This window comes from Sinohyriopsis cumingii, chromosome 5, assembly GCF_028554795.1.
Source record: "Sinohyriopsis cumingii isolate HCF-2022 chromosome 5, ASM2855479v2, whole genome shotgun sequence".
Taxonomy (NCBI): Eukaryota; Metazoa; Mollusca; class Bivalvia; order Unionida; family Unionidae; genus Sinohyriopsis; species Sinohyriopsis cumingii.
Genome location: NC_142965.1, coordinates 99,102,451 through 99,246,629, shown reverse-complemented (window position 1 = coordinate 99,246,629; position 144,179 = coordinate 99,102,451). Strand labels below are relative to the sequence as shown.

Here is a 144,179-nt window from a genome sequence, read left to right as displayed (position 1 = left end):
GATACTTCTCGACCTCAACAGGAAAAAAAGATTCGTCAACTTTTAGCTACCCAAGACGTGTATGACGATGTGTGTGTAGCTTGTGACTTACATCCCCATTGGACAGATGTCCGTGCCTGGAAAGAATGGGGTTTTGAGGCTTGGACCCAAGAAGTGGCCCAGTATGCACGAGAGTTGTTCAAGGAAAAAAGTTACTTTTCAACCCGTGTTAGTGACGGTGCCAGAAGAACCCGTCACCCAGGACAGGACTGTCGTGGACAGGCCTGAAAGACCCTTTCGGGAGGACACTTGTGTGACCTTACCCCCTACTATAGAACTGGTTAGAACATTACCCAAAACAAGTTGTACAGACACTTGTGTTTATTCCACGTTCATAGTTATCATGTGCCTTTTATCCTTGTACTTAAGCCTTTGGCTTTTATGTATTTTTGTCTTTCGTATTCATGTTTGAAAAAAAACATTCAATAAACGTGTTCTGAAAAAGTATATAAACTCTTGTCTTGTTTGTTTTTCGTGTCACAAGTGACATTTCTCACACCATGGCTACCTCTGCTGTCTCTGCTCCCTCTTCCTCTACTGTCAAAGTCATCGACGAACACTTAGATCGTGCCAGTTGGGAGGCTTTGTATCTTCGCCATCCCTTTAACATGCTCATTGCTGGACCTAGCGGTTCAGGCAAAACCGAATTCGTCAAACGTTTGATCGAACATAAACATCATTTGATCGATCGACTCCCTCAACGAATCGTGTGGTGTTACAAAGAGTGGCAATCGGCGTACAGCCTCTTGCGAGAAAGTCAAGGCGATTCCATCGTGTTTGTGGAAGGCATTCCTAAAGAAGACGACGGCATCGTCTCTGACTCCCGTCAAACCCATTTGGTCATTTTCGACGACATGTTAGGAGAAGACGAAGAAGAAATTAAACTGTGGTTCACGCGCAAAGGGCATCACCGTAATGCCAGTGTCATTTACATCACCCAAAATTTGTTTCAACAAAGTAAAGCCCATCGCACCATCAGTCTCAATGCACATTACGTGGTCTTGTTTAAAAGCCCTCGAGATAAATCGCAAGTGCAAGTCTTAGCCAAACAGTTAGGAACGCCTTGGCTGACTCAGGCGTACGACGATGCCACTCAAACGCCACACGCCTATTTACTCGTCGATTTGAAACCTACCACTCCCGAGGATTTGCGATTTCGTACCCACTTGTTTCACCACTGGTGCCAAGACGGAGGGCCTGTCCTGTACACGTCTCCGTCCTCGACTTCATTTCACTCCCCATCAAAAAATCTATAAAAACCTCAGACCCTTTTTCGTCTGTCTCACTCTCAGTGCGAACATGACGTCCCTGCAGTCGCATCTTCCCGTCAAATTGATTCGTGCCTTGTATGGCATCAGTCGAGAAAAAGATCCACAAACACGAGCTCGTGTCTTAGAAGCTAGTCTCAAAGAAGTCTTACGATGGTTCACGGTGACGGCACGTCAATTACTCCAAGGAATCATTCAGATTCCTCATCAAACCAAACGCTTTTTCGATCGAAACAAAGTCGCTTTGGTCCAACTGCCCGATCCCCGCATCGACACTCAAACCAAAAAACAAATCATTTTGAAACCTGGAGGGAGCGGTACTCTAGGAGGGGTCATCATTCGCTCACTCTTAAGATGGGATCCTAATGCCCCCAAAGTTATCCCGAAGACAAAAGTCCAACGAAGCCCCAAGAAGAAAAAGACCAGGTCCCCAAAGAGAAGAACTTCTCCAGTGGCGGGACCCTCCTCTTACCAGACACCACCCCGGAAAAAGAAAAGAAGCCCCCAGAAAAAGAAACAGAGAAAAAGTCCCCAGAAAAAGAAAAGTCCACAGAAGAAAACTAGTCGCAAGAGAGGCACTGCGGCCAGGACGCAGCCTTACACTCGCATACCACGACCTGCCACAGCGGTGACTGTGTCTCCGACAGCCTCACGTTTATCCACTTCTCCGTTAATGACACCCAGAACTGAAGAGTACTTGGAGACGTTAATCACACCAAGAACTTCTCCGTTGATGACCCCCAAAAGAACTTCCCCAGTGGCAGGACCCTCCAATTTAGTGGCAGTGGCTGCTGCTGCTCACAAAGTACCTTCTCCCAAAATCAAAGTCCATGAAAGATCGGGCATGTTACAAAGTTTACTGGATTTGTCCAAGCAAGAACTGACTCGATTTAGTCCGTTAGTACCCCTGCACGACGTGTCATGCCTGTCCTCAAACTAATACGCCGTAAAGACAATCAGTGGCGACGCGTTCCAGTATAAAAAAGGCCTGTGACCAAGTAGGGTATCAGTGTTTTTTTGGTGCTCCTAAAGACTCAAAGATGTCACCCTCCAGAAAACCCCAAGGAAAGAAAAGGAAAGGACTGCCACCACGTTTAGCCAAACATGGGGACCTGTTATCTGTCCTGTCCAAAGCTTCTCCACCCCTACGAAAAAAACTCATTCAAACGGCCTCCAAAGAGGTCATCGATACCGTGTGCGAATGTTGTTTGAACGTTTTTAAAGGCACGATCCCTTTGTCCAAACACCAGAAACAATGCTTAGGCAAACATCGTCACGTTCTTCGCCAAATGGTTCGAAAGAAAATTCCTATTCGTCAAAAAAAGAAGATGTTAGTCCAACGTGGAGGCATTTTGCCTCTCTTGTGAGGCCCCATACTGAAAGGAGTCTTGGGAACCATGTTGGGAGGACTGGTGGGAGCAAGATAAAAAGGCCTTCGAAAGTCCCAAGATCTCAGAATCGACCCCTGACAACCCCATGGAAGGACGAAAACTAGCTTTAGTGCCTTACAAACGATGGATGGAATACCATCGGTGGCAAGAACAACGCACCCCGCATTTACCTCCCAATCCCAATTTGAGCGAGATGTCCCAGTTACAACACGAATTGCAGTCCTTGATGGATCGCCAAGATTTGTCCGAAACAGAAAAATCGCAAAAGTACGGTCAACTCTTGCAACGACTGCAACTCTTTCACCAGAAAGCTTTAGACGAAACAGCTTTACCCACTTTGAAAGATTTTAAGACCTTGATGAAAAGTCCAGCACCATCACCAGTACCAGTACCATCACTACCCGTGACCAAGACAAAAAAAGAAAAAGAAGGGTTTCAAACTCCACCAGAAAAAGTACGCAAGTTAACAACACAACCTACCTCCAGAATTGGATGGATTAAAAAGATGATGGCCACCCCTTCTTCATCACAAGAGAAAAAGAAAGTGAAGACAGAAGTGAAGACAGAAGTGAAACAAGAACCGATATCCCCCGCTCAGACATCCTCCTCCTCTTCAACACCTATTGCCGGTCACACACGCAAAGCATTGCAATCCAAGAAAATACCCCAAGAGAAAAAGAGTAGCATCCTCCAAGAGTGGGTGCCTTATTAACTCACCAACCAACCAACACACCAAAAATGGAAAAAGTCTTAGCCACCATTTACTACGATCCCTCCCATCCTGCAGGTTACGCAGGAGTTCAAAAATTGTATCGTGCTGCCAAAACTCGACTGAAAAGTCTCCGTTTACCTCAAGTGCAACGATGGTTACAAGAACAAGCTACCTACACTTTACACAAACCCATTCGACGCAAGTTTGCCAGAAGTCGCACCCGAGTGGAAGGCATCGATCATCAATGGCAAGCCGATTTAGCCGATGTCTCTCATTTGGCCAGCTACAATCGTGGCTACAAATATTTGTTTTGTGTCATCGACGTCTTTTCCAAATTTTCCTGGGTCGTGCCCTTGACTTCCAAATCCAGCAGCGAGTTAGTGCGAGCCCTGCAACGGGTGTTGAAACAAAGCGGTCGTCACCCTCTTCGATGGCAAACGGACAAAGGCACCGAATTTCTGAACCAAGCTTTCCAAAAAGAATTAAAGAAACGTGACATTCATTTTTTTACCACCGAGAATCCCGAAACCAAAGCCAGCATCGTGGAACGTTTTCAACGCACTTTGAAAGAACGCATGTGGAAATATTTTACGCATCACCACACTCTGAAGTACATCGACATCTTACCGCACCTGGTGCAAGCGTACAACCAATCTTACCATCGAAGCATCGGACGTGCCCCGCAAGACGTGACTCCCGACAACGAAGTGCTGGTGTTTGAGCGCCTGTTCGGTACGTCCCCGACGAGGGCTGTCCCCAAGAAAAGTGGAATGTTGACCGTAGGAGATTGGGTGCGCATTGGCAAAACCAAACGCACTTTCGACAAAGGTTACTTACCTAACTGGACGACCGAATTGTTTCGCGTCACTGGACGAGTGCATGGCCGTCATCCTGCCGTCTATAAATTGGAAGACATGAACGGAGAAGTTCTCAAAGGAACGTTTAATTTGCCCGAGTTACAACGTGTCACCAAAAAAGAAGACGACGTGTACGACATCGAAAGCATTCTCGAACGCAGAACCCGTAAAGTGGGCAAACGACGTGTCAAAGAAGTCAAAGTACGTTGGAAAGGATATCCACCCAGTTTCGATTCTTGGATCGACGCTTCGCAAGTCATCGACTATAAAAAGAAGAAGTGACCATCATGCCCTTTCACACAGCAGACGCAGCTACGTCGACCAGTCCTTCTTCACCTAGTTCTTCTGTGCAAGATGTACAAAAACAACCCTTGTGGGTGTGGTGTGGAGAACGTGTGCCTAAAACGCAAATCGTCTTTTTCTGCCAAATCTTCGTGGTGTATTGTGTCATCGGGGCAGCCATTGCCAATTTGAGTTTGCAACAAGGAGACAAACAATTGTGGACCATTTTATTGAGCAGTTGCATCGGTTACCTGCTTCCCAATCCCTCCCTGAAATTCTCCTCGAACGGGAACGTTGTGTCCAGTGCCAGTGCCAGTCACTACTCCAACAACAACAACCAGAACCCCATTTTGGACGGAGACACGCCTCTCACATCCACTAACCCCTCGGACAGCCACAGAACTCTGGAATTATGAGTCACGAAAACCAATTTTACTTAACCTTACCCAGTGACAGTTCCATGGAGGTGTTTCTCCGCAACACGTTGTGCTGTTACACGGCCAAATTACCTCAAGCCATTCCCTTAGATCACGAAGCCCATTGGGAAGTGGCTTTAGTAGAAATGATTCACCCTACACAAATCCAAAACATCACCGAAAAGCAAAACACTTTTGAGGTCGAGATCCTGAACCAACAATTGCAAGATGCCATGACTGACATCGGGTTTTCAGGGATCACAAAACCAGCCAGCAATCCAGCCTTCAAAATCTACACCGTGAAAATTCCAGCAGGGTTTTATTTTAGTGGCCAACATTTGGTGGACACTATTGTGGACAGGTTCGAGTTCGCCTTTGGCAAAGCCCTGAACAAACTAACTAAACGTGTCACCCTGGAGTACCATAAAGTGGCTCGTCGCTTACTGATGAAATTTCCGGATACCCAAACGATGTCCATCAGTTTCAATCGTGACTTGTTTGATATTTTAGGTGGAGACACAAAAATGGCTCCAAATTTTAATCCGAAGATCAACAGCAATATGGAATTTTACAAGTATTTTCGATTCCCTGTAGAACTGAATCAAGGACTGAATTTGATGTTCGTGTACTCTGATGTGGTGGAGTATAACGTGGTGGGACACACCTCCGTACCGTTACTGCGTGTCATTCCTTTCAAAGTGGATAGTACCACGACCAGTGACCAGGAAGGTGGAAACACTTACCACGTCCACCGCGAATTTGTCCATCCTCACTATTTGCCGGTCAGCAAGTCGTATTTGTACACGGTCAACATTGCTATAAAAGGAGATTTGGGACAAAATATTCCATTCACCAAAGGAAACGTCACGGTGAAACTCCATTTTCGAAAACGGTTTTCTCACGACTCTTAAGTCATGTATCCAGTGTACCGAGGGGTTGCTCGACAGCGAGGACACGGTTTAGGAGATATGTTAAAATCGGCCTTTCGTTCGGTGGCCCCGGTGTTGAAACCGATGGTGACACGCGTATTGCACGCCTTGAAAGATGCGGCACTGACGCAAGGCAAAGAATTTCTCCAAAATGTCATCATCGACAAACAAAACCCTAAAGAAGCCTTCATGAGGGCAGGCAAAAATGTCTTGCTGCAAACGGGCAAAGACATTTTAGGCCGACGAGGCACACCTATAAATGCCCTGCACGCTACCGAGTCAGGCATTCAGCAAGGACAAGGCAGAAAGAGACGACGACGAAGAAAACACCCTTTCACCAGACTTCAAGCTAGAAAGGCCAAGAAAAGAAGAACCGTTCGAGACTTAGACGTTTTCGATTATTGAGAAAAGAGACAAAAAAATGATGCACCGAGAGTCTTGCGCTTGTTCCAAGACGGAACTGGATCTGTTTGCCATGCCCCCCACCATGATGACCATGCAAGAATCCCAATGGGTGGAATTTCATCCCGTCTCCTCATTGGCCGATTCCGTTCCCATCGAGTTTGAAATCAAAGGACAGCCCGAAGATTACATCGATCTGAATAGCAGTTACTTGTACTTGAAAGTCAAAGTTCAAGATAAGGGTGGAAATGATATAGACACTGAGCCAGTAGCTCCCGTCAACAATTTTATGCATTCTTTGTTCAGCTCAGTGGACTTGTACTTGAATAACAAACTGGTCAGCAGCAGCATGGATACTTACCCTTACCGAGCGTACCTGGAAAATCTCTTGACGTACGGATTAGATGCCAAGGATACTCATCTCAATGCTTGCGTGCTATGGGAACCTGACGAAGCGGGCGAATTTGATAAAACAACTCTTGAAGCTGACCCCAAATCAAAAACAACCATCAATGAGGGATTTGTAGAACGAAGAAAGAGAATCATGGGAGTCAACCAAAGTTTAGAACTGATGGATCGTTTGCATTTGGACATGTGGTTGCAAGAAAAATATTTGCTGAACGGGGTGGATGTTCGCCTGAGACTGAATCGTAGCAGTACCGCTTTCCATTTAATAGCTGACAGTGACGGTTACAAAACCAAAATCGAAGAAGCCAGACTCTACGTACGCCGTGTGGAAGTGTTACCTAAAGTAGGTAACGACATCAGTCAGACGTTAAGCAGAACGACCGCCAAGTATCCCATACGACGCGTGGAAGTGAAAACTTTCACTATTCCTAGGGGACAGAAATCCATGATCGAAGATCATCTGTTCCAAGGACAGCTACCCAAACGTTTGATCGTTGGCATGGTCTCGAATGAAGCCTTCAACGGAGCCTTCCCTAAAAATCCTTTCAACTTTCATCACTTCAACGTGAAGAAAATCGAAGTCAGTCGCGATGGCAAGACCTTGTGTACCCGACCTTTCGAACCCGACTTTGAGAAGAAGAATTACTTGAGATCGTACTTGTCCCTGTACGAAGCCACGGGTCAGTTAGGAACCAACACCAGTCACGGCATTACGTACGACGATTATGACGGAGGCTATGCTTTGTGGGCTTTCGATTTCACTCCAGACCAAGGCAGCGACGAGGGACATTTCCACCCTATAAAATCCGGCCAGATTCGTGTGGAAATTCAGTTTGGAAACAGAACCCCTGAAGATGATGTAACGTTGAACGTCATCCTGTATGCAGAATTCGATAATACCATAGAAATCAACAGTTTGAGAGAAGTCATTCTAGATTATTAGAAGTCATGGAAGACTGTTATCCCTCTTTACCTAGTGGAGAAACTTTAGAGATGGAATGTGAGGAGACCGTGGAAAAAGAAGAAGTGATCATGATGAAGTCGAGATGGCCAGAACAAGAAGCCCATTTAGTCTCCTGTTTTGCCAAACACTTGGTCGATAAAATGACGGAATTGATCAAGAAAAATTGCTATGGATGTCAAAACGATCATCCCAGTCAAATTCAGCACGATAAATGCCTGATGTTGAGTCAAGAAGAAAAATTGGACGAGTATCTAGACGAGGCTTGGAGTCTCATCTCGGACAAAGACGTGTTGCACCAGTGGTATAAAGACTTGCGTGAACATTCTTGTCCACCATTAACCACTCAAGAGATCCATCGTATCGAAGCTCTCCTGAATCAGAGTGAGGAAACAGAACGAATAACCGTTTATTCGTCAGACATTTTCAAGCAAAAAGTCAGGATCGAATTGACGACTTATTATTACCTGTGAAGAAGAAAACAACATGGATACCTGGGAACTTCATTACCTTTTGAACCACAGTTCGTATACGGCTTCTTGGAATCCTGTCGTCTGTGCTAAAGATGAACTTCCTCATCGCAAACCTAAAGACCATCAAGCTTACGTGATCAACACGGACGACAGTCATCTCCCAGGAACCCACTGGGTAGCCGTCTACTTTCCTCAAGAAGGATGTGTGGAATATTTTGATTCGTACGGATTACCCCTTTGGAAGACGATATCATTGACTTTATGAGAAGAAATGCTCAGATCACCCGATTCAATAATGTGAAATTACAAGGCACAGATTCCTTGGTGTGTGGACAGTATTGTGTGTATTTTCTGCATCATCGCAGCCTGGGCTATTCCTTAGAACATTTAGTGACTCATTTCGATCCTCGTTCTTCTGCTAGAAACGATGTGAAAGTAGATCAATGGTTTTGTGACCATTATGCTTATCTTTTGTCTCAAGCTAGGAAACGTAGTGTCCATCAATGGCCTAATGATTTCCAACAGTGAAAATCACGATTTCATTCACAACGTTGTCAGCCCTGTTTGAAGTAGTTAGTATTTGAAGAAAAAAAATGTTTGTGTTTTGAAGAAAATTGTTTGATGTTATAGTGTTGGATTATTGTTAAAAATGTTAGAGTTGTTGTTTAGTGTTAAGTGATTTTTGAATAAAAAATGTTGTGTTATGAAAAAATGCCTTTGTGGTTTGTTTAGCTATAAGAATGTTGGATTGATGCTCTTTTTTTCTTACTATCCCTCTCATGACACTCACTGAACGTTGCGGCTCGAAAACCGTGTGGGGAATGTTTTCCTTCACGTCCGCGCTTTGACTTTAAGAACCGGGTTATTTTCAGTCCAACCATCCATTGTCGACTCATCCTCCTAAGAAGATGTGCTCCAAACTAGCTAAGCTCAACGAAGCCTACGTGAATTTGCATAGGGTCAGACACAGTCTGATACCAAAGCCAGAAGAAATAGAGAATGTGAGAATGCTAAAAATCACTGAAGACCTAATAGAAGAGCTCTTCAGAGAAGAAGTGAACAGGGAAAAAGAAGAATGGACAGAGAAGTACAGACTTCAGAGACAGCAGCAACAGCAGCAACAGCAGCAACAACAGCAACAACAGCAGCAACCTGAACCTGACAGAGGCTTTGTCGATTGTCGTATCGACACCAAAGAGTTCTTCTTCTCTTTCCGAAGAAGCAGACCTATTGCCAGAAAGTCTATCCTCAGAGGACATCGCATTCTTAGAAACTAAAAAAGAATGCCATAGCAAACAAAAAAACAGCCCTTTTCAGGGCTACCCAATACTCTAGAAAAGAAATAACGATTAATTTGCCAATGTGTGTAGGTAGAGTAGTGTGAAAATAAACACTAACTCTTGCTTTAAAAAATGTGAGGGTATGTGTTGGTGTGTTTGTTTTTGTAAGAGCTAAAGTAAGTTGGTGTGGATAGTAGATTAAAATGATGTTTTTTGGTGTTTGAGGTGTATATTTGGAGTTAGATTGAATTGCTTTGCGTATGTGGATAGTCTATTGAAGTGATTTATAAAAAATTTTAAAATAGTGATGGGTAGCATAAAAAGTGAGTGAGTGTTTCTTTTAGGTCCGCGCGTTGTTGTTGTTTTTTTGGTCATGATCTAGGTAAGATGAATTTTATGTTATTAGGGGGATGTTTTCCTTCACGTCCGCGCTTTCAGTATAAATTGAAACTCGTTCGGCAGTCCAGCTACCCTTGTTGATTGATCAACACCAAAAAATGAACACGAGACTTGAGAAACTGTTGGAGCTTCATGTGCATCTGGAATATGCCAGGCGCATATTAAATGAACTGGCCGCGGAAGCCATTGTCGAGGAGGGAAGGATAAGAGAGGAGGAAAGAAGAAACAAAGAAGAGGAGGAGAGAAGATATAAAGAAGAAGAAGAAAGAAGATATAAAGAGGAAAGAAGAAACAAAGAAGAGGAGGAGGAGGAAAAGGAGAGAAGAAATTTCAAAATCCCAGAGAGCGAAAATTGGGATTCTGAAGCGACATATCCTGCCTCTGCTCTCTCCCCCCAAAAGGTAAAAAGTAACTGGGGGATAAGATGTGTATGTGGCGCCAGGCCTGGAAGGTGCCACCATTAACCAGGTGTCCATGAAGTTCCAAACAAAACAGCCCTTTTCAGGGCTACCCAATACTCTAGAAAAGAAATAACGATCAATTTGCCAATGTGTGTAGGTAGAGTAGTGTGAATATAAACACTAACTCTTTATTAATAGTGGAAGTGTATGTGTTTGTGTGTTTGTAATTGTAAATGGTGAAGTAAGTGTGAATAGTAGATTATGGGTTTCTTTATTGTTTCTTAGCGTATGTGGAGAGTTTAGTTGTGGTTATATTATATGAAATGAGAAAGTAGGGGGATGTTTTCCTTCACGTACGCGCGATGTTCGGTCATGATCTAGGTAAGATCAATTTTATGTTCTTAGGGGGATGTTTTCCTTCACGTCCGCGCTTTCACTATAAGAACCCACAGTGTTCGTTGTTCAAACCATTCTGCAAAGAATAAAAAGAAGATGGCGTCAAACCAAATCGACAAAATACAAACCTTGCAAGACGTTTTAGACAACTTAGGAATAATGGAACAGATGCTATTAAGACTGGTTGAAGACCATTATTCCTATAGTCCCCATCGTGTGAAGATGGAAATTAATAACTTAAGGAAAGCAAAGGACAAGATTAGTGGTGTCATGAAAGAGATCAAGGAGGAGAAGGAGGATGAAGAGGAAAGAATAAGAATACGCAATTGGAACGAAAAAATTGAAAAAGAAGAAGAAAATGAAAAGAGGAAGAAAGAAGAGGAGGAAGAGAAGAAGAAAGAAGAGGAGGAGAAGAAAAAAAAGAAAGAGAAGAAGAGTGTAGGAGATAAAATAAGAACTTGGTGGAGGAAAAGAAGAAATTAGAAGAAGAAGAAAACCCAAAGGCCCTTTTCAGGGCCAGCCATATTTCTCGAAAAGAGATAGCCTTTCCATTGCCTACCCCTTTTTTTAAAAAAAAAACTTTTAAAAAAAAAAAATCCCATGTTCAATTTCCCTTGACGCTATACAGTCCCACCCTGTTTAAATTCCTTTGACGCTATACAGTCCCAATTCCCATGTTCAATTCCTCTTGAGGCTATATCGTCCCACGATTTTTCTCTATGTTAAATTCCCATTGAGGCTATATGTTCCCACGATTTTTCTCCATGTTAAATTTCCATTGAGGCTATATGTTCCCAGGGGTGTTTTTAATGCTAATTCCCATTGAGGCTATAATATCCCCCTTCACTACTAGCGGTGTTAGTAAAGTCAATATATTCAAAAACATACTTGCATTGAAATACATGTGAATATATAAAGAATTGGATTTTAGATACTGAGTGGTCCAGAAAATTATATGAAATGATAAAAAAAAATTAAAGAAAGATTTAATGACAGTTTCAGTTTTATCGCTCGACTCATAAAGTTCACAGGTATTCGAAATACACCTACGAGACCTACAATAAACTGATTTAGTTTATAATTAGATGCAATATTTTAAAAAACTTTTACAGGTGTGTTTAACATTAGTATATGTATAACACGTACTGAATTTAAGGTCATGTAACTTTGTTTCATTTTGTCCTCGAATATTTGCATCCAGCTTTGTATACATGCGTACGAACCAAACTCCCTACATATATACACGGTTTGGCATGTAGGTAGACAGATGGTTTAGTGTTACTATGCAATGGTACATGTAACTTATACCTCCAATTTCCTTCAGCATACATATCATAAAACGTGAATGGGATACCATAAGAAGATTCAGCGTCGTCTTTTGAAACGAATACTGATATATTCTTATCTTTTCTGCAGTCCGCGTTCTGGACTAGAACGAGACCTATTGCGCAGAGGAAGAAGGATAGCTCGAGTGTGTCCTTCTCAGTATGGGGGGTGGGGGCAAAAATGCATTTGCAAGCTCATGTACATAAAGAAACTAGCTATTTTTTTTAGATGAACACAGTATACTCATGTACATATGTACTCCTTGTTTAACTATTCCAGGCAAGAAACAGTGTATGTTCTTACACGGAAGTAACGGAAGGAGAGAGAGAGAGAGAGAAACACTACCCTCTCCCCTCCCAAAAAAATAAAATAAATAAAACTGATATTAGACAGATTTGCTCTCATCAAGCAGAAAATGTTGTACATATCCATGGCAACTATATGCTCATCTGAGCAGCATACTTCGGGTCTGTCCTGTTTTACCTTGCCTACCCGTCCTGGATGATATTTTAATGTGATTAGATTCAGTGTTTACACTTGTCGCTGCAGTTATCTTTATTAATCCTGAGGCTAGAGGCCAGTGTGTTTGTCTGTTTGTTCCGGGGGGGGGGGGTCCTTTGGGGGTGGGGAGGTTCTTATTTTTATGGTTTGTATTTGTTTTGCTTTGATTTTCTGTTCATCTACTTGCATATTTAGCTTGTAATGCCTGGTTAATGTGTCTCTGGTTATGTTTTTGATATCCCGATGAATTTCAACGTTTTTCCCTTTGGTGGGATCTAAAATATTATCTTCTTCTTGTTCACCACCATTTGTCAGTGCAAGATAGACTATTCATGACGTCCAGTATACCTGGTGGAGGAAAAATTCGGGAAATTCCCGGTAAAAAATACCGACTACCGGGAAGTTATTGACAGCTTTTTTACATACCACATTGGGCGAACCTGAGACACGAACAAACGCGCACAGAAGTGAGATGGCAGTGTTCGCTAAGTTGTTGTTGTAGGGCTTAACGAAATTTTTCAGCACAAGATAGACTATACATAGCGGCCAGTATAAATAGTGGAGGAAGAACCGGGATGATGGCGATGATTCATAACGGTGAGCACTTTAGACCACTCGGCTACTAAGGGCCCCTTTTCGCTAAAGGTGAGCGCGATAAACTACTCGGGCACCCGGGACTAAACTATTACGTTTCCCCTACTCTATGAAGCGGGTTTGCCCTCACCTCATAATGGAGAAAAAATTAAAAAAATTAAACTACTTTTGTTTCTATTATCTCAGAATTTTCCGAACGTATCGATACATTTTCAAATACATTGAGAAATGTCTTAGCGAATACCTTGATACATTGGTCAATGCAGGACAACAGTAATTAACCCATGGGTTCATAATTTAACTTTCATTTTCAAATTCGTATAAAGGGCAGCACTGTGAACCAATGTCTTCCCAATTTCACTTAATATTCAACCTCTATGAAAAGGGCACATGTCCACAAATGTCAAAATGGTATGCCCCCTGTAGTGTCCCTTATGCACAGGTTTTACTGTATATGCAAAAATACTTACAAGCTGTGCAGATAATCATAAGAAGAATCGACATTGTGTTCTCAGCAACTCTACGATGATTTCAATTCCGAAACTGAAAAAAAATACAGTGATATATGAAACAAATCTGCAAAACAAAATTTTCATTTGTTCTAAATGATAATTGTAAAACAAATTAAGAACCATGATACGATACATTTTTTTACGAAATATGTAGCACATTGCTGAAAGACATATTGATAATCCAGAAATTTGTATCACACACACATGGACAGAGACAGACAAACAGATAGATAGATAGATAGATAGAGACAGAGAGAGAGAGAGATAGGTAGGTAGGTAGGTAGGTAGGTTGATAGATAGATAGGTAGGTAGGTAGGCAGATAGATAAATAGATAGATAGATAGATATGATGACTTCCATATCTGATGCACATGTCTGAATTGACTTTGTAATACTATGCTGAGATGTGCCATTCCTTGCCTTGATATGCGAAACAGTATTCCGGATACACATTGTTTCTCCGTGTGTTAAAACATAGATTAATTGCCACGCAGACAGACAATAGCAAAGACCGATACACGGATATTGAACAAGTATTGTTTCAAACCAATACATCAGATACAAATTTAAGTTACCTTACAGCGAAGAAACGCCTCCCTAGGTACGGTACGGTTGCACGTACGTGTTTAAGGCTGCCGACAAAATAGGGCAATACTCATGTATAACTTCTTTTCATAAACTAATTTTGCACGTTTAAAGCTACTGTGACGTTTATATTTGTTATCTTCTCCTTTCATAAAAAAGACCCTGTAATTTTACCCGAGAATCGTGACTAAAATGTGTATTACATCAATGTCAATTGTTTTCACGCTACCTTAAGATAAATGATACGGCAGTTGACAAGAATAATGATCATCTTACTGGTAATGTAGGAAGTACTGAAACAGTTATAGGATCTATAAACTTTAGTTTTGAGACTGGCAATGCAATACGAATCTGATGCAAGTTGCATTTTCTATCTACACCTTGTTCAAAAGAATAAATAAATAAATTTCGTTGAAAAGAAAATCTCTCTTTGCCACCGCAGTAGTGGCTAAAATACCATCCGAGCAGTAAATATATCTTTATTACAAGATTTATTGTAATTGTGGAGTATATAAATTGTAATATATTATATTGATATGCAGAGATAGACAGTTTCAATTAATGCTGACTGTGTTTGTAAACAACTGATAATAGAAGCTTTGTATATAATGCTGACCTAGTTCCAGACCTTGATTCAGAATCAGTTAGAGTTGAAGAAAACAACTTTTTTTTAAAAAAATTCTTTCTCAGAGTATGATTCATAAAGTGAAATCGAGGCCGTACTTGGAGCACGTGACAAATAACATGTATCAATTAGGTTTTTTCCGGTGGATTGACCCACATCTGGGCATCTGTTTTGCGCCGTAGTTAGATTCATTATTGATCTTTTGAGAAAAAATAGTCGTTACTTACCTTAACACTTGAGAAGTTAAAGTGTTTTATGTTGTGACCAGTTTTTGGACTAATTTTGTTTTCTTCAAGTTATTAGGATTGCAAGAGTTTCTTTTTCCCTGGAAATACTTGTGCTCTGAATTAATTCTTGGGCAAGGACAGTTATAGAAATTTACACAGAATTCAAACATTGAAATATTATTTTCTGCGATTCAACAAAGAACTGTTGACTCATCAGTACGACGCTGACCACATCATACGTCATCGCCTTCCATTTTGGATTTCATCCGGATTCGAACTTATTTTCATTATGACTTTTTATTACTATGACTTCTATATTTCCATTCTTGGATTATTTTTGGATATGATTCGTAGAATCATAAGTTTTTTTCTCATTTTGACTTGTTTTCAAGGAAAATAAGGTATTGCTAAATTTTACAAAGCTTGTTGTCTTCACTTTTTTCTCGATACGTTTTGTAAGAGCATAAACGTAACAAAAGGAATTGGGGGTTTGTCCGGGATATACGAAATTTGGCAAATAATTTCAGAAACGTTTGTTTTTTGGAATTTTTTAAAATCCCAAGTATTATTTTAAATTTTAGAAATCAGCAAGCTTTTCTTACAATGTCATCAAAAGTGGAAATCTTTCTTTCAATCCTACCCAGAAACAATTAGACCTTTTGAAGAAAAAAAGATGAATTGATTCAACTTGCCAGAAAATTTGATCTTTCTGAGGCAAACGCTTCCTTAACGAAGCCAGAAAAAAAAATGGTCCAGCATTTAGTGGAAACGAATCTTTTAGATAAAAGTGCTTTGGTTTCAATCAGTAGGTCTGTATTAGACTCTGACATAAAAGTGAAGGAATTAAAATTAAAATACAAGATGGAATTAGAGTTAAGGAAGCTGGAACTTCAGAACGATAAAGAAGAAGAACAACTGCAGTTGCAAATGTAATTGCAGAAAGAGCAAATGCATTTACAATCGGAAAAAGAGGAAAGAGAAAGACAAATGCAATTAAAAAATAACAATTGAAGTTATAGTAGAGATAAACTAACGCAGTTACAATCAAAGAAAGAGGAGAGAGAGAGAGAGAGAGAGATGCAAATGCAAAGAGAGAAGGAAGAGAGGGAATATCAATTTAGAATAAAAAGAAGCAGATCTGGCAAGTGAAATGCACGTTCCCACTTTAGATACAAATTCATACCCTGATATCGCTAAGAATATTAGGTTAGTGCCCATTTTCAGAGAAAATTGATTAGACAAATATTTTCCTTATTTTGAAAAAGTTGCTGATATTTTAAAATGGTTAAGAGAGCATTGGACTCAGTTATTACAGTGCAGTTTTTGGCAAATACTGAGATATGTATGCATCCCTGTCTGTACAGTAGAGTGAAGACTATGATTTTGTAAAGGAATGCATCTTAAACGGGTTATGAGTTAGTCCCTGAGGCTTATCGGCAGAAATTTAGGAACTATAACAAAAGAAGCTGGACAAACTCATGTCAAATTTGCAAGAGAAAAAGAGCACTTTTATAGATGGTGATTAGCCAAGAAAACTTATAAAGATTATGAACGTCTTAGACAACTTGCATTACTTGAAGAGTTCAAGAACTGTGTCAATTCTGACATAAAGACTTATCTTGATGAGCATAAAGTCGAAACCTTAGAAAATGATGCTCGTGCTGCTGACGAGTATTCCTTAGCTCATAAAGTCTTCAGCCTAACACAAGCCCTTTTAAATCTCAATTTAGCACAACTTTAAAAATCAAGTTTCTGATAAACTTAATCAAAACTCATTGTCTCTTCCAACGTGTCCCTATTGCAAGAGGAAAGGACACGTTATTTCTAAATTACTACAAATTTTAAAAAAGCATCAGAATCAAGACAGACCTATTCCAAATGCTGTTATTTCTAAGAGGTCAAGGTCACGGTCATGTATTGAAAGCAAAACACTGGATGGGTCTAATAAACCCCAGTCTGATTCTATTGTGGAGAATTATGAACCATTCATGTCGAAGGGTTCTGTATCACTCTTTGGTGATTCGGCCAATCCTATCCCATTAAAATGTTAAGGCACACAGGAGCTTCTCAGAGTCTTTTATTCTCAGGCACGTTTTCTTTTTCTTAGAAATCTTCTTCTAATGACTGTTTGTTCTTATTCAGGGAGTAGAGTGCGGCTTTGTTAATATTCCTCTCTATTGTGTAAATTTGTCATCCGACATACTCTCAGGACCCGTGACAGTCGGCACAGTGTATGCTTTACCCGTTGAGGGAATTCATTTATTACTAGTCAACGACCTAGCTGGAGACAAGGTTATGATTAATCCACTTGTAACTGACGAATCTTGCTTGGATCAGAAAGTCGCTCTGATTGTAAAAGAATTTCCCGATTTATTCCCAGCTTGTGCAGTTATTAGAGCTATTGCTACGAAGCTCTTGATAATGATGTACATGAGGAAAGTATTACTTTAGCTGACACATTTATTGGTCAGACTTTTGATGAGGTCACTTTCACTTCTTGTTTGGACAAATCAAGGGGTATTGATCACAGTGATTCTCTTTTAAGTACTCATTCTCTTTATTCTAATCAGGGTAACAAAGGACAATCACTTGTTGTCGAACAGGAAAAAGATCCTGAGATCTTTTGTTCCTTTCCAAGGGTCATTAGTAAAACTGAAGCCACTGAAGTACATGTCTGGTATTTCATTCTCTTTATTCTAATCAGGGTAACAAAGGACAATCACTTGTTGTCGAACAGGAAAAAGATCCTGAGATCTTTTGTTCCTTTCCAAGGGTCATTAGTAAAACTGAAGCCACTGAAGTACATGTCTGGTATTTCATTAAAAATGGCATCCTTATGAGAAAATTGAGACCTCCCGAGGTACCTGCTGGTGACGAGTGGTCAGTGAACTATCAAATTGTAGTTCCAAAATCGTACAGACAGAAAATTCTTATTCTGGTCCATGAAACTCCATTGGCTGATCATTTAAAGTAACAAGACTTATCACAAGATTTTAACTTACTTGGCCGAAAATTAAAAGTGATATTTTTAAATACTGTTAATCTTGTCATACTTGTCAAATGGAAGGAACATCAAATCATAAGATACCTAAGGCTCATCTGCAACATATTCTTGCATTTGATGAACCATTTAGCAGAACAATGGTAGGTTGTGTTGGTCCCTTATCTAAGACCAAGTCAGGTAACCAATATATGTATACCATAATGTGTGCATCAACAAGATTCCCAGAGGCAATTCATTTGAGGAATATTAAATCTAAAACAATAGTAAAAGCTTTTCTAAAGATTTTTACTCAGTTGGGCCTTCCCAAATCTGTTCAATGGGTCAAAGTTTAGGCCTGGAATTTTCCAGCCTATTATGCTTGAATTTGGCATCCAGCAATTCAAGTCAAAAGTGAAATTATAGTTTGACAGAACTACCATGGGGAGAACATTTTGAGTCTCTATTAATAGAGTTCTGTTTTTTGCTCATTCTTCAAAATTTTCTTCAGATTATGTATTACGGCCTTACAAAGTTAAGAAGAAAATTAATGAGTTAAATTATAATGATAGTACTCCTGAGATCTAAATAATTTAAAGGAGTACCAGTATATTGAGAGATATCGCCATGTTAATCATGCAATTAATTAGTTGTACCTGTCCCATTCAGTGAAGATTTAAGTGATCGAATATCATCGTATTCTATTGATTTTTGAGCGACAAATCTTCAGAATTCACAAATTTCGAGTGATCTGGACCAGGAACTTTCGCATTTGCAACAACAATAAAGGAATGAACTGAAACAGTTATTTTTGTTAATATGAGGACTTATTTGCAGATGTTCCTACAGGAATAAACAAAATTTTCCATGACGTTGAAATTGTAAATTCCAAACCTGTAAAACAACACCCCAAGAGGATGAACACTCTCAAACAGGAATACTTGGAAAAAAAAGAAATTCAGTATTTGCTGTAGAATAATTTCATCGAGCCCAGTAAAACTGACTAGAGTTCACTATATTTACTTGTTCCGAAACCAGATAAAACTTTCCGTATGTACACTGATTATAGGAATATGAACAGTGTGATCCAAACAGGTTCATTTCCATTACCTAGAATTGATGATTGCATTAATAAGATCGGAAATGCCAAGTATGCCACCAAATTTGAGCTTCTGAAAGGATTTTGACAGATTCCACTGACGGAAAGAGCAAAGGAAATTTATGCATCCGTTACTCTAGATGGACTTTATCAATATGAAGTGATGCCGTTTGGGATGAAAGTTTCGCCAATCACTTTAAAACGTCTAATAAATATGATTATCTCTGTTCTAGATAAGTGTGATGCTTACATCGATGACGTCATCATCTACAACGACTCCTAGAGAGAACATTTAGCAATTATTTGACGGACTCACGGATGCAAATTTGACAATTAATTTATCCAAAAGTGAGTTATGCTGTGCTTGTGTAACATGTATAGAGGACATATTGTGGGACATGGACAAGATAAACCTATAGATGCTAAGGTCAATGCTATCTCTGAATTCCCTGTGCGTATTAGTAAAAAGCAACTGATGCGATTTTTAGGTATGGCTGGATACTATCGGAAATTTGTTCCAATTTTTTAATAATTGCTGAACCCCTGACAAATTTATTGAGCAAGAAAACCAAGTTTTATTGGACTGAAAAATGTCAGAAGCCTTTTGATAAGTTAAAACCATGCTTAAAAGCGCGACAGTTCTGACAGCCCCAAATCTCAGCCAATCATTTAAACTGTTGATGCAAGTGATGTTAGTATTGGAGCTGTATTTATTCAAGAAGACGAAAATGGTGTTGATTATCCAGAGTACCTTCCTTATCTACATCATTCTCAAGAGCTTCTTAGCATTCAGCACGCCATCTGCTTGCTTGGCATGACATCATATTCATCTTTTGGTATGGTAGATCATATGTTTGATCATATTAATATTCAAGAATTCTGCTATATTAAAAGTAAACAAGTTTGCGTAAAGGTTTGTTTTTACAATCTTCCTTCTGTTCACGATTCAAAGTTTAATGCTTTTATCTTGTTGCTTTCTGTCACTTCTTCATGTTGCTTGCAAAAGCCTGTTATTTTTCTTTTACGTTGTCAAAAGTTTATAACTCTCCATTCTATTTCTTTTTTGATCATCATAAAGTAGGTATGCAATGCAGAGGAGCTGATTGGTATATATCTTAAACGTTCTTCTTCGATGTACGGGTGATAGATAGCAGCAGCAAGAAACGTTAGTTTTCATAATTAATCGGGTGTCTGTTGCAACAGTAGTTTCCTGCTCCATGAAAGAAGGAAAGATGGATTTTGTTTAATGCCGTGTAAATTGGTTGTACCATGAAAGAAAGCACGATTGTTTTAAAAATGAAAATCGTTTTGAAAGAACGGTACTGTAATATTTAGATCTTGCAATACCCCAGTCCAATACTCTTTGTCTTGGAGATAGCAAGTTAAAAGAAAAATAATAAACGATTTTGTTTGATGATGAATGTTAATGATACATTAAAGCAATTGACGAGCTGTTAAAGTAAACCATTGTAGCATTTCTTTGAGACTAGGTTCTAGCAAATGTTGGTTTATTCCGCGACTGATAGCATACAGTGCAAGAATCAATTTGGCATCTGGATGAAATGAAAATGAAATCATGTTGAAAACTGTCAGAACGAAAAGAAGTGAATGGTATTTTCATTGTATTTTTTATTTATTTATGAGCAATGGTGACGTGTACATAACTAGACCTCCTTGACACCAATCGTGAAACAAATTTGCACAAAATCTCAAATGATCTGGAGTGGTAGGTTTTAAATCGATGATTTAATACCCATGTGGCGATTGAGTGGCATCGTCATAAGCATACTTTAGCCAATTTGTTCTTAATTCCTCACATGAACTTGAATTTTATTTCTTGGAATTATGGTGCGATATGCTGTACTTGGTTGAAAATCAATTTCGAGTAATGTAAATAATACTAGTATTATGATGATATTCTTTTCAAAAGCTGACAGTCTTCTCCTTGAATAAAAACAAACATAATTACATCGTCTTTGCGAGCAATTCGTGTCACAAACGAAATGAATTCTCCTTGACTTTACTTCAGTAATGTGTTAGCATATTACCGCTCTTTGTAACAGCACACGATAATTTCTGGAAGTCGGTCAAACAAAGTCATATACGTTTGACCACATCTTTGACAAATGGTTTTGTACATCGGTTGGTGTATGCATCTTCTTATATACACTTGTTGGTAGTATGAAGAGTAGATGATAAGTACGACGACTGTCTTCTTCATATGGGGACAGACAACTCGTATTCATTACTACTGGTAACACTTTCAACACAATTAATGTTTCGTCCACAAATACATTTGAGGTTGTGATGTCTATGCATGTTCTGTTCATAAATTTGCCACAAAGAACTTGCTTGCAAAAATATTTTTTCCCGTTCAAACAGACACGATACATCATCGAAATTTCAAAAGAATCGCATCATCTTGTCAGTTCTTTTTCAAATGCACGATAATCCTCTAAGTATTGGACAGTTTATTTGACTTACTTTTAGAATCTGGTGCAATACTGTTGAAAGAATTATTGGCATGGAAAGTTTTATAACATTTATGCAGTTTATTAATTTCTGAACATTTCAACATTTTCAAGGCAATCAGTCTTCGTATTGTATCCGGATACGAATGTTTTAAAAAGTTCATGTTATTGCCGATGGAATTGTTCTTTGCGTTTCATTTGAATCTTGACAGACGTTTTATAAATATCTTCTCTCAACTCAGGAGGTAGATTCTGAATGTGCTTTTCGAAAACTGTCCATTTACAAAAATGTAATTCGGTTCCACACATATGAAAAACGTTTTGATTCACTTTCCACGAATAACGAGGAGCCAGCTTTTTTGCATTTAAGAAGTTCTACACATGGTTTATTAAGAAACGTTCGCTTCTTCCAAAATAGTTTTGCTTCTCTTCTATTCATTGTTAGGCTATGTCCGATTTTCGAATGCTTCCCCATAATTGTTTCCAATCTGCTGTATCGCTTTTCTCTACATAACTTCAAGCCACCGCTATGGTAAGGGCTAGACATACATTGTCGTGATGGTGGCTAATCTGGAAGATACTTTGTGTTGGTAGACGTAATTCATTCCATCAATGAAACTTTGTGGCTTCTGCCGCTGCCCGAAGGATGCGAAACGTGCGTCATATCAAAAGTACCTTCTTCGACGGTAATGTCATACTCATCGTTGGATTGTTGGACGTGTCGAGTTGTGGCCAGTTATTTCTTCTTAATAATCGACTAACGTTTTTAACCATTCATACGGAGATGATCCAAGAAAGGGCGGCGGTTGACCATGATCGCCACACATTATTACAGCGGTGCTTTGAGTCAATAAACAGTCAAGAAATACGTTTAATGTCTCCAGCGACACCATGCATATTTCATCCAAAATAATGATCGTACGAATATATATTTCGCCCATACGTGCAGGAGTCCATGCGTCTCCGCACCATCTAAAGAAACTATGATAAATTTGAGATTTTACTCGTCGTTCGATCATTTCTCTGTTGAGTCTCTGTGTAGGTGTCAAAACAACCACGTCAAGATTCCGAAATAATTCAATCGCTCGCGTTGTTTCACCAGAACCACCACACCCATTAAGATAAACTGTTTTATGTCTAGCTATGGGATCATAAACCGACTGTGCTGATGACAATGTTGACATTTGATTATTTTTGTAATAAATATCCCTAATTTCAACATCGGCGGATTTATCATAATACAGTAACTCTTTTCGTTTTATTCTCTATTCACCCCGTAATTCATCAGCGCTAAGTAATTGTTTTAGCAATCCTGCGTATTTTGTATCAATATAAAATGAATCTGTGGCGACTCTAACCGCGGTGAGTCACCATATATATAGTTCACAGTTGTACCTAATGTAGTTCTTCCGTCTGACAAGTAAGCATTATTCTGGATTATAAGAGTGTTTTTCTTTGCTGTATCATTATTAATAAGATCAAGTTCAGCATCGTCGATGATAAGTCGACAGCCATGTCATTTGTGATTACATGAGCCATGCTGAGTAAACTTACCTATTATAATAGGTAATAATTATTTTTCAGAAGAGATCCTTGCAAGTTTATTTTCATATTCAATTTCATCGGGATTACACTCAAAGATTACACTCAAAGATTTCGTCGAGAATAGTTTTCTCATCCTCGTCAATAACTTCGTCGTCACTAACTCCGTTGTCGGGTTTCGGTAGCCAGACTTGTTTCCGTGGACGATACAATAGTATTGCTTCACTTACAGTTAACGATGCTAACATTCCAGCATCAAGAATATAGCGTAATATCACTATCGGAGCCAAAACGCGTCAACAATTTTTGGAAAGTATTCAGCAAGAATATCAGCAATAGTTAGTGGTTGTTCGGGAAAAATTATAGTCGCCTATAAAATATATATCGCGAAGATTATCTTCGGTTGTATGATTGTGTTCTAGAAACAATTCTTTAAGTGTTTTCTTACTGTAAGGTTCAACTAATTGATCGCCGTTAACAATTACCTTCGATGATAACCTTATTAACGAATATACGATCCGAATCAACTTGGTTTAGATATTGCATTGTTTCAATGATCTGCTAACGTGTATCATCGTTTTGGTGTTGCGACATACTACGAAATAATTTGTGCAGATCATCAACTATCCGATCCTATCCTGATTAATGCGTCAGAAAATGACTTAATAAACATTACGTTGACGACTGAACTGTTATTATCATCACCAGGATCAAATAATAATCCGAATGATATATCAGGATGTCTTGTATTATCAGACGCAGTAAAGTATAATCATAAACTAAAATAAGTCCACGGTGATGTGTTTCGGTATTCCGGAATCCTTAAAAATATTCGTTTATCTGTGATGTAATCAGATCGCTTTGGTTAATGCGTCAGCGTCAACAACGTTTGCGGTTTAACTTCTGGCCATCTTAACAGAGTTCGGATCGACGACTGATATAGATCAACGGCATAATCTAGCGAGTTTATTTATAACATCATTGATTTGTTCGATCTGAAAACTGCCCATAGGTATACTCACAACTTGCTCATCGGAGTGCCATTGGGTTTACAATACCAGTGAATTATTTTCTTGTAACCCACCTAATGATTTTGATAAAATGTTTGAACAACTATGATACACTCATAATTGTGCTAGCGCTATTTCCATCGCTGGAATCGCAGTTGGAAAGCTAACGCTGAACTCATATTGGTTGAGCTCGCTGACATCATCGTGGTTTTCAATGGTGTTGTATTAGCGACAATCTGTTGTAGTAATTCTTGCGAAAACGTTGACATTATTGACGATACTATTATTATTTAAACCCTGATTCTAAATCACGATTTTTTAAATCAGGTGGTATAATACCCATTTTCGTAGATTCTGACACAGTCAATGCCTCATTGTAAATCTTAATTATTTATCTCTTGATCTGATATTATTCCATCTTTGAGTCTTCATGATATCAACGACGATAATTTATAGTATGCGCGTGTTGCAGTGTGCAACTTTATTGTATACTCGTGTAATTTATCAACCGCACACATGGATTATTTTTTTTTGGCGATAATATTAAGAATACAAGCAATTCCTGTTCCAAATGAAACACCAATTATTATCAGTGGTGCAAACACTGATGAAACTGACAATGCGCCGATAACCGATACTGTTCCAGCGATGACCTCAGATGCAGACTATTCAATTATATCAGTAACAATAAAACATCTGTGGTATTTCTTCTGTTTTACTGTATACTCGTCAACAATCTTTTTAGTTGGTTATGCCATGAAAACATTTGCTCCTATATGAGATGTTGAACGTCGATTGTGGTAGGTGGTAGTTTAGCGACTAATTCAAGATACCAATCATACAACAAGCGTAAGTTTTTTTCTTCGGGTTCCGCCGGAAATGTTTCGTCGTCCTATTGATCCAGTGCTACTAACATGGCTCTAGAAGATCCTGTTAGTGGATAACGCAGTCAAATTGTGGTAGATATCGTAAATGTTGCAACGCCGAGTACTGAGAACCTGTATATGCCGATAACCTCAGCGCGATGTTTCATAGATTTATTGAGTGGTGTCCATAATGCTGACCCAGACGCCTCTGTATATGCTACACTATCGGTAAATAAAATGATGTCAGATAGTTTAATATAAATAACCACTGGGTTTCCAAAAAAATAATTTATGGTTCTAATTGTGTTCCTACGCAAATTTACAAACGCGGTTACATGATTAGCATGTTCAGATCTAAACGATATCAGTCCATTATTGATTGCAATTAACGAGTTCATTATCGTGACGCTGCTATTGTCGACGTATTTCTTCGTTGCAGCGTCATCGTTTGATTCTGGACCTCCAAGACCAGTGATTTTATTATTGGCCATGTTGAGAGAACCAGTCATTGTATCAGTGGCAAACAGTTCTCAGTTCTGATCATGTTGTTGTTACCATTGGTAATTGTATTTTTGCCCATGTTGAGATTGCCATGCATAATATCTCCCATTCTTCTGATACGTCCAGCATTCTCTCATGAGTGTTAAAATTGATTCCTCCGAGTTTTTAATTTTACGGAAAACATAACTAAGTTATATTCGGTAGCATCTGGAACCTGCAGAATAAACGGATATGGCTCGTCTTTAATCGTCCTTGTTTATCCTGAAAAACAAGACTTCATTTTTTTCCACATTTTCGAAGTTCATTCTTGACCTGGTCAAGGGTTGCATATTTGGCTGTCACCTTGAGGTTTGCCCTGATCAAAACTCCGAGCAGATCTTCCGTAAATATCTAACAAAGTATATTCACTAAGACCCATTTAAAATGACGTACCAGCATGATCGCTTAGCGATTGAGACGAGATAACCCACTACCTGCTACCAAATCTGCAGTTGTATTTCGAGATTCTTCACCGGCTAATTCCTTCAACCGTTCATTTGAAGCTTGATTTATTATTTTACTAGCATTTGCAGACATAACTTTGGTACTGGGTAATTTTACCGGCTGCAGTTTTAGTCGTATTAATCGTACTAGTATATATTTGATTGCTGAGAATGCTTTACCGGCAACATAACAAACAGCACCATTACCTTTATCAGAACAACATCAATAGCTTTCATTCCCAATTGATTTGTAATCGATATTGCTTGTGGGGATATCCTTCTAAATACACCCTGAACAACATCACCTAGTCCATCACAGTAGATCGATTTCTACGAAGGTAATCGCGAATTTATCACCAATACCATTACAGGTCCACGTTGAACATTATGTATGATCATCTTATTTTCTTGTCTCTGATCCAATTATATACCCTCAATCAATGCGATGAAAATCATCAACGATTTTATGGATGAGTGACCGATAAACATGATTTTTTATGATACTCCCTGTAAATAATCTCCGACAAATAGCAACTGCTTCATTAATGATTTCTAGTGAATTATTACTGGCTCCTTTTCCTCCGATGAGGATTTCTAGTCTGTCCATATCTGCAAGGACGTTATTGGGGCATGGAGTAATAAGACCACTTCCCCTTGTACCTGTACCATGAGCGACGAGACAATTTCCAGTTATTTCTTCTTCCTCAATACGAAGTGGGATGAATGGCGAATTTCCTGGCGATAATATTTATCAGGGTAATGGCGCTCTTTTAAACTCTTTGACTTTTTTCTCAAAATTTTCAAAATGCAGTCTTATATTTATCAGTGTTTCTAGTTATACCACGGGACTTTTAAAATATAAAAGGAACCTGATTTTTTTCTGAAACTCTGTTGGTGTTTGGGTCTAATAATTTATCACGATCTGGATATCCTGTTGCGACAACCACTATAGTTCTCTCTCAAAGTAGTATACGACCATCTTCTGTAAATCGTGCTGGTGGTTTAGTTTTTGGTTGTGGCGTAACAAGATCCTTTACATCGCCGACCTCCTCATGGACTTTGTCAGCACTTGTTGTATTTCTTCTTGTAATTGTGGCTGAACCGCAGCTATTTCAGCCGGAAGTTCTCTTCGAGTCTTTTCTGTTTCCTTATTTTGTATTGCGGTTTTTATCATGGATCTAGCTGTGTCTATTAATGGAAACAAGAGCTTATTAGTGGATTTTGTAACCGGTTTAAATAACCGTATGAGATTCCATAGTTAGCGTTATTATTGATATAACAATTATTTAATTACACCCCGCTACTACATCAGCAGGGAGGGTGACGACAAACATTTAGTGTACGAGTGAATAAATGGACACGCATACAAAAACGAAAACACAAACGTCAAAGATAAAATAACAAAATGAGCTAACCCAGTTAGAGAAGTCTCTGTCGATTATAGGTTTCAGTTTGACGTTTTTGACATACTATTTTCATTTTTCGTTGAAAGCTTTATTTTCGCGAATGGACCCTTCCAAAACAAGTTCTTTGGTTCACCCTCCCTGCTGCTCGTAGTTAATTATACTTAAGTTATTTATAGATTTTAGTAGTTAGCTGAGCTAGTTTATGTGATTCGTTATGCTTTAGAAATATGTGTTTATTTAGGGACATATGATTAGGTACGCTATAGCTATGCGGATTAAGAAATTTGCGTAGCTTTAATGTCCCTCAGTGTGTCTCTGTAATGTCCCTTTTTATATGTCCCTCTTTCTATGTTCCTGTGTTAGATACAGGGTTAGAGACATAGAGACAGAAAAACAAACACACACACGTACATACACATAAATGTACGCATGCGCACAGACACACACATACCCATACACACATCAGTAACGAAGTGAGTGTTTATAGGCACACTACTCCACATTCACACAAATTGGCAATTGATCAGTCCCTTTTTTCTAGAGAACTGGTTAGCCCTAAAAAGGGCTGTTTTTCGAACTCGAGTTGCACCTGGTTAATGCTGACACCTACCAGCCTGAGTACCACACACGCAACGGCGGCTCCAGTCATTCGTGTAAATGGGGAGTGATGAAGATGGTTGTTTTGCTTCACTCTACCAGTCCTCAGTTCGAGGTATTCTGAACTCTCTCTCTCTCTCTCTCTCTCTCTCTCTCTCTCTCTGCGACCTGCCTGGGGATGTTACTGTGGCCGCTGAAGTTTCCGCTCTACTTGTTGTAGCTCCAAGTCCCAATCTTCTGTCTGAGGCACTGCAAGCGTTTGCGGTGTCTTCTGCAAGGGTGTCCTCACCACAGCTTTCGTATGTCCAATGGGCTGCATCAGAAGGATGATGCCATTTTCTTTCTCCTTCTCTTTTAAGGCAAATTCTTCTTCTTCAGCCATAGTCTCCATAGCTATCTAGTCTAGTGGGCGACGAGCATTTTCCAGGTGCATCTGGAGTTCCATTATTTTCTGCGATCTATTCATTTTATTGAAGTTTGCAAGTGAACGCTGATGTAGCCAGACGTATCATCATCATAATTAAATTATAGACGTAATCGCCCATGCGGGCATGCACGTCTGTTTAATATCCGAAACGGACTACAAGCAGTATGTGACGCCAGTAGCGACTGATCGCCACTATGACGTCACATCGGGAGATCTAGAGGTTTTTTTGTTATTTGTTCATGAAGAGAGGAATAAGTGCCTCTCCCTTCATGTAATTAATATGTGATAGGCACAGTAATTAATTTTATGTCTGGAAGTGGCAAGGAAGAAGGTTCGATAAGGGAGAAGCCCGCGCATCAGGAAGGCACTTTGGAGTATCCAGGATATTTATTTTTGACCCCGTTGCCAAACGGTTACTGAATTGTCGTCTTGACGGAATTTGAGATATATTGAAGAAATATTATGTGCTGTTTTAATTAAGGATAGTACCGCACTAGTGACCGCTTAGTGATAGTCTGTAGGGTTATTATAACTGTATCCAGTTTGTCTGATTTGGATGGGGTAATTTTGGTTGAGTTCACCCTTTTACTTATGGTTATCTTAAGCTTTCCTAGGCTGTTTGGTGTGCTTCTTTGTGCAGCTGGGCCTGATGGTCCTTGGGGTTTGGAACCCCTCATATATTCTTAAGTTTTGGGGTCCTAACTAGTTTCGCTAGGTATTTGGTTGCCGCATTGTACAGCCGGGCCTGATGGTCCTTGGGGTTGAACCACCTTATATGTATTAATTTTGGGGTTATAGTAAGTTTTCTTATCTTGTTAGACTTCGCCGCCTACTGCAACGGGGCCTGATGGTCTTGGTTTGTTTAGACCGCCTTATATTTTTTAAGTTATTTTGAGGTCTTATCTAGGCGTTCTAATTGGTTAAAATAAATTGTGCCTGAAGGTGAGGCTTTGCCTTAGCGTTGATTGTACTACAGATAATCTGCGGTCACCTAGTGGTATGAAAAGATGTTAGTGTCCTAACTTTTGTGATGTATGATTTTTGGTGCCCTAGGAAGATAAATAATAATAAAAAATAATACTTTTTATATTACTTTTTAAAATAAATATAATTTGAAATTTGAAGAAGAAAAAATCCCACATATGTGTAGGTTTTAGGGTTGTTTGATTTATATTCCTTGTTTGATTGATGAAGCTATTATTATGTTGTTTTTTTTATTTCAGGCTAAATCTATTTTAATAAGACATATCTTTGCTGAATTTTCGAGTCGCTCAAAGACATGTGATCTTATTTATTCCTTAGTTTTAAGTTTATTAGCCTGTCTATTAATTTTGATAATTGTTTCTATTTTTTTATTTTATGTGATGTTATTTTATTTCAGGCTATATCTATTTTAATAAGACAGATATCTTGCCGAGCACTCCTGTCTCTTAAGACTTGTCAAAGACATCTGAACTTTTTTGTTCCCTAATTTTAGGTTTGTTAGCCTGATTACTAGTTTGATTGATTGATTGATATTTATTTGTTCTTTTGTTTAAATCCCACCATTTTTCCCAATATTGGTAAGGAAATTTATGATATTGTGGTAATTATTGTCCTTATTTAGGATTTGTTCTTTAAGGAAATCAGGTAGGTCGCTGGGGCCCTTATTTTTTGTTGTTTAGTCCTAAACCGAATTATTTGAGTTCTATACTTATGGCAGGTGTTGAATACATGTTCTAAGTCTTCTTGGAGTGGGCAATGTGGGAATTTGCCATTTGAGTTAGTGGTGGTTGTCAAGTTTTTCCCATAGCTGGTGGCTAATTTTGTTTTGCCTATTATTATCCTATTGATAAGTTTTTTGGTCCTGACTTCAAACGAGCTGTGGTGGCTTGTTATGTCTTGTGACCTTGTTTAGTATGGAGTATAGCTTGCGTCCTTTTTTGATGCTATCCCACATTTGTTGCCATTGACTGTCAATTTTAATTCTGATAATACTATACAATTGGACGCTGTAGTATAATGCTACTGAGTTAGGTTCATGTAGATGTTGTTTAGCTACTTGATCTGCTTTATCGTTACCTGTTAGGCCGATGTGGGAGGGCACCCACATGAACTCTATATTTTGTTTGCTATATAGTAGTTGTTTAATTAAGTGATCGGTTTCCATCAGAAAGTTGCTTCTTGTGATATAGTGGTTTGATTTGATCGAGTTGATGACGCTAAGAGAGTCACTAATGATAACTGCTTTTTTAATGTTTGTTAGTTGCAGCCATTTTAGGACTTCAATAATGGCCCAGAATTCGGTTGTGTAAATGGATCAGGTGTCGGGTAATCTTGCTCCGAATTCTGTGTTTGTTTCAGGGATTACTATTGCTGCTGAAGTTTTGTTCGGATTTGTAATTTGTGAGCCATCGGTGTATATCTTGGTGTACCCTATGTATTTTTCTTCAAGTTCGGCTAATATTTTGATCCTTATATCATGTGTATTGTCTAGTTTGTTGCCACGAGTAAGGGCTGTTGTATTGCAATTTGGGTTATCTCCGGTCCAAGGTGCTGGGTCGAGGTAATTACATTGCTCAGCTTGTAGTGTGGGTATGATAAGATTTTTGGCTAGCTCATGTATTTTGTTTCCACCGGGTGGTTGTGGTACTAGTTTTCTACTGAAAAGGATATGACTTTAAGGGATAATTTTCCTGGTGGGGTGGCTAGTTTTGTGAATTGAAACTCCTATGGCATATCTTAATATGTTTTCATTTCTTCTTAGTTTCAGTGGTAGTTCTCCTGTGAGAATTTGGAGCACCTCTAGGGAGGTTGAGTTTAGTGCTCCAGTGCAAATGGTTAGTGTCTTATATTGTACGGAATCTAGTTTGTTAAGTGTTGTTTGTTTGGCTGATGCATAGACTTGGCATATGTAATATAGTTTGGATCTTATAAATGACTTGTATAATGTTAAAAGGGTTTCTTGATTCCCCACCCACGTAGTTCCCTTGAGGTTTCTTAGTAGGTTTAGATCAGTTTTACATTTGCGGGTGAGCTCTTTAATGTGGTGTTTCCATGTTTGGTATAGCTTTGGGTAATCTATGTTAGTTCGATTATTTGAGGAGAACATAATTGCTTCTGTTTTAGTGTTTGAGATTAAAACCCCTTTTATCAGCCCACCGACCTATCAAGTTTAGACTATCTTGAATGTGCTCTATGACTTTTAGGCTGGAGGGATTTCCTGCTTTCCATATACCGCTGTCATCAGCAAATTGGGATAGGTCTATTGTATTTTGGTTGATTACTTTATCTAGATCGTTAATCATGATATTAAAAAAAAGTGTGAGGCTAAGCACGCTACCTTGTGATGTTCCATTTTCTAAGTTTTGCGTGTCTGAATATTGATCTTTAATTTTTATATTACGATCTATCAGGAAATCTGATATCCAATTGTGCATGCGGCCAGTGATTCTGTACAGGTTTAGTCACGCAATTAGACCATTTGTCCATACTAGATCAAATGCTTTTTCCAAGTCTAGAAATACTGCGATTAAATGGCGGTCGCACTTGCGCTTGGCATTGAATGCTAGTTTGATACTAGCATCAAATCTAAATAGCTGATCTAAAGTGGACCCTTTGTTGCAAAAGCAGCTCTGATTTTCAGATATTAGGTTATTGTTTTCCAGGTGGTATTTGAGTCTATTGTTAATCATTGTTTCCAATAGCTTGCAGATGTTATCGGTTAGTGATATGGGCCTATATGCATTGATGTCAGTTGTATCTTTGCCTAGCTTAGGTATAGGGATGATAATAGCAATTTTCCAATTTCTGGGGATTTTCCCATTTTGCCAGATAGTCCTGAGGAGGTCTAGTATTATTTTGGTCATATTTTCGGGGATGTGTTAATATTTCATAGCCGAGTTGATCTTCCCTAGGAGATGTTGGGGTTTTTTTTGGCTAGAGCACTCGGCTAGTCTAAAGTTTAATTTAGTGCTGACTGTTTGGGGCCAAGATCAGTAAATAGACTGGGGTGTTCGTAATTGACCAGGATCAAGTCCTCACGAAGGACGTCCACGTGTTTCATGTATTTGGTTTTGTTGTGAATCATCTGGAAGTAGCGGGAGAGTTCTGTCAAATACTTCGTCTTGGGTAAACACGGACGTTTTGCCATTTTGCCCTATATACAATTTAACATCACTTTGGCAAGCGATCGCCTTCCTTCTTTTTCCTCGATGTGGTCTCCTGATCCAAGTATTTATCTTTGAATTTATTTCGGTCTTCTGGAGTGTGGCACCAGGAAGAATAGCCGCTGGCTTCTTTTTTCAGTTTTAAAAGGCATCCACGTAGTCTGCAAAAATGCCTTTCTGTGTCTCGTCATGTTTGTGGCATTGTTCTCTCTTGGGAAACTGAATCGAAGTAGTACCTTGCTCCTGTTGATGCCTGGTGCAGTCTAGTACAAATCAAGCATTGAAGCCATCAGACTCTACCCATACCGTGTGGAAGTCGGTGATCCTGTTTTCAAGGTGAACGTCTTAATTTGTTACTCATTGGCATCATCAGCAATACGGCCCTCAACGGAGCTATCGATCAAAATCCTATTGAGTTGCAACACATGAAAGTGTCTGAGATAGAAGTCACCCCAAGAAGGTCAGTGTTGTGTACATTTACACCGTATAAAATCAACCCAGCTCCATGTGGAATTTAAGTTTGCACTGGCTTTGGTGTACACAGTAAACGTCATCTCATAAGCAGAAGGATGTCATTAAGGCCAGAAGAAAATAAACCACTTAGACTCATATGCTGTTTTAACTTGACTGAAATAATAACACTTCCAGCCAGAGAATATCATTGTCGTCAAATCGATCATATTAGTCAAGTGCAACATTACAACTATTTTTGATGATGAATCAAGAAGAAATGTTGGAAAGAGTATCTGGAAGAAGCATAGACCATCACTTTTTTGAGAATATCTTGAAAGAGTGTTATGAATATATAAGTGACAACTCCAATGACGTCTTTGGAGACAAAACTTATCAATCCTCTTTAGCTGCAGAGAAGCTTTTCATTAACGTATTTGCCAGATCTTCCCAACGGAAAGTCTAGTGTGAACTGATTACTTATCATTTCCTGTAAAATTTAATACCTAGGAATTTAAATTTATTCAGACTTACACAGATTCTTCATGAATTCCCTCATTAAAAACCTAAAGAACGTTCGAGTTCATGTCACCAACACAGACGAGTCATCTCCAGGAACCCATTGGGTAGCCATCTACTTTTCACACGACCATAGAATGTAAGAATTTGATTCTTATGGATTACCTCTTCTGGACGACGATATCATCGACATTATTTGAAGAAATGCTGTATACACTCAATTCAGTACTATGATATTACAACGATCTGATTCAATAGTGTGTGGACAATGGTGTGTGTGTTTTCTTCATCAACGCAGTCTTCTCATTAGAATATGTACTGAATTGCTTTAAAAGTGATTTCTCTAGAAACGACGACTAAATAGAACGTGGTCATATCTTTTGCTCAGAAAGGTGGAGTCTATCGATGACAAAACGACACTGTATTAGATGTCTGGAAGTCTAGTCTTTTTCCACCACGTTGTCAACGTTGTAAAATATGTTCATATTTAGCATTTGCTTGTCAGTTGCAGATGAAGTGGACGAGACTAGCTCAAAACCCTCGTCTTCAATGACGTTTGAGTTAGCGGGGCTTATTAAGTGCAAACAATATTGATTTTGAAAGAAAATGGTGTTAGATGATTGTTTATCTCCAAATATTATTCTCTATCTCTCTCTCTCTCTCCATCGATCGATCGTTATTTGATGGACGTTCTAAGAGGATGTTCTATAGTATAAGTGAGGTATTGGATATTACATAACTACATGTTCGATAATCGCTGACTTGGTATTCGATAGTAGATTACTGTGATGCATAGTGCGTGAATGGGTGATGGATAGTAGATACCCTGGTAGTGGTCACTAGGTTGTTATATGTGGACTATTGGTAACTACGAACTGTTTGGGTGTTATATAATTGTAACTAGGTGGTTGTCATTGAATTGTGTGCACTTAATATCAATGCTTTATATATGAAAGAAAATGATTATGTATTCTTGTTCCGTTACCGCGTTCTTCAGATATGTGAAATATAAAATTGCATACTTTTTCTCTGTCTGTATCATGCAATAGAATTGTTTCATATATTGGATATTTCAATATTAATTCTAAATTTTACAAATAGTCAAACCTATATAATATAAAGTCATTCTATCATATAGACTATAGTCTGTTTGAAAGAAGCCATTTTATAACTGGATGAACTGAATTCGTTTATACGTTGCGTGTATTAAAGGACAATAAAATATCTGAGTTCTGATAATTCATTAGATCATTCTTATTATATAAATTTTCATGAATCTCGTACAATAGGAAAATTTATTTAATTTGCGACTTCGTGTGAGCGCATACTATCACTGCATTTGTACATAACAGTGTCTCGTGTACCACTAATGCTAAGGGTATGGTGTCAGCCTCATCCAAAACTCAATTACGTTATAGATAAACATCTCACTCACGAAATTGCTTCCAGTATCTTCTCTAAAATCCAGTCCTAACCCAGTTTCACTTTGTTAGAGTGGTGGATAGTAGATAGCTGGATATTGGCTACCAAACAGTATGTGTTGGATAGCATGTGTGGGGTATTAGTCATTTCAAACGGCGTAAACCTTTAAATAGTTTGAACATGCGATTTCCCGTGTTTGCCTTCGATCATCCCATAATGTTAATCCTATGAACATTTTTAACATAGGGTCTCCTATCTTGTCCCCAGATAGGCCCACGCATGTCAATTACATTGAGAAAAAATCACCATAGGATTTCACAGCTTGTTCCTCGGTTGTCCCACTATGCTACTTCTGTCTTACAATCGTCGTCTGTGTTCACATCGTTGACTTGTCATTCAGCCGTATCGACAGACTTTTCGTTGCTCATAAGGTGTTACGACTTCAGTTTCTGGGTTACGCGTTGTATATGATACCATGTATACACTAGTATATGCAAATCGAATCTTTGCTTATGTCCAGTGAATAACGTATAAATTTTATCGAACAGATAGAAAATTTTGTATTTTCACGAATGGAAATGAATCCGTTATTCACTCTGTGTTTGAAGTGTAGGATGAGTTCCTCCTTGTTTTAAGGTTGTGGCTCCAAGTGGCCGAGCAGTCCAAGTCGCACTCCTTTAAAGACGATTGACATTTCACCTCTGTCCGCGTGGGTTCGAGTCTCTGCTTGGACAAAGTTGATATGTTAGTGTCTGATTCCACTGTTTTCAGTAACTTCAGTCAGGTTCTTTCGCGACAGCGCCTTTCAACTTGACAATTATATCTTAAATATCCAAGTTAAAAGTTTTCAGTATACCAGTTTGATCTTCAAAAATATCACAGACTCACATTGATCGACACCACCAACAGCATGACTAATGAGTAACGTCCATGAATGTTAATAGACATTATTGTATAATATTAAAATTACTTTAATGTGAAATCAAAAAGTGTTTGCGGGGTTGGTGAGCGCTCCAGTGCACACAACGCTTCAGTAGCAAGATAACAGCATATGGGCCCATCCGATTGAATTTGTACTAGTAAATTTGAATAAAACAGTTTTCGTCCACCTTTTTTTGTTGTTAAATAATTAACAACTTCAACGGTTGCCGCAAGTCAATACGAGTCAAAATACAAGCAGTGCTTGAGATGTTACTACGTATGCGAGCCAATTAGTGCCAGGGCCTGTTGTCGAATCCAGACTGACGAATCCAGTTTCGCGTGACAGCATCGATGTAAATTCATCTCGCATAAAAAGCACCACAAAAATGTTTGATCGATTTTGCCATTGCGAGTAAATCAAGATTGATAAGTGGCCTTCTGAGACTTGGTAATCAAAGACATCTGCCATTGGATTTTTGACGATTCGTGCCCGGTAATATAATGCCTTATCCTGTTTGTATGCGATCTTCAAACGCATTTTTAGTGCCGTCCCTGATACACTTCTGACAGCCCCTAACCCCGCAGTTTTTGCAACCACTGCATTCACTGCTGCCAACAAAGCTGGATTGTCCGCAAGGGATGGAAATATTCCATCGAACTTTTGCATTGCGCAACCTCTGACTTGCAGGAGGAGGAGGAGGGCATCGAAATCTCCTCGACTTCTCTATACTTCTCCTCCTGCTCCACTTTCTCCTCCTCGACTTCTTTATACTCCTCCTTCTTCTCCCTTTTCTCCTCCTCGACTCCTTTTCCTCGGCTCTCTCCACCGACTAGACCTGTCGACTCCGACTGCTCTGCTAGATTCATTACCGTCTCCTCTCTTAGAGACTCAGAACTTAACTGAACCGAAAGTTCTTCCCCCAAAAAAAAGCCTCCTGTGAAAACACAAGGACGGTAGAATATTTTCCTTAGCCTTCTCATCTCACACTTCACCCGGCCTATCATCAGATAACGGCTATTAAATTTCTTCGGTCACGCATTCATTCACATCGAGGGGCCCCGAGTGGCCGAGTGGTCTAAAGCGCTCTCCGTTACGGATCACTGCCATCTCACCTCTGTCTGCGTGGGTTCGAGTCTCGGATTCGGCCAATGTGGGTATGAGAGAAAGCTTGCCAGTAGCTTCTCGTGGGTCGGTGGTTCTTTCCGGGGTTTTCCCGGGTTCTTCCTCCACCATTAATACTGGCCACCATGTATAGCCTATTGTGTGCTGAAAAATGGCGTTAAACCCTACAACATCAACAACAACATTCACATCGAAATACTCATACGTCCTTGTATAGTAAAACATATAATACATATATCAATAAATTGTTTCACATCAGTACATATTCCTAATCCCATTATACTAAACAATATCACAACAATCAGACCCATTTCTTTCCATTACAACTCATACAAAGTACACAAATATTCAAATATCCATGCTCTGATATATCCATACATCCACATTAACTAATCTTACACACTTCAACCATTTTCCAAATTCACAATTCAAGCATGTGTAAATGTTAACATATCACATGAATAAATGCATTAGTTTACTGCGAAGTAACCTAATAGCGAATTACAAAATTAATTCTGACTACAAACTAACAATATACATAATTCTCTACATAATACTCAAACTCATTTCTCAAATACGCATGTAAATTAAGCACAACAAAGGTAATTCTACGAACCAACGACTTCCTAGGCCAGATTACATTTCTGCTTGCTAGATAGAAGTTATAATTTGCATCGAAATTGTTATCACAATTCCGTTTGGGTTCGCTTTGACCTGATCCGATCAAACTTAGCGGACAATGTCCTTATCGCTGTTTGTCCACGTGGGGAAGGATTTAGAACATGCCCCGTTTCCCTCACGGGTTTCTCTGATCTCTGAGCTCTGATCTGACTAAGCTGTAACACACAGGTGGGACGTCGCTCGATCTAACGCTTGTGCCGATTCAAGATGCCGGTCTCCTCCACGGTCACGGTAACCTTGCGTAAGATATTAACTCTAGCCTGCAGCAATGACTAGACATCAAACCATGGCTTATAATAATGCCTTAATTTATACACGACTTACTAACAGGGGCTGAGCAAATGTGACAATGTATGTGTGTTTGTGTGTGTGTGTGTGTTATATATATATATATATATATATATATATATATATATATATATATATATATATATATATATATATATATATATATATATATATATATATTCACAAATATGACATGAAGGGCTTTATTTCTATTTGTGTGCAAAGAATACCTTTCCGTATAAGACAGAAATGAAGGTACATTATACACCATAAATGAATGAGAATAATCACGTCAAGCACATATGCTTAAACCAGCCATCCTTTGAACTATTTAAAACTAAACTTTATTTTATTAAACCCACCATTTTGTGGCAAATATCAAGGTCAAGCAGAGAGCTAAAACTGGTGACAATTTTATCCAGGTTTCTGGTCACTCCGTGGAACAGGATGCGCCACAATTGTCAACATTGCAATACTTCGTACACTAAAGTAATTGCTCATATGCTTATCTGGTGTTTAAAGAAAACACTTATTTGTCGCATATCATCAATAGTTTTATATTCTACTTGGTACATATTTTCATAATATTGTTCAGTATGTACTATGGAGGCCTGTCCGCGTGGTCTCTTTCTCAGTCTCTGTCTCGGCCAACGTGGATGTGTGAGAAAGCTGCTAGTTCTTCCCGTAGGTCAGTAGTTCTTACTGGGAATTTCCTGGGTTCTTCCTCAACCAGTTATACTGGCGCCTATCATGCGCAGACAACAACAAACTAGGTATTTAATTCCTCTGCACATGTGGACTGGATGATCGCGAATTCTAAACAAATTGGATGATGTCATCTGCAACATTTGCTGCTAGAAGCCTACAATAAGTTTGCAACAAATCGGAATGTTTGTTTGTTTCTTTGCTTGTGGGTTGGTTTTGTTTGTGAACGGTTGGGGGTTACGTTTAAAAAATGGCTAGTTAACGAAATGATGATAATGATAAAATTAATTCAATTATTCCGATTGGCCCGCTGGGTTACCTCACACGTGACTAGACTTCACAGCATTTATTGCGTCGTTTTATAACGGTTCGTACTTTTTATGTAATATTTATCCTAGCCCTCTACCTTGAAAATTGTATTGTGTACTTAATATGTGTTGCGTTGGAGAAAATGCGAATGCCACGTTTATATGTAGTCTGGTTCCCTGCTCCGCTATACGAATGGCGGAGTACAACGCAAGGAGCGTACGACTCAGGGAACCAGACTAGTTTATGCGTATAAAGATCTGGATGACACTGACTACTCGGCCCGTAATAGAGTCGGCCCACCAACGTCCTCGGCCCATAACAGAGTCGGCCCACTATCCTCAACAGCCCATAACAGTGTCGGCCCACTAACTTACTAGTCATATGACAGAGTTGGCCCACTAACGTCCTCGGCCCATAACAGAGTCGACCCACTTACTTCAACGGCCCATAACAGAGTCGGCCCAATAACGTCAACGGCCCATAACAGACTCGGCCTACTAACGTACTCGACCCATAAAAGAGTACATGTGCTCGACGCGAGCTTGATGTTAAGAAAAAACAACAATCATCTAAAGTAAAAACAAATCATACAGAGTGACAAAAATACCTTAGATTACCCCCATGACCAGTTCTGACATAGGACCCTCTCTGTCATAATATATAAGAGAGAAGGTACGGAACTTCCAAATACTTCGCTCCACCCATGACCCTCGATTTCTTTATGCTATTTCCGTCGTTAAAGGTACACTACCATACTATATGGCTTGTTTTACTCCTGAGATATTTTTATATCCATCAAGCCATTATTGACTTTTCTGCGCTGTACAAAACTGAAGTTACGAACTCGGAAACGTGCGATTTTCGCGAATATTTTCATTGTGGACAAGTCCGCGCTCCTATGATAATAAGTATAACCTTTTGAGTTAATCATATTTCGGCGTTGACGTTAGTGCCGCATAGTTTGCCTATTTGGAAAATAGAGATGCGTGTACACGATGTGTTATGCAGTGAAGAAGACTATGTATAATTCTTGCATGGAACAGGATTCCTAAAGTTGAATCGAGTTAATATCTACCACTGTTATGTAATTCAAGAAGGGGTGCACCGTAGAGTTTAAAACATTGTCCATATAACTCGTGTCACCGGTTTTCATATGTGTACGGACATGTCCACAATGACAAAATTCGCAAAAATCGCACGTTTCTGAGCCCGTAACTTCAAGTTCGCGTCGAGCACCTGTGTAACAGAGTCGGCCTGCTAACGTCCTCGGTCCATAACGGACTCAGACTACCCAAATCGGCCCACGACGTATACTAAATGTCCGGCCTATCGGTCCACGATTTATATAGCAATGTTGATGCCTGTCCTTTTTCAACTGTCATTTGTTCTATTTTTATCAAATCTTTGTTGATTTCATTATGTTCAATGCACGTGTGTATGATTTTTTAGTATCCGTTTAAACTAAAAGGCATATAAGTCATGTAGACATTCAGTACCGACTATTTTATGGGGGGGGGTGTAATGGCAGCGTAAATATAGAAACAAAACGCGCTTTCCACAAACCGGCATTGTTTGCTATTTATTGTTCAATAACAACAAGTGGTGGTACGAAAGTAACGTTGTTTGTTGGTATGGGCCGACAGTGACGGTAAATGAAAAAAAATGAAAATAATTAAATTTAAATTAAATTTTTATGGACCGAATCTGTAACGGGCCGACGCCAAAATGGGTCAAGAATATTATGGGCTGAGATCTCCAGTCACCGATGATACAACAACTATCATCATTTCACAGAATGGAGAATCTCGACCTTAAAATGTTTTCTTAATATCTTAATTGATTGCGTTATTTGACCAGCAGAGAGGGCGAACAACCTCTAATTGGTTCACTCGTACTTCGCCAAAATAGGCCTTCCTGGAAAATCGCAAAAAAACTACAGGAGTAGTATCATCAGCGCTGACCCCGGTAACAACCGCAATCGCAGTAACAGTATGCGTTTCATCATCAGCGGCAATCGCAGGTGTTTTTAATATAAGATATCAACGTGCACGAGCACAAAATACCATGACTCGATTACACGATTAAACACAGCAGCAGCATGCTCAAAATTATCGTCGCTGATATCATCAAGCCTCAACGATGAAAAAATATCAGATTCCGAATTCGCTTCAATGGTTAAGACATACGATGAAGTCCACCATTTGAAAACAACGAAAATGAATACTGACAGAATTACTTCAGTAGATAGCCGCAAATACAACTCCGGCAAGGACCACAATGATAACAATAAGCTTAACCAAACCTGAATTCAGTATTAATTTTCCAGCTGCGATTCCGATAAGCAAGATCGCGTTAGGACAGTTGCGAGTATATCACAGTTGGCCCCTACTAACGCGGATACTGAATAAACTAGTGCATCCAGCGCGATTACACGTGGCCGGTATTTTTTTACTTTCAACGTGTACCCGTCAATAATAGTTTTTAACTCTGACTGCCATTCACGTACTTGATCGGATCTGTATTGTTGTGCATCTAATGTTGTCGTTGACGCTGTCATTGACTTCGTCGTTGACTTCGTCAGGGCCATTTATTAGTAACTAATTCAGGTGTTTCAGCTACAAATTCTAGACACCACCAGTACGATGTTGCGGTTAATTTCTTATCAGCTGCTTCCAGTATAAATGTTTCTTCGGTTCCTTTATTTAATATGATAGTCATAACCCCGGAAAACTTGTCGGTGGAATGTCGCCAGGGATACGTTGTAAATATCTCGAATTTTGCAGCACTAAACATAAACAGTCTATACACTCCAGTGACTGTTGCCGTATATTTGATAGTATTATTTTCTTTTGACCATGTTGCGAACCCGGATGATACCGTGTATACTATGTTCTTAATATGCCCGGGAGTTACTCCGGGTGGAATTTTAATCAGATTAATTTTGTTAACGATCTCATGAATTCCACTTACAACATCTTCTAGTGCTTTTTGGTTGTGTTAATGTTAGTTTTGATATCGAAAAGTTTTGCGTCAACGGTTAATGGGGTACCAAATAATTCTTCTACGGTTTCATTAATTTTTCTAAAATTTCTACGGAGATTTGTAAACGCGTTTATGTGAACGTCATAATCGGTCCGCAACGTGGATAATTTACCATCAACGGTGCTGTAGTTAACGTCAACAAACTTTTTCGTCGCGGCATCTTCGTCGGATTTTGGATCTCTTGACACTTGTTATCTTGTTTCCGTTCATGCTGAGTTCACCTGTCATTGTGTCACATGTATTTTTAAGCGATTAGCAACATTTTTTTGCAATTTCATCTTTGATGCCGACAATTGACATACTTGAGTCTCTGATTTTTCCGATGTCAGTGAACACAGGGATGTTACCCGGGGTAGCTTCAAGAACCCTGCGAATTATGTCATACCATTTGATATCGCTGGTTTTTAGCTTGCCATGCCGGTCCTGAAAAATAACAACCTCATCTGGGTCTATCCCCGAGAGGGTTAAAAGATTATCGATTTCATCTTTGGTCGCATATTTTGATAAATCTACGTCGTCGCGTTTTTTACTTTTACTCGTGCTGAGAGATCTTCCGTAAATATCAACCATTATTCTTTAGGGATTGTTTAATTTATCCGTGGTATACTCGTGCACGACTTTGTGAGGTGGTTTGGTTGATTTTGATAACGCGTCAAGTACATTAATTAATTCACGGCCGCATATTGGTGGATCGGTTAATGTTTGTGTTGGTAGCGTTGAATACCAAACTGGAATGGGAGCGAAAGCGCTTTACACTTTGTGTACGTATTTTAGAAATTCAACTGGCGGTTCGAAATAAACAATTCCACGTGGATGTATCGCGTAAGCAACCCAGTGAGTTCCTGGACCATCGCTATTATATAGATTAATAATTCCTGTTTCTGGATTATTGTTGATCGCGCAAAAAGAACCTCTGAAATTTTTTATATTTAATTGTTTAGCAGCATGGAGCAAATCAAAATTTGACATTGGCGTCAATGACGTTTGGGATACCATGAGGGCAGAGTTCCTGGAAGTCTTAGACCAGCTCCCTTTTTATTTCCTTTTCCAGTTGCTTTCTTTAATGCCATTCCATCAGCTGTTCCAACAGCACCTAACGCGTCTGCTTTTGCGACAGCTGGTGCAGCAGCAGCAATTAATGCTGGTATTGCTGCAAGAAGTGGAAATATACCACAGGTTTTAATCCTGTCGCTGATGCCTTTTGAAGCGAAATCAAGTTTTTGCTTGTTACGCTTTATTAGAATGTTTTAGTTGGGTTTTAGTCAACGATAACTTGTTTAGACCACCACTGGCAATTTGATATCGTTTTAGTGTTATCGTTGCCCCGGTCGCGCTCGCGTTTTTCGATTGTAATTGTTTCACCGACCGGGAGTCAGAGTGACATTAACGTAACTGCATGACATTTTTATAATTAACGCGATTGGTCTAATTGTCTACATGTTTTCCACTGGTGCATGGACGACTCTCATTCGTTCACCAACACCTGCAAGTAACATTGTTTTATCGCTGAGTATAACAGCAATTGCTCTGTAATTAACACCACCACCTGTGTTTACGCTAGCTCGAAAATGTATATCAACGACAGATTGCTTAACTAAATCAAGATGTTCCAGCGAAAAGTAATAAATCGGATACAACGATGTACATTCTAACTGTGATATTTGCAAATCAGTATCAATATTTTGATCACGTCCCATAAATGTCATCAAACGATGATATGCACGTGCTACATAATTTTGATCAAAATTCAATAATATATCTTCAGATGGTTCTTTATGTCCGTTTATTCTTAAAGATACTTCAGAGACACCAAGTTTGTCAAATACCATTGGATTTCCTTCTTGATTGTTTAATCGTGCAACATTTTAAAGAGCAACAAAGATATGTCTCGGTGAAGAAACACCCTGATGTGATGCTATATGCCATGTAAATGTACCGTCGATGGTACTTTGAACACTATCGGTAGTTGTTGTTAACCACGATAATATTGATTTACCTCCTTGATCCATAAAAGAAAGGAGCCGCTGTTCTTCAGCGAGTGATGGAGTCATTACCGGCATCCACAATAAGAGTTTAAATAATATTACTTTACCATCAGCAGCGCCACCACATTCCCGCCAGATAGCATCAGTATCATCACCTTTTCTCACAAGTACAACTGTATGTTTAGCTCCAAAAATAGCCTTTCGGACATTTCTACAAAATCCAAAGATGTGGGACAGTGGAATTGCACTTGAAAATCTTCTACGATTAGATTTCAGCATTAATTGACGTGTTCTAAATCCTAAATTGTAATTTGGATTCCTATGAACCACCGGCCATACATCAGCGTCAGCGTTTTCGGCAATGTTTCTTGGTCGTCTTACAATATCAGGTCTACCATCGGGATGTTCAGAATTATCCTTAGCGAACATCATAGTCGGACCAACTGATCTGGTATAATCATCTGAATATCTTGCTAGGCCTATAATCGTTGTTGCAACTTCAACATTATCTTGGATTGTCTCAATTTCTTTTCCATCGATCATACATATATATATATATATATATATATATATATATATATATATATATATATATATATATATATATATATATATATATATATATATATATATATATATATCACTTTTAAATAACGCCATGATGCCATTATTAACAAAGCCAACTCTGACATTAGCTCCGTAATCTGTATTAGCGATAACGTTTGTTACAAGTTCACCTTCGACTTCAATAAATGCTTCAGAGGGCAAGAAATATCTACTTGTATCCTGAACTCGTAATTAAATTCGTCCACATTGATTTGGCGATACTGCTTCATAAGAATAATATTATCTTCTAAAATGAAGACGACTTCCTGATATCAGACTTGTATTTATTTGTTCAGCCCCTTGATTCATCAGCGCTGCTAGTTTTTGATTTGCGGCTTGATTTATTACTTTACTGACATTTGCAGGCATCACTTCAGTGCTTGGTAATTTGACTGGCTGTGGTGGTCTGTGTATTAATCGTGCTAGTCTGTCCTTGATTGCCAAGAACGTTTCACTGGCAACGTTACCAATATCACCAGGAGCTTTATCACGAACAACGTCAAAAGCTTTCATTGATAATTGTTTTGCGATCGGTACTCCTTTGGGAGCTATCCTTCTGAATAAACCCTAAACAACATCACCGAGTCCATCTCCGTAAGTTGCAGTATAGGTTGGTAATCGTGAGTAGTGAGTTTATCACCCTTACCGCTACGGGTCCACGATGAGCATTGTGTATAATCATCTTATTTATTATTCATTTATCTAATCGCGATAACAGATAGTCACTATGATAGTCATCAACGATTTCATCAATGAGTTCCCGATAAACATTAATGTCCATGATACCACCTTGAAATAATCGTCGACAAATATCAGCTGCTTCATTAATTATTTCTGGTGAGATATTTCCAGCTCGTTTTCCTCCTTTGAGAACTTCTAACCGTTGCACGTCATCGAGGATATTGTTAGGACAGGCAATAAGACCACTTCCCAAACCACTACCGGTAGCACCAGATGAATCGAAAAGCTCTTTTCTTGGAGATTGTTGTTGCTTTGCTTCCTTTACATCTCTTTTAAAATCTCTGTACCCGGAATCACTTAAATTAACAAGCGAATTTTTAGAAGCAAAATATAATACAGCAGGCCAATAACTATGTTTTACTATTTCAACGTATTCAGGTTTCAGATATTTTTCTCTGAATCATAATGATGCGCAGCAATATCGATTAATTTATCCTCGTCAGCAAAAGTATTAAGAGCTTTATCGGTAAACATCACTGCAATTTTTTCTGGTATTCTGAGCTTGGGTTGAGGTTCGGGTTCATTATTGATATAATGATGATATAATTTATAGCAGCAGAGAGGGTGCTACCTCCAACTTGGCACTGACACAGTCGCGTATTTCCTTAGATTTTGTCGCTAATCGCGATATGCCTAGTAAGTCAAATTTGAGTCTATAGAGTTCGGCGAACAGGGTTGTCTCATGTCCGGTACTGAGATAAATCTCGTTTTTTTGTGATTTTCCAGGAAGGCTTATTTTGCCAAAATACGAGTGAACCAATTAGAGGATGTTCGCCCTCTCTGCTGCTATTTGATTCAATGGATTGTACTCGCTAAAACCACTTACCAGGTATGGATGACCATATCGTCTTTCTCCCTACCATGGGAGACTAGCGGTCATCAAGTGACCGGAATCATTATTTACTGGGTGACGCTGATATGGCATGTGATCATAATTCAGGGGTCTGACGTGTTATCGATAAAATACGACGAAAATTTGTGATAACACCAAATAACCTTATATGTACTATAAAAATATATTTTGAGTACATTTTCAGTATTTGTGATCATGCCAATCAAACGTTTAGAAAAATAATTGTAGTCCTATTTACATAGCAATGCGTTTGGGATTTATATATGTAACTGTACGTTATGTCCTCATCATTTTCATACCTGTAAAATTTCTATATGTTGTTATTAACTTTCTAAAGGAGTAAATAAAGATCGATTGATGAAACAGCTTTAGGAAAATAAAATATTGGACCCGGAGTGCAAAACAACGTACCTTTTTGTTTCATATGTTGTACTCACGTGATAACATCCTACATGGAATTATTCGTATTTATGCAAAGCAAAAGCCCCAACTTTTGCGTATCTGGACTTATTATAAGTTTAGCGCGCATTTATTGGTGATTCAAGACACGACGAAATATTCATATTGTATTTGATTCTCTTAATCGGTCAAATACGTTCTTTACACCTACATTTTTACAAGGAGAAACATTTTAAACCTTTTTATGATATTTTTTTTTTGTTGTTATAATTTTAAATTGCGTTTTCAATCAAGTGGATCAGGCTTGTAATCCAAGCCAGAAGATGCACTTGCAACATACCGGAAGTAGTACATGTAGTAACTCATTCGTAAATCTTGCAAATCTAACGTTAGAGATCTTTATTTCAGACTGCAAACTTCTTGCATCTAAATTAAAATATAAAAAGTATTTAAACGTTAAATATCATAGCTATCATTGGTATTTTAATTACAAATACACAGACACAATAACAACCACATATAGCTTTAATAAGAATGACATTATGTAATATTTTTGATGAGTAATTTGTTCCATCTATCTTTAGTCAGAGTAGTTAAACGAGTATCATAGTTCCAGAGATTTCATGACACAAATCTTACTGTTAGATATCATTGTCATAATTGAAAACATACTTTCTCGTTACTTTTAAAACAAAACGTTAATACATCATAGTTGCACTGTTCCATCTTTGAAGGCTTAATAGAAAACGGAAATTAATATTTTAAACAATAACTCGTTTTCTGTTCGTAAATTAACGAAAGTTTTTTCACAGAGGAGCACAATACATGGTACAATAATACGATTTGAATAATCCAATCTTAATATTCGAAGAACAATTTCTAAATTTAAGTAGAAGCATATTTGCTCGAGTATACAAAATCTGTAATGACCCAAACTGTTTTCTTTTCTAAGAGCGTGCCTGTTAAGAAGTACGGAGTGGAGGACATGGTAATTTGAAAGACGCGGGCTGAAAGCTGTTAAGAAGTATGGAGTGGATGACATGATAATTTGAAAGACGTTGACCGAAAGACCAAGATAACAATTATAATAAAATGCTTAAGCGTGTATCCGATCCAGCATGGACGCACCAATTCTCAAAGATGAGTCTGTGCGTGATTATCAGTATTATTCTTATGATGCACGTGTACCTAACGCACGTGAAAGAATCGAATTACAGGTTCATGATACCGACAATGATGCAAGTAGATATTTCTTGCCCGCTGCGGCTTTTATCGAGATCGAAGGTAGACTTTGAGAGCAGACGATACAACATACGGAATTGGTGATCGAGTTGGCTTTGTTAATAACTGTGTCATGGCGTTATTTAACAGCGCTATATATGTGATTGACGGAAAAAAATATTGAATCATGCCTGGAAAATGTCGACGTTGTCAGACGATACTTGGTCTAGCAAGATACAGTGATGATTACTCGCGATTAGCCGGTCCATCAATGATGTTTACGAATGATCAGTTGGAACATACAGAAAAAAGAAACGTAACACTAAATGCAGCTAGAACTAAAGTTGCATCAATGAACGAAAATTTCAATTCACGATTTTCCGCAATTCGATTAAAGTTGAACGGTGATGAAGAGTTTTCATGTGTAGTTTCATTGTTTCAGATCTTTGGATTTTGCAGAAATGTTAGATAGGTTATATTTGGCGCTAAATACACCGTGGTACTTGTCAGAAACACCACCGACAATGATGCAATATGGCCTGATGCTGCCGTTGGTACTGGCAAACTAATACTAATAAAACTATCGCTGTGGATGCCAGTAATGACTCCATCGCTTGCTGAAGAACAGAAATTACTTTCTTTTACGAACTCAGGTGGTAAATCATTATTATCATGGTTGACAATGACCACATATAGTATTCAAGGTAATGCCGCTGGGTTATTCACATGATATGGCGGATTATAAGCAATGAATTCGCTTGTATTTGGAAATAAAAATAAAGATGATGGAAATCCCGATTGGCATGTTATCTGCGTACCTAGAGGTAGACGTCAAATCGAATAAATCAATGACGAACTCAGCGCAGAATAAAATCTATCCAAAATAGCTATAACAGTTCACGAACCGACATTATCAATGAAGATAGAAATAATTCGCCAGATTACGTTGTAGATATTTATCAACCATCAATCAGATCTGTTTTAGTTGGCCTGAAATAGCACCAGCGTATCAAGGACCACCAGAACCAAAGTTAGATGAATTCCTTACACGGAGAGGAAAATACATAACAACTCCAAATTATTTTGATGGATATCTATGGAGTCGGTGCGTAGATGATGAGGTTAAAGTTGATTGTAGGAAATATATCATGGTGCCGTTTTCATTATTTGATGTTGATGAAAAAACTTTTGATAATATTGTTCGTGAATATTATTTCATATTACTGGCCGATAGAATTAAAACTGAACATAAATCTATGTTCGCAACTTTAATGCAGTTATTTGAGAATTATGTTCTTGAGTATCCTAATAACGGTTTAAAAAATAAAATAATTGCAACGATACAACATTTCAATAGTATTGTTTCAGACCTAGAGTTTGTTAACCGACGCATTGTTACGATAATAGATAATAGTACTTATAATAAAGGAGATAATAAAAACAAAAAGTATTAGGCAATTAATCATTATAAAATAAATGAAGCAGAATTACTAAATTTTATATTACCAGAATTTGAAACTGACGAATTAAAACTATCAGTCAACGATCCTATAACTTTCCAAAACTTCTTGAGTCATGGAGAAAAATAGCCTCACCAGCATCTCTTCTCGGATATAACAATGATCCGTACGGTGGCGGCAGGCATATTTCACCGGGAATTGTAAATATAACTTGAACAATCGCAGTCAATCTTGTATGTGATGCAATTAATGGCAGCTATCAAATAGATCTTGAAAAATCTAGTCAAGCTCAGCAAGGATATATTTTATATACATGTACGCCTCAAGTACCTCCTGGAGATTTGATTGTACAAGAACCGACAAATCCGGTTTATCTGCGATGTCATAATAATCTATCATCAAGAATACATTTTAAACTTACTGATCAAATCGGACATTTAATTGATTTAAGTGGAGAACCTCTGAATATAAATCTATACGTAAGATCTTAAAGATTTCATGACTATATTCAAATTATCGAAACATAATTGTACAAGTCAAGTCAGATTATTTGTCTGTTTCTCAGGCAGAATAAAGTCAGAGGATAATTAACCGCGACAGGGACTGTCAATACTTTCACTTTCAAAATCAGCTTTACTGTTTTCACTTTCACTTTCAAAATCATCTTTACTATTTTCATTATCACGATCTGTCATAAACTTGTTTAACTTTCTCACGCGCGTGTTAATAATTTTTTATTTAATTTCTTTATCTCTCACAGTAGCCAAAGATTGGAGCATAGCTTGTTGGATGAGTTTAATAAACTGTATTCTGCTGATAGTGTATATCTATCTTCAAATTTACGTGTTTGCAATGATTCAAAATCACAAATAATTTTTTCTGGACCAAGTTGAATTTTGATGCCTTCTTTTATTAATTTTTGTATTGCAGAAATAATATCTTTAATATTTTCATAATTCATTATATAATAAATATATATTTAAAATACAAAAAATATTAAGCTATTTACAGCGTATATACAATCTTAATTCTAAGGACAGCACAACACCTATGTGAAGCCCTAGTTTGCCAAATGACATTCTAACAGGTTCAGAGGATACATATATAATCTTAATTCTAAGGGACGGCACGAAACATATAGTAGGTTATTTATAGCATTGTATTAAACTATTTACAGCGTTTATACAATCTTAATTCTCAGGTTCTGTCTTGCATGCCACATAGTTTCATGACATAACACTAGTTCAGTTATGATAATGGTTCAGTCAGGAATACCACATGTTGTCATAACAATAATTCATTTTTGAATACCACATAGTGTTAATGTATATAATCTTAATTCTAAAGACTGCACAATACATATACGGGAGCCTTCTCTACGTTCAACATATTTTTTGCACAGACACACAATAACCAACCCCGGGAGCATGCAAAAGAGCACCCACCTCGTGGTGACATGGTGGGGATTGTGTATTTTTCTGTTAAAGTACGAGCTTGGGGTGGACCCCCACTTTTTTAAATGAAAAATGTTTTATAGAAAAATTACGAAATATCGCCGCCGTCGACAGCATGTCATTCTTAAGATTCGAACGCCGACCATCGAGTATGAGAATCAGCCGCGCTAACAATGCGCTATGTTCCAATCTTATAGATATGTGTTTCAGAAATTATTATAAAGTTACCTATGCTGGATTGCTACAGATAATTAGTATACAGTACTGAGTAAAATTACAGCGTAAATTTATTTTCTATTTTCCAGAGCACACTGCTTCAATGAACGAGAAACGAGCAGCGACAATTATTATTTATCTCGATAATGAAAAATATTTTTTCAGAGTAAAGTTTATTTCATTAACAGAAACTAACAATAATACTTGGATTATCAGTGACAAACGTGACCATGTCTTTCATAATGAAAAACTTGCCGTATTAAGTATATAAAAAAATCCAAACCAGGAATGTTGAGTGGTATTGACAAACCGTATTATGAAAGAGCGTATCCTGCAACCGCGGTTATTTATTGAATCTATCCGATAAATGATAAATCCAGCATTAATAATCTAAAACCTATGAAATTTTCAACTATAAATTGTGTAGCCGAACGAGTAACGGATCATTTTACAAACGCGCTACGTGGAAATGGTTTAACGGATAAAATATATAAAATAATAAACGAGTGGGGAGAAATAGTTAAAGATACCGGAGCATTTGTCAAAGACGTCGCAGATTTAGGAAAGAAAATAAAATTCCCGATAAGAGTAAGAACAATAACCGAAGGGTTTATACGAATCGAAATATAAATCGAAAGGAGCTCGATTGAAATTATTGAGCATGATGCGCATGCGTGGACTAATGCAGTAACAACATTTCAACGAAATCGAACTGTTACATTATGGTTATTTCAAAGTTTAGATAATGGAAAATATGATCAGTTTATATGGCCTAATGGAGATATTTCTCGTACAGAATCTCTCCATGAAGAAATGAAAAATCTTGCGTTGAAATATACGCATGAGGATACTGAACAATTACTGAGTAATTTTTTACCGTTCCATCAGTTGCTTCTCATTTTGCTAGAGAGAAACATTCGTGGAAACCATCACAATTGGATTTTCTTGAAGAAATACAACGCAGTTGTGTCGAATACGGACACGGTGGATTATGAAATGCTAAATACGATTATAGAGATGTTATTTCAGCTGATATGGTTGCATGTTATCCGGGATGTTTTCATGGTATGAGACAGTGTTCTGAGTATTTTGAGCGATTTGGACAGCCCACACACAAGATGACCAGAGAGTCGATAATGGACCATTACCGGAATTTGATTTGACTGGATTCGCTTGTATCGAGTCATTTATGTTTGCTGAAAATCTTCAGCCGATTTGTTATGTCTTTTTTGGCAAACATTTTTCAGGAAAAGTGTGGGCACCAATAGTTTTATTACGGTATATGCTCAATGTAAAAAATATTATCGTCGATTGTAAGCGAAGCAATTATATCATATCGTCTGCAGAAAGAAGTTTGGTTACCCCAACAAAAGAAATATTCTGATGATGAAAATCCTGATATAACCGATTTTGAAAATAAAATCACAAAAGATCTTGGCAGGAAAATAATCGGTAAATTCACCCAAGGAGGATCATATGATCATAAACGACATAGTACAAGACTGATTATAGACGATGCTGAACTTGATTTTATAAATGCTTATACAACGAAGAGAAATATGTTTATAAGTCGAAATAATATTAATTTATCAGACGGAACTAAATTAAGTACAATTGTGAGTGATATTGATGGTGAGTCACCGCATTTTACTCATTTAAGATCTTCAATGCTCGCGTACGTTTCGATAAATCTATTATAGATGATAAATAGAGTTTCTCAGTTTACTGTCAGAGTCGCTGCGGATTCATTTTATATCAATGAGAATACAGGATTGGTAGAACAACTACATATCGGTACTTGTACTTCATGGGGTGAATGGAAAATAAAACAAGAAAATATACTTAATTATTCTGACTCCGCCGATATTGAAATTAAGTTTTTTTTATTGCACACATAAAATCAAATATCAAAATTATCATCTGCACCATCGGTATTTGATCCTGTAGATAGACATAAAACAGTTTCTCTTAATGGGCCTGGAATTCTGGTAAAACAACTTGTGTGATCGAATTATTCTTGAACAATTGTTCAGAAATGGCTGTATTAACACCTACACACAGACTCGCAAGAGAAATGAGAGAAAGAAATATTAAAGCATGCACGTATCATAAATTCTTTCGGTAGAAGGGAGATAAAAGGACTCCTGAACGAATGGGAGAGAAATATATTCCAAGGATTATTGTTTGGGATGAAATATGTACCGTTTCATTAGAAACGTTAAAAATATTTCTTGATTGGTTATTGACAAAATATACTGCTGTAATGATGTGTGGCGATCACGGTCAACCACGACCTTTTGTTGGATTGTCTCCACATGAATGGTTAAAGAATTTTGTAAATTATTATGAAGAAATAACTGATGATCATAGAGCACTTGATCCAGAATTAAGAGAGTTTAAATAATTAATCAGACTACAACCGAATAAAATTTAATGTGAAATAATGCACGAAATAATTTCAGAAACTTCTATTAACAATTTTTGGAATTTATGGAGACCACATAATTTGATAGTGGCAAGTTACTGATATTGATGAAGCACCATCCGTAGACGACCTTGATGGATTTATAAATAATCTCGTAGTATACCATGATGTAATGCTGGACAAACAATCGGATCCAGCAAGAATATTTTCTCGAGGCAGACATAAAAGTACTGACGTGATTTATGTTACTCAGCAATATACAAAAATACCTAAAGTTGATACACATAGTTTGAGGAATATTCATCAAACTTGGTGCAGCGGAGACATGGACATGATTAAGTTCAAAATTGTTTTTCTTCAAAAGCACAATCTGCTCCACGCGGATTTAAAACAATAAATTTACATGATTCTCGATCGCGATATCGTATAGGATTTGATAAAATATTTGATTGAGAGACTGATCTAATTATAGCAGAAGAGACGGTGCGACCTCATTAAAACGTCCGGCGGGTAAACGAAAACGGGCATACTTTTTAATAAACGCGAATGACAAAAATAAAGTAACAAAATAAACTAACCCAATTAGAGAAACTCTCGGTAAGTTGGAGGCTTCAGTGCTTCAGTTTGGCGTTATTGACCTTAATTTTTTCTCAATTTCGTAGGAAGCTTTATTTTTTCAAAAATGTTCTAGCAAAAGGTATGTTCATCCTCTCTGCTGCTCCTGGGGCTCTCCAGGTTCTTATTCAAACCAAAAAATTATTTTATAAAATTAAAAAGTGTTGTTCAGTCATGACCTGGGCCGCGGAGATATATCTCCAGCTCCCCCCCCCCCCCCGGCGGCCCTGTTATTTATATCATTAGTCAATGTTATGGTCAGTCTCGCATTTTTTCGCTCAGACATGATAATGTAAATATATTTGCTATTTAAAACACGTTTTCACAAATAAGGAATAAATGTTTATATTTTAACTTGTTAGTTAACATTTATTTGTAATATTTATACACATCCGGGATTCTCTAACTTTTATGCCCCGAGTTAGCTTCGGGCAGTTTGTCAACTTGTCAACTTCAAACAATTGGCTTGTCAAAGATTGTTTTGATGCTTGTTACTAATTTTAAAGGTGAGCAGGTGCGAATTATTAATAACATAATTCGTGAGATTTATTTGGCAGATATGTTTGGAAATAAAACTCACTTGTCTTTGACGATTAACCACCAGGATGATTTCGTTCAAAGCTTCATTGATGTTATGGAAATATAGCACCCACAAAGAGGTATTTATGATATGTTGTTTACGTGATACTTAAAGGAGACCGATACCTACTTGCTGTATGTCGAACACTTAAATGGATACAACAAATAGGTGTTCTCAAATCAATCCCAATAGTTGGCCTCTGATGCATGTCACCAATTTCAAGATGACTAGATGATAAATGTTAATGTGGTTTTCAAGTTGACGAAATGATAATTATTAACGTGGAAGCGGAAGCAGACAAGGACACAAAATACCACCCAAAACAAATCGAGAAAAATAATTGATATTTATCGAATATTTTAACGATGAACTCATTTTTACCTTGCTTTTTGTTTTTACTCGATGGATACTTAAATCTGTAGAGCCTTCGCCTCGGATGCGGGAGGTCACCCCAGCGATAGACATCACTCTAAACTGCCACACTGCAGACATCATAGCCATATGACTGAACAATCGTTATAGCTACGTCAAAAGTCCAAATCACACACACACACACACACTTAAATATGCATGCTTATTTTAACCCAAGCGGAAGAGTAGATAAAGAAAAATGTTATCTATTGTTACTTGTTTAGGCTCTAATAAACTATTATCATTCACAAATTAAAAATGAATTTAAATAAAGGAGTTGTTTACTTGACTCTCAATCAAGGCCACGAACTAGGTCATCAAAATATACAAAGTTCGGTGTTTACAATTAAACTTAAAAATAAAAAGATTTTAAAACTTACAAACAAATAAATCAAATCAAGTATAAATTAAATCAAATATACATATTACTTCTCCCATAAACAAAAAGAAAGATTTATATAATAAAGCTTTCTTTTTACCATATATTAATTATACATGAGGTTAAAAAGAACTCTTATAAATCATACAAAGTGTACATGAAATAATACATTTCTATACGCGGGAAAGTGCATTTCCTATTAAATTATCTTTCTTCTTGATGTGTCTGAGATCAATATCATATTCCTGTAACAACAAACTCGATCTTAGTAGTCTTTGATTTTTATATTTTATCTTGTCGATGAAAGCAAGGGGGGTGTGATCGCTAAACACAATACTCGAAGGAGCTGAACTAATGTAAACTTCAAGATATTGTAATGCCAGTATCAAAGCCTAACATTCCTTCTCGATTGTTGAATAATTTCTTTGGTGCTTATTTAATTTCTTAGAAAAATAGCACACTGAATGATCAATACCATTTTCATCTTCTTGAACCAACAGTGCTCCAACCCCAACATCACTTGCATCAACAGTTTAAATAACTGGCAGAACTTTAGAGCCGTAAGAACTGGCGCGCTTTTAAGTATAACTTTTAACTTGTCAAAAGCCTCCTGACATTTTTCAGTCCAAAGGAACTTGTTTTTCTTACTCAATAAATTTGTCAGAGGTTCAGCAATTACAGAAAAATTGGAGCAAAATTTCCGATTGTATCCAGCCATACCTAAGAATCGCATCAGTTGCTTTTATTAACAGACACGGGAATTAAGAAATAGCCTTGACCTTAGCATCTACAGGTTTAACTTGTCCATGTCCCACGATATGTCCTCGAAAAGTTATACTAGCACAGCAGAACTCACTTTTGGATAAATTAACTGTCAAACTTGCATCAGTGAGTCTGCCAAAGAATTTCTGAATTCTTGCTAAACGTTCTTTCCAGGTGTCGTTGTAGATGATGACATCATCGATGTAAGCATCACAATTATCTAGACCAGAGGTAATCATATTCATGAGTCGTTGAAAAGTAGTTGGCGACCCTTTCATCCCAAATGGCATTACTTTAGATTGATAAAGTCCATCTGGAGTCACGAATGCCGAAATTTCCTTTGCTCTTTCCGTTAGTGGAATTCGCCAAAATCTTTTCAGAAGGTCAAATTTGGTGACATGCTTGGCATTTCGGATCTTATCATTACAGTCATCCATTCTTGGTAATGGAAATGAATCTACTTTTGTCACACTATTCCCCTTCCTATAATCAGTGCACATACGGAAAGTTTTATCTGGTTTTAGAACAAACATGCACGGGGAACTCCACTCACTTTTACTGGGCTCAATCATTCTCAAGCAATCACTGAATTTCTTTTTTCAAGTTTTCCTGTTTGAGAGGGTTCATCCTGTACGGGTGTTGTTTCACAGGTTTGGAATTTACAATTTCAGCGTCATGAAAAAATGTGTTCGTTCTTTTAGGAACATCTGGAAATAAGTGCTCATATTCAAATAATAACTGTTTATGTTCACTTCTCTCTTGCTTTTGCAAATGTGAAAGTTTCTGGTCCAGATCTTTCATAATTTCTGAATTCCGACGATCTGTCACTCCAAGATCAGTAGAATCAGATGATATGCCTTCACTTAAATCTTCTGTGAGTGTGACAGGTACAACTAAATTAATTGCGTATTTAACCTGGCTGTCTCTTTCAATATAATGGTACTCTTATACTTTATTTAAATCCAAGAAGCACTACTATTATAATTTAACTCATTCCATTTCTTCTTAACTTTGTAAGGGCCGTAATATCAAATCTGATGAAAATTTTGAAGAATGAGCAAGAGACAGAACTCTACTTCCAGACTCAAAATTTCTCTCCATTGTAGTTCTGTCAAACCATAATTTCACTTTTAACTTGAATTTCTGGATGCCAAATTCAAACATAATCATCTGGAAAGTTCCAAAACCTAAAATGTGACCCTTGACCCGATTGGAGAGATTTGGGAAGGCCAAATTGAGTAAAAAATCTTTATCAAAGCTTTTACTATTGTTTTAGATTTAATATTTCTCAAAGGAATTGCCTCTGGAAAACTTGTTGACACACACATAATGCTCAACAGGTATTTGTTACCTGACTTGGTCTTAGGTAAGTTACCAGCTCAATCTACCATAATTCTACTAAATGGTTCATCATAGGAATAGGTTTTAGATGAGCTTTAGGTATCTTCTGATTGGGTTTTAGTACCATTTGACAAGTATGACAAGATCTACAGTATTTACAAACATTACTGTTGATTTTTGGCCAATAGAAGTGAGTCAAGATCTTGTACTAAGTCTTATTAATCCCTCAATAACCAACCAAGAGAGTTTCATGGGCTAGGTATTTCCTGTCAGTAAGGTTTTGGAACTACAGTTTGATAGTTCACTGACCACTCATCATCAGCAGGTGCCTTGGGAGGTCTCCATTTTCTCATAAGATTTCCATTTTTAATGAAATAATAGACAGGTACTTCAGTGGCTTCTGTTTCACTAACGGCCCTTTGAAACAAACTGGAGATCTCAGGATCTTTTTCCTGTTCGACGACAAGTCATTTTCAGTTTTCACCCTGATTAGAATAAAGAAAACTAGTGTTAAAAGAGGATCACTGTGATCAATACCTTCTGATTGATCCAAACAAGGAGTGAAAGTGACCTCATCAAAAGCCTGACCAATTCGTGTGTCAGCTAAAGGAATACTTTCCTTATCAACATCATTCTCAGGAGCTTTCTTTGCCATAGCTCTGGTAACTCCACAAGCTGTAAATACATCATGGAATTCTTTTTCAATTGGATCGACTTTCTGATCCAAGAAAGGCTTGTCAGTTACAAGTGGATTAACCACAACCTTGTCTCCAGCTAGGTCGTTGCCTAGTAATAAATGAATGCGCTCAACGGGTAAAACACAGACCATTCCGACTGTCACTGGTCCTGAAACTAAGTCTGATGACAAATTTACACAATGGAGAGGAACATTAGTAAAGCTGCACTCTACTCCCTTAATAAGAACACTCTCGTTAGATTAGAAGAAGACCTCTCAGAGAAAGGCAAAGTACCTGACAATAAGAGACTCCGAGAAGCTCCTGTGTCACTTAAAATTTTAATAGGGATAGCATTGGCCAAATCATCCACGAGTGATATAGAACCCTTCAATTTAAATGGTTCATAATTATCCATAATCAAATCAGACTGGGGTTTATCAGACCCAACAAATGTATTGCTTTCAATTCATGACCGTGACCCTGACCTCTTAGAAATAAGAGCATTCGGAATAGGTCTGTCTTGATTCTGCCAATTTTTCAATTTGTAGCAATTAGAAATAGGTACACGTAGGAAGAGACATGGATCTTGAATCAAGCTTCTCTGAAGTTTGATTTTTAGAAGTTGTGCCAGTTTGGGATTTAGAAGGGCTTATATTAGGCTGAAATACTTTTCTGCCAGAAGACTGTTTAGTAGAAGTCTTGTTTACAAAAGAAACTTTATGAGATGAGCTAAAGCATATTCATCAGTGGCACGAGCAGCATTTTCCAAGGTTTTTATCTTATGCTCGTCAAAATAAATCCTGATGCCACTTTGAACACAGGTCTTAACCTTTTCAACCAACATGAGTTGTCTGAAACTCTTGTAATCTTTATTAACCTTTCTAGAAAAGCATCACCTATCAAATTATCTTGCTTTTTTCCATGCAAATTCAACATAGGTCTAGTCAGCTTTTTATAGTTTCTGAATTTTAGCTGATACGCCTCAGGGACTAACTCATTACCCATCAAGATATAGTCCTTAACTACATCATAGTCAGCACTCTGCTCCAGTGACAGTGAAATTTAAATATCACGAGCTCTACCAGTAAGTAGACACTGCAATAATAGGATCCAGTACTCTCTTGGCCACTTAAAACTCTCAGCAATGTTTTCAAAATAAAGAAAATAAATGTATACTTCTTCTTCCGGAAAAAGAGGTACTAACTTGATATTTCTTAAAACATCAAAAGTAGGGGAGTGTTTTCCTTTTGCCAGCTCTAATTCTATTAACCAAATTTGAAATTCCATCTCTTCTCTCTTTGCATTTGCATCTTCATCCTTTCTTCCTCAAATGTGAATTTGTTATTTCTCTTTCTCAAACTGAATTTGTCTTTCATCTTCCTCTTTCCGCAACTGCATTCATCTTACTTCCATCTCTCTTTCCATTTGTATCTTTTCTATCTGAAACTAAACCTGTCTTATCTCTAATTCCAACGTTTTTAGTTGTACTTCCATTTTCAAAATTTCCAACCACTCCTGAATAAAAATTTTAAAAATCTCTACTTTTAATAATATTTTAGAAAAAAAGCTTGCCGACTTCACTAAAGATTTCAAAAACTCGAGCAATTCAAATTTAAAAAAAACAAAGTTGTCTGAAACATTTTAGCCAAAATTCAAAACTCCAAGGACAAGGCTCCAATTCTAATGTTACTTGTTTAGGCTCTAATAAACAGTAACAAAAGAAAGAGTGAAAACAACAAGCTTTGAAAATTTTAACAAATAATTTATTTCCCTGGAAAAACACTGTAAAAATGAGAGAAGAAAAAAAAGAATTTACAGTTTTAAGAATCAGATCCAAAAATGATCCAAGAATAATCCACAAATTAATTTTTAGAAGTCCCAGTAATGAAATGTTCTAATGAATTAAAGTTTGAGTCCCTATGAAAAATCCAAAATGGAAGGCGATGCCGTATACTGTAGCCAGTATGGTGCTGTAGTGTCTATAGTTCTTTGTTATTCACAAACAGTAATCCAGTGTTTGAATTTCCGAATAAAATTTAAAGAAATGTCGTTGTCCAAGAATTATGTATGAGCACTCAAATATTTCCAGGAAAAAGAATGAATCTTTTAGAATTCAAATGATTTGAATCAAAATTAAAATATAATTCCAAACTGGTCACAAACAAAATGAACACCTTACGTCCCAGTGTTTAGAAGCCCGACTGAGATTATTTCTCTATAGACAAAGGTTATACAGAAAAATAATGCGCAAAACAGATACCCGTATGAGGGTCACGTGATCACATTCCAGAATGGTTTAGAAGGTATCTACACGTCTACGGTCACGTATTCCAGCACAGCCTCGATTTCACTGTTATCATTCACACATTAAAAATGAATTTTAAAAAAAAGTTCTTTACTTAATTCTCAATCAAAGCCACAAACTGGGTCATCAAAAGATACAAAGTTCAGTGTTTACAATTTAACACAAGATTAAACTAACTTCTGGAAAATATCAAATTCATAGTAAACAAAATTACATTACTTTGACATGTAATGAAATTAAAAAATAAAAAGATTTTAAAACTTTCAAACAATTAAATCAAATATATATAACACTATTAAAACAAGATTAAAATTAAACAGTTATTATTTAACCTTTCAGTTCAAGGTCTTTAACCTGAACCTCCCCCTCCATCTCTATCAAGATATTTTCCCTTAACAAAACTCCACCTCTCTCTCTCTTGTTCAAAGTCTTTTATACAATCTCTCTCTCTCTTATTCAAAGTCTTTTATCCAATCTCTCTCTCTTAAAAATATATTTGCAAATCCCATTTGAACTTTTCGATGCATATATACATGTCCATTCATGTGTGTGTATATAAATATATATATATATATATATATATATATATATATATATATATATATATATATATATATAACTATTTTATAACTTTAATTATCACCAATAAAGGTAAAAAGAAAACAAAAGTTAAAGTATAACGTGTTTTTAAAATATCCCATATTTTACTTTTTTGTTTTCTCATGTTTAGACATTATATTTGGAGCAAACTCAGATTTCCATGGGCAAGTTAAATTTTCCCTGGATAATAACAAATGAGGATATGAAAATGACAAATCAGAGTTTTTGATTGGATAATACCAGAGTTGCTCAATGATAAAATAATGGATGAAGACATTTTTATGCAGTTAAACAAGCTATTATGCCAAATATGAATGCGTGCCACAGAATGATATGGCTGACCTGTGAATGTCATTATTATATTATTAGGGAGCCATGGCGGATCAGCTGGTAGTGGCAGAATTGTAATCCAAGGGTTGTTGGTTCAATAACCATCCATGCCAGCCCAGCTTCACTGCCTTTTGGGAAAGGCATTATGATCCAATTTCCTTTGTATGATACTGCCAATGATGTGTTCAAACCATCCAATATGATGACATAATGTGCCAATGGAGGTGAGATAGAAATCCTACCATGTGTGTGTGTATGTGTGTGTGTGTTTTCAAATAGAGATATACTGTAACAATACTGTACTAAAAATTTAAATTTAATTCATACAAAGTCAGTCTCCTCCAAGTTAAATTTCTAAATATTAATTTAAGTTTGTGAAAAGATAATAATGGGTTATGGAATCTGCTCAATTCTTCATTCACATAGCTATGTAAACAGTGATTACATCCTGATTTTCAAGCATCTGGGAGTGAGACCATGCTGACGGAAAAGACATGTTCAAATGGATATTACCATATTTTGTACAACTTCTCCATCCAGTACAAAATGGCCATATTCTGTATTAAAGCTTGTATCAGCAAACTATGTTTAATGTACATTATTACTGACTCGATCAAGTATCACTATTGCAAACTGGCCAAAAAGTGGCAATTTAGTTTACAAATTACTTTGTTTCTGACAGAAATCAAGCTCTACTACCAGGGTACATTATGAATCATGGGTATTAGCCATGTACACCGTTGTTTGCTTGACTTTTAACAACAATGAACATCAACTCATTCTTGTTCTGCTTGACATTATATCTTTCTGACACGACAGTCTAAGAAACCAGCATGCATAGGATCTTATATCTCGGCTGCGTTGACTTTTTATAAATCAAATTTTATCAATTATTTCATATACCTTTTGAAGAATTTTAACACCTTTACCTTTCTTCTTGTAGGATTACAAGTTTACTTTTATTTGGAAGGGTTTATCTTTCCAATTAGAAATTATTGCATTTGTTGTGCACTTAAACCCTTAAAATAGATACCCGACTATTGAAAATAGTAACCAAGTAGTTTTCCTTTATCAATATTTATTAAATTGAGCAATTGCCTTTTCAACGAAGAGTTAAAATAAATAGTTCATTTCAATTTGTTATTTTCAGATTTGCTGTAAAAGGTATATTTTTCATCACTATTGACTATGCAGGTGTTTACTACCTCGAAAACTTCAAAACATAAACTTGGTATTTTCACATCTGAAAGTACAGGTATTACCTACACCAGTAAAGATCAAATAATAGCTTTTATCACTGACTAAATTTTCAATAATGCAAACGAAAAAAAAACTTGAAACAAAGTCCTTTTAAAAAGTATTTTCTTTATTTCTTGTTGACTGACTACGTTTAATTAATAATGCAAGTAGTTTTACAGTCAAAATATGACTTTAAACATGGGAAACATCAGTCCAAAAAATGTCATAGTTTCTTCCACATTAGCAAGAATGAAACTGACCAAAAATATCAGTTATCAGTCTGAGATGTGTTACATGAAAAATTAAGTGTCTGCCAGGAGTCTTTACATTTAATCTTTACACCATTCTAACCAAATGGAAATTTTGTACCATTCTAACCAAAAGAACCTGGTACCATTCTATCCAATAGGAAACTTGGTACCATTCTAACCAATAGGAAACCTGGTAATATTTTGACCAATAGGTAACTTGATACCATTCTCAATAGGAAGCATGATACCATTCTAACCAATAGGAAACTTGGTACCATTCTAACCAATAGGATATTTGGTACCATTCAAACCAATAGGAAATGTAACACCATTCTGACCAATAACTTGGTACCATTCTAACATATATTCCAATGGTTTACAAATAAAAAAAGTCACGATGAAAGTGTTACAAATTAATCTCCAACAACACATAATTCAAATTCTTACTTGTGTAAGAAAATAGAAGCTCTAGGGAACTTCTCTGAAGAGATGTTTGCATTTCAATATGAAATTTCTTGTGAATTTTTGGCAATGATACATGTACTTTTATCAACAATTTCAGTAAAGGTTTAAGATTTTGTGGAACTCTACAAAGATGGTACATACTGAACCACTTAAAATGGGCATAAAATAAGAATTGGTAAATAATTTGCAAAAATAAGGCATTCTGCTTTCTTGTCAGTGAACTTTTGACCTCCAAATGAATATATTTCATCCTTACACCATGCACAAACCAGCCACAAAACTGGTCCTGTTCATTCATATCAAGCTGATGTTTTTGTGCAATAACCATTTTCTTTTTTTCAGTCATGATGACCAAGACCATTGATCTTTTGGGCCCAAAATCAATATGATCTGTGTAATAATTACAACAAACAGCATAGACTGATCTACCAGCACATTATGCAATGGCAGATCAAGGCCGATGTTGTTTGCAATTGGTTTCAATGTGCAAGTACATCTGGCATTTTAAATGGTATTTGTAAAGTTGTGTGCAACATGAAAGCCGACTACCTTAAACTAAAACAACACTGAGCTCTTTCAAGGTGTTCTGATGATTTACAAATGCCAGTGCTCTCAGAATATTCAGTAAAATGTAACCATTCTTGTCCATTCGCATTTAAAGTACATGCCATCCAAAAATAATAAAAAAGTATCAATAAAATAACTACAGTCATAAGCACAAAGGTAATGATATATTATTATTTATAAGACGAATTTGATTATGAAAGGTTCATAGTTGTGTGAACTGCAAGAGAAAAATAAATATGGGAAAAACAGTGATCTCATTATTCTGGGCATCCATGGTAATGATTTAGTATTTGCATACTCATTTTTGCATGATTTACAGTTTTATTTGTTCAAGTCATTTGTTTTTCTCAATTACCTGTGTGAAAGAGATAGGCACAAAGGTGCCAGGATTAACTGGATTGGTTTGAAAATATTACGCATCAAAAAGAAGTAACAAGTGTGATCATACCTCCAAGAGACTGTGCTGAACAATATGAAACAGAATACAATAAAACCTGCCTTGAAAGACCACTGTTATAGGAAACCATCTCTCTTGAGTAACCTTCTTTACAATGCAGATTTATTGATTATAGAGTGTTATGACCTGTTATGAGAGGCCATCTGTCTTGAGAGACCATACTTTTTTGGCAGAAAGGGTGGTCTTTCAAGACAGGTTTTACTGTATTTGAGTTAGCACAGAGTAGACCTAGATCTGCGATCACAATGCATCAACAGATCTGGGTCAATGCAGTGTGTTGCGAGTAAACAGTAAAACAAACAACAGAGACAATGATCTGCTGGCAACATTTGTGATGGCATGTCAGGGTCAATGTTGTTTGTAGCTGGATGCAATTTATACACAGGTATATATGGTATTTCAAAATGGGGTATATTGTACATAGTAAAACTTCAAAAGCTCCAAGCACTGTAGGCCTGAACGGTGGTGACCAAGTCATTCAAGTCATGAGAAGTATGTATGTGATAGACATTCGAGTTATCAAAGTTTTATAGCTTATCTAAAGTTTACAGCAACAATATTATGTGTGTAACGTGTAGAGTAGATTGATGAGAGAGAGAGAGAGAGAGAGAGAGAGAGAGAGAGAGAGAGAGAGAAAGAGAAATTAAATAGAAACAATACTGAATAATATGCTGTAAAATCTGAAATATTCATGAAAGATTCAGTTTCTTTGTTTTGGTCGGTAACAAATATATATGAAAATTAAATCCACCATGAAAGAGTGTATTGTTGAATATCAGTGTGGCAAACAATATGGCCCCACAAAACTGTATGGCCATGAAATTGTCCTTTTACTCACAGACCACTAAATTGTATTCCCACGAATATTTGATTTTACAGTATATGGGGCATGCAATATTCTGATAGACAAGTCTATGACATTATTAAGCTTAAGTCTTACCAAGCTTCCAAGCAGTTCTAAGGGCCATAGCAAAGAAAGAGAAGTTGAACTGAAGCAAATTCTGTGATGATGCAGATTGATCAGGTAAAGACTACGTGTCTATGACATTATTATGTTGAAGTTTTTCCCAAGCTTCCCAGCTTGCCTTTAAGGCTGGAACTTATCCTGCTTTCCATGAAGTGAAATGACGGAGTGTACAAGATTCCACTCTAAAATGGGATGTCATTCTATCATAGGTTAACACAATAACAGTTTCAAGTACCCCCCTTTACAGCCGAGTCAACTGGAGAAAGCTGGAGTAAAAGACAAAGTTCAACAATTATCAGTTGGGTCGTTCAAAACAACATAAATATCAGCGTAGGCATCTGACATTGTAGGACCAATCATTTACTAGGCCGTGAAGAAGGTGAAAATGTTTGATTTTGTATTCTATGGCACAGCAACATAAGTAGATTATTTCAATGCCAAGGCAAACTGAAATAATGCCTTACCAAAGGACATACCAATCTGAACCCATGCCTTATCTGTCATAGCTGGTAGTCAGACATGTTAACCAGTCACTATTGTTCTTGTGGGTCAGTGGTTCTTCCCTGGGTTTTCCAGGGTTCTTCCTCCACCAGTTATACTGGCTGCCATATATAGCCAATCTTGTGCTGAAAAATGGCGTTAAACCCTAGAACAACAACAACAAGTCACTATTGATCCTTGGAAATAAGTTACTTTACCTTTTCTAACAATGTATCTTTAATAAAGTGGATAATAACCAATTAAGAGTGACCTAAAAAGGCATTAAACTCTCCGTGTCAGATGGTTCTTGAAAACAAACTCTTGATAAGGAGCCACTTTTCTCAATGACGGCCTTATTCAGCCTAAAGACAAAAAAAGTGCAGACATGCAACATGGGTGCTCTGGTCAATATGATACATATAAAAAGGCAAAGGTCCTACTCAAACAGGGCCCATAACTTTACAACATTCTGCCAGAAAACATTAAAAACTAAACAGCTACTTGACTTGGGTGTTCTGCATCTGATGACCAATTAGCTGCAACATCTGTTAAACTGCACATCAATGTGGTAATGTTGGTGTCTTGATTGTTCTCAAATAAAATATTTAGTGCTGCTAAAAACTTCTGAACTAATATCGTGTTTAGTGATTTTTAGTGAACAGAACCTTAACTGCCATCAAAAAACTCTGATGAAAAGTACTGATTGCTGTGGATGCTTACAATGGCAAGTGAATACCAAACTGGGTGAAAAAAAGACATGTCGGGCGAAATTATTACCAGTGCACTTCAGTACACATTTTTTTTTTTTACAAAGGTACTACTCAAACAGGGCCCATAACTTTATAAAATTCTGTCAGAAAACATTAAAAAATAAACAGCTACTTGACTTGGGTGTTCTTCATCTAATGACCCATGAAATTTACCGAGTGGAAATAAAGACTGAAGTCAAACAGGGGACATAACTCAGTGTAAAGTTTGCCAGACGAAAGAGGAAATTGAACATTACACAGGCTAATTCTTATAAAGCCTATCACTAAATTTATTTGAATCCAAGTCCTTCAAAAGTTCTTGAGCAGAAATAAAATTATAGGCCAATTTCCAAGTCAATCATGGTCAAAAACATTTTTTTTAATTCTGAAAAAATTTGAAAATTTTACTCAATTTAAGTCATCTTAATGTATAACTTCATACCAAATTTAATTAAAATTGACAAAGCACTTCAGAAAATCCTCTGAGAGAAATTCAAGGCCAAAGGCTAATTCACCAGGGCCCATAACTCATGAAATTTTGCAGGAAACAAAGATCAAACCTGACCTATATCTTCTAACCCTAAAGCCTCATAATAAATTTAATTTGAATCCAAAAAGTCTAGTTTAAATGCCCTGCTCAAGGGAAAGCAAACAATGTTAGGGCAGGACTTGAACCCAAGACCCTCTGAACTAGACCCTGGCTATGCCGCCCATTATTACTATCACACAAATAAACCCGCCTTCATAACTCAAGGAACAGCAAATGTCACTAAGTCAGAATGTGAACCTGTGATTCTCTGAGCTGTATTTAACCATGTTATGCCCCAGTCCATGCTGTCTTTTATTAAAAGCACACAAATAAACCCGCCTTAGAAGCCCAAGGAACAGCAAATGTCACTAAGTCAGAATGTGAATCTGTGATTCTCTGAGCTGTATTTAACCATGTTATGCCCCAGTCCATGCCTTCTTTTATTAAAAGCACACAAAGAAACCTGCCTTAGAAGCCCAAGGAACACCAAATGTCACTAAATCAGAATGTGAATCTGTGATTCTCTGAGCTGTATTTCACCATGCCATGCCCCAAGCCAGCCTGTCTGTTATTACTATCACACAAATAAACCTGCTTTAATAGAGACCTCAATATAAACATGTTAAACTGCACATCAATGGGGTAATGTTGGTGCCTTGATTGTTCTCAAATAAAATATTTAGTGCTGCTCAAAACTTTAGAACTAATATAGTGTTTAGTGATTTTTAGTGAACAGAACCTTAATTGCCATAAAAAACTCTGATGAAAATTATTGATTGCTGTGGATGCTTACAATGGCAAGTGAATACCAAACTGAGTGAAGAAAAGAGATGTCAGGTGAAATTATTACTGGTTTACAATGGATCAAACTTCTTGGCTGCACACATCAAAAAATTCAGTGTATTTAATATTGTGCAGTTCTATAATATCTTGCAAGGAATAAAGATCGATGAACAAGCCAATGATTGAACAAGTGCAATTAAAAGGTATATGTCATCCAATTCTAAAAGATGACACATACAGCCTAAATAGCTGCTATAGCAATGACCTGAACAGACTTGTACTTTAATAATGGGCATTTCTGAAATTCCTTTCCTTACATTTACTTTTATCCCCCACCCTGTAGAAAAATTATATATGCATAATGAATAGATATTTATGGCTCAATGAATGTGCACTACAGATAAGTTCAATGAAGTTTATCACAATGTTCAAACTAATTTCAAGAAAATGTTTTCACAGATAATCAGTAATTGGAAGACTGGGGACATCAGGTGCTAAAGTGGTATACTGTAAAATATGCTCAGGTTCAGACTGTGTCATAAGCATTGAGCATCAAAAACTTCCCTGCCTGTGGGTTTAAGGCATTATGAGCTGTGTTGCATGAAACAAGAAGCAACTAATGGAAGTAAGTGCTACGCTGGATTAGTGGATAACATAATAGACTGGTGTGGATTAAAATCCTGAATTGGCTATCTCTGTGTGCCCTTGGGCAGATCACTGTCCTTCAATAGCCTCAACACTAAATAACCTCTTTGTTATGTAGTACAATGAAACACCAAAACCATTCGAACAACGAAGCACAAAGCACCAAACAAAAGCACATTAACTTCCACGAGACGCAGGCATATACTTATGCTTAGCATTGCATGTTTTGCACCAACTATCTGCAGCTCATACAATATGAGTGTCAAATTAATGCTACAGGTGCTGATTAATCAAATCTGTCCCAAAACAATTTAGTCCTGAAATTCAGAGACAGGACCATAATGGCATCAAAATTTAGTCCTGAAATTCAGAGACAGGGCCATAATGACATCAAATTTAGTCCTGAAATTCTGAGACAGTGTTATGTTGACCACTTTTCATTAATCACTACTGGTTAGGAGATGAAGCAAATTAAAAAAATCTGCTAGAATGTGGAAACTGTGAAGAAAGGTTTATTATGCATACAATAAGAGAAGAAATCTGAAATCTGAAAGAAAATGCAAAATCTGTAACATTCATTTATTTTTCTCTTGCATGTGAATAAATAAATCTTAATGGTACATACAGTGCATATTTACAAGATGAAAAGGAATATTAAAACTGCAGTGAATGATACATCATATGCTTGCTCTATTTTAACAGTCCTCTGTACAGACACCTGAAGGGCTTGGATGAAACAGGTCTCAAAGGTAAACGTATTTGGCCTTGAACTACTACTTACAGGTCTCAAAGGTAAAGGTATCTGGCCTTGAACTACTACTTACAGGTCTCAATGGTAAAGGTATCTGGCCCTGAACTACTACTTACAGGTCTCAATGGTAAAGGTATCTGGCCCTGAACTACTACTTACAGGTCTCAATGGTAAAGGTATTTGGCCTTGAACTACTACTTACAGGTCTCAATGGTAAAGGTATCTGGCCTTGAACTACTACTTACAGGTCTCAATGGTAAAGGTAACTGGCCTTGAACTACTACTTACAGGTCTCAAAGGTAAAGGTATCTGGCCCTGAACTACTACTTACAGGTCTCAAAGGTAAAGGTACCTGGCCCTGAACTACTACTTACAGGTCTCAAAGGTAAAGGTATCTGGCCTTGAACTACTACTTACGGGTCTCAATGGTAAAGGTATCTGGCCTTGAACAACTACTTACAGGTCTCAATGGTAAAGGTACCTGGCCCTGAACTACTACTTACAGGTCTCAATGGTAAAGGTATCTGGCCTTGAACTACTACTTACAGGTCTCAATGGTAAAGGTATCTGGCCTTGAACAACTACTTACAGGTCTCAATGGTAAAGGTATCTGGCCTTGAACAACTACTTACAGGTCTCAATGGTAAAGGTATCTGGCCCTGAACTACTACTTACAGGTCTCAATGGTAAAGGTATCTGGCCCTGAACTACTACTTACAGGTCTCAAAGGTAAAGGTATCTGGCCTTGAACTACTACTTACGGGTCTCAATGGTAAAGGTATTTGGCCCTGACCTACTACTTACAGGTCTCAATGGTAAAGGTATCTGGCCTTGAACTACTACTTACAGGTCTCAATGGTAAAGGTATCTGGCCTTGAACTACTACTTACAGGTCTCAATGGTAAAGGTATCTGGCCTTGAACTACTACTTACAGGTCTCAAAGGTAAAGGTATCTGGCCCTGAACTACTACTTACAGGTCTCAAAGGTAAAGGTACCTGGCCTTGAACTACTACTTACAGGTCTCAATGGTAAAGGTATTTGGCCCTGACCTACTACTTACAGGTCTCAATGGTAAAGGTACCTGGCCCTGAACTACTACTTACAGGTCTCAAAGGTAAAGGTATCTGGCCCTGAACTACTACTTACAGGTCTCAATGGTAAAGGTATCTGGCCTTGAACTACTACTTACAGGTCTCAATGGTAAAGGTATTTGGCCCTGACCTACTACTTACAGGTCTCAAAGGTAAAGGTATCTGGCCCTGAACTACTACTTACGGGTCTCAATGGTAAAGGTATCTGGCCTTGAACTACTACTTACAGGTCTCAATGGTAAAGGTATTTGGCCCTGACCTACTACTTACAGGTCTCAATGGTAAAGGTATCTGGCCTTGAACTACTACTTACAGGTCTCAATGGTAAAGGTATCTGGCCCTGAACTACTACTTACAGGTCTCAAAGGTAAAGGTATCTGGCCCTGAACTACTACTTGCAGGTCTCAATGGTAAAGGTATCTGGCCTTGAACTACTACTTACAGGTCTCAATGGTAAAGGTATCTGGCCCTGAACTACTACTTACAGGTCTCAATGGTAAAGGTACCTGGCCCTGAACTACTACTTACAGGTCTCAAAGGTAAAGGTATCTGGCCCTGAACTACTACTTACAGGTCTCAATGGTAAAGGTATCTGGCCTTGAACTACTACTTACGGGTCTCAATGGTAAAGGTATTTGGCCCTGACCTACTACTTACAGGTCTCAATGGTAAAGGTACCTGGCCCTGAACTACTACTTACAGGTCTCAATGGTAAAGGTATCTGGCCTTGAACTACTACTTACAGGTCTCAATGGTAAAGGTATCTGGCCTTGAACTACTACTTACAGGTCTCAATGGTAAAGGTATCTGGCCCTGAACTACTACTTACAGGTCTCAATGGTAAAGGTATCTGGCCCTGAACTACTACTTACAGGTCTCAATGGTAAAGGTATCTGGCCCTGAACTACTACTTACAGGTCTCAATGGTAAAGGTATCTGGCCTTGAACTACTACTCACAGGTCTCAATGGTAAAGGTATCTGGCCCTGAACTACTACTTACAGGTCTCAATGGTAAAGGTATCTGGCCCTGAACTACTACTTACAGGTCTCAATGGTAAAGGTATCTGGCCCTGAACTACTACTTACAGGTCTCAATGGTAAAGGTATCTGGCCTTGAACAACTACTTACAGGTCTCAATGGTAAAGGTATCTGGCCCTGAACTACTACTTACAGGTCTCAAAGGTAAAGGTATCTGGCCTTGAACTACTACTTACAGGTCTCAATGGTAAAGGTATCTGGCCTTGAACAACTACTTACAGGTCTCAATGGTAAAGGTATCTGGCCTTGAACTACTACTTACAGATCTCAATGGTAAAGGTATTTGGCCCTGAACTACTACTTACAGGTCTCAATGGTAAAGGTATCTGGCCCTGACCTACTACTTACAGGTCTCAATGGTAAAGGTATCTGGCCTTGAACTACTACTTACGGGTCTCAATGGTAAAGGTATTTGGCCCTGACCTACTACTTACAGGTCTCAATGGTAAACGTATTTGGCCCTGAACTACTACTTACAGGTCTCAATGGTAAAGGTATCTGGCCCTGACCTACTACTTACAGGTCTCAATGGTAAAGGTATCTGGCCCTGAACTACTACTTACAGGTCTCAATGGTAAAGGTATTTGGCCCTGAACTACTACTTACAGGTCTCAATGGTAAAGGTATCTGGCCTTGAACTACTACTTACAGGTCTCAATGGTAAAGGTATTTGGCCTTGGATACCTGAATGACTTGGATGAAACAGAACTCAAAGGTATAGGTATTTGGCCTTGCTTACTGTGCAGCTACCCTTATACAGTTTTACCCTGACCATGAATTTGACCCCTGAATCTGTAAATTTCTTTATTACCCTAAGTAAATCTTGCTCATGGCACTCTCTAGAACAAAAGTCATTCTAAAAAACCCAATTTACTTTCAACCACAACTACCCTGGCCTTTGATCTGCAAATCAAAAGGCCTCTTTCACATCTCAAGTGCAGACCTTACAGAAAATTTGATCAAGGTATGATGCCTAAAACTAAATTTAATGAGCAAACACCAAATTTCTTCTTCAAGTCACAGTGACCTTTGACCATTAGACCTAGAAGATTCAAGGTACAAAACATGCACAAATTTCAGTGAACATAAATGCTCACAAACTTGAACATTTTGTGCAGAAATCATTTTTCAACACTGTTCACTTCTTAACTTTTGATCCCAACACGGACACATGAACAAATGAATGGACATTATAACATAATCTGCCTTATAGTGGGAATGTAAAGTGTTATAGCACTTGAAAGCAGTAATGATTATTTACAAATATACTCTATAAATTAATCATCATAAAACCAGTTTACCAACTAAATATTCCAATAAAAGAAATAACACATGTAGTACCAATAGCACAAGATATACCCATCTCATGACATTTTACCTAAAGAACTTGACCTTTGACCAAGAGAGTTGATACCTATTATGAAGGTGTAGCCAAGTATAAGGGTTAAAAAGTTACGGCCTGAATAACGAAATGAGTCAAAGTCTTGTATTATCCCCTGCTGTGACCTTAACCTTTACAGCAGGGGAGGGAATGAATATGTAAGACACTGTCTGAAGATATGTAATGGGCAAAAAATTCAATAAAATATCTTCATTAATTGAAAGTTATACCCATACATGTAGAGGTCACAAATTAATATTTTCCCTTGCCACAACCTTTCCCAAAAAGCAGGAGGCATGGCTTTGGGAGTAACATGGTCTAGTCAAGATATATTCACATGGTTAAAGTTTCACTCAAATATCTTGACTGGTTCAATGCCAGACAAGGATACAAGACACAGAATTACATTCTCTCTGCCAAGACACAGACTATAAGGAAAGAGGCACGACGATGGTACACCACACACCATCTTGCCATGACATACTCTTGGGCAAAATTTCACGAAAATCTCTCCGACCATTACTATGTTATGGGCTGGACAAGAAAATGTCAGACATTAGACAGATGCACATGTGCTAGAACATAATATGCCTCACTTTTGATGAATATATAAAGTGATACAATACATAAAAATAGAAGTTTTAAAACAAATGTAGAGTTTCATCAATGTGATTTACAATAACTTTAATTTCTTCTGACCAAGAGAATGATGTGATTTGTAAGACCTGTGTAGGACAACAACTGCATTAAATTCAGAGATTTTATTTTTGTCATGAAATGCTAAAAAAATCTCACAAATGCTTTTAGAGTTCAAAATGATCAAATAGTTTCAGCACAAAGGTAAATCTTAAATTTTAAAATTTAAAGAAACTCAACAAAGCAAAATTCTGAAATCAAAAGTTAACCAACCCAGTACCAAAAAGTCTGAAAGTTTTGTAATTTTTTATAGAATAAAACAAACCATAATTCATTTAAAATAATTTGAAAATAATATACTCAATACCAAACTGCTCAAGGTACAAGTTCAGATGTTTATCCCTCATCAGTAAATCCACATGCTCTAGTAAATTAGATTTATGCATGAAAATGAATTATTTTCTGTGGGGTACCAATTTCATGGATTTTGATGTTGCTGCACAACAATAATTTAAAGACACAATGAACAACAATGATTCTTCTGTAGACACAACAGAACATCTTACCTTAACCAGGGAATAAATTACATTTTTTATGAATCTACCAATATTAAACACACAAGAAAACAAATGAATTTTAAGGAGATCAGAACAGTCCGATGCTCCTTATGAAAGACTATAAAAAAACACAGGTATCCCTGTTTAAATAACAAATAAATGCATTTTTTGTCAAACAAACATTTGCAAATCTTTCATCTATCCCCCTTTTATAACTTCCAAAAATTTTGTAAAGCAATAACCAAGCAAATTCCTCTTATTCCTGACATCATTATCATTAGGACTCCCTTTCCTAATTTTTAGCCCGGAATTGGCAGAGCCGGGGGGGGGGGGGGGGGGGGGGGCGGGGGGGGGGCACCTTTTAACCTGATAAATCATAACATATAATGAATTTCGAATGGTTTAAAGATGTACAGTGCTGTATCATGCATGAACATTGCAACCAAGACCAATATAGCAGACATAAACTTATCACACAATCTTATTCTGACATTTTGTTTCACAGCTGATGTATAGTTTTGGGATAACCCTATGGTATCTCCATGGATCAATCTGAGTGATGCTGTATATATTTGTCATCTGTACAACATGTCAGAGAGTACACAAACGACTGATCAATATGGCTTGTAAGTTGCAGAACTGAGTAATGAGAAAAACTAACGGATTGTGGATTTAAAATGGGAAGGTTGGGAAGGTCTTAGAAACTGTAAAACTTTGACATTTTTGAAGATACTGAAATTTACAATTTGGAGTAGTTTGAAGTCTTTTTCATTGAGAAATAGTTTAGAAATTGCACCCTGATCATGATGGCCAACAAAATCAATCACCGCTATGAAGTTCACTTATTGAGGAATATCAAGAAAATTGTAAAAAGGTTCTCAAATATACTACTGTTGAATTCAATGAACACATGACCAATACATTTTTATGCAAAGAAGATTTCTCAAGAACCTTTCCAATGATAACTGTGATAAAAAAACTTAACAGAACCAAGGACTGGAGAGGTGCCTAGAATAGAGGAGGTGAATGTTAAAAAGCTGTGAAGGCATGTAGTACTTAGTTACAAGTCTAAAATTGTAACCAAGTAAAATCAGAGCTTTAGTTTAGAGCTCAGCTTACCGTACCTATATCCAGTTCTGGCAAGTACGTGTTCAAAGTGACATCTTACAAATAATAGAGGAAGAATTTGTTTTGCAATAATGTTTAGCTTTGTTAAAGATCTGAGACAGATATCTGTTTATGTCAGCCATTTTGGATTCCTTGCAAATATTTAATAATTACCATTATGTACTCGCTTATACAACAAAATCAAACTGTAAACAGCACAGACCCAAATCTGCCATCACATAATGCACTAGCAGATCTCAGCCTGTGCATTCTGTAAGGAGTAATCAGTAGAACAAACACCACAGACCTTGATCTGCAGGCACATTATGCTATGGCAGATGAGGATCTTTGTTGTTTGTAGTTTTACTCGACTTACAAGCATGTATATATGGTAGTTTCTGTACTTCACCAAGTTCCAGAGAGAGAGAGTTACTGGCTGCAAATGACTAGTTTTAAATTACCTACACCAATAACCTGAGGTCATTTGTTGTATTAAATTATTTCCTCATATTTCAAAACTTGACTGTTTTTCAAAACTATGCTTGGAATTATGCAACGATAGAGTATTATATATATATATATATATATATATATATATATATATATATATATATATATATATATATATATATACACACACATATATATATATATATATATATATATATATATATATATATATATATATATATATATATATATACATATATATATACATATACATATATATATATATATATATATATAATAAGAGTAAATGCAATCCTGATTGATAGATCATATCATGATGTCAGCATCAGAAAATAAAACCATTATGGGATTTGAAGCATCAAGTCATGATCCAGATTTTCTGACAGTGAAAACAAGAATTACTAGGATGATAATATTTTTGTTGTATACCTTTCAATTTTCGTATCAGTTTTATGAATGAAACTTGTGTAACAACAGTCACTAATTTTCACTACTATCATTGTAATAGCATAAGTTCTTACATGCACTGGGGCTGCAGACCCATATATGTGATTTACAGCTTTTGTGTCGTTCTCAAATTCTGCATTATTGGCAATTTCACCAAATGAAAATTTGTATCTGATGCCCAGCAGACAGTGGATGAACTGTTTGTGGTGGGACACTGTGAGAGGCTCAAAATGGGGGAACACTGAGAGGTTCCAATGCGGACTTGGCATAGGAATGACAGCATTATTTTGACATTAATTTACAACAGGAATGGACAAAATTGTTGGAACTTGATACTGATTTTTTAAAAAGAGAATGCTACTCATTTCCATCTGGATGTCAAGTGAGGCTACAGTATATTTATTTGCATTTGCTTAATTTTATCCAGGAAACCTCAAAGAAAAAGTGGTTCCGATCTCGTCTGAGAGTAGGTAATACAGGACCAGGAAATAATAGAACCTTTTTTTCCCACTTTTGGGATTTGGTGATAAAATTCTAACTCATTCTTGGGTAGAATTTGATAGGTATATAATAAAACCAGATATTATCTCTTCTTAAAACATTTACACTGCAAAGATCTCATTATTTCAGATCGAATTTGGATCTTAAGTGAGATTACTAATTTAGCCATACCAAACCCATTGCAAATGAGATAAAAAATAGTCGGTATGTGCCCCATTCGTTCATGTCCATAGTTTTCTTCTTGGAAGTTGGCAAAACAGAATGCATTCTGAGTGGTAGTCTTCAAAAATGTTCCATGGAGAATGACACTGATCCATGGCCATTCATATTACTGGAATACTATCATCCTGGACATTTATGTGATTTTCTTGAGCTGTTCATATGTCATGAAAAACTAAATATTGTTAAGGAAAATATTGCTTTACATCATCACACTATAACAAACATATCATATTCACACTACAACAAGCCCCTGGTGCCTGCCAAACATATTGTATTCCCACTAAAACAAGCCCTTGGTGCCTGCCAAACATACTGCATTCCACCTACAACAAGCCCTTGGTGCCTGCCAAACATACTGCATTCCACCTACAACAAGCCCTTGGTGCCTGCCAAACATTTTGTATTCCCAATATTGGCAAAAACAGGTAAAAATCCATATGGATTAGAACCAGAATACAAACACAAAAAAGACTGACAAATTGTATATATTCCACACTCAACTACTCTACATGTCTAACTTTTGCTGAATGATCACCCATAAATTCTTTCGTTCTCAATCCGAGTGCTGTATTACGTCACTCTCATAATCTTCTTTTCAAATTTGTAAAGCTGTGTTGATTTGTCTTCTTTCTGACTGGATAAGTGTTTAAAATTATCCATCTGCTCTAACAAATTTCATCCACAAGACACACAATAAAATCCTGTGGCACTAAACATCTGGCAACATTTTTTAAAATTTACAGACTGGTCTGCTACCCAACTTATCAATATAATGAATCTGCAAGACAATCTTTCAACTGAAAGAAACCCATCTGTTTTCTTGGAAATGGGTCATATACAGTTGCTATAAACAGAAAAAAGGAAAGTAAATGTAGATCTAGAATGGACAAATTTTCTCTTAAGCTATTCGGATGTAGCAGTCTTTTGTTTTTAGAATATCAAATTTATATGATTGGGATTAAGGAGATGATAATAAATATGACAAACAAAACTTTTTTATTGCTTTATATTTTATCCTACAGGAAAACTATTCCAATGACACACAAGCATAATGATTCTGCCAAAAGCATAATGGTTGGCAAATGTGCTTTGTTTAAGCAGGTAAGACCAGCAGGACAGGAACTCCTAGCATATCAGTATATAAACTTTGGACCTATAGCATTATTTTCAAGTTTCAGTTGAAAGTTTTTGCTAATGAAGACAAGTGACCTTGAAAAGAAATTACCCCAAAACTTTAACATCATTCATCATGATGCTTAAGCAGGTAAATCATGCAACAAGATAGGTATTCCAAGTATCAATAAGAGCTGCCAACCCTCCAGACTTTTGAAATTTGAACGCAATTGGTGAAAAATTATACCATGACACTAGCTCCATCCACTTCAATGGTCAGTACTGCATTATATGAAAATCCCAAAATAAAAATAAAACATTATTTACATTGATTACAAATGCAAATGTATTTGCTGCAAAATTTACATACATATACAAAATTCACACTATTTGTCATGGTATGGTGCAAGGCAGATGTAAACTTCCTCAATTAGGCTATGGTAAATTTGTTTACAAAACAGTTCAGGCTTCAGGCTTTCTGTTTATTATTTTCAGCACCAAAGGAGGCGCTAAAGTTTGTCTTATTTTCCTTACAATACGAAATACTCCGTCCCTGTCACTGTTGCTGATCTCCAACTGAGAATGGCAAGTTATATTCAACAAGAAAACTCACAAACAATGCTTCAGAATTTGTAACTTGCAGTACTTGAGTAGGTGGCTTACGTACTCAGAGCTGAGATCTGCTTAGAGCTCTTTAGTTTTCCAATATATATGTGCATTTTGCAAGCTGTCTGATTTTTCAGATCGTTCTGCTACATGATCACTGTGGCTCGTAATGTTGCTTACAATTTATGTCATACATGTACTATATAATAATATTATTATATAGCACAGGTATGACAGCTTAACTGTAAGCAACGATATGAGCCTCTGTGCACATTCCCAATTCTAAAATTTGCTGCATACTACTGTATGACAAGTATAATATACATCAATGTTTGATGGCTGAATGCAAGGCCAATTTTTGGTGTACTCCCATCTATATTTCACTTTTTGTGGACAACATCTTTTTCCATGGAGGTAGAATTGTTTAAACTGTTGTGTAGCAAATTACAAAATGGTATTAATCCATTACGATAAAACGTCGTTTGTTTATAAAAAATTACAGTTGCTACGAATATTTACATGTGCCATACAAAACAATCAGTTGGGCCCCAACCTTTGTAAAACTTCTAAATATAGATTACATACTTTAAAATTCTTGCTACAGGGCAAACTGTAACAATTTGATATAGTTCTACTAATAACATCGCGACTAGCAATACAGAGACATTATGGGTACCAGCGACCACTGCTGCTATTGTGACTAACACCTAACGGGATAAAATTAATTTTATTCATGATTTAAGCTGAGTGAGAATTCATGAATTTGTGATTTTTGGCATGAATTCACAAATCGCCATTGAGAGTTGTGAATTCGTGCCAAAATCATGAGGGTTTTTGCAGGTCTGTATCATGCATAAACTATAGAATTATATAGCGATATAATCAGTTTTATTCATTTGAATGCAGCAAGTGATGTCAAAGACATGTGACTTTCAAAAACTTCAACACAAATGGTTAAGATCCTTATGTCTCACCACACTTACACAGGTGAGACAAAAATTATCCTTATGTCTCACCACACTTACACAGGTGAGCCAAAAATGATAATCACCCATGCCATCAGCAGAAACCGATGTCAATCTACTTTCTAACATGGACATTAAGACAAATATTGAAAGGATACAATAATGTTCCAGGGTCCCAATCTAACCCAGTTTGGGATGAAACCTTTGTAAAGAGCCAGCAAACCCTCAGTTCGTACAGTCTGAAACAAGAAAGAGAGTTTCTTATATTTACAAAAAAATAATCATATTTATAAATTAATGCTTGTATGGTAGCCACAAGATCAATGCAATAAATAATTCTGGTTCCACATCAATTGTTTGTTACAATAAATAATTTTTTATAATTAGGTATTCTCTTTATGATTAAGTGCTCTCTGGGGTCTAATGTGGATGCATGTTGTATCAAAGAATCTGTAATGGCAAGGTTTCTTATAAGCGAGTGTTTACTATATATATTACGAAGCTATGCTCAATGTATTTTTGAAAAATGCATTTTTAAGGAGAACTATTAACTTTCTGGGATTTACCAGGGTCTAATTATTAAATACAGATTTTTTTCTCCACTCATAGACTCTAAGATGTTATGTCAGGAGCTGATTAAAAACTGAAATCTAAAATTTGCATGTAGTAATTTAGAGATCAGCAGTTTTCTCATCAACAAAAGTGAATTTGCAAACAAGTGAACACTTTTTATAAAACAAATGTGTGATATCCCTACACTTCTTAAGTCAATTAAAAAGACAGTGAAAACATGTATCCCCATGTATTTCCAGTCTAGGATACTTCGGCAGAATGTCACGCATTGATTTACTCCAAAAGAAAACAATCTAGGTGAATCAAAGATTATAAATTTGTGTTACTATTCATCGTTTCAAATGCACATATTCTTGTTCTTGAAAACTGAGCAGCAGCAAATTAAAATTCTGTCAAATTAACGACTGTATTCATATGAAAATAAAGATAATTTTATTCTTGTTAACACATATCAAGCATTTATCCATGGTGAGTTAAATTTGCCACTAAAAAGTTGTATTACTATATTTACTCATGATTTTGTTTTCTTAAAAAATTTTACCATTTGTCTTTCAGTATTATAGGTATACAGTACAGAATGGGTGACATAACAACAAGTCATCAAATTACAGTCACTAACAGTTTGTATGATTCATCTAAAAAAACTAATTATAAAAAGTTAATACCTAAAGTCTACATTTTGCTGTTTGGAATATATTTGTAAACATTTCTTGATGACATCTCATTGATTGCATCAATGTACACTAGACAGTCTACAGCAGACACATTATAAAAGCTTGGGTAAGTATTCAAGAAGAAACAATTTACTTTAAAAATTTGCTTTCTCCTTCAAATACATTCCCCAATCACATTACATTAGGAGAATAAGTAATAGGAGGGGATGCTGAGCATCCGGCCTCTACCTCAGGAGATGAGTGGCTGGATTTCCCATGTGAAAGATAACCCATTCTCCTAATGACCTAAGCCACACAGCATAAAATCCCTTGATCTGGGACTCGTATATATATCTATATATACATGGCTGAGAAGATAAAGTTGATACCTTCTCACCTACCAAAAATTGTCACTGGTGAATCCAGCAAAGCTAATGGGCTGTGTTGATTGGTCTAGTTGGGTCTGGTGGCCATCTGTGCTGCTGCCACCGGCCCTACCAGATCCAACGTTTGTCTCTGCAACACTAAATCTCTGAGGTAAAAACTCAAGAAGGTTGATTCTGCATGCCAGTCAACATCTTTCATAATGTCCTGGATCAAAACATTGCGTTCAAAAGTGAGGCTCGCAGAAATTGGCTCTAATCTCATGAGCCATTATCCTCATGCGGCGACTCTGATCTTGAGATATCTCAGTGTACAACGAGCACATAACCCACTTCAAACACAAAGCTTGGGCTTGAGGGGTGATGCCTTGTTTTCTGACCTTGACCAGGAGGAAGTGATATCTGCACATGTCACAACTTGTCTCTGTGTGTCTCAAGTAGTGTTGAGGGTGCAGACATGATGCTACTCTGATCTGGTGAGATGTCCGAGTACACCAAGCATATGATCACCTTCCACCAAGAATAATGACCATGAAGCTTGATATCCTGTGTTCTGTCTCACCGAGATTGCTCAAAACTTCAGGGCATTAACCCATGTGAAAAGAGACATTGCTCGTGCCACGACTTGTCTCTGTGGGTCTCAAGTAGTGCTTGAGGGTGCAGACAGGATCTTGCATGGCTGCCTCTCTAGACTTGTCTATAGAAAAGAAAGACATGAAAGAAGCTCACTGATCCTGCATGTGAAAGCTAAAGCTATCAGGAAGCATGTCTTGTATGAAAGGAACTTTAGTGAAGCATGAGCACGAGGTTCAAACCTGCTTGAGTTGGGCAAAGTTAAAAAACAAGACAAATTCCATTTTGGAAATAATGTTATGGATTTTGGTTGCTGGAGATCAAATTGTCTAACAGATCTGAGAGATCTTTATCATGCCCAAATGTCACAATGTGTCCCAGATCATTGATCCCTGGGGGCATGAACAGAATCTTGTGTGGCTGCTGTTTTTGACCTGGCTATGGAAGAAAGTAAGCAGGGACACTGGTTGACTATCAACGGATGGTAATCTGTTCTGGGGCTACAAATCCCAATGGTATCTTGCAAACCACCAAACCCACCGATCTGAACTGAAGAGAATTCCAGTGAACATAAAGGGGGATGCAGCCCTCTTACCCTGCATGCTGCAGCTAAAGCTATCAGTAAACATGGTCTGTATGATATTGACTTTATAGATGAGTAATCTAGAAGTTCAAAAGGGTTTAATTTTAACCACGTAAAAAAAAATGATTGGATCCATTTGGACACAAATAACGGATATTGGTCAAGGAGACCAACATTGTCTAAAAGATCCAATAGGCCTCTATCCCACACAAACATGTTGCCATGATGCCAGAATTTGTCCAATATCATAGGGCAGTAGCCTAAGGTAAAGATTGGAGTCAAACTGTTTTTCCTCCAAGAACAGAGCCAGAGAAAGTCAGCCAGATGAGGGATAAAGGCACCCAGATGGGCGATACAGATGGTTACTCTTGAGATTCTCTGCACAAATGAAGGTTTGAATTGTCTGACTCACAAGTCTGTACTGGTCAAGGCCAAGCATACAGAAGAAGAGGACAGTCGATTCGGGTTTGCTGGAATCTTCCTGGGTGTATTATCCTTGGGAAATTTAGACTGTTGATACAGGGCTTCTGCCCTCAAAGAGTGACTATTGGAGTCATCTTGCCATTCTGATCCCATAATCGTAGCACCAATAGGAGGGGTGGCACAGGCCCATGACCCCTCCAAGATGGCTGACAGTGCATATCATGGCTCAAGCTGCTGTGTCTTGAACTGGGGGAGGGAGCAAAGAAGGATAGCTGTTGATTTCACCTTGTTGCCAAACAGTCGATCAACAGATGCCCTTGAAGTGTGTGAATCCGAGTGATGACCAACTGATGGAGGGGAAATTCTGTGTGAAGGACATGACCCCTTCTGGATTGATTCTTGTGGATGCCACTGATGCAGCCAGAAGGTGTCTGAATTGCATGTTGATATGGGGATTGTTGCACCCACGTAGAAAATAACCAAATCAGAATACCAGACAAGTGGTTTGGTACCTCACTATTTGAGGATATAGGTCACCACCACAGTGTTGTTGGATCGACTTTGCTTTTTTTTGGTCAAAATAGGCGGCTTGTCGACGTAAGTGATGTCAATATAATTATGTGGGAAGGACTGTATGTTGAAATTACTAGGTTGCTGAAGGAATCATGGTAAACTCCATGCTCTGAAGTGGCCTGTGAAACATTTAATTGATATATGCTAAAATGACACATTACATATAAACTAAAGCAGAAACTAGTAATGTGTGAAATTACTAGTCTGCTAAAAACACTTTCGCAACTAACAGATCGGTGAAGTGTCATATCAGAAACATATGGCCCTGTTTGAAACGTTTGTTGCATGTTTGGTTAATAATAATTCTATCAAAACAGCCTGAAATACGAATAAATTGAGCATAATTATCAAGCAGCACTTCAGCATTCACTATTAAGAGCTCCATAGCGGATGGAGTAAGCAAATAAAGTCAAATGTACGCTAACCCATAATGAACTTGTGTAAGGTCAATGATAGCACGGTGGGACAGTGGTCCTACAAAAAGTCCTGACAAGTAACAAATCTCTCAAAATATTGGCAGAAATTGTAAAATAAAGTATACAACTTGCAGTATATTGATAAATCAACATTATAAATGCATAATGAATGTTGGATGGGTCCACAGGAACACAAAAAAAGGGCTGCATTGTTGGAGGCTACTGCACTGCATGTTTCTTAGAACACAGTGAAGCTAACAACTGACAACACCCGGTGGTATCAAAGGGAGGTAATGGGCAAGAATTACTGCCCTTTGCCTATCTAAAAATAGACAATAAGATGATTTTCATCTTTCAGAAGGGCTGGATTTGTGAGGTAGCAGGCTAATATTCCTAATGTAAGGTGATTGGGGAACATATTCAAAGGAGAAATACAGGTGTGAATAACATAAAGAAGAATAGATGTATTTCCTATATGGGAAAAGAAATAAATTCCAAAGGTGATATTACCACTGTGATGATAAAAGTGGTATCGCCACTGCAGCAGACTTGCCAACCCTAACAAGTCCATCTCAGTATGGTGGCGCTCTACAGTTTTGTATTTTGCATAGGGTTAGGATTTTAAAGAAAAAGAATTTCCCTGTCTTTCCTCACTGGTTATTTAAAAAAGACCTTCTGTATCTTAGGTATAATTCAAAGAACCTTTAATTCCCTTTATTTTGGTGTATGATTGATGGGTGTACTATCGGTTATAGAGTATACAGCTTGGCATCACTTCAGATGTGCACCTTTCAAAAAAGCACTAGCTCTACTTGGTCATTTTCACTTCCTGAACTTCAGAGGTAAATCTGTATAAAAAAGAGCCAATACCTTTTTTTAACATTTTATATATTTGGTAATTCATTCATTGCACTTTCAGAAGCTGGTATTGTCTATTCTGGCAAAATTCATTTTCCCTATTTTAATAGCTGCTATGTATATAGTGTACTTTAGACTAATTCAGGCTGATTTTTTAACACAAGGGAGCAGTCATTTTAGTTAGCAGTGTGCTTAAATCATGCAAAATTTCCAAAAGTACAATATCCAAAGAAATATCATCCACATTACATTAATGTAGCATAGAGGTATGCCAACATTCTCTCCATTGTGCATGTTTTAAATGCCAACTACTTTACCTTATATATGTCACTCTCTCAAAAGTATGTATTAACACTTTATTTTTTTTAATATGTTGCACCTTACTCAATCTTAAAAACAATCTTAAGGTGCAACAAAAATTAATATATATATGTATATATTGATGTACAGTGGAACCTCTGCATAACGCAATAAGGCAGTTTATTTTTTTCCATAAGACTGACCAGTTTTCAGTAAGGTGCAACAAAATATCAACAACTACTACTGTAAAGCTGGAAAATGAAATTAAAAGTTTGACGCATCAACGATAAACATTATTTTCAACTGAAAAGTTTGTAAAGTACATATAGACTTTATTTACCACTAGTACATTTGCACAAACTCTAGTTCCAAACCCTATGCAGCTCAATGGCTTGCTGCTATCTCTCAACTTCACGTAATTCTTGGAAATTCTTTTCCATTTCACATGACGACAACAATCATATCTCCCGCCACGAGACATACTCAATCTGGCACATGATATATACATGTGCCTGTAGCTACTGATGTATTATCAAAACATACATGTGCCTGTAGCTATTGATGTATCATCAAAACATATACATGTGCCTGTAACTATTGATGTATCATCAAAACATATACATGTGCCTGCAGCTACTGATGTATTATCAAAACATACATGTATTTGTAGCTATTGATGTATCATCAAAACATACATGTGCCTGTAGCTATTGATGTATCATCAAAACATATACATGTGCCTGTAGCTACTGATGTATTATCAAAACATACACATGTACCTGCAGCTATTGATGTATGATCAAAACATATATATATATGTACCTGTATACATTGATGTACAGTGGAACCTCTGCATAACGCAATAACTGGGGTCCAAAAAATTGGATCCCGTTAATGCGGGGTTTTACAGTATTTTACTTTTTTCTGTGAACAACTCATTGGCACATATACGTGTATTCATGTCTAATGTATATGATGAATAGAGTATCAACATCATTTACTATCGTGCAGTCATGGCATGCAGTTCGTCCATAATGCATGTAATTGAAAAAGTGCAAACATATTTACATTATTCAATAATTTTGTGTCTGAATTCAGCATCTAATATACAGCATGAACAGAGTATTAATACCATTTACTTGCCATCTGATATCGGCTTACAATTAATCCTTAATGCATGTAATCCTATTGCAAAACTTGCATACATAAACTATTCAATAATTTTTCACACATCATCATGTGTCTACATTCAATGAGAAAAATTAACAGCAAAATTAGGTCTTCCTCAAAATGATAATAAACGTTTACTCCTCATGGTCACATTTACAAATGATTAAGACACATTACTGATTGGTAATATATACTTTAATGATGCTAAGTACATAAAAATGTGAAACCATTTTCGATTGGTCAAATAAAATGAATTCTGATAACAGCAGTGACCACAAGAACTTGTGCTCAGATTTGTATGCCTTTGAATGTTTTCTTTGTACCTCCCTTGCTTGATTTGACAGAAAAGACATATTCAAAGTGATAAAACAACACAGGTCTCTTAATTGATTTTTTAATGGAACAAACACTTCCCAAAGTTCTTGATCAAAACAAAGCCGGCACGTAATTAGGTTCTCACAGAAGTGCTCACAGGTTTTGATGTAATGGTCAATTGACTCTTTTCATGTTTTCATAGAACAGAATATGTTGCGATTATAATGTTTACACTGAAACAGAATTAAAGGATTAGAATGTGACTTTCACACAGCAAAACATTTAACTGGTGTTTATTTCATTCTCTGTTGCCACCTGTTAGCATTTACCATAAGTTTTCATTGATCGATATTTACCAGACTGTTATTTACAGTGTATTGACAATTATTTATCATTTAAAAAACTTACATAATATATATCTTATTTAGAACTTTCAAATGTCATAATATGGATTCTATCTTTACGGGCATTAATTACCATTTTTGATGATAAAATGAGCGATGTATCAAGGTTTTAAATTTGCCAATTCTTATCGTAGTTTTCACATTCAGCATATTTTAAAGATATTTAAAATATATTTTCTTTGGAAAAATTGGGAGCCACGCCGGACAATGCGTTATAGCAAGTTATCCTGGTGCAAGTTATCGAGGGAGTGGTGTATTATCAAGACATATATACATGTAACTGCAGCTATTGATGCGTTATCAAAACATAGATGTACCTGTAGCTACTGATGTGCTATCAAAACATATATACATATATACCTGTAGCTATTGATGTGTTAGCAAAACATATACGTACCTGTATCTAAGATAACACATCTTATCACATCTCATTCTTGGGTGAAAATAGAGAACCACAGTAAACTAAAAACCTCTCAAAACCAAACGTTTATTTAGTCCTGAGGGTATTAAATCTTGTGGGGTTTCATTGTAAAGTGTAAAGCATGCCAATCTAAATAGTTAAATCTGTTTTAAAATATGGCATACCTCAAATTTTCACTTAGCAATGCAAAATATGTATTACTTTAAACTTAGGTAAATGGTATCTCGACTGTGACTTTGCTTCTAAAGCAACAATATTTTTGGGAACCTTACAATCCAAACATTTTTTTCAATATAAATGTCAATAACGACCTAAAAGAGCTGGTTGTGTTTAACATAAATGTCAAGGACAGCCTAAAAGTTGGTTGTTTTTAACATATGACCTAAAGAAGTTGGTTGCATTTAACATAAATGTCAAGGACAGCCTAAAAGTTGGTTGTTTCTAACATATGACCTAAAGAAGTTGGTTGTGTTTAACATAAATGTCAAGAACAGCCTAAAAGTTGGTTGTTTTTAACATATGACCTAAAGAAGTTGGTTGTGTTTAACATAAATGTCAAGGACAGCCTAAAAGTTGGTTGTTTTTAACATATGACCTAAAGAAGTTGGTTGCGTTTAACAAGAACATTTGACAATTGAAAACAGAAACTGAAAATCAACCCAATTTTGTTCTCTCAATAATTTTAACAGAACATTCTCTCTCATCTGAAGAAAGAAAGATGAAAGTATGTCACATAAACTTGTAATATACCTGGTATATTTTAGGCGTACCTGACAAATAAACTGCAGAATGTGAAACATTAACTGCAAGAAGTATGCTTATCATGCGTTTAGATGCCTCAAAGCATGACCAGTCATATGTAAATTCCGCTACAAATTTCTCAAACACATTTCCACAATTATTTTTTTCAAAATACTCACCTGAAGCCTTTAGTTTTGGCATGCCACTAATTTGGACTAACTAATGTGGCTTATGATTCAGCCCAAAGGAAACACTACATTCCTACTCCAAAGTAACTGTGGTAGTATGATAGTCTTTTTAAACACTACATTCCTACTCCAAAGTAACTGTGGTAGTATGATAGTCTTTTTAAACACTACATTCCTACTCCAAAGTAACTGTGGTAGTATGATAGTCTTTTTAAACACTACATTCCTACTCCAAAGTAACTGTGGTAGTATGATAGTCTTTTTAAACACTACACTCCTACTCCAAAGTAACTGTGGTAGTATGAGTCTTTTTAAACACTACATTCCTACTCCAAAGTAAATGTGGTAGTATGAGTCTTTTTAAACACTACATTCCTTCTGCAAAGTAACTGTGGTAGTATGAGTCTTTTTAAACACTACATTCCTACTCCAAAGTAACTGTGGTAGTATGATAGTCTTTTTAAACACTACATTCCTACTCCAAAGTAACTGTGGTAGTATGATAGTCTTTTTAAACACTACATTCCTACTCCAAAGTAACTGTGGTAGTATGAGTCTTTTTAAACACTACATTCCTACTCCAAAGTAACTGTGGTAGTATGATAGTCTTTTTAAACACTACATTCCTACTCCAAAGTAACTGTGGTAGTATGAGTCTTTTTAAACACTAGTTTATAAACTAAACACACTGCAACAGGAGTTTAATCCTTCTGCAGGGATGGCTTTTGTACTGCTTGTACTCATTTTAGTCAAATTTACAAGAGGAAAGTGGTCACAGCACATACATGCAGACTCTTCAGCAACTTTTCAAACAGACTTCTGTCACTTGTTGGATTTAGTCATGGGCATTGAGAGCCATACTCTTCCTGAAACATACTGTATGGTACTGGAAGTGGTAACTTTCACACTTCATAAAAACTGCCATACTAAGCTCAATTCAAAATTCAGTAGTAATTTACCTGTAAAAAAGACCGCTCCGGTGGCTTAGTGGATGCGGGAGGTCGTGGGTTCGATTCCTGGCCAAGTGATACCAATGACTTACAAAAATGGTACTAACAGCTGCCTCGCATGGCGCTCAACATTAAGAGGTTAGTGTTAGGACTGGTCGACCTGGTGTCAGGATAATGTGACTGGATGGGACATCATGCTACATGTCTGCGGCATGATGCCCCAGTGCTAGATATCACTATAAACTGCTACACTGCAGACATCGTAGCAATATGACTGAAAAATTGTTAAAGCTAAGTTAAAAAATCCAAATCACACACACCTGTAGAAGACAATCTAGCGATGAATTATAGATGGCAGGAATGGCTGTTCCATTAGATATCACAGATACTTTCAGCTTCCTCTGGTTCATTAAACGAGTCTGAAATTAAAAACTTTGATAGAAAAATGTCCAAAAAGTGTTTGAGAAACAGTATAATGTAGATAAGGCCAAAAATAATATGCAATTTTCCTTGCTGCACTGGTTTTAAAATTTAATAGGATTTTAAATGCTTAAAAGTACAAATCACAAATCGCTCAATTAGATGCACATATCAGTTTCGAGATTTTTATTTTTTTACCATGGGCGAAAAAAGTGCAGATGCTCTAACCACTAAGCACAAAGGAGCATTGATGTCGGTGGGTAAATAGTAATGATACTTTTGTAACCGATGCTGGCGAAAACATCGTCACTTATACTCAAGTGAATGTGTTTTCAAATAATGACTTTTATTTGCGAGATACTTTCATACAGTAGACATGGATATAATTCAATCTTGATCATTCTGCACCAAACCCCATGTCATGCATGGATGACAGTTGTCTTCAAGACATCAGTTGATTATTTCCCTCTTGTTTGCGATTTTGTTGGATCCAGTTTTCAGTCAGACAACATATTCAAACCTTTGAGCACAACCAAACACAATCTGATCCGCAATGTTTGTGTCAATGAATAACGTGGCAGGTGTTATCGGACATAAGTGATACAAGCAAGAGTATAGAAACCTACACTACATATACAAATTTTGTGGATACATTTTTTTCTTTAATGCTCATGTTGAAAAAAAGGAATAAATGATAACAATATAAGGTTTGTTTCCTTCTTTTTATTATAAAATAATAGTTTTATCTATTTTTTTGCAATATGCAGTGGGGGGGGGCACACAAATGCAATACAAATTTATTTCATTTCGTAAGTCTTGAGACATATGACCTAGGTGAAAAAAGTTTCACCATAAGTTCTGGGACAGGATTTTTATTTTATTTTATTGTGTCCCAATATATATGGTAAATACAGTAACTTGGTAATACAGGGACAGCTTTTAAGTCAGTGCAATAATACAACAAATACTTATGCAAATTAGGTATCAAAACACCATCAGCACTTAATTAGGTTCTCAAAGAAATGCTTGTGGACATAGATGTTATGGTAAATGGACATATTTCACTTCTGAATACAAAAGGGCACACTGTATTTATGATCATTACACTTAAGCTGAACTAAAAGATACAACTAAAATGCATTTTACTTAACAAAAAACATTTAATTGGTATTTCTTTATTAAAGTGCTGCCTCACATAGACATTAGTGACAATTTCATTGATCAAAATTTCATTGCATACTGCTATTTATGGTGTACCAAGAATGTTGTTTGGAAAGAAATTTTAAGAAAATACATGATTTCTTATTCAAAGATGATAATTTCATAATGTTGATTCCAATTTCCGGTCATATCAACTTTTTTCGTCAATAAAATGAGCAATACATCAAGGTCTTAGTTACCAATTTTGATCGTGATTTTCTTCATATTCAGCAAATAGGGGTTGAATGTTTGGTACTTTCTAGTTAAAAAAATGGGATCCACATCTAACCCCGCATTATGCGCAGGTTTGCGAGTTTTCAGGGTGCAAGTTATCAAGGGTGTGTTGTATGTGGTGGGATTGAAATCATCCAAGCCAAGAAATATCCCATTACTTAAAAAAGGTCAACATAAATGAAAATTGACAATCCATACCATATCTATATATCCCATCACTGCTACAACTACAAAATTCATATTATATACCTTTATGAAAATCTCAGATGAGGTACACTGAAGGCTTGAGGAAAAACAACTTTCAATACATCAACAATAACAATTACAAAATACTGGCCCAATATTTGTGAAAACAATAACGCACTACGTTTTGACATTTTACATATCTGATCTCAATCGAATGCACACACCGCCTGCTTTTCATAATAGGTAACTAATTTAGGCAACCTTTATGTAAGCTTTCTTGGGGGAGTTATTTGCGATTTAATTTGTACAGATTTGACTCATTTTGACCCATTGTTTTGTACACTCCTTGCTGACCCTCATCATTCTTTTGTACACTTCTCGCAGAGTTTTTTTGCAATTTAATTTGTATCATATGTATTAATTTACAAGTTCAACTACAAACAACACGTACCCTGATCTGCCATTTAATCATGCAATGGCAAACTGGGGATACATTCTTTGTTCTAATGACTACTCCTAACACACTAGAGAGATCCATATCTACTGGTACAATGTTCCAGCATATCTGGGTCTGTGCAGTTTGCAGTCACACAATGCATATTTACTTTTGGTTGGGAGGTTTTGAGTTCATGGCAATTTTAGCAAAGGTTCTTGACTTTACTACTCTGCACTACACAGCCTGGGTTATGCTGATGTGTTGCTAAACTCTACACATACATACATACACACACTTTTGTTCATGATTAACAGTGAGGGTAGCTTTTTTACTCAGATGTATAGCCTTTTTCTTGTTACTTTTCTGAGCAAAATTCAATAGATTTCTAAAAATGTCTAATAAGCACTGAGATAAAATGTTCCACTATACAATTTTCACATGTTCCAATACACAATGTTCCAATACACAATTTTCACATGTTCCAATACACAATTTTCACATGTTCAGAGAGTATCTCGTTATTTTTAAGCTGAACCCCATTATGGGAAAACAATGAACTCATCATGACTTGATCAAGACCCATTACTGAACGTATATTTAATTAAAATCATGACCAAGGAGATTAAATGCATGGGGATTGTGAGATGTTAACTTATTATGTTACCTGTTCAACATGTACATATCTGTTACTTTCTACCCAGAACCACCCGATGATGCATCTAAGAACACATCAGAGATGCACTAATTTTCAGTTTTTACACAATAATATGCTAAATCACAAATAAATATTATTACAATTTTACTACATGGTATTATTATTAGCTGTTCCATTTAAATATACATGGTACTCAAGGAAGGTAATTTAAAAAAACATATATGCCAGGGTACTCCGGCTACTTAAAGAGTTCATATGACAAATTCTAAATTTCATCTAAAGGTGACTGGTCCATATTCAAATGGGTTTTAAAGTATATTTTACTTGAACAGTCACAAGTAAAAAGTATTTATTTTACCTAGACTTTTCTGTGACAGTAAACTGACATGAAATAGTGCATGATTATTACTTTGTTGAGCTAAATAAATTATCTAGTCTCCATTTTTCCACAATGGAATGAACTTAACATTATAATTTAAATGTGATTCTATGATTATATTTACACCTTCAAAAATATATAAAAAATTTAACAAAAAAATTTTCTTAAATTTGCAAAATAATTACACCAGTCATTTTGCCTTCCATGTACTTCTTGTGACTGTTGATGCTCTTCCAAAAAATAATTCTGCTTTGAATTTACCATATTTAGCCGCCAATGTGGGATTTATAAATTATTTAAAAAAAACTGATCTATCAGGTTTATGCATGAGCAGTGAGTTCAAATAATACCTTGACGACATCCACTGGAGTGGATGCTATTGCACCCGCCAAACCTGCCAGAAAACTGGATCTACAAGCATAAAAACATAAACCTGTGATTATTTTTTAAAACAGATTTTAACAAGCATATACTACTGATTTATTTTAAGATCATGAATGTGATCATTAAGCATGATACTCATGTTTTATTAATAACAATACTGATGTATCATATCAACATTAATATCTCTGTCTGAGATGTGGATACTTCAAATACATTTATCTTATATTAACAAGAAAGTGTAGCTGTGTCCCTTCTGAAAAGTTAAGTTAGACATTGGCCAACCATGTAATGTAAGGCCACCATGTTGTGCATACTCATCCCTTCTGTCCCTATTACAGGAGGCTAACCCTGTAATGTAAGGCCACCATGTTGTGCATTACTCATCCCTTCTGTCCCTATTACAGGAGGCTAACCCTGTAATGTAAGGCCACCATGTTGTGCATTACTCATCCCTTCTGTCCCTATTACAGGAGGTTAACCCTGTAATGTAAGGCCACCATGTTGTGCGTTACTCATCCCTTATTCATACCTTCTATCCCTCTTACAGAAGGCCAACCCTGTGACGTAAAGCCACCATGTTGTGCATACTCATCCCTTCTGTCCCTCTTACAGGAGGCTAACCCTGTAATGTAAGGCCACCATGCTGTGCATTACTCTTCCCTTATTCATACCTTCTATCCCTCTTACAGGAGGCTAACCCTGTAATGTAAGGCCACCATGTTGTGCATTACTCACCCCTTCTGTCCCTCTTACAGAAGGCCAACCCTGTGATGTAAAGCCACCATGTTGTGCATTACTCATCCCTTATGTCCCTCTTACTGAAGGCCAACCCTGTAATGTAAGGCCACCATGTTGTACATTACTCATCCCTTCTGTCCCTCTTACAGAAGGCCAACCCTGTGACGTAAAGCCACCATGTTGCGCATTACTCATCCCTTCTGTCCCTCTTACAGGAGGCCAACCCTCATACAGAGCAAGCATTTTATCACAGAACAGATAGCCTCATTAATATGGTGTTAATCATATCTTGGCATTGAATTTAAAATCTTAAATGTTAATGGTAATGCCAAAGACAACACCATACCACTACTTAACACCAGTGATAACAATGTAACTACAGACAAGACAAAAATCTTAATACAATATTTGCAAGATGGAGATGGGCATACCTAACTGATATACAGTGATGACAAGTCGGAGCTGACTAACATCACATGTGGCCTAATGCTATGTCACAATACAACATAACTGTTCTTATAAACAGAAACTAATTACAGAGATGCTTCTATGAATTTATCATAAGGGGGATTTCCCCACTTGTCATAAAAATGGGGGAGGGGTAGAACAAAGATGAGGGGGATGAGGAAACAGACATAGTCAGCAACCCATGTGAAAAGGCAGAAATGGCCTTTGTAGACAGGTGACCTCTTAAGACAGGTACAGCTCTCAAACTTGCTTCATGACACATTTATGTCTGTGAACCGAGTAGCATTAGTATTATTAGTAGCAGTGTTATCATCATTATTTCACCTGTATTATTATTAGCCATATTAGTATGCTACCAGAATATATGTATTTCATTTAACTATTTAGCAAAAAGAAAATTAACTAAATTTAATAAAATAAGTTCCACACAAGGATACAGTGTCCTTGCTTGGATTTTTTTATTTGCCAATAACAAGAGTTACTATCTCATCTCCTGAAGAGAAATAGCTGTGTGCATTTATCAGTACCCAACTCTGCTTGTTATTAAATGCCTCATAAAACCAATCTGGTAATTTAAATACACACCACCCCCCAATCAAGAAAATGATAACTGTGTACATGAACTTGTTTATCTCTCTCTCATATACGTGCAAGCACCTTTATCCCATTGTCAGTAGAAATGGCTCCTAAATAAAAGTACCAACTAACAGCTTAATTGTGAAACACAAAACTGACTTTTTCTCAAGAGCAGTTGATTTAATTAAGCATAAAAAAAATAGGTGTTCACACTTTAAACAATTGAGGGAATAAGCAGTTGCTCAAAAATCACCGAGATCAAAAGTTAGTTGGCTCCAATGTAAGACCCCTAATGAAAAAAGTTATAAAAGATGTTGCCTCTAGTTGCATAAGCATTAATCCGTTGATTGTTTCTAAGCTTAATCTGTTCCTTATCTCTGTATGAATACTGCCCTGTACTAAGAACCCTTTTTTCCACGGTTCAAAAATGTTCTATTTTGGACATTTTTGCTCCAAAATAAGTTTTACTCACATAAATTCTGCCAATTTTAACTTTCTTGAATTAGCACTCTACTGACTACAATGCCAAATGTACTGTTCCATAATGCTGTATTAAGTTTATAAATCCATTATTGCCATAGTCTACTTGTTCAAACAGAGGCATTTTGATCAGATAAATATCTTTACTTCTTAAGTTCATTTTTAGATTCTTATTTATTAGATGCATCATAACCTTTATGTTAGGGCTATATGGTTTTGTTTTGCATGATCATACAAGGCAAAATTTTGAATTGCCACACAAATGAGAGGTTGACAAGCATGCCATATGTTTTTTTCCCTCCAGCACGTACATTGGACTTGTATTTAACACCATTTTTGGGTTTAAAGTTACTCATTCACTGGTATCCATTAACACTTTTCCAGCTTTATTAATCTGATATACTTCCTAACTTTAAAAACAGTTACAGCATTTGCTGAACGAAATCATCATCTACAGAGGAATCATGCTGGGAATCGACCATTTTGGGTCTTCTAAATAGCCCATATTATAAACACACATTTATAAAACTCCTTGATACAGTGGGCCCCCTCTTATATGGCCAGCCCTTCTGCACTAGGAAAGTGGCTTTATAAGATAGGTGGCCTTTCCAGAGGTGATATTTGTGTGATGTGTATCACTTTATGTGTACGTATATGTAGTAGGAAAGCTACATATAACTTTAAGCAGTTAATATCTTCATTTAACAGTAGCATTAATTATTAAAATGTTCTTCTTGTCTTAAAAACAGTTATTTCACGGTAACATAAATCAATAGTTCTTATTCTTAGGCGTGAAATGTGAGTGGGATATTGTTGGCATGCACATTTAAAAAATCATTCAAAAATGTTATTTAAATCTTGGTACATACATTTTGTATTTAAAATAATTCTCTTTCCAAATGTTACAGAATATTCTCCTTATCTTTTACAATCTTGTTTATTTAAGTCTTCCCAACAAAAAGTCTTTCTGCAAGTGAACTTTAGTCACTGTCATCAAGTTGAATAACTTTTTTTCTAAAGTGTTTTTTCTTCATTTATGTAGTGACATGTTTTGTAATGATTTATTCCCATGCTGCTATTGTACAGTACTGCAATTTAATTTTGCAGACGAAACTTTTGTCAACGAAATACTTTGTTACAAAGGAAGTGATACATGTACTGTCACATGATTTTTCATTCTTTGTCTAGTACCCTGTTTTGTTCAAGGTTAATTTTTTCTGTGCGTGTCTGTTAATCCTCAAATCTATTTTTAGCCTGTCTGACCATGTTATAATCCTGACAATTATGTTGATAGTAATTGTCAATTCAAAAGAAGGAAAAAAATAGACCATCCACTGTGTGAAGCCCATGCTCTATCAAAACACTGCTGATCCTATTTCCTGCAAACGTCAGCATTAATGATGTAATAATAACCTTAGTGGTACATGTACTTTAGCCAACACTTCTTTCGGTAACGAAAACCTGACATCCAGAAACACACATCGGGAAAGATACTTGGATTACTTACCTTACCATAATTAAATACTGGTTCTGGACACAAATTAATAATAATATGTGGCCACTTGTGAGGGGTAAATTTTAGATTTGTGCACTAATATGGTGGCAGCTGGTCATGTTAGATGAGTTGCCTTTCTTGAGGGGTACTTTTGAACACAAACTCATTAGTGCCAAGGGATTCTGGCTGTAAAGAGTGGGTGACCACTGGTCAGGTGAGGGGACCACTTTAATTGGAAGTATAGATAATATGACATACAGAATATTGGAAGTGCAGGTCAATGGAAGTTTGGTTGATTGGAAATGTGAATATTTGAATCTGTACTTTGCTTATGCATCATTAATGTTACAAGTACGGACTAGGAGAGACAAATTTATTTTTAGGTGGGGGGAGATTACTGAGGTTTTGATAATCAAAGAACAATTGATATATGCATGAAACAAGGCATCTAGTGTTATAACTTACATAAAGTTATTTGCCTTTGTGTCCCCCCAAAACTAGTATTACAGCTTACAAGAAATGGTTTGGCTTGGTGTGTACCTCAAATAATGCCATGTTGCCATTTTGTAACTTACAAGAAATGATTTGCTTTTGTGTCCCCCAATTGACCTGTGTTGAGAAAGTATTTTTTGCAGGCATCATAGGCTGGGAGTTCCACACCAACAATGATGGCAGCTCTTTGTGCAGTAGGACCAACACCCTAAAAAGAAAATAAACAAATAACTGTGATTAAAACATACACACATTCCAGTCAAATCATTGTATTTTGCCATAATTACTATCTTCATTAGTTCTTAGTTTACAAAGAATCAATGACATACCTTTAACAGATCCCTCAGTTGTAAACTACATCCGTCACTACACAACCAAGTCCAACAGTTTCATTGCCAGATACAATTACTAGGTTAGTTGCTTTTGAACTCAGTAGTATTGTATACTCGAGATAACAATTGTCTTTGTGAATTAGATAATTTTAAAGTTGCTGAAGGCAGACATAGCACTTCCCGGAGCTGTGTCTTTCCTTTAAGATTTGCAATACCAATTTCATTATTCTCTTTCAACATTAAGAGAGATCCTACCACTAACTACAGCCTCCCATTCATTGGGATTATCATCTGTAGGCTCACCTGCATCGGTATCTACAACACTTGACCATATTCTCATTGCTAAATTCAACAAAAAATATCCTCATCATCCTGCTTAAGCTGTACCAAGTCTGACAATAGTACATCCTTATCCTCATAGCGTTCAGTACTATTGTGACTGATAAAATTAAGGATGGTCATAAAATAGCTGAAATTGTTTCACATCTGACAATAGTACATCCTTATCCTCATAGCGTTCAGTACTATTGTGACTGATAAAATTAAGGATGGTCATAAAATAGCTGAAATTGTTTCACATCTGACAATAGCACATCCTTATCCTCATAGCGTTCAGTACTATTGTGACTGATAAAATTAAGGATGGTCATAAAATAGCTGAAATTGTTTCACATCTGACAATAGTACATCCTTATCCTCATAGCGTTCAGTATAAATAAAAAAATGATGTCTTACCCTCCAAAGGCCATGAATCCCCTCCTGCTTATAGATGCTGTAGAACGCCTTAAACATTGTTTCATTTGTATCCACATTGATACGAGCTTGCATTCGGACCTAGAAAGGAAAAAAAAGTAATAAACTTAATGCAGTGTTTCTACTAATCAAATTTTTAAAAGAAAGTCCATCGCAACAATTCGTGTCATAAAACATAATACAAATCCATTATTATATGGTATTACAGCACTCTGTGTATTAAGACAAACTGTTGTGATCTGTTTATTGGATTATGCACTGGCCTAGAAAGTGTAGGTTAAACTAATATCCAGATCAGACTGGGTTGGCCACTAGTCTGTGTTCTTGTGCAAATAGCCTTGGTTTGATATGACCTTTCATGTGCTGATGTGCTGTTATTTTGTTTACCGTAACAGTATTTTGCAAAAGTTCAATCCATAATTTTGGCCACCTGTCCATAGTTTTGCTATACCAACACCTCACTAAGACTTTGGATGAAATTTACAATATATGCATGATGCTATTTCTAGCTTGACTGGTCCTCTTACCTTACTCACATCTTCTATACCAACTGTACTTTTGATTACAATGACAGATGCAAGATCATGATTCTTCATGCATACCAGTATGTCTTTGGAGACATATGTCTATGTCAATCCCACCCCTGAGCTTTTGGTAAATTGTTATTGTGCACATAAATATGTATCCACATACAGTACCAAGCAAAATGACTTTGTGGAAAACTGTGCTTTAGAAACTGACCACATTACTTAAGTACAAAGGTTCACATGGGCATGAGATCACACACCTGTCTAACAGCCCAAAACAAGAAAACATAGAGCCTGTCAGGCAAAAAAAGCACATACTTTTTCAAGCAATTTCTTTCCCCCCACCTGAAACAAATATATGAATGTTTTTCTTTATTTATTATATATCATCATCTTCTACACTTTCCAAATATTTTATCCATAAAGTCCAAACACAACTGAAAACAAATTAATATTCATAAAGTTTGATTATGTACCTCAACAAATATTCCTATGCTGATTGGGTGTGCAATATGGAAATAATGGCAGAGCAATTTAACAGATTTAGCCATACATGTGAATCTCTTGACAGAAAGTGTTTTCCTCCCAAGATGAGGGATGTTACCTATCCTATCATTTTAGGACAAGATCAACCTAAAGGTGTGATCCAGTACAATCTGGATTGAATGTCACATGCTGTCATGTCACAATGAAAGCTGCACATGGTGATAAATTCATACACCCTATACAGTGACAGTCTGACCGTGCACATGGTGATAAATTCACACACCCTATACAGTAACAATCTGACCCAACATGCTTGTCTTACTACCTAGTCACCATTATAAAAGTCCATAACAATCAATCATCTGAAAATTTCTTGAAGACTATTAAGGCACAGAACATTCAATTATCAGGATTGAATAGGCTTTGGTTAAACAAAACTAATATTATATTTTCAAATGATTTATATTTAACTTGAGATGAATAAATGCACATACATGACTTGTTCCACTAAAGCAGTATTTATTATTCAAAAACTTTCAATACTTTAATTACATACATGTGGAGTAGTAACAAATGCAGACATGGTAAACTAGGTCATTTGATCTCTAGTGCAACACAAAATAGTATAGTCTGTTTCTGAATATACTGGTGCCCATGAGTTTGATAACATGGAAAAATGAGAAACATACATCATCAATAGGATGCAACTTATTGTAATCTTGTTTACTTAAAGGATGTTACACAAGACAAAAAATCTGAGGTGATAAATACACAAAAGTGTACATGCATGCATAAATACCATCAATTGTAATTCAGTGCATTCAAAATATAAGTTATTGATAATTGTATTTTGGTTCTATATAAGATTTATTACACCTATCATATAGAGAGGGTCAGTGTTTTGTAAAGCTATCATTTAAAACAACTACATGAAGAAGAAAAAACAATTTTGGTTTACTAATCAGTCTGTCCTCTCATAGAACTTTTCAACATGGTGCTACAATCAACTGGGGAAAACATATTTTTCAATATTTAAACTAGACCAATAAATTTAATCAAGTACTTAGTGTTGGTCTCTCTTGACAAATTTCACTCAGCAAACTCACGTGATTGAAATTGATTTTGCATGCACTCCTCTCTGAGTTATCTATCTTGGCTGCATACTTTTGTCACTTTGCACAACAACTCATATAGTAAGATTATAATTAGCCTTGCACAATCTAATGCTAGCTTTACTGAATGCAACCTGGAAAAGGTTTGGTTTTATTGTTTTTTCTTAATGGCACAGCAACACTTGTAGGTTATTTAGTGATGACACCATGGAAGTAAAGTGCTGTACCCAAGGATACACTGGGCTATTCCAGTGGTAGGATTCAAACCTGTACCCTTTGGTCACTGAGTCTAGCATTCTAACCACAGACAACATGCAAAAAAGCACATTGGCCCTATTCTACATCCTCTTGCCTTAACACATTAACCCCTGGAGCTTTTGTCATTTTTGCCTAAAAATCGAGTAGGAAACACATTTTGAAAGCTATTTCTGAATAGACTCTAAAACACCAAATTCCCAGTCATCTTTCAATAACATACTACCTAGTGGTGATAGAAACATCGATTTTCGTTGGCTATTTGACTCACGCATAAGCAGAAGGGTAAAAGTTGGACTTCTTTTCTTTCTTTTTTGCTAAATGGAGCCATTATTTTTGTATGGAAACCACTCTTTATTCCAAATGACCGTCTTATCCTACTTTTTGCAAAGGCTCATCTGTCTGTTTGCAGTTCATACCGGTTTGCCTTAGATCTGAGACCAAAAGGTCTAAAATCCGGACACAAAATCAGATTCCAACCACGGGCAAATTTTGGGTAAAAAAAAGTCGGGTCCAAAAAATGAGGTTATTCTATCTGTATTTTGTAGTGCAACTAGATATTCCAGATTATTTGGTATCATTGTAGAGCTACATCTGTCTACCTTTCTATAATACCACCCACTTTAGTGTATCATGCATGACCATGATGCTACAGAGCTCGGCAGTAGGCTACTACCTCCTGCCCTGTAAAGTTGTCGCTAGGGGTTAATGTGTTAAGGAACAGCCCAATATTCATGTGAAGTTTCATACTGTAAAACCCCATTCAGAGTGTCAAACAATCCAACTTTGCTGTTATAATCAACCATATGGGAAAGCAACCACATCAAAAACTCCATGGAAGCATTTTTTTCAACCGATTTTAATTTTTTATTTGGATTGTACAGTATTATATACTTTAAATAGAGTTTGTAAGTGTTCACTTTTTGTCTACAATTTAGGAAATACCTGACAGAAAAATAAACTGCTGCAATTACTGAAAGTTTACTTCATGTAATAAAGAAGCAGAAAAGGGTTTTGTTATTGTCTGGGTAGAATCATAAACCTGCCTTTCATTAACGTGTCTTTCCTTCTCATCTTAATAAAACTGAGATCAAAACCTTGATTTTTATTAATGTGTCTTTCCTTGTCATCCTAACAATAACTGAGATCAAAACTTTGATTTTTATTAATGTGTCTTTCCTTGTCATCCTAACAATAACTGAGATCAAAACCTTGATTTTTATTAATGTGTCTTTCCTTGTCATCCTAACAATAACTGAGATCAAAACTTTGATTTTTATTAATGTGTCTTTCCTTGTTATCCTGATTAAATTGAGATCTCTCACATTAGTTGATTTTGATTATAATCAGACTGTTTTCCTCTTCTGAATAATTTGGTAAATACTACGCCAAACAAACTGATACAAAAAAGTCTGTTAAACCAGTTTAGCTATAAGATAGAAAATGTTACATATCAGCAGAGTGCCCAAGATTCTTGTCATTGAAACTGTACATAGGCATGGACTTGTATTGGTTGTTTAACAACATTACACTAAGAAAAGGTTTCATAAATGATTTCTCACAGCAGGTGTACCTTGTTGGAAGGTGTCAACTAAAGCAAATTTCACTGTAGTTTTCAACTGAGGTTTAATCGTAAAGATAGTATATGATGACCTACATTAAGCAAATCATAGTATCTAATTAAGGACTATCATAGTATACAATACCTATAGTTGGTATAAAAGGTAAACAAAGACCAAAAACCTATAAATAAACAACAATAGAGGCCTGCTACATTTATGTCCCAAATCAACAGAACTGAACTTGAATGTGTGCCACTAATATATACTGCAGGATAAGATCCTACTACAAATGGTCAATACCATGTTACTATTCCTGGTATAATCCATACCTATTTTAATCAGTACCATGTTACCATTCCTGGTATAATCCATACCTATTTTAATCAGTGCTGGTTCATTAGTTTGTATGTACACATAAAGCTAAGAGCACAAGGACAGTATTACACCAGTTCAAAATAAAATCCATTCATATCTTTAACACTATTGGTTCATTTAGTTCAAGACTACATATACACAAAGCTTAGAATGCAAGGACTGTATTAAACCTTTCCAATAGGACCCACATACTTAAAGGATCATAAATGCTGTCCAACAAAATAGGATTTTCTTTCTTCTGAAGATGTTGTCCTTAAATACTAATATTGTTGGTTATAATCAGTCTTAAGATCATGTTTCCTTTTGTAACTTCTCAATTCTAAGCAAGCAAAGGAAAAAATAGAAAAAAAGGACAGGTTATAATTGCCCTTTCGAGGACTACCTGTTCTTCATTATTCAGCAAATGTTTTGTTGCATTAAGGATAAGTTCTTGTGAAACAGAGTATTTAACTTTCTTTAAATTTATATTTTTCCACGGCGAATGATCTAAGCAAACTAAAATCACACTAAAATGTTTATAGTGATGTGGGTTTTCTTGCACCATTCAAAGATAAAAATATTTATCCATGAAGTATAGATCATTACTTAGAAAAGTAAAAGTTGAAATGTACCCAATTACTAACTGCCCATATATAAACAGTTCAAAAGAATGTGAAGCAAGTATGCAATCACTAACTGCCCATGAACATATAGCTAAAAAGGATGTGGAACAAGTACCCAATCACTAACTGTACATATACAAACAGCTGAAAAGTATGACAAATAAGTATGCAATCACTATCTATCCATAAAATAAATTGCTGAAAAATATTTAATAATTCATTAAACTTGCAGAGGTTGAAAATATGCATTGCTGTTATCAAAATCACAAACAAAAGTACACGTTCGTAACTTATTTTTTTCACGACAATAGATTGCTCTGCCAATTTATGGCAGATCATAGATCACTAAAGATTTCCAAAACTCTTATACTTTTTTACTGTATTTATCATTTTCTTTCACACCACTGTACAATTGTCTTTTTTAATTGTGTAATAACACATGCTTATTAAGCAATAACAGGGGTCCAATGTGGCTGAGTGGTCTAAAAAAGCTCACCTATACCAATCACTGCAATCTCACCTCTGTCTGTGTATGTTCGAGTCTTGGCTTGGCCAATGTGGGTATTTGAGAAAGTTTGCCTGGCTTTTTACCCCAGGTTCTTCCTCCACTGGCTATACTGGCTGCCATGTAAACCCTATCTTGCACTGAGAAATGGTGTTAAACCAGAAAACAACAAATGTAACAACAGACAGAAGTTTTATATCCAAATGTAGTAACAGAGAAGTTTTATATCCAAATGTAATAACAGACAGAAGTTTTATATCCAAATGTAATAACAGACAGAAGTTTTATATCCAAATGTAATAACAGAGAAGTTTTATATCCAAATGTAATAACAGATAGAAGTTTTATATCCAAATGTAATAACAGATAGAAGTTTTATATCCAAATGTAATAACAGACAGAAGTTTCAACCACATCATTTTATATCCAATATCTCCCCGACTTCATAAGTCAACAACACATCTGGCTAAAGAGGTGACATCACACAGATGAAATCATAATGTAATCATCACCATTTTTTTTGCTGCAAAGTAAGCATTGAGTTTACAAAGGTGGACAAACTTAAAATTGGTGGATAAATTTGCATAATAAATGGATGTAACATTAATTTGGTTAGTAATGTTAGTGCAAGCATAATACAACACAAGCTGAAATATCATCGACAGGTCCCAGGCTCATAAACACCACCATCGAACCCACTCAGTTTCCAGTAATCCTAATTGATGGAATTGCACCCATGATCAAAAAATTAAACATTAATGATTGCCTGATCCAGGAACTCCATTAAAGAACATTTTTCGACAGAAATTGTAAAGAAATAACGCGTGGAGTACAAACTTAACATTGATATATGCAGACATTTACCTTTCAATTAACACAAAATGACTGTCGACTCTTCCCTTCATCTGTATTTTTTTAAAGCTACTGTGTTTAAGGTCCAAGTCCAATGCTGCACAAATGACACATTTGATTGAACAAAACTATGTTTGCACCCGTGATGGCCAAATTTCACAAATATGAATCAAGTATTTCAGATTTTTAAAAATACAGGATAAATTACACAAGGTGTACACAGATTATGCTGCTCTCAAAAACTCTGCAAATAAGCTAAACTTATAATCTAGGAAAACTAAGAGATAATAAAACATCCCTAAATATGACAAAGCCACATGATCATAGGAGGACACAAATGGAGTAGTTCTGCCTTGTAAATACATGTAAGCTTTCACCAAACTCAACTAGACACTACACTCTATATTATCTCTACTAGCCACAATGTGGGTCATGCAAGAAACTTTAAACTGAACAATTTTTTAAGGTTAATTACAATGTACTTGTTTATGGTTGGCCTCCTAAATGAAAATTTCAACCTGTGTCCACTAAGATTTAAAATCATACTTGATAAACAAAAACACAAGGTCTACAAAGAATACAGTTGAAAAAAGCTGATTATCTAATTTGTTGAAAGAAGTGACATAATAACCAGAAAAAGATCGAAAACAAATTGTGTGTGTGTGTGTGTGTGATTTGAATTTTTAATGTAGCTTTAACAATTTTTCAGTCATATCACTAAGATGTCAGCAGTGTGGCAGTTTATAGTGATGCCTAGCACTGGGGCATCATGTTGCAGACATGTAGCATGATCTCCCACCCAGTCACATTATCCTGACACCAGACTGACCAATCCTAATACTAACCTCTTAATGCTGAGCACCAAGCGAGGCAGCTGTTAGTACCATTTTTGTAAGTCTTTGGTATGACTCGGCCGGGGATCGAACCCACGATCTCCTGCATCCACAGCAGTTGCTCTAACCACTAAGCCACCAGAGCAGTCCAAAAACAAAGGAGTGAAAAGCCAATACATGTATTATTTATTAGGCACATGTCTAGTTTTGATAAAAGATTAACCGATTCGGACCCAATCCCATCTGTAGGCGTCATGAGGCTGTACCCTATTTCCGAGCTCTGCAGCATCAAGGTCATTTAAGATACAGCAATGTGGGTGGTATTACAAAAAAGCAGACAAATATAGTTCTACAATGATACCAAATAATCAAAGTTCTATTTGCACTACAAAACACACAGGGAAAAACCTCATTTTTGGACCCGGTTTTTTTCCACCCAAAATTCGCTCATGGTCAGAATGCGATTTTGTGTCCGGATTTTAGACCTTTTTGGCCTCAGATCGAAGGCAGACCAGTCTGAACTGCACACAGGTGATCCTTTGCAAAAACTAGGATAAGGTGGGCATTTGGAATAAAGAGCAGTCTCCATACGCAAATGATGGGTCCATTAAGCAAAAAAAAAAAAAAAGGAACAATTTTTACCCTTCTGCTTATGCACAAGTAAAATAACTAATGGAAAATGATGTTTCTAATACAGCTAGGCATTAGTCTCATAGAAAATTTGTTGAAAGCCGATGAATTACAATGTATTCAGAAATAGCCCCCCCCCCCCCCAACCATTGTCTTTCCTACGCACATTTCAGGCGAAAACAACACAAATTTCTGGGACCGAATAAGTTAACAGCCTTAAAACATCAGCCAGATATCTTCCATTTTGAAAGACAAATCAACTATTTATTTGGAGTATTAATCCCAACAGAACAATGAATTCTACCTGCATAGTCATAACATGTAGATGGGTGCATTGGGTCGATTCTACCCTGCAGGTGGCTTAAGTATGAAGGTCATTTCAACAAAAGCTGGACAGAGCTGAGTGGACAGCAGAATATATTGAAGTAGATAGAACATATTCAGGTGGATAGTGGAATATGTTCAAGTGGACAGTATACATTCAAGTGGACAGTACAATATGTTCTGTTCAGTGAAGATCTTATCATGCATACTCTCTTCATTTTTATATTTCTATACTAGAACTAGAAACTTCTTTCCTTTATTATTCACAGGATTACCAGGAACATATTTCCTCTATCATTCACAGAATTACCAGGAACATATTTCCTCTATCATTCACTATGGCCTTGTAATAAGTACAGATTCTTCATCAATTTCTGTGACAGGAGTAGGAATAGAAGTGTCTTAATTAACAGCTTAATTACACTATATACTCAGATATAAGTAGAGTATAGGAAAGCTCAGGGATTTGAAGCTCGTGTGAGCTCAAGCTCGAGCTCGATAATTTTTTCGAGCTTTTGAGCTTGAGTAGTACGAAAAATAATTTTCTTTATAATTTATTTAAACATCATTCTTGTTAATATAATAGTATTTCGAAAAGACAAGAGCATGCAGAGATTTATCCGATAACTTTGATCGCAATTTTGTACACAAATTAGTAGCAACTGAAAATGCTCTTTCTGAATCAATTGAAGTCGGTTTGATTGTACTGATGGCATCTGATAATCGCCTCAAATTTTCGGTCAGTTCACCATTACTTTTTGACAAGGAAAATTCTTGGCATAATTTCTTAAATCGATTGGTTTGAAGAGATCCCTGAGTGCTAGAAGCTTCCAATCGAAATCTAAGTTCATCTTCAAGTGAGAGCTCGTTATGGTTAATTGTTATTTTCTCATCATGTGCTTCTTCATTTGCAGTATTTGCCAATGGAAATAGCCGCTTCATCAAATTTGTCGCTAATTCAATAGAAGTTTTGGATGGAACATTATCCAAATGGGGCAGAGAATCATAAGATCCATAAGTTGTTGATTCTACCGTCGATGTAATGATCAATATTTTCTAAAATAGTATGACTGATCTCTGTTCCTTGTGCAGACAATTTTTCCCTCATGAAGCTAATAGCAACATAAGCGGTTCTCAGAGAAGCTTTTTTTTCGCTCACAGCATTAAGAGTAACCTCAACCGGTTTCAATGCCAAAACTATGGATTTCAATAATTCTATGTTCAAATTAGTTAAGAGATGCTCGGATCCGATTTCACTCAGCACTTCATTGGTGACATCGTATAATTTAATAAAGATTTCTAGCATTTTTAGCATGGAATTCCATCTAGTTTTGCAGTCGAGGGACAGTTGTTGTTCTTTGTTAAATTTTTCTGAGCTTTTAGCTTTAAATGCATCCAATCATATGGCTGAGCCTTTGAAAAATTTAACGATTTCTCTCACAGTGTTTATATTTTCCTTCCATGATTCGCTTTGTATCTCAACTTCTTCAGCACTCAATTCATCGTCGCTTTCATCGAAATCATCAGTCTGTCCAGTTTCTTCGCGTGAAAAAACTGAAATTCCTTGACCTGGGCAATTTTCTCTGTAAAAAGTTTTTGTAACACCCAAATGCAATCTGTGATCAAGGCAGGCTTGATACAGAGCAGACGATTTTTCTCTGAACTTGATCATGACACTTGCTCCATCACCGGTAGAGGCAACAATATCCTGTTTGAATGAGACACCAAAAGAATTAAGTTGTTCCTCAACGAGCTCGTTCATTCTTTCAGCATTACAACTTCCGTAAGTTCTGACAAGACCAAGATTGATACATTTTGACGAGACCGTATGAAGGTTGATGTTGAGAAATCAACGATTTCCGTTACTTGTCCATTTGTCCAATGATATTGAAAATCTCTTTGATTCTGAGAGTTCTTTCTTAATGTCCTGTATGACTTGTTGCTTCACTTTTTCTTCAAAATCGCGAATAAGGGCCATCACCGATCTTTCATCAGCATTTTCGTCAGTGTAGCATCGTACAACTGTTCTGTACATTTTTTCTTATAAAAATTCACATTTTTTAATATAAATTTGTTTTACAATTTTTTGGGTCAATCCCGTGAATCTGGGCATAATTATTTTAAAAACTTGAGTGAAATCCAGAATCTTTTTAATTTAAGCTATGCACAATCAACATGGGGATAACTCTAATATGCTTTGGAAAGCGATGGAAGCCTGGAATGCCAAAATCTAGTTAAGTAAAAATATCTTACTTTAACGAAACAAATAAAATATATTTTAATATTGAAGAAAGTGTTTAGACAGCATCGTTTCATTCAAGATTCTTATGATCCTTTCAACCGATGTTGGTATTCCCAACTTCCATCGCAATCCAGCCAAATGGAATGTACACCAATGGAACTTGAAAACATGTCCATTTGCTTGAGTGGGAATTTAAATTTATTAGGAAAAAGACAATCAGTGTAAGTAAAGTCTGACAAAAACATAATAAATTTAGTTTGTAGAAAAGCACAGATATGGGATGCCAAGTGTGAGATATTCCTGAAAATTTTACTTAATGTTCTGAAGTTAATTAACATTGGAACATGCTACACTGTGCCGTCACTGGGCAATAAGACCGTGACTCCCAAAAAATAAATATCAGGTAGAGGCTTTACATTGTAGGACTAAGGGTTAATGGAGGAAAAAAAAAAATATGTAATAATGAGACCTTGATAAACCCAAAGAAGTTAATATTACACCTTGAAAATTCATTTTTCAAAATACCTTGCACATATCTTGTTTTTTTACTAGTAGTGACACTTTCGTTTTCGAGTTGCTCCACACTTGGGTCATGAAGCACTTAACGATGAGTTTGTGGATTACTGCATGCTGCCTGATAAGTGTGTGCCTGTATTAACAGATGATCACCAGAAAAATAGTTTTTGTAGCTACTGGCTGGATATTATCAGCCAAACAATTAGTACTGGTGGCATCTGCTTCCCAAATCTGTAATAGTTAGTCAGTGACCACTTACCTTGCCACATAACAATGCAGACTGTGAAAAATCTTTTTCTACGATGAAAAAAATACATACATATTGTAGGAAGTTGACACATTAACATCATTTTTACAGTGTAAAATAAACACTGACACCTGCTGCATAGACTTTAAAACCCCTAATTATATTTTGAAAAGTGCAAAGGGTGCATGTGTAGCATATAATAATGTGTGTGTTACAACACACTGGAAAATCAAAAGAACAAAATTAAATAAATAAAGTTTCAGCGATGTAAATAATTATGTAAATGTGTGTAAAATTAGTTCATTTATGGCATTTGATGTTTTAAAACTGTTGATCTTATGTGATCCATGAAGAGATTTTTTGTGTATGTTTTGTTTTTTGGTTTTTGTAAGGTTTTCATCTTAAATGGTTGACAAGTATGAAATTCCCTCTTAACACAAGTCAGTTTCAGGGTTTTAACAATTAAATGATCTGGATTGTTGTTGGTAAACAAAAGACAAATCCGCCCATAACAAACAGAGATGACGTAAAAACAACCAGCTTTCGAATGTGTGGAAAATTAAGATTTTGTTCAGCCAAAACACATAATAGATTGATGATGATCTTACTCGATCCATAGTCAGAATTTTAGCCTTTATTAAAATCATTCTTCCGTAAACATGTAACAGTTATGTAAATAGATACTGGTTACGTGCCTGGTACAATTAAATGTGAACCTTTTCATAAAGATTATCTCAATTTGAAGGATCAATTATATCATTGAAAAAGAGTAACTTATGAGCTTGTGGATCAATGTAAATGAACAGCTCTCTGAAATGTGATCTGTAAGAATGCAATTTGGTGGAAACAATGAATAAAGTAAAATCTGCATCTAATAATTTTGGGAATGAACAAGGTTTAAGTGACACTAAACACAACTTGCACTGTGTAAGTACTGTACATTATTGTACAACCCTGTCTACCAGGCAAACTCTAAGTGAATTATTAAGTCATTATTTGCTTTTATTTAAACTAATTTTGGAGGAACTAGAAAATAATAACAAATAACAATCATAGTAGTTTATAACAGTTTTTTGATGTGGTTATTGAAAGAGCTGGTCACTGCTGTGTTACCTGTGTTGATCTTGCCAATGTGGTCTTGACATTTTTCATGTGTACAAGTTTTGGGACCAATGTTTTTTCTCTCATGCATGTCTCTGGACACATAAAAGTAATTATGTCCCACAATTTACAGCAATTACATTACTCAACAAACAACTTAAAAACTTTCAATTTTAGACAATCACCCAGAGAAAAGTATACCCTCCCTTATTCCGGGCTATTACTTTTTCCTAAATTATTCTGCTTATATGCAAGTACATACGGTATATGACAAACCTTCTCATTATCTTTTACAATGTCAAAATTATATTCATTACTGGCTTTCTCATTATCTTTCACAATGTCAAAATTATATTCAGTACCGGCCTTCTCATTATCTTTCACAATGTCAAAATTATATTCATTACTGGCTTTCTCATTATCTTTCACAATGTCAAAATTATATTCATTACTGGCTTTCTCATTATCTTTTACAATGTCAAAATTATATTCATTACTGGCTTTCTCATTATCTTTTACAATGTCAAAATTATATTCATTACTGGCTTTCTCATTATCTTTTACAATGTCAAAATTATATTCATTACTGGCTTTCTCATTATCTTTTACAATGTCAAAATTATATTCATTACTGGCTTTCTCATTATCTTTTACAATGTCAAAATTATATTCAGTACTGGCCTTCTCATTATCTTTTACAATGTCAAAATTATATTCATTACTGGCCTTCTCATTATCTTTTACAATGTCAAAATTATATTCATTACTGGCTTTCTCATTATCTTTTACAATGTCAAAATTATATTCATTACTGGCCTTCTCATTATCATTTACAATGTCAAAATTATATTCATTACTGGCTTTCTCATTATCTTTTACAATGTCAAAATTATATTCAGTACTGGCTTTCTCATTATCTTTTACAATGTCAAAATTATATTCAGTACTGGCCTTCTCATTATCTTTTACAATGTCAAAATTATATTCATTACTGGCCTTCTCATTATCTTTTACAATGTCAAAATTATATTCATTACTGGCTTTCTCATTATCTTTTACAATGTCAAAATTATATTCATTACTGGCCTTCTCATTATCATTTACAATGTCAAAATTATATTCATTACTGGCTTTCTCATTATCTTTTACAATGTCAAAATTATATTCAGTACTGGCTTTCTCATTATCTTTTACAATGTCAAAATTATATTCAGTACTGGCTTTCTCATTATCTTTTACAATGTCAAAATTATATTCAGTACTGGCTTTCTCATTATCTTTTACAATGTCAAAATTATATTCATTACTGGCCTTCTCATTATCTTTTACAATGTCAAAATTATATTCAGTACTGGCTTTCTCATTATCTTTTACAAATACCTGCAATGTAAAATGAACACTGCAACTGCTAAAATAATTCTTTAAAATGACATAAAAAGATGGCTAAGATGGATAAAGACAGTACAATGTACCTAAGCTGTATTAATATTAATAATAACAAATAGGCTGCATTACACACGCAATTTAGTTTTTCCAAATGACATACATAAAAGTATGTATATATATATGGTACCAATATTAACGGCTCTCTTGCTTGATTCAAATCAGAAATTTAAATCTAGGACCACTGTATGGAAAGAGTAAGATCCTACCACTATGTGCAAAGAGTAAGGTTCCACCATTATGTGGAAAAAAAAGGTCCCACCATTATGTGGAAAGAGTAAGGTCCAACTTGTAATGCATGTTGTTGCTGTTGTTGTTGTTGTTGTGGAGTTTAACGCCATTTTTCAGCACACGATAGGCTATGCATGGCGGCCAGTATTAATGGTGGAGGAAGAACCCGGGAAAACCCCAGGAAGAACCACCGACCCACGAGAAGCTACTGGCAAGCTTTCTCACATACCCACATTGGCCGAATCCTAGACTCGAACCCACGCAGACAGAGGTGAGATGGCAGTGATCCGTAACGGAGAGCGCTTTAGACCACTCGGCCACTCGGGGCCCCTGTAATGCATGAATTTAAGTACTAAATGAGGAAAACATTCTTCCTAATGCAAAATCATACCAATTAACACTAATGAAAATAAATGAATTCATCTTATTTTTAGCAAAAGAATGACCCTACTTTAGCAAATGATAAAACTTTTAGTGTAATAATGAAAGTGTCCAAGGACAATTGAAAAGTACAGTGCAGAACAGAAAGTTAATGAGGCAAAATTTGACAAAACAATTAAGATTATCTCTCAAATTGTCCTTGGACACATTGTTGAGTAGCATTATTATAATAAATACCAATCTTTCCTAAATTACTTTTCTTTCCCAAGTAACAAATCATTAATTAAACGACAAACTGCATTTGCATAAATTTTAGTCTCTTTTATCATCATTTCCATCCCATAATTGAAGTAAATCTTCCTTACCATAGGGATGACTTTAACCTTGAAAATACATCCATTAAGGAAAAGCTGTAGAAATATTTTTCAACTTATTCTAATGAAAAAGGATGCACAGGATCAACATCTGAGGCACATAGGACATAAAAATTGCTGCAAGCCTGCAATACAGAACCAGATAAAACCAGTTCACAGTTCATTTGCTGCACATGCCTAGTCTAAACTTTAAAAAAAAAGGATCCCCTTTTTGTGAAGCTCACTTTTCATTTCACTTTCAATAAAATATTTAACAGTCAACTTTATATAATATATTTTAGTGCTGACCTTAACTACCATAAGTGCAGACATGCATACAGATGCAGAAGAGATCACTACATTGCTTGTGCCATAGTAAGCAAGACAAAAAAATGGTACAGTTAACCTCTTATGATATCTGTAAAACTTTATCATATATATCCTGCATTTGTATGTATACACAGACACACACATACATAATCAATAAAAACATAACAAGACCATTTTTCATCATGATATTCATTTTGTTCCCTTATGCAATGCTATAGTTACACAAAACGTTTATTAATGAAATGCTATTTTATAGTTTATCCGCAGTCACCATCATACTTGACCTAGTTTGAATCATGCATTTAATAGAATGGTGCAGTTAACCTTGTACGCATATCAGGTGCTGAGACTGAGCTGTCATTGTGGTACAAACCTTAATCCTGCACAAGTTAATATGGCCGATACATTCTGGCTAATTTTCCACAATATAACAGACGTTCATGCAATCTGACAAACAAATGTAAGTTTACATATACAAAGGAAATATTACATAACAAACAAACAAAAGCAAAAAGAAAACCTAATTCTGAGAGCACCAAAAAGTAGGAGATATTTGAAAATAAAAATGCTATGTGGATAATCAGGTCCATAACCAACAATTCTGATTGTGTTGAAAGATGTGTTTTAATGTGGGAATCTGCTGTGAATTTCATCCAGTATTAAATGGATTAATGGTTTGTCTTTGTTTAACAAAAACCAAATCATTCTTTTAGCCAATACAGGATTATGGGAACTTATCTACATCCTTTAGATGAAAAATCAACGTCTTAACCTTTAAACTGTCATGGCTTCCTGTCATGTGTTTGGGAAAGGATACTTGCAGGAATTGCAATAAACAATGAATAATACACAGAATCGATGATGTAGACCCCAATCTGTCAGATCAAGGTCTACTTTGTTCACTCTTATGTATATAACACATGCATGAGTAAGAACTTTGCAATCTGGTGAATCAAGATAAATGAGATACTGTACCTTCAGCACATCCGTTGGGTTAGCAATAGAACTGGATATAATTCCTGCCACAATTCCACAAAAAATATTGACTGGCAGTGTTTCATCTGTAAGTACAAATAATTATGTAAGTTTATAGAATCTTCCAAATGGCATCACAGGTTCAAACCCAGGCAGTCAAACCAAAGACTTATAAAAATGGTACTAACAGCTGTCTCGCTTGGCACTCAGCATTAAAAGGTTAGTGTTAGAATTGGTCGGCCAGGTGTCAGGATACTGTGACTGGGTGGGACATCATGCTACGTCAGTGACATGAAGCCCCAGTGCTAGACATCACTATAAACTACCACAATGCAGACATCGTAGAAATATAACTGAAAAATTGTTAAAGCTGTTAAAAATCTAAATCATGCACATAATTAGCATCATTTTTATTATCACCATTATAGTTTTTATTTTTATTATCATACTTATTATTATTTGACTCCCCCCCCCCCGATCTTTGTTCTTACACCAGGCAATTCACAAAGTTTAGTCTAGTTCTGAGACATTCAACTAATGTTATTGTGCAGAAACCACTTTCATTTTCCACAATGACCATGACCTTTGACCTTGAAATTTACAAGCATCTTCCTTACCCTAAGTGCAAGCCATCCACACAGTTTTATAACTAACTGGTGGAGAACTCTTCTTCCTTTTTCAGTCACAGAGACCTTGACCTTTGGACCCCAAAAGTGCTATGGTTCTTCCTCACCCCAAGTGCAAACCATTCGCAGAGTTTGGTAACTGTAGATGATAGATACTGTGCATACACTAAATTACTAAAATGGCTGTCCAGAAAACAAATATGCTCTGTCCTACTGTGGGTATTTAAAAAGGTTGCAATTCTTACAATATGCTAAGTATTTTTAATGCAAAATATACAATAAATTGTATGGATTATAAATGAGCTAATCTACCCTTTCAGACACCTGAAATATCACATATATTTATTTTGTAGCATGACAAGTTCCTTCCTAAGGCATTATCAGAAGTCACTTCCTGGTTTTTACTACCTTTCAGACATTCTCTGTGTATAGGTGTGCCATTTCACCTGTCATGTGAATATACACCAAGTAATAAACCTTTCACAAACTTCCAATACTGTTGTCCTTATTATTAATTTTACATAATCACTTCCCTAATTTAGAGAGTTCCCTTATGCACAACTCATGCCAGGTATATGTAACTAAAATACAATTAGTTTCTCTCAGTTATCTTGGTACATGTGCCACATTGTGCACATATGATTACTGTTCCAATATATCCAAAGACTAAGAAATTTCCCAACCCAAAATGCAGTTTAGAACAATCACTCGACAAGAGTATGAAGAATGTAGTAAGCAAATGTTTGTTTAAATAATAATAATACTATTAACAACAACAACAATAATATATTTATATTAATATGTTACATAGACACCTGGGTAGGTGTCAGTCTAATAATTCACAAGGCTCTGACTAAAAAACAGTAAGGAAATGAATAGAGATGATTATAGCATTACTCTAGTGGCTCCAAATCTGATTGGTTAGTGGTCCTCCTTTATAATAAATCTGATTGGTTAGTGGTCCTCCTTTATATTAAATTATTAAATCTGATTGGTTAGTGGTCCTCTTTTATAATAAATAAACTCTAACTTATTGTCAGATATCCAGAAGTCAAATGATTATAGCATTACTGTAGCGGCTCCAGATCTGACTGGTTAGTGGTCCTCCTTTTAATAAATCTGATTGGATAGTGGTCCTCCTTTATAATAAATCTGATTGGATAGTGGTCCTCCTTTATAATAAATCTGATTGGTTAGTGGTCCTCCTTTATAATAAATCTGATTGGTTAGTGGTCCTCCTTTATAATAAATCTGATTGGATAGTGGTCCACCTTTATAATAAATAAACTTTCTTATTGTCAGATGTCCAGAAGTCAAATGTCTATATGTGGTAGATGCAAAATCTATTATCCTCAGGGTAGTGTAATAGCATAGCTGGTAGAGCATGAAACTCATAACATAAGGGTCATGGGTTTGATACACACTAAAGCCAGCAGCCTTGATGTGAAAACGTTGGTAAGGCACCCAGCTCCCTTTTTCTGGGCAAGATATAGCCAGTATATGTAATGTGTTGAAAGTAAAATTAAAAAATATCCAAGCAAACTCTTACCTTTTGGGTCTGATACAAATACACGTTTCAGATGTTGATATACACCGATCTTTATCGTTCCATAAGTTGCCTGACGAAGTATTGCTGGTGCAATCCTGAAATTGTCAAAGAATAAAATAATAATCACAAATAATTTAAAAAATAAAAAAAAAACCCCTTCTTCGTTATGTCTCTGCAAGTCATCCAAAAGGTTTGGCTGATGTTTGTCATTTGCAGCTAATGTTATTGTATGGAAACCATTTTTTTTCTTTCTGTTACTCTAGACAGCGAACAACTCCCGTTTATTACACGGAAACAAGTTTCGGCCATGGTGACCTTGACCTGTCAGCCCAAAATCAATAGGTTCTTCCTTACCCTATGGTCAAGACACTTGAAAGTTTGTTAACTGCAGATAGTGGAGAAGTGTTATTGTGTGGAAACCATTTTTATTCTTCCAGTAACAATGACCTTGGCTTTTTAGATTTCAAGCTCAAAATCCTTAACCCAAGTGCAAGCCATCCACGCAGACTGAAGACAACTTAAGTTTCTGTGCTGATATGAAATTGGCATGAGACTGACAGTCGTAACATAATACACTCTACTTCAAGGGAAGGCAAATGAAAATATCTACTAAGACGAAATCATTCAAGAATTATATTTATTATATAATAATAATGATAAATTTAGAAATGCTGAGAATTATTATGGGACACGATTTTTAATCTCGATAATGGTACATGTTTTCAGTGATACTATTTTCATAAGCCATTCTTTTCAAGCGTTACAAGTACATAACATAATGATATGTGTGCATGTGTTAATATATATATATATATATATATATATATATATATATATATATATATATATATATATATATATATATATACATACACATACACATGTATATATATCCTTAGATGACAAGGAAAAAAACACAACAGCTTACCCTGAGTATAAGGCTAAATATCCCTCCTCTTTGAAGATTCGGAACATAGCATGCAACATTCCTCGATAACGACATTCTGTGAGACGAACATCAATTTTCTGACCTTGAACCTGAAGGCGAGTTTTGGTAGTGTCTATAGGAAATGTACCTGGAACAATCAATACATATCATCAATGGAATTAATTAATTTTCAAACCATTTTTATGCTTTTGCCTTTATTGTCTAAAATAATGAGCTATAACCATAGTCAATTTGCTTTCTTAATTTAAGAATTAGTAGTTTGACCCTTTTTCTGTGTTAAACAATCCTTTCTCATAAAAAGTCCATTTTCTGTTCAAACCCAAAAGTCCATGGCATGGACCTGCTTACCTGCCTGATGGTCAAATGCAAGAGCAGGTAGCCAAGAAATCTGAGTTGGTAGGATGCTTTCTCTTGAAATTTGTCCAATGCTGGTGAGTGCATATGTTGTGGGAACAATTTTTTGCACGGTTTCTCTATCTTTTTAAAATCTTTGTCCATATCTTACTGCACATCAGCATCATTTGTCCAATCAGAAGTGGACACACTGTCAAATCATTTGTCCAATCAGTATTAGACACTGTTGAATCATTTGTCCAATCAGTATCAGACACTGTTGAATCATTTGTCCAATCAGTACTGGACACTGTCAAATCATTTTTCCTAACCAGTACTGGACACACTGTCAAATCATTTGTCCAATCAGTATTAGTCTGTCAAATCAACAATATTATGACTAATGAAGTTAATGACTGTTGATAAGAGTTTATCAGAGAACTAAATGCCAAATACATGTATTTGGAAAAAGCCAAACATTTAAAACAGCACACATGTAAACAGGATTACAATACCAGGCTAAGTGAGCAATTAAGTCACCAGAAAAAAATATATATAAACTATACCTTTTTCTATTAATAAAGCAAAAACTTCACCTTGTGATTTTTTTTAGACATAAACTAAGTGAGGTAGTTTATGGGTTTTGAAATGCTCCCTGACCCAGCCAACTCAGTATGGCAAGCCCAGAATGAAATTTCATAAAGGTGTTCATATCAATTGAGCATAAAAAACAAACGTTTGCACATTTAGGAACAAGTTAATTTCCCTGCATGTTATCATTTGATGATGAAATCATACCAGCCTAGTGTTCTGGACCTCGAGTGTGTGTGTGTGATTTGGATTTTTAATGTAGCTTGAACAATTTTTCAGTCATATCACTATGATGGCAGTTTATAGTGATGTCTAGCACTGGGGCAGTATGTAGCATCATGTCCCACCCAGGCACATTATCCTGACACCAGGCCAACCAGTCTTAACACTAACCCTTAATGCTCAGCGCCAAGCAATGCAGCTCCTGGTACCATTTTTACAAGTCTTTGGTATCACTCAGCCTGGGTTTGAACCCACATATGAGGTGGCGGCTCTAGCCACTTATGCCACTGGAGCAGTGTTATGGGTCTTGAAACATTGAAACAGAATTAAGAATAGAACTGGTGAAACCACATTCTATATATATTTGGTGAAGATTTTAACTAAAGTGCCTGTGTTATTTTCTTTGTAAAATCAGTCTGAAGCTGTATGTGAACCTGTCAAGGGATAATAATGACTGACTGTACATGGCATGGCTAGGATACATGTCTTCAACAGGCTGTTTTTGTAATTCATTAGGCATGTAAATTAAGGAAAATATAAAATTCGTAGAAAGCAAGTCTAAATTATGTGATATAAGATTTAGCATAAAAATGAAAACTTTCAATCAAAAACACAAAGGAACATGGCTATGTTGTAGAATTCGAAAAGCACTGTACTGTCAAGGTTTTCTTACATCACTAATTTTTGTGAAAATAAGAAGACAAAAAAACAAAGGAGCAATGTTATTATTAGTACAAATATTAAATGAAAAATTTTGCAATTTTATTTATGGCTTACTTGTACTAAATATAGAAAGTGTAAGTGGTCAATAAATAATCACGATAAAAAATAAATGCAACCACACGGCATGTGTGGTGCCATGTTTGCTTTTGGGTTTTTTTTCTGTGTGCCAATTCAGTTGGAAATAGTGAAAATTAAACAACTGCAACTAAAACAAACAATTTTCAACTTTTCAAAACATCACCAAAAGAATCACATAAAATTCTGAATCAACTCTAAAGATGAAATTGTTCAGTTTACTCATCAATAACCATTGTGGTTTGAATGGATAGGTCGGAAATGGTTTTTCAAAATGTTTTAGAAATGTTATTGGCTGCTATATTTAGTGAAGTTTTCGAAACAAGAAAACAAAATTAAAAAAATAATAAATGTCTTGTTTAAGTAGCAGTTCATTAAGAACTTGTACCAGTTTGAAATTACACTATTGTAATCTGGGTACTCCTGTCAGTTAAAATTGTCATGTCTAGTTCCTGGTATGCTCTTCTGAAGGCATATGGTCAAATATTTAACTCATTACACACACAGGGGTCTGAATAGATTTCAAAATTGAAGAAATCTGACCATTGACCCCAAAGTCTTGCATCAAATTGAAAATCTTAAGAGTTTTTTTTTTTTTACAGTGTGATTGTTTTGTGGAGCAAACTGATGTTAAGACTTCTAGTCTCATGTTGATTAACATTAAAACTTCTACAGTACTTTGTAATAAACAGATAAGTTCTCTACACACACATAAATTTAAGTCTAGGCTGACCTAAGTATAAGTGATATACAGATGAAACATAAGCAAGCAATAATAGTATAGCTTCTAATTCCTGGCATATTTCAAAGTAAAATTCACAATGGGTCATAGAAAAATCACCACTGTTACATGTATAAATAAAAGGTTCAACACATACATTGGATGACTTCCACCTGAGTTTATATGGTAGCTGTCTGCATTAATGTCAGTGACCCTGTGATTGGATCCAAGATAACAGCCCTTGTGAACTTGTAAAACTGGATCTTACAGTAAATATTTACAGTATGACTGGTCATATATTGGTGTCATAGCTCTGGTTTTGAAACTTCAAGTTGGTTTTCGCTATAATTTGTTCAATGTTATCCCAAATTTAGATTCTACATGATCCTGATTATGACATTTCAATACTGATATTTTTCACAGAGGTAGAGAGGAAGTGTAAAGGATGCAAGAGCATTTTTTGGCTTTGAAATTTAGCACAGAAATCTTTTTATTCTTAACACAAGAGGTCAAGAATTCCTTAAATTTAATGAAATCTTATTACCTCCTTCTGAGATAAGGAAAGACTCATTTAAGGAAAATCTAGATTTTATGATTGTATTTTGGTTCCTTATGCCTGTTGATTTCTCAATATAATAATAAATAAAAAAACAACCCCCCACCCCTGCAAAAAAAAGTTTCCCAGAATTATCTCTAAATGTTTTGGAGTTATTCAACTGAAACAAATGGGAATGGCAAATTAATAGAGGAACATACAAATGGTTCAAAACATTGAAAATAATGAAACTAAAGAATTGTAATGGCAAAAGGTACATCTTAGCAACTACATCAATATGCATACATTTTATAGTGACAAATTTATTGGGGTTTTTTTAATTTTTCTAGAGAATTTAAAGTATGGATAATTGAGAGGTCAATAGACAGACAAATGGAGAAAATAAACTAAAAACTGAAGAACTGCAAGAGGCATTATTAGTTCTGGAGCTATGCAGTGGAAATAAAAGATGAATTATGGATTAAATCAAAGGACAAATGGAAAAAACATTAAATAAGTTGAGACTTATGAACTGTGAAAAACAAAAGGCATATCAGCACCACTAATCAATTATATATATTTACCAAATAATTAATTATAGATGTATTTGTATGTATGTATATATATATATATATATATATATATATACACACACACACACACACACACACATATACACATGTACCAAATTTCAAAGAGATATTATCATATATTAAATGGTTTTGGAGTTCTGAACAATAATTAAAGCATGGAAAATGGACACACAAATGAATAAACACAAGGATAATTAAAACAATCGAATTTTGGGGGCCCCATCTAGAACTGGGACTTTTCATCAGGAAACCAGTGTTCTGGGGAACTTTTAACACAGACTTATAATGTGTCACCTCCTAAATCTTGTCACTCATAATTTTTGTTGCGATCTATTCTCATATATCCCTTTACAGTAGATGAAACACTTTATGCTATAAACCAAAATAACCAGTACATGTATTTATACAATTTTGGTTTTCTATTGTAAGGAAGTTGTCTTTTTCAATAGCAGTGATAGCATAAGCTGCTGTTTTTTTCATAACAAGTCATTAATAGGTAAAATAGTTACGTTTACTCATCAAACATAATAAAGCTGCATTATAATTAGTATGTTTCTCACTGTATTTATTGAAATAAATTGCCCAATGATCATGTGGCACAATTAGTTTTTTTGCACATCAAATGAAAGTTCTTTGTTTTAAAGCACAGAAATCTTCATAGCATATTTAACAGCAGATACAAGTAAAAAAAAAACAATACTAAACACTATATTTAAAACTATACTCCATTTTTAACACAAAAAAATCATGAAGAATATTTTAAGAAATATGACCGGGTTCATAAGAAAGTAAAGTAGTAAAAAAGGCATTCAGTCTTGCATTCTACACAAGCAGGCCTTGGCAGATGAATATTGTGTCTTGTGTTGAATATAAGCAAGTAAAGGCACAAAAATATCTATCAACCATTACCAATATATAGCTAGCCAATAAATTTTCTCTAATTATCACTGCAATATATATCCATCATTATGAAATTTGTCAGGTGTCTGTTCTCTTATCAGATTTAGGAAATTGCATGTATATAGAGAAACCCAATATGTGCAGGGTCCATGCCTGGGGTGATTCAAGTGAAACAGTCAACTTAGAGTATATCCTTTCACCCAATCTGCAATGACTTCCTGACATTTTGTTTCAATATAAAGGATTAATAACTATTTTCCCAGAAGGAAGCCAGAAAGATAGAAAAAGTAGTTTTATGATCTGTAGTCCATTTTGATTCTAATCTGATGACCATAAACACTATAAGTACTCGCTTATAAAACAAGTCCAACTGCAAACTGCACAGACCCAGATCTGCCATCACATTATGTAATGACAGATCTGGGTCTTTGCAATTTATTAGGAGTAATCAGAAGATCCTAATCTGCAAGCATGTTATGATACTACAGATCAGGATCATTGTTGCTTGCAACCTGACTCAACTTATAAGAGAGTATATACAGTACCAAAAACTACACTGCTATCTATGGATTTGATTCATAAAATTCAAACAGAAATCTTGAAAAACAATGGGAAAATTGAATTTTTTGCCCAGTCTGAAGCAAATTATGACTCAGTGATTCATATCTAGGTCCATTTTCAAAAACAGTAATCATTTTATTCAATAATTCATCGTATACACAGATGAAACTTTGCGCTAATTCTAGCTGGAAAGGTAATTCCTTCTAGCTAATGGATCCAGCATGTACTATGTCTGATCATGATTAGATACAATCAACAAGCTTTTGTATGATTAAGACTACTTCTGCTGAGGAATATAAGTAAAAGCACAATTCTTGTCTAGTAATACATGTAATAGATTGGACTGAAATGAGGGAAAATATATGTCAAGCAACTTTTACTAAACTTTGATTGGGATATTTCAAAATAAAAATTCTGAGGTCACCAGGTGGCCCTACTTAATATTGGAGAATCATCCCAGAAAAACATTAAAATTGTCAAACTGAAGAATTTGTAAACAGCCAATTTCACAGAGGCCTCTTTAAGAGTGTAAGAACTTTGCTCCTGAAATGAAGTGTGATAGCGTGATGAACTGACAGATAAACAGAAACATTCTTGGACAATAATTTCACAATCAAGTAGAATTCACAATTTTAGCAATTACCCACTAACATTTTATGTACCACCATTAATTTCTTTCCCAGCAATTAATGGCCAAGCACATATTTTCTAGACTTCCAAGAACAATCCTTGAATTTTAGTAGACACTGTAATAGTTTATAAAAACTTACCACATTCAGCTGTTACAGATGCTAACCCTCCAAAAACAAAAGGTTGCCAGCTTTTAGAACCCATCCAGATCCTGGACCCTTTTTCCACTGGAAGTCAAAATATAGTTATCTTCTTTTGCTTTTGTAAGATTAGGTATATCTGAAATTAGATATAATCATGAGTGATACTATATATACTTGCTTATCAGTAGAGTCAAACTGCAAACAAAGATGCTGACCTACCTTAGCATAATGCGCCTCAAGATCAGGGTCTATCTACTTTTGTTCTACTGACTACTCCTAACAAACTGCACTGACCCAGATCCGCCAGCACATTACATGACGTCATGTCAGGGTCTGTGCAGTTTGCAGTTGGTCCCATCTTATAAGCGAGTATATACGGCGGGATAAAATTCTACATATCCTCAACAAGTACAAAAATTAACTTTCAAAATGCAACCAGCATGATATCCCAACTATTGAATCATTTTTCCAAAAGGTCTTAAAAACCTGATTTACTTAAATTTTGAACAATTTGCTCTCAGTAAATTAACAGTATTTGGTCCACACCACACCCACCCACCTGATGTCTTCTGGTTAGCCACTCTGCTTTTTCTCAGGCTGCATAATTATCCATGTAATTGAACCACATTCTCTGAATCTAAAGATTGAAAACTCCATACATGCAAGCAACACAGTATGTTTACAAAAATGTCTACACATAACCATTACCTGTTTACAAATATTGGCAGGCCACTTTATAAAATGTTCCAAACGTACATGACAACCTTAATCACACATTTCTGATCATATTCCTTTCACACTCTCATGCATTACAACCAGTCTGTTGAAAATAAAGTCATGTTACCACTCAAGTGCAGTCTGATGCAATCACAACAGCCAACCCTACATGTACATGTTCACCGTGTACAAATAATATAGTCTGTTTTAAATAACATATTCTCCCAATCTGTCAATGGACAAAAATCTGCTATCAGCAACCAGACTTGTAAAACACTGAAATTTTTATCTTTCTCAGTGTAATGAACATTGTGATTTCCAAATATCCTTTAATATTCACAATATCATTTGCAGTAATTTCCTGCAATGCTATCTTGAAACAGACTGTATCATATCAAGCAAACTGCTGCAATGTCAATATTTGGATCATATTGCTTGTACAGCTTCATACAGCTTGTAAAGAATAAAATAACTATCTAGTCTCTGAAATCAAACATAAAATTCAATTATAGAAACACTGTAGATGACTCTAATTTTAGCATGTATACAACATCTAATTTAAAAGCTTTGAAGGTTCTTGCTGTTCATTTACATGTATTAAACACAATTAGTACACATGCCTGTAATAATGACACTTCTCTTTTTCTTAACATCTTGCTTTAAAAAATGAATTACTAATCAGGGAACTGTGTTAGCTCACTTGTTATACCATCAGACTTGTAATTCAAGGATGGGAATTTCAATACCACCCCAGCTGGAGTTGCCTGCTTCTGTATGTGATTTGAAAAAACATTAAAACTTACATTTCTTCAACACAAGAATGCCTATAAAGTTTAAACAAACAAAAAAATCATTACTAACCACATGCATCTCAATCCCAGCAAGCTGGGTAGTGGAGAAGCAGCTGATTGTCCAAGTACATCATGATTTTCTCTTTGTCTGTCTACCATTACCACTTAAATTTCTGGTATAAATCTCTAGAAAGGAAATCTTACATGTGCTACAGGTGTCATGTCCACCTTGGAGTAAGATCCCAGCATGTGTCATGTCCACCTTGGAGAAAGATCCCAACATACAGTAACTGGTTATACTCACTTTTAAATCAGGTCCAAGTGCAAACTGCACATACCTAGATCTGCAATCACATCATGCACTGGCAGATCTGGGTCTATGCAGTCTAATCAGAAAAACAAACATCAACCCTGCTCTGACACTGCATTATGTGTAGAAAGATAAAGTCTGTGAGATTTGCAGTTGGACTTGTCTTATAAGCAAGCATATTTTGTGGCTGTTCTAGTATGTAAATACATGTACACCTGATGGGGGGGGGGCAATGATGTAAATATAACTGATGAGGGATCCTGATGTAAATACCATAGAGAATCAAGTAAATACACCTGATGGGGCTAATGATCAAATACACCTGATCGAAACATATTTTATGATTTCATCAGTGCACACAAAAAGTTTCACCTCGTGAAATTTTCCTAGATAAGAATACAGTGCAAGTAATGCATGAAATATGATAGACACTGTATCATATTAGTTATTTCACCTGTCATATTTGTACATGTCAAAAGAATTTCTATTTCTGATATTAAGGTGAACTCTACAAGGTCTGTTCAGCAAAATAAAAATGGGTTGGTGCAGTTCAGACCAGTCTGCCAAAGATCTGAGACCAAAAGGTCTAAAATCCAGACATAAAATCGCATTCTGACCATGAGCAAATTTTAAGTGGGGGAAAAAAAAACGGGTAAAAAAAATGAAGTTTTTCCCTTTGTATTTTGAAGTGCAACTAGAACTTCCAGATTATTTGGTATTATTATAGAACTATGTCTGCTTTTTTTGTAATACCATCCACATTGGTGGTCTTAAAAGACCTTGATGCTTCAGAGCTCAGAAACAGGGTACAGCCTCATCACTCCTACAGGCGGGATTGGGGCCGAATGAGTTAAACAAGACATTTTTTAAAAAAAACCACTTCCAACCTTTCCATTCAAACCACAATGGTTATTGATGAGTAAACAACAATTTCATCTTTACAGTTGATTCAAAATTGTATGTGATTCTCTTGGTAATGTTTTGAAAAGTTGAAAATTGTTTGTTTTAGTTTCAGTTGTTTAATTTTCTATATTTCCAACTGAATTGGCACACAGAAAGAAAAACAAAAAGCAAATATGGCACCACACATGCCATGTGGTTTTATTTATTTTTTATAGGGATTATTTAATGACCACTTAAACTTTCACGGTTTAGTACAAATAAGCTATAAATAGAAGTGCAAATTTTTTCATTTAATATTTGTACTAATAATAACATTGACCTTACATTGCTTTTTGAATTCTACAAGATAGTCATGTTCCTCTGTGTTTTTGATTGAAAGTTTTCATTTTTATGCTAAATCTTATATCACATAATTTAGACTTTGCTTTCTACAAATTTTATATTTTCCTTAATTTATGTGCCCAATGAATTGCAAAAACAGCCTGTTGAAGGCGTGTTTCCTAGCCATGCCATGTACAGTCTGTTGAAGACATGTTTCCTAGCCATACCACGTACAGTCTGTTGAAGACGTGTTTCCTAGCCATGCCATGTACAGTCTGTTGAAGACGTGTTTCCTAGCCATGCCATGTACAGTCATCATTATTATCCCTTGACAGGTTCACATACAGCTTCAGACTGATTTTACAAAGAAAATAACACAAGCACTGTAGTTAAAATCTCCAGCAAATATATATAGAATGTGGTTTCACCAGTTCTGTTCTTAATTCTGTTTTGATGTTTCAAGACCCATAACACCGCTCCAGTGGCATAAGTGGCTAGACCCTCCACCTCATATGTGGGAGGTTGTGGGTTCAAACCCCGGCCAAGTGATACCAAAGACTTGTAAAAATGGTACTAACAGCTGCATCGCTTGGCGCTCAGCATTATGGGGCTGGTGTTAAGACTGGTTGGCCTGGTGTCAGGATAATGTGACTGGGTTGGACATAATGGTTTATAAATCTGAATCATTGCATGTCTTTTCTTCATAGATTTTAAGGCAAAGTCTAAAACAATGGAATAGCCTCTTTAATACAAAAGCCTTGCACATATGCACTACATGTACTAAAAACAAAAAAATTAGTCAGTTATTTAATAATAAAAATAGTTATTCAATTTCATCATGTCCTGTCATACTGTTCAGTAAGCTGACACTTACGTTATAAGTTATTTATTTTTATAAAAGTAATGGGGATCTATATGGTCATAATGATGGTGGAGTATCGTCATTAATTGGTTATTTAATTTTATAAAAGCAATGGGGATATATATGCCCATAATGAATTGATGGTTGAGTATTGCCATTAATTGGTTATTTATTTTGATAAAAGTAATGGAGATCTATATAACCATACTGATGGTGGAGTATTGCCATTAATTGGTTATTTATTTTTATAAAAGTAATGGGGATCTATATGGCCATAATGAATTGATGGTGGAGTACTGCCATTAACTGGTTACTTATTTTTATAAAAATTAAAAGTAATGAGGATCTATATGGCCATATTGATGGTGGAGTATTGCCATTAATTGGTTATTTATTTTTATAAAAGTAATGGGGATCTATATGGCCATAATGAATCGATGGTGAAGTATTGCCATTAATTGGTTATTTATTTTTATAAAAATTAAAAGTAATGGGGATCTATATGGCCATAATGATGGTGGAGTATTGCCATTAATTGGTTATTTATTTTTATAAAAATTAAAAGTAATGGGGATCTATATGGCCATAATGATGGTGGAGTGTTGCCATTAATTGATGCTGCTAACATTTACCAATCCAATAGCGGAGAAGTTGAGCATTATGAGAAAACAGATATGAGCAGTTAGCAGTAGGACTTATAATAAAAGTGAGTATGTACATTAATTGTCAAACTGTATACCCTTTATAAATGATTATCTTCAACTGAGTTATTTCCTTGATAAAAGTTTTTAAATGTTCATTTTTTTTCTTACATGCATGCTCTGAGTCTATACTAGGATGTGTTTGCAGAATTCGAACTAATCTTTTCATTAAACTTCTCCTGTATCCTGAAAATTCACCCTTTCATTTAAAGAAGGGCAGCATTCCTTGCTACCACTGCATTGCACACTGCTAGAAAGGTTTCTCCAAGTTTATTTTTACATATGTATATGCGCTGTGATTGAACATCTAGAGTTTATGATACCTGTATCTGAGGTGAATCTCCTTGCAAGTTCAGTTGGTGTACATCCATGACTAACCTAGCATAATTGATTCCTGTCCTCTATTTCACAGGTAGGTTTTAAATCTTGTATGGATGTTATTATCAGGTCATGATGTCCATGAATAGTCTGGTTCTAAACTAGCTATATACATTTGTTGATAATAGAGTCTATTCAATAAATGAAAATTAATGGGATAAATTATCCATGCCATTAGTATAAGGCTAAATTTTCTGAAAGTAGGAGATTGAACGCTGAAATAAAGGCAGCACCTGAAAATATGTGATTTTTCATGCATTGCTGATTTTTCAGCACAGCCTTTTAGAAATTAGAAAGAATACCAAAACTGCATGTCTAGGCCATTAAACAGATATGGCTATCTTGGCACTGTGCCAAACACCGATGAAACGAATAGTGTCTGGTCTACAAAGAGTGCTATAAGGTTTGTTTCACCTAAAATGACAAGTTGACAATGTAGGTTAATGTTAAGATTAACTCTTACTTTTAAACAAAAAAAACATCCGACATCATTCTTACTTTTATATCAAAAAAAAAAATATGACAATTCTTAAATTTACCTAATATTAACAAACATTGATCCATATTAGACTATTAAGGAAAGATGTCAGTAAGAATGTACTATGAACAAATAGTTAATGTAAAGAAAGACAAAGTAAAACTGAAATGGTTTACTTGCTTTTTAACTACCAGGGGATATATATGTATATGTATATATTTATAATCACGCACACACCACACAAAGTGGAGGTACTGTGTCCACGGATTCCTGGCCAACAAAAGAATGTATTTTCACCAGATGAAACTAGATACCAAGCATGATGCAAGATAATCAGAAAGGAGACTTATTCTAGGATGTGTGATTGCAGGAGTTATGTCAACTTTTAAGTAAACAGTGCCAAAATATGAATTATTTTTTTAAAAATCACATATCACATGTGCAACCTTTAGCTTGTAAATTAATCCCTCCAAACTTTGCAAAAGTTCTTACTTTCTGTATGAAGGTGAGATTGCTGGCTTTAATTTCTTGAGTTCCAGAACAGATTCTATAAGATTAACATTATGATGAGCCCAGTTTATACCTTACTGATGCAAGGACAAGGTCCAGTGAATTGCACCCACCATGTACTCAGATGTTTAGTGTTGCACCCAGTTTTGTCAGGTTGTTATTTGTACCTGTGTATGAATTGGTACATTAATAACTAGATGAATTTGTTTTAAATTAACTAAAACTCACTCGATCATCAATACATAAGAATGATCTTATAAAAACAGAAGCCATACAAAACATTCAGTTATGATAAGATACAGTGCAACCAACTTGGTACCACATTGTCTTTAAAGAGGCCAGTTATGGAAAATCAAATTTAACAACAACAAAAAGCTTAGTTATTTTGCATGCATCATCACTGATAGATTTCATGTTACAAAAAAAAGAGAGGCTGTGGCTTTGATTTAAACTTACATGAAGCAACAAAAAGTTATTCTAATAAACTTTTATTCTTGTAGTCCCCAATTTTAAAAAACAAGATTTATTAGTACTTATATTGCAGTGAATCTCTCTCAATAAAACTTTCATTTAAAAGATAAATTACAGAGACACATGACAGTCTTACACAAAAATGCTAAATGTTTTAAAACCAAAATTAAGTAAATGTATGCAGTTTAAAATTTATAATGCTGTTGTTGGTATTTGCTTTGTTATGGTTAGCCCCTATCATATCCACCATTCTGTAAACTATGATAACAGCATAGACTGCGAAAGTATAATTATTAATGTTCATTTATCAAGTATTTTTATGTACCATATGTACTTGCTTATAAGCCAACCCAACTGCACAGACTCACATCTGCTGTTGCATAATGTGCAGTAGATCTGGGTCTGTTCAGTTTCTTAGGAGTAATCAGTAATATAAATAACAGACTGATCTGAAGGCACATTATGCTATGGCAGATCAGGGTCTTTCTTATTTGCAGTTTTACTTGACTTATAAACAAGTATATATGGTATTACAAATATTAACCTCAGCAAGACACCAAGATTGGAAAAGTGGATCTGGCACTATGTAAGTAAATATGGTCTGGTAATGCAACTGTAGACCTGGCAGGGCTGGGTTTTGGTAAATTGCAGAATCCTCATGAAAATGTTGTTTCCATGAAAAATATATAATGATCATGATGAATGTCACTGTACCTTTGCATGTCGATAGACTCATTATCATTTGTATAAAGTGCAATTTCTTTTCAAATACCATAGAAAGAATCTTGTGCCTTCAATAGGGTTGTACTCTCCTTGCACTTGTAACTGACATTTAACATCTCCATCCAATGGACAGCACATAGTGTGGCATCATATACACTATGAATGCTAACAGAGCTGTTCAAAAACATGGTTTTCTTGACTCCACAAGGATTCGAACCAAGGATCTCTGGCATCAGAGGTCAGGGCTAACCTGTAACTAGGCCACCAACCCTGCACACCAAAGTGTATATAACCCCACATTACTTTATACATGAAGAAGTGACAATAACTGATAGACATTTACAAGGCCTTTATTAAAGGAGATAGTCACAGTAACTGATTTATAAGGCCTTTATTAAAGGAGATAGTCACAGCAGAGCATGAGACTTCTAATTCAAATGTTGTGGATTCAATATTCATTCAAACCAGCCCTTAATTAACTTATCCATTTGGGAAAGGCAATGCGCTATGATTACCTGGGCATAATGAATCCATAAATGTATTAAAAGTCCAGCAAAAACCAACAAAAATAAAATTATGACAGGAGTCTCCACCCCCACAGGGATTCATGAGAATGAAAAAGTCTCTATATAAAAAATCTGCCTTTCAAACCCCGTTTTAAATATTCCTACCTTTACATAAGTGTCCATATATCTCTAAGAGTGTGATTATAAAACATTATGCAGTGCATATCTGGTTGGATCCACCCTCACCCACCTCAATACTAAGCGCACACAACTGCCCGTAGTTCTCGACATACGAAGATGTAGCAGTACATACTGGAGCCCCTGTGCTGTGGGTTTGGGTGTGAAATCGTTTCTTCTCCTGTGTAATATTAAAATAGATTTGGACCCACCAGCCCTGTATCCACTGACAGATATAGATTCGTTTGCAACGAATTGCTGTGAATCATGTGACTGGTAAATAAAGAAAGACTTTCCTTTCCTTAAATGAAAATTAAGTTATAACAAATTCCGTGTTACATGAATGGGAACTTTGACAAATGTTATGGTTAACTTTTCTAAGCCTTAAAACCAATGATTAACATAATTTTTTTTAATGAAATAATCTCGCAGAAACTATACATCTAGAACAGGCTTCCCGTTTCACGAAAATAAAAATAAAAATTCACACGGGCTCGAATCGTTGCGTACAATCAAACACACACACTATCATTACGCGCCTCTGTTTTTCATTCATCCGGTACACTCATTCAAAAACTTCAATCCCCATTATTCGTAAATAAAAACCATGTGGTTCTTTACTCGGCTCAAATTATTGATGTATGAAAAAACTCACAATATAAAAACTTGTAAGTCGAATACTGTAAAACTGATAAAAAAACCATACTTACAAATTAGAGGAGTTCTCTAAAGTCGACGATTAAAACAACATCATCTAATTATAACAGTCCCACAGAGCACCAAATACCTTTTGGCAGTTTTCCTAATTTTAGAGTACAAAATACGCATACGTGAAGGACAGCTCCACCTAGGGATCAGGAGGTAACTGTGTCATGACATTCGGAATTGAAGCACGTGACGAGAAAGGCAGAGAGTGTTCCGATTTATATTATGACGGCTAAAAGTTATAATTTGTTTCAAACATCTATTCCTCTTCACAGGATGTTCCCGAATTTGTACATAGTCTGGTTCCACAGTTCACCATTTCCGGAAGGTGAAGACGTTTTCTTTGTTCAAGTCTTACTTTTAAAATTAGCAAATTTCAGTGTTACAGAATTTCTCAAGCTTAATCTTATAAATAAATTTCGACATGTAAATAAAATACTTATTTAGTTCTAACACAAAATGGCAGGCTAAAACGATTTTTCGTGTCCTGTCGGTTTTTAATTGGTTTGAAGCAATTATTTGAAACGTAAATAGAGTTTATTGTAGCTTGTAAAAATGAAAGATTATTCAAAAATATTTTGCTGAGCCGGAAAAAAATTACATGAACAGACTGCATTGGAGTAGATGGGGATATTTTTTTGTCGTTAAAAAAGTTACATTTTTCATTAAAAAGCAAATTTTGGATCTGTTTGCACTGATATTAACATCGACATGTTTAGAGCTTTTTATTTGCGAATCAAGTAGAATTATTTATGATCATTGTAGCATTTAGTTTTGAAGACGGTTCTTCAATTTTTCTAACCCCGCCCGTAGCGACACAATTGCCATGTAACCAGGCACTATGTACATACGACACACTGGTCTTGTATTATTATGCTAGGTACATACGTAGTACCAAAGCTATCTTTACCTACCTAATCTAAATTTTCAGATCTTGATGGCTTGACCACGGGTTCACATGTACTACTTAAATACAGTTAAAATTCAGTACATCGTTAAACGTACATTGGCTATTTAGTGGTGTCGGGTTTTCTTTTTGTGTGTGTGTGGTGGGGGGGGGGGGGGATTGCGGATATCCTATGCAAAGATGGTATCTAACAAAACTGATAAGAAACACAAAAGAGCTGCCAGATATACTGTTTGTTATGCAAATGAGGTGACCAGTGGTTGATTAAGCAATAAATTAGATGGCGATCAGGGGTGAATTTGCCATTAGGTTGGAAACCTGGTGGTGCTCATCGAGGTGATACGTTAAAGCTTTCTGCAACAGTGTTCTATTGCAAAGCAATTGTTAGTTTCTAAAACTATCATTGTTCAAAAATTAAGATGTAATTTTCTGTAACCATCAGTATCTGATACTCATTCTCGAGAATGAAATATTCCAATATATATCTGCTGTGGCGAGAACTAACCAAACTGGATGTAAGTAAGTTCACTGTTTAGAAAAGGACCACCTACTATCAGAGAAAAACAAAACAATACGACTTAAAATCCAATAGAATAGTAGAAAACATTTAGAAACAATAATATAAATTAAATAATTATGTAAGGAATTTTCAAACCAAGGTAAATTACGTGCAACACGTGCAAGTGAAACATGTCCTTAGGAAAGCTAAGAGGCAAAATGGCAAATAAAAGGATTATGTCGGAACTGGAGATGCATTTTAAAACAAAGAGAATCGAGACAAAAGAAGGATTCTTCCATAATGTTCTTATCCAGCAGGTACGAAAGAGATAGATGTGACCCAGGACTTGCGTCGTGTACCAATGTGCGTGGTTGTCATGAGTGAGCGAGCGAGTGAGTGATCGATCGCGGTGCATGATTCCCGTGCGTCACGAGTATTAAAATCACTTCCCCGCCAAACTAACAAAAAGGACAGTTTTGTTGTTGCGAAATGTACAAGTTGGTGTGAATTATTAGATTATCTGACCGCCACATATAAGATGGTTTTATAGATCACAGTAGTGAAGTGGGGCTGTTTAGGCTCAATGGGAATTAGCATTAAAAACACCCCTGGGCCTGTTTAGCCTCAATGGAAATTTAACATGGGAGAAACACCTGGGCCTGTTTAGCCTCAAGGGAATTTAACATGGGGAAAAAATTTGGGCCTGTTTAGCCTCAAGGGAAATTTAACATGGGGAAAAAAATAATATTGGGCCTGTTTAGCCTCAAGGGGAATTTAACATGGGGAAAAAAATAATATTGGGCCTGTTTAGTCTCAAGGGGAATTTAACATAGGGAATAAATCGTAGGACAAGGGGAATTGAAACAGGGAGAGGTCTCTATTTTTTTAAAAAAATAAAATAAAAAAAGGGGTAGGCAATTGAAAGTCTATCTCTTTTCGAGACATTGGAGTGGCCCTGAAAGGGCCTTTGGGTTTCTTCTTCTTCTAACTCCTTAACTTTTTTTATCCATCCCCTTATTTTTTTCCATCATTCCTTTCTTCTTCTTCTTTTCTTTTTCCGGTATCCAGTCCGGGTGACCCATAGCTCGGAACTTCTGTTGGATTTTCATCCAGTTAGCGTTTAGTTTCTCTAGTTCTTCCTTTTTCTTTCTATTTTCTTCTTCTTTTCTTTCCTTAGACCACTTTTCTTTGATGTTCTTGACCTCTTCGGTCAGCACTTTCCTCATTACTTCTTCCACTTTCTTAAGCTTGTCTAAACCCCACTTCACAAAAGACCAATCTGTCCATTCTACAATGTCTTCTAAGAAACACCTTACACTCGTCACATAAACTATGGCTTCTTTCAACTTGCCCACTTTCACATACGGTGGGTTAATGAAACCTCTGATTCTCTTCTCCTCATCCTCTATCATTTCTTTCACAATATCGATTGCTAAGTGGAGGCTGGTTACTTGTCTTGAGACGAAGTCTTTTGTCACTGCATGCCTCCATTCCTGTTCAAGCCTTTCTGCTACATTCAATCCATCCACCATCCAGTACCAACTTCCCATAAGGTTGTTATACAAAGCTGAAGCTGCTGGCATCTTCTTGTTTGCTTATTCCGTGGAATGGGCTCCAATGGCAAACACTGTTAGTTTTATAGTTAAAGCACGGACGTGAAGGAAAACATCCCTTACTTTTCTTATCTCATGTTATCTACTATCCACATTCGCCAAGTAGCAAGAAACATACCAAAATCTACCATTCACACAAGCCAAGCATCAAAATCAAATCCTAATCTACTATCCACACTAACGTACGTGAGCGGTTACAAAACCCAAACTATACTTTCCACATACGCTAAGAAACAATAAACAAACCCATAATCTACTATCCACACAAACGTACGTGAGCGCTTACAAACACAAACACACAAACATAAACACAAACACATACCATCACACTAGGAAAAAAAGAGTCAGTGTTTATATTCACACTACTCCACATACACACATTGGCAAATTCATAGTTATTTCTTTTCTAGAGTATTGGGTAGCCCTGAAAAGGGCTGTTTGTTTTTTGAACTCCATGACACCTGGTTAATGATGGCACCTTCCAGGCCTAGCACCACACACACATCTTCTTCCCCAGTCTTCTTTCACTCTTTTTGGGGGGAGAGCAGAGGCGGGATAAGTGGCTTCAGAATCCCAATCTTCTGTCTCTGGGATTCTGAAATTTCCTCTCTCCTTTTCTTCCTCTTCTTTGTTTCTTCTCTCCTCCTCTTTCATTCTTCCCCCTTCTACTATGGCCTCTGCAGCCAGCTCATTCACTATACGCTTGGCATATTCCAGGTGTACATGAAGTTCAAGCAGTTTTGCTAGTCTGGTGTAGCAGCAGGGAGGGCGAACAGACCAAAGCAATTTTACAAGTAACCCCTTCCAGGAAACTATTCCTCGATAGAGGGCTTATTTCGACGAAATAAACCCTTCTATTCAGAATACAGGACAAAAAAAAATGTCCAAAAAAATTCGGAGAGTCTCTCCTCGAGAAATTTTTCGAATTTCCCCAGGGATGCAATACATTTCCGCTGACAACTTGGGTTACTTTAATAAATCTGAAACAGTTTCCCTGGCGATGCTAGCATCGCTCGCGGGGTCGTCATTGAAAAATCCATGGTCGGTCCAGCCCCCTCTGCTGCTCTACGAAATGAGTTTCCAAGAAAACATTTTTATGTCGCAAATAGTGTATCAAGGCCGACGCGGTATCGTGTACGCGGGTCGTGTAAATTTATTGTCACAAATCCGTGATGTTTTCTTTGAGCGTGACTAAAGAAATTCTTAAACTTATTAATATCCATATCGCCACCACACCAGGTTTGATGAATATTTCTCAGCGTATGAACATCAACTCCATTAAACACAGCAAGAAGATTACAGTTATCCCTGATTACTTTTGGTATTTGTGTGTAACGTTGAGTAACATAAATGACATCGGTGTTTTTATGACGACCCCGTGAAAATATTCTTGCAGGATTTTTTTGCTTGTCCAGCATCACATCATCATACACTACTAGGTTATTTATTTCCCCGTCGAGGTCTTCCACGGACGGAGCTTCTTCAATATCAGTTATAAATTCAACAACATCCTCGCCGTCTTCACTCAGCGCTTTTGCACTCTCATTAAAATCTTTTATAACATCATAACAACGTTGATCATCCACAGACGGAGCTATCAAGTATAGTTTGTCCCATTTCATCCACTTCATTATCATGTTCAGTAGCAGTTGCGTTTTACCTGATCCTGACGGTCCTATGATGATCATTCTGATAGAATTTGGTAGCACGGAATTATGCTTAATTGGCTCCTTTCTTCGCGTCGCAGAAAAATCAGTGATCTCCATTTGTATATAAAGAATAATAATTATGGATCTATATTGTGTAAAGTGTAAGGCACGAACCCCTACAAACGACATAACAACCATTACAACAAAAAATAACAGACAAGCACTTTCTGGTAAGTGTACGCGATGTGGCACAAAAAAATTTAGATTTCAAAAAAAAAAGCGAGAATTTAGCGGAGGTGACATTGCAGCCAAACTTGGAAAGCTCCCCGGAACTCCCTGGGCAAAGTATCCCGGAGAAAAACATCTCCCAGGATACAATTACTGCGGTCCAGGGACCCGACTAGATATCAGACTTGATGAACAATCTAAACCAAAACCGGGAGAGTATCCGATAAACGCTATTGACGCAGCGTGTCACATACATGATGTTGCTTATCGAAGTAAAGATCTACAAGACAGGCATATCGCGGATGTGAAATTAATTCATGCACTAAGCGCCATAAAAAATAAATCATTTAAGGAGTCACTCGCTAATTGGTTAGTAAGATCAGCGATGAAATCTAAATTAGCATTAGGCGCTGGATAATTAAATAAAAATGCAAGCGATTTATTATTCCCCAATCGGATACTGGAGAGGTAACTCAGCAATTAATAAACTCGCCAACGCGGCATCAGTAACACGCGAGGTTGCCAAAAAATGGCTGTCAAAACAAGCAATATGGCAAATCTACCTACCACCACCTCGACAAATCAACTTTGCACATTTTGATGTTAGTACCCCCAATGAAGTTCATCAGGCTGACATACTATTCCTGCCTCATGATACTGTCCGTAGAAAAACATACAAATACGCGCTAACAGTAGTTGATGTTGCTAGTAGATACAAAGAAGCAGAACCGTTAGCGACTAAAACAGCCGCTGAAGTTGCCTCTGCGTTTAAACGAATTTATCAACGAGGACCTCTAAGCTGGCCCCGATTATTACAAGTTGATCCTGGTAAAGAATTTCAGGGCGCGGTATCATCACTGACAAAGCAGCATAACGTTGTTATACGACGAGGGCATACTGAAATTCATCGGGATCAGGCAATTGTTGAGCGATTTAATAGAACACTCGCTGAGAGATTATTCGGATACCAGTACGCGAGGGAATTCATTTACGATACGAGATCTCGTGAATGGGTTGCAAGACTGCCAAACGTGATAGCCGCGCTGAATAATGAAATTACCAGAACAACAAACATGAGACCTGTAAATGCAATCACAAAAAAATATATACCCCGCGTCAGTACACGCAGATATGTTTCAACACAGCCAGGGACGCTAGCGTCCCCACTGCTGGGTAATGTCACCGTTAGGTATTTATACGAACCAGGCGAACTAGAAGGAGGAAAAAAAAGAGCAACCGATCCCACATGGAGTGTTACTACACATAAGATATCCAGCATAACCAGATCAACTGGGAGAAACGCAATCTACAGATTAGATTCGACTGCTCCTCAGCGTGGATTCACACGCGAGCAACTTCAGGTGATTCCCACGGATACACAATTACCACCTCGATCACTTAAATAACTGCAGCAACACCTCTGCGTCGGTTACACTCAAGACAGGTCAACATCACATTTTCACGTGTATGACCGCGATTACTATCTATTCTATCTACGGTAAATTGCCTTGGATTATTTTTCGAATACTGCCACAGCAATAAACAATTACAACTCGCGCAGTGATTATTCTGCTGTTGTTGTAATTGTATAATAAATGCTTCGTCAAGATCAAACTCGTTACCATTTTTTTTGTCGCTCTGTTTGTAACCGGCTAATTTCTTTCTTATTGTATCATCAGCGATTGATCTGTTGATGCTGTCGTTGATAACATCATCTAATACAATTCTTTGTAACTGAGCTATCCTTCTTACTCTTGACACGGCTAAATAAACTAAATTTGACCACTCGATGCGATCATCAACAATCCAAACTGTTGTATCTGAAATAGTTAGTCCCTGCGAACTGTGGATGGTCATAGCGTATCCTAGCGTCCACGGGGATTTGCTCATTTTCAGTGCCTGTTCGACAGCATCAACATCAACTGTGACAATATCATTCAATACTAAATTCTGTTTCTCCGGACCCGACGCAGATACGCGCGTTGGAATATCAACGTCAATATTCTGCAATCGCGTATCAGCTGGTCTATAACACAACGGCACGCCCAACATGGGAAATTTCTTCTGATGTAACTGAAATAACCGCTGCTGAAGTGTGTCCCTGACTATCTTTCTACTTGCCACAATTAAATCACCTGGTTTCCACGTTTCCCAAAAGTCGCTCAGCGAAGTCTCTGGAATTATTTCACGCATTATCTCACACTGGACTTTATTGGTTTGTAGCCTGATCAACGCCTTAAACTCTTTCAGCGTTTCATCGAGTGCTCTAACATCGTTAGTTATTTCCTCATAATAATCTACAAAAGTTTTCAGCCACTCGTGTGGAGATTCACCTGTAAATGGCGGTGGTTGACCATGATCGCCGCACATTACCACTGCGGTATTTTTCTTTAGCAACCAATCCAGAAACTGTTTTAATATATCTAACGGCACAGTGTCTATCTCATCCCAGATTATTTTCTCGGGAATATATTTCGTTCCCATTCGTTCAGGTGTCCACGTGCCGCCGCTGTATTTGAAAAAACTGTGATACGTGCACGCGTTAACATCCCGTTGTCTCATCTCCCTGGCAAGTCTGTGTGTGGGAGTCAGCACGACCAAGTCAGAACCGCGAAATAATTCAATCGCCCGAGTTGTTTTACCAGAACCACCAGGGCCGTTTAGATAAACTGTTTTGTGTCTTGTAACAGGATCGTGCACCGGCGGAGACAACGAAACCGTCGAAGACATTTCTGCGCTGCGATACTCATCCACGATTTCAACGTCAGCTGATTCACAATATCCCTGTAACATTTCATTCTTTATTCTCCACGAGCCCCACGATGGATCATCCGATATAACATTATTCAACACCGCTAAGTGTTTTTTATCGATATAAAATGAATCCGTTGCAACTCTCACTGCGACAACAGGGAATCTATTAATCATCGACAACAAATTTATGGATACATAAGCTAGCATCGAAGATCTCAAATGTGTGTACTGAGATGATTCTCCGTCGATATAACTAAAAACAGTCCCTAGTTTTTCCCCGTTTGACAGAAACACATCTTCGCGGTTACAGAACATGTTGTTCGTGGCTGCATCAGCGACAACAAGATCCAATTCAGTCTTGTCCATGATTAATCGACTGTGATGTTGTTTATGATCATACGCTCCACCTTGAGTGAATTTCCCTATTATTCTTCGTCCTAGATCTTTTGCTGTGCTTTCGTCATTTTTAAGTACTTCAGGAGCTTTCTTGATGATATCGTCGATAGAAGTTTCTGGATGTTCTCGTGACCAATCTTCGATGACTTCTTCTAACGTACCCCGAGTTGGCAACCAAACTTCGGTTTGACGACAATAACATATAATCGCTTCGCTGACCGTCAGTGACAACAGTATTCGACTGTCAAGCATGTATCGCAATAACACTATCGGTGCCCATCGCTTCTCAACGAAATGTCTGCCAAACCAAACATAACACACAGGATGTAAATCCTTAGCGAATTTAAACGACGACACACAAGCAAATCCGGTCAGGTCAAAATCAGGCAATGGTCCGTTTACAGCAACTCTTGTCATCGAGTTTGTAACGTGGCCAAACCGTTTAAAATATTCGCTGCATTCTCCACGCCCAAGGAAACTTCCTGGATAACACGCCGTCATGTCCACGGATATCATACCGCGGTGATCATATCGAGTATTCCACAAACCGCCGTGTCCGTATTCAACACAGCTCTGTTGGATATCCCCAAGAAAACTTTTCGGAGTTGGTCTCCATGAATTTCGTTCCCGGGCTACATGCGCGACAACACCCGGGACAGTAAAACAGTGTGTCAGTAACGTATCAATGTCCGTCGCATGATATTTTTCTGCGAGTTTTTTCATTTCGTGCTGTAACGCCATTGTTCTGTATATTTCCCCGTCGGGTCTCACAAACTGATCATATTCTCCATCTTCGCTACTTCTGAATAACCACACAGACACCGGATCGGTTTTACTTATCTGATAAATAAAATCAAACATGGAGTGCCTCGCACTCTCCCCGTTAGCGGTTCCGCTCGGCAATTCCGGATAATACTTCACAACACGGTCTCGCGGGAATATCCTAACCGAGACAGACCAGGCGTGACTGTTATGATCGATAATAGTTATTGGTGCTCCACGGGAATCATATTTACACGCATACAATACCGTACCGGTTAACGATGAAACCGTTATAGGAAATTTTAGTAATCGCTCTAGCTCAGCAACATCATTTATTGACGCTCCTTTATCCGCTACGTGTGTCGCCCACGCTGTTATTTTAGTTTGTCTTAGCGGTGTTAGGCCGTTTCCTCGCATTGCATTTTTAAAATGTTCCATTACTCGCTCAGCTACACAATTCATCCTTGACTCTGTCAACGGCGACACCCTCATCGGGGCGAGTTTATCGACACTTGGTTTCTTTATCGGATAAATTCCATAAACGACCGCGGTCACAGGATACGCTCTGGCATAATATGGTTTATCAATCCCAACAAGTACTCCCGGGTTTGAGTCTTTGCTCAACAAAATGGTTTTTCCGCGCGGATCAAGAACAGGGTCTAGTTTGTCTCTGATAATCCACTTTCGGGTTCCCTCGTCGTCGACTCCAACAATAAATTTTATCTGCACGAAATATCTTCTATCGTCGAGATACTCAATTATATTACGCGCGATTGTATCGTTGATGGTACCATCAATGATGAAACTCAAGGAGTTTTCACGGGAAACTCTTCGATGAGCGATGCTAGCATCGTCGGGGATAATTTTATACGAAGACCACGTGTGTGCGGCACCATCACGACGAAACTCTTCTTTGGCATCCTTGATAACACCAATTACCGTTGCCAACTCTCTTCGTCGACGATCAGTAGTTAACCGGTCAAGATCGAATCGACCGCCTGCGGGTTTTATTCTGGATAGTCTTTCAAAACTCATTATTATAATTAAGACAAGTATTTAAATAGACAAATATATTATATGCACCAATGCAAGTGGATTAAACTAAATTCATCAGCGCCGTGTAGCAAACCATGCAGACACGAATACTGTGGACAACATGCTCAACAGGTCCGCGGCGGGAGTCTAGGACCGATGCCGTGTATCAGATGCGGCATTGGAGTACGAGGAAAAACGCAATTATGTTCAGCGTGTGGGGGAAAACGCTATCGAGAACTAAAACGGTATTATGATAAAAAATATCCAGCCTCGAACACTCTCTCGGAGCGTGATTACATAAATAAGTTTTCAGACAAATTATGAATTAGACAAATGATTTGCTTATAGTATAATGAATCAAGAATTCGTCCCCGAACAAGAATTTGTTCCACATCCAACTATTCCAAATTATGAGGCAAACCGAGATGGCATAGTACGACACTGCACGCGAAGACGACCAGTTGGTGGAGTTGATAATGGTGGTTATTCAAGATTTACTGCCACGTGCTCAAAGAGGTATTTATGTCATCGTTTCGTCTATGAATGTTTCTTTGGAGTGATCCCTAAGGGTTTTGTCATTGATCACATTAACGGTAACATACTTGATAACTCTATAAACAATCTTCGCGTGGTCACTCAGAGCAAGAACTGCCTACTGGGTAACACAGGGCGTTGTAAAACAGTTGCAAGAAGAGCTATTAAATCTATAAACGCAATTACAGGTGAAGAAATTGTATTCCAGTCAATAAACGCCGCCGGTAGGTATTTCGGTATTTGTCCACCTTCTGTACAGCATGTCGCAACCGGGATCCACAAAACAGCATTTTCAAAGAAGCTCAAACAGAAGATTTCATTCTGTTATATAACTCTTATCGCTGACACAAACGACGATAACTCCTCCGAGAGTGTGTAACGCTTTGCAGAGTTGTCGTTGGGTCAGAGGATTTGCTCCCCCTAAGAAAGCCACCTTGATAAAATATTTTATCGAGTTCATAACATGTAATCATTTATTTACCGTAGAATATATATTTTTTTACAAACAATATCCTCGTTTTACTGAATATATCCGACTGTTTTGCTCTTCTGTGCTTGTTATATGACCGCGCTTAAGAAAACATACAATTAAAATATTTTAAACAAGTCCCGCCCACTGCTAGAGCGAATTTCCAACTCGCAAGTAACAGTTGGGTTATATACGAAATCGCTCCCTAAGACCTTTGGGTCGATCGAAAGTCAGCGCGCGCAAGCAAAACCATAAATTAAATCCGCCAATGGCGGGTGTTTTTACACCATCCAATGGTCGATTCAATGGATGGTTTTGCTCTGCTGCTGATCGTAGAAAATGACCCACCTGTGTATGTTTGTGTCGTCATAGGATAAGGTCTTAGGATAAGATTACATGTTCATTGTGCCTTTGCCTGCTAGGACACTCGAATCAGAGGTTAAAGGTTGTTCTGTGTTGTATCGTCCCTCCCGAGCTTCTAGACCGTTATTTGACGATCTAGAAGTTCCTCATGGGGTGAGTGACCCCCAAAAATAAACAGATAGATGGATGCATAAAGCTCTACGTCACCTGGGTGCCCACCAATAGAAACATTCAGAAAGAGTGTTGGCCAAAAATAAACGGTAACATGAGGTGCCTAAGGGAAAAATCACAAGACGAAGGTCTAATATAAGACCAAGAAAAAAAAATCCTAACAAAGGACTCATGAAAGAACCGTAGGCCGGTGAAGAGTACCCAGTAAGTGATAACCGCTCATCATCTATCTGTTTATTTTTGTTTTTGGTGATGCTAGCATCGCTCATGCAAAGCATTTTTCATGCATTTAAAAATATGAAAATATATAATAATATGAATCACGAAAACATAAATACCATACTTGTTGAAATTAAAGAATTACAACAGCGAGGTTTTAATATTTTACTAGACACTGAAACAATTATGTCAGATTTTGAATCCTTGAATGAGCTATCACAATCGGGGAAGAACAATCTCCCTGCCAGATATAGGTTCATTAAGGGTTTGCAAGATCGCATTTACAGATCACTTGCCGGGATAACTGAAAATCAGGTATCTGAATTTATTCCACTGTGCCGTGCAGTTGAGAAGATTCGTCTTGGATTGTCACAAGAGTATGAGACTCGAAAATTAATTAGCACCAGGGTGAGACGGTTAAAAGGTTATATAAAGAATCTAGACACGGAAATGCCTTGCATTTCTGACGAAAATACTAGTATTTGTGACTACGAGGCCGACAAGGAAGTATAAACCGCATAGCGTGTGACTCACAGCACAAAGTGAAAGTAGAACCTGAGAAACGCTAGCGCCCCGCTTGGAGTGTAAAGCACATTTCCACGGGTAAAAAAAAAAGTGTATTATTTTTTTTACCCGTGGAAACTCAAAGCATTTCTCTGGAAGTCCAAAGGACTTCTCAGGGGCGTTTTCAGATTTTGGAAATGTTTTACATGAGAAGTCCTTAGACTTCCAGGATTTGCTTAAGCGTTTCAACATCAATACAACAATGAGAATAGTTCATAATCTGTTCTCGTTGACACCAAGCTGTGATCATATGATTTTGCTGTAGCTGCGTCAATTGTGACGGAGTTAACAAGAAGTCTTCGTTGCCATACACGTCAACGATT

General features: G+C 36.5%; 2 protein-coding genes across 5 annotated transcripts in view; both read right to left on the bottom strand.

The window, feature by feature from the left end:
- The window catches only part of LOC149799853 (uncharacterized), a 58,544-nt gene extending 44,285 nt beyond the window's left edge, over positions 1 to 14,259 (bottom strand). The window contains exons 1-2 of one of the 2 annotated variants that reach the window (XM_089959285.1): positions 14,123 to 14,259; positions 13,506 to 13,578 (exon numbers count right to left, since the gene is read on the bottom strand). In XM_089959285.1, coding sequence (XP_089815411.1) covers positions 13,506 to 13,539 — 34 coding nt within the window. In that variant the 5' untranslated portion in view covers positions 13,540 to 13,578; positions 14,123 to 14,259. The remainder of the gene's footprint in view (positions 1 to 13,505; positions 13,579 to 14,122) is intronic. The other variant, XM_089959286.1, reaches the window with a different exon arrangement.
- A 61,468-nt stretch (positions 14,260 to 75,727) lies between these two features.
- On the bottom strand, positions 75,728 to 131,838 carry LOC149799852 (kidney mitochondrial carrier protein 1-like). 3 transcript variants are annotated; one of them, XM_089959283.1, is made up of 11 exons: positions 131,699 to 131,838; positions 123,138 to 123,276; positions 117,093 to 117,240; positions 116,165 to 116,259; positions 113,990 to 114,075; positions 98,090 to 98,188; positions 97,106 to 97,230; positions 92,740 to 92,800; positions 89,200 to 89,298; positions 79,514 to 79,594; positions 75,728 to 76,843 (listed from the first exon to the last, which is right to left on the bottom strand). In XM_089959283.1, the coding sequence occupies exons 2-11, from the start codon at positions 123,199 to 123,201 to the stop codon at positions 76,805 to 76,807; spliced, it is 897 nt and encodes a 298-aa protein (XP_089815409.1). In that variant the 5' UTR covers positions 123,202 to 123,276; positions 131,699 to 131,838; the 3' UTR covers positions 75,728 to 76,804. The 3 variants fall into 3 exon arrangements, with proteins under 3 accessions (XP_089815409.1, XP_089815408.1, XP_089815410.1); XM_089959282.1 differs by lacking the exon at positions 131,699 to 131,838 and adding an exon at positions 123,849 to 123,991; XM_089959284.1 differs by lacking the exon at positions 131,699 to 131,838 and adding an exon at positions 123,700 to 123,792.
- Between the last annotated feature and the right edge of the window lie 12,341 nt (positions 131,839 to 144,179).

Excerpts from the sequence above, each read along its gene's own strand:
- LOC149799852 (XM_089959283.1), bottom strand. The coding sequence starts at position 123,201 with ATGGGTTCTAAAAGCTGGCAACCTTTTGTTTTTGGAGGGTTAGCATCT. Across the intron at positions 114,076-116,164 it reads ATTTGTATCAGACCCAAAAG|ATGAAACACTGCCAGTCAAT; the intron begins GTAAGAGTTTGC and ends TTGTACTTACAG. Across the intron at positions 97,231-98,089 it reads GGATTCATGGCCTTTGGAGG|GGTGTTGGTCCTACTGCACA; the intron begins GTAAGACATCAT and ends TTTTCTTTTTAG.